This window comes from Hypanus sabinus, unplaced genomic scaffold, assembly GCF_030144855.1.
Source record: "Hypanus sabinus isolate sHypSab1 unplaced genomic scaffold, sHypSab1.hap1 scaffold_799, whole genome shotgun sequence".
Classification (NCBI taxonomy): domain Eukaryota; kingdom Metazoa; phylum Chordata; class Chondrichthyes; order Myliobatiformes; family Dasyatidae; genus Hypanus; species Hypanus sabinus.
The window spans coordinates 1,950-125,472 of record NW_026781650.1 but is presented as its reverse complement, the minus strand read 5'-3'; the positions used below and the strand labels follow the sequence as shown (position 1 = coordinate 125,472).

Sequence of the window (123,523 nt, the reverse complement as noted above, 5' to 3'; positions counted from 1 at the left end):
ATTATAGGGCAGTTAGCTCGATAGTCAAAGCTCAGTGGTTGGGAAGATGTTGGATTGGATTGTTAAGGAAGCGGTTTCGGGATAATCGAAGACACGTGACAAAATAGTTTTCCTTAAGGGAACCTGGAAAACCCGTTGGAATTATTTGAGCAAATAACAACAGGATGGACAAATGAGAATGGATGGATGTTGTGCACTTCGATTTTCAGAAGGTCTTTGACAAGATTCCGCACATGAATCTGCCCAGTGTATTACATGAAAGGCACAAGCATACATAGAGCATTGCCTGGTTGACAACAGGGAAATCGTGGGAACAAAGCCAAGGGATGGGTTTCGGGTTGTCTACCGGTGACTAGGAGTGTTCCACAAGGGCGTGTCAGGACCGCTTTTTTAACGATGATGAAATTGATGGCGCTGCAGTGAAGACTGCGGACTAAGCGTAGACAGGTGGAGGAGCAGCAAGTGTTGTTTTAAGGAGGGCGGGTGCAGGAGGACAGAGACTGGTAAAGAGAATGGACAAAGTGGTGGCATGAATCGCTTCGCGCTCGGAGGTTACCCGTCGTCCCAACCCCTACGTCAATGGTGTTGTAAAACTCCGATCGGGTGGAAGACCCATCAGATGATGAATGTGAGAAGATACCCGTGTTCGAATCCAAAGACACGAGGTACGGTGATGTTTCTCCTTGTGGTGAAACTCCGATCGGGTGGAAGACCCATCAGATGATGAATGTGAGAAGATACCGTGTTCGAATCCACAGACACGAGGTACGGTGATGTTTCTCCTTGTGATGAAACTCCGATCGGGTGGAAGACCCATCAGATGATGAATGTGACAAGATACCCGTGTTCGAATCCACAGACACGAGGTACGTTGTTTCTCCTTGTGGTGAACAGTGACTAGAGACAATTCAAATATCAATTATTATTTTTAAAAGACCTACATTATCAGCTGAGCGTTTTCTGCAATTTCTGTTTTAATTGTGATTTCCAGCATCAAATTTTCTTCTCTTTTTTAAAAAAATCGATTACATTGCAAGTTAAAGTCCAGTTAGTTGCAGAGAGAGAGAGAGAGAGAGAGGGACGGAAAAAGATCAAATGACGTCTTTTTTGCCGGTGTCTTTGAAAGCTATTTAAAGTGCTACGTACATTTATGATCAGTGTAAGTATATGCTCCGAAATGCTACAATGAGATGTACCTTGCTCAGTAGCGGACCGGACGTGTGGACAGAGAGAAACAGAGAACAGAGGGAGAAGTGAGGAAGCAAATTGTCACGAATCCTCGGGATGTGAAGAGAGATAAAGACGGAGATATGAAAGAACAAAGAGAGAGCAGTCCGGAGATGGACAGAGTGTTGAAAAAGAAAAGAAAACACACGACTCCACTGTGTGAAGGTCCGATAATGATTTCTCATGCGGCAACTCACCAATCTAAATTTGTATACCGGCGAGTGAGAAGACATAAGCGGGGAAGCATTCGGAGGATCGGGATCGAAATCTGAAGAAAAACACCGTGAACATCACTAAATAGGAAAATGAGAAACAGCGAGGAGGATGGAGAAAAGGGAGCTGATCCACTCTGACTGGACCAGCCCGGAGTAAAACACCAGGAACATCACTAAACAGGAAAATGAGAAACAGCGAGGAGGATGGAGAAAAGGGAGCTGGTCCACACTGACTGGAACAGCCCGGAGAAAAACACCGTGAGCATCACTAAATAGGAGAATGAGAAACAGCGAGGAGGATGGAGAAAAGGGAGCTGATCCACTCTGACTGGACCAGCCCGGAGTAAAACACCAGGAACATCACTAAACAGGAAAATGAGAAACAGCGAGGAGGATGGAGAAAAGGGAGCTGGTCCACACTGACTGGAACAGCCCGGAGAAAAACACCGTGAGCATCACTAAATAGGAGAATGAGAAACAGAGAGGAGGATGGAGAAAAGGGAGCTGATCCACTCTGACTGGTCCAGCCCGGTGTAAAACACCGTGAACATCACTAAACAGGAAAATGAGAAACAGCGAGGAGGATGGAGAAAAGGGAGCTGATCCACTCTGACTGGACCAGCCCGGAGTAAAACACCGGGATCATCATTAAATAGGAGAATGAGGAACAGCGATGAGGATGGGGAAAAGGGAGCTGATCCACTCTAACTGGACACTCCCGGAGTAAAACATCGTGAACGTCACCAGACAGAAGAATGAGACCGAACGGAGAGGATGAAAATTTGAAAAAAACGGGCGTGACATGAGTGAACCATCCCCGGCAGTTCCCGTGTTCTACAGAGAGTCCATCGGGGTGAATTACAGCTGAGCTGATCCTGTTATATTACATATCTGATGAAGGGCAAATTTCACCTGTACGGAGTAGACGGCGAGTGAAATATATCATCACTAAATGCATGTGTACTTCAGAGAGCTCAGTTGTTAACCGTGATTCCACATATCGGCAGGTGGATAGCTTATGGAGGAAACATGGCGTTTGACTTAATTCTACTGCAGAAACCGACTGGTCGCTCTATGTTTTAACGAATGTAGATAACCGTTTCAGCGGGTGTTTCTCCGCGTTCATCAGACCGCACGGAGTATTGTGATCGGTCTGGGACACCTCAGTAAGAAAGGTGGTGCTGGTATTGGGAAGCGTCCAGAGGAGGCTCACGGGAATGATCCCGGGAATGCACGGCTGAGCGTAGGAGGAGAATTTGAAGGTTCTGAACCTGTACTCGCCTGAGTTCAGAACAAGGAGGGTGGATTTATGGAAATCTATCGAATACTCGAAGGACTCGATGGAGAAACTGTAGAAACATGACCAGAGGGCACAGCGTCAGTACAGAAGAATAACTATTTAGAACAGAGATAAGAAGGAAATCGCTCAGCCAGATGGTGTTGAACCTGTGTAATTCAGTGCCATCGACGGCTGTAGAGGCCAAAGCACTGCGTGTACTAAAGCGTTGGTTGGTTGGCTCCTGGTGAGTCTGGATGCAATGTCATGGGGAGATGGCGGGAGAATGGGTTTGAGGGTAGATATAAGTAAGCCATGACAGAATGGCGGAGCAAACTCGATCGGCCGAGGGGACTCCTCCTGCTGTATATAATGGTCTGATCACACAGGAAATGATGGGGAATCGAGCTAGAATATGAAGATGGAGGTGATAAAAGACAGAAGGCGATAGATAAAGCAAATTAAGCGGGGGAGGGGCGGGATGAAAGAAAAAAATCGTGTCCCCATTATTCCCCACAGCAGCGCTGAGGTGTCTATAAAAGGACAGAGTTCTGTTTATTGAACTGAAGTGTCTTTCTGAAGGTCTATGAAAGCACAGACTGTTCTGTTTATTGAACTGAAGTGTCTTTCTGAAGGTCTATGAAACACAGACTGTTCTGTTTACTGAACTGAAGTGTCTTTCTGAAGGTCTATGAAAGCACAGACTGTTCTGTTTATTGAACTGAAGTGTCTTTCTGAAGGTCTATGAAACACAGACTGTTCTGTTTACTGAACTGAAGTGTCTTTCTGAAGGTCTATGAAAACACAGAGTGCTCTGTTTATTGAACTGAAGTGTCTTTCTGAAGGTCTATGAAAACACAGACTGTTCTGTTTATTGAACTGAAGTGTCTTTCTGAAGGTCTATGAAAACACAGAGTGCTCTGTTTATTGAACTGAAGTGTCTTTCTGAAGGTCTATGAAAACACAGACTGTTCTGTTTATTGAACTGAAGTGTCTTTCTGAAGGTCTATGAAAGCACAGACTGTTCTGTTTATTGAACTGAAGTGCCTTTCAGAACGTCTATAAGCGCACAGACTGTTCTGTTCATTGAACTGAAGTGCCTTTCAGAACGTCTGTAAGCGCACAGACTGTTCTGTTTATTGAACTGAAGTGCCTTTCAGAACGTCTGTAAGCGCACAGACTGTTCTGTTCATTGAACTGAAGTGCCTTTCAGAACGTCTATAAGCGCACAGACTGTTCTGTTCATTGAACTGAAGTGCCTTTCAGAACGTCTATAAGCGCACAGACTGTTCTGTTCATTGAACTGAAGTGCCTTTCAGAACGTCTGTAAGCGCACAGACTGTTCTGTTCATTGAACTGAAGTGCCTTTCAGAACGTCTATAAGCGCACAGACTGTTCTGTTCATTGAACTGAAGTGCCTTTCAGAACGTCTATAAGCGCACAGACTGTTCTGTTCATTGAACTGAAGTGCCTTTCAGAACGTCTATAAGCGCACAGACTGTTCTGTTCATTGAACTGAAGTGCCTTTCAGAACGTCTGTAAGCGCACAGACTGTTCTGTTCATTGAACTGAAGTGCCTTTCAGAACGTCTATAAGCGCACAGACTGTTCTGTTCATTGAACTGAAGTGCCTTTCAGAACGTCTATAAGCGCACAGACTGTTCTGTTCATTGAACTGAAGTGTCTTTCAGAACGTCTGTAAGCGCACAGACTGTTCTGTTTATTGAACTGAAGTGCCTTTCAGAACGTCTATAAGCGCACAGACTGTTCTGTTTATTGAACTGAAGTGTCTTTCAGAACGTCTGTAAGCGCACAGACTGTTCTGTTTATTGAACTGAAGTGCCTTTCAGAACGTCTGTAAGCGCACAGACTGTTCTGTTTATTGAACTGAAGTCTTTCAGAACGTCTGTAAGCGCACAGACTGTTCTGTTTATTGAACTGAAGTGCCTTTCAGAACGTCTATAAGCGCACAGACTGTTCTGTTGATTGAACTGAAGTGCCTTTCAGAACGTCTGTAAGCGCACAGACTGTTCTGTTCATTGAACTGAAGTGCCTTTCAGAACGTCTATAAGCGCACAGACTGTTCTGTTCATTGAACTGAAGTGCCTTTCAGAACGTCTATAAGCGCACAGACTGTTCTGTTCATTGAACTGAAGTGTCTTTCTGAAGGTCTATAAAAGCACAGGCTTCTGTTTATTCAACTGCTGCGTCTTACTGAAGGGCTATAAAAGCACTGACTGCTCTGTTTATTGAACGGAAGTGTCTTTCAGAAGGCCTATAAAAACACAGACTGTTCTGTTTATTGAACTGAAGTGTCTTTCAGAACGTCTATAAGCGCACAGACTGTTCTGTTCATTGAACTGAAGTGTCTTTCTGAAGGTCTATAAAAACACAGACTGTTCTGTTTATTGAACTGAAGTGTCTTTCTGAACGTCGATAAAAACACAAACTCTTCTGTTTTAAGTGAAGTGTCTTTCTGCAGGTCTATAAAAACGCAGACTGTTCGGTTTATGAACTGAAGTGTCTTTCTGCAGGTCTATAAAACACAGACTCTTCTGTTTATTGAACTGAATTGTCTTTTTGAAAGTCCATATTTCGGCTTTGATGACTTTAAAATGTTGGCATAACATTCAGTTTGTGTTCGTCTCTGCTGGTCCTCTTCAGTCCTGGTCGTGTCCCTCCGGGAAGTCACAGACATGCCGAGTGGAGAGTTTGTGCCGATCCCATCGGAACTGATTCACTTCCTTCTCCGTCTGCAGATTTGCCTCGATTTGATTCCCTGCTGCGTACCGACTCACATTCAGAAATTTTTAAAACGCACCTTCTCAGTTGTTTGGCAGCGGCTATCGGCATATGTGTAGCACTTGGGGGGAAATAGTTTAGTTTTCTTCCACACCCTCCTGTAACAGCCAGAAAAGAAAAAGATCTTGAGACAGGATATGGTAACATATACGGATTTTGATGATAGACTCACTTTGAACCGGTGATTTCTAAAGTATCCTGAGATTGGAATAACATAGGGATTCGTGTTTTAATTGGAGTTCGTTCAATAAATCATCTTAATTTGATTTTGCGCAATCGCACAACTGAGAAGTTCATCCCGTGATTGTACACTTTGGCTCTTGATGGAAAATTCACAATTTAGTATGCAGAATTGGGGTTGGGTATTTAGAATTAAATGTACAGTTGTGCTCGGATATTCAGTCACAGTCCGTGGTCGATGATTAAGGGGTATTATTATTGACGAGTTTAAATATGAACGTCATTGCTGTGTCCGAGTTGGGACAGGAAATGTAACGTCAGTGTTAGTTTAGTGAGGGAAGTTCTGAATGAGCAATGACATGATCTGTGCGAATATTCATGGACCTGATAGAAACATTTCTAACACGATTGCCGATATTGAGGGAGAAGCCTCGTCCGTGTGGTCAGTGACCAGTCTGAATACACAGTGACAATACCAGAGCGTCAGTGATGCGTCACCAGCAGTCGTGATCGCTCTGTTTACTCCATGTTGAAGTGATGGGTCAGATCACTCGTTTTTCTCCTCTGATTCAGGGAATAAAGTGATAACCTATTCAAGCTATCCTTATAGCTCTGTCCTCAGCACCCCGCAACAGTCTCGTAAAATCTCTATGAACTCATTCAATCTTTTTGATATCGTTCCTTCAGAAAGGTGACCAGATCTGCATACAATACTCCTAATCCGCCGTCACCGGCGTCATAAAATGTCAACATAACATTTCATCACCGATACCCAATACCTTAACTTATGAAGGTCGATGTACCAAATACCCTCTTTACGGCCCTGTCGACCTGTGATGCGGCTTTCGAGAGTTTATGGATCTCCATTACCCGATCCCCCTGTTCCACTGCACTCATCGCTGCCCCAACATTCAACGTGTGAATCCTCCTAACTCAACAGCTCGCAGTTCCCTGAATGAAATTACATCGACCACTTCTCAGCCCATTTTACCGGCTGGTCCAATGACTCTGAATGACTTTGATAGATTTGGGGGAGTCAGGTAAGTTTGGAAGACACGCCAATAGCATTAGCACTGCGTTAAGTCTGAAGGAACACGCAGTTCCAGAGTTTTCAGTCTCTCGATCCCTATAGATAAAACACCAAAGTATGTGCGCTGTATTTCCCCCGCGTTTCTTTCACATTGGAATCCGGCGACGTGTCTGTCCCCGCCTTCCCCCTCGACCAAACTGAGGCTTTATAAAAAAACTACAGCAATTGCACCCCTCATTGCGGACTGACGTTCGCATTTCCACCAAGCTAACACCGACTTTTCAAGCTCCCGTTGACACTGAGATTGCAAGATGTTTCCGGAATCCTTGGTCTCGGTCACCGATACCCGGGACACGATCTCCAGTCTCGAACTGCGAACTGGGAGAACTGGACCGCTGAATAGGAGAGGTTTCGGGAACACAGAATCTCACGCTGGAGTGGGGCAGTGCATCCGCACCAGGTGGACGGTGGGACTTGCAAGACAGAACTGTGGGTCACCAGGGCGGCGCTATATACACTGACAAACGTAGGTCGTTCCACTCGGGAAGAGAGGGGAATATACACTGGTGAATGCAGAAAATAAAACGATTCAAACGGTCGTCAGTTGAGCTGGAGTGAGGAATCATGCGCGATAGTAAAGCGAGTGACAAATGAGACGAACACGTATTTACACGGGTCCCCTTTGGTGCAGAGTTTGCCTGCAATGAGTGGTGAATTAGTAGAACCAGGCAGGGAAACATCATTACTTCATGATATCCTACCAGCAATGAGAGCCAGGGGATATTTTATCGTGTCCTTCAGTTGCTCCCTGAACTTGGTCTGGGTGACCGCGTAAAGAGCCGTGTTTGTGCAGCAGCTCAGAAGCTGCAGCATCGAGCCCAGTTCTCGCAGAGAATCCGGAGGAAGATTCGCCGCAGAGGCAACAGACAGTCGGGTCCACAAAGAATACAAAGTGAACGGTGCCCACAGCAGGACGAAATTGCCAGAGATGATCAGCAGTAAAACGAGGGATTTCCTGCGGCTCTCCATCTCCGGGTCCCCGGCACCCTGTCCCTTGTCAGCACACCGGAGTCTCCTTCGCCCTCTGCTGGTGACTAAAACATGCCGGACGGTTAATGCGTTTGTCAGGAGAACCAGCAGGAATGGGATTACAGGGTGAGAAGGTAATAAAATAAGTCTATTGGCATTGATACAGAAAAAGACAAATAATACACGTTGTCCATACAAATAAAAGGAGCAATTATCCATGTATAATGGCTTGAGAGCCGAAAGTACCAGTAAATGTTCTTTAAACAGCTGATCACAGTCACTGTCCCCAGAATCACAGCCGCAGTTTTCCCGGTGCAATATTTTGTTTTCAGCTCCTGGCAACAAATGGCCACAAACCGGTCAAAGGTGAAAGTGACGGTGAACCAGACCGAACAATCGGTGACGGCGTAAAGCAGGACGGCGTGGATTTTACACAGTGGTGCATCTATAGGCCAGAGGATAAGTTCCATTGGCGCGTAAGTATACGGAATCTTGCTCAATATCAGGTCCAGGACAAGGACCATAACATCCGCCGCTGCCATGGCAACCAGGTAGAGAGCGACAACTCTGGAGAGACCGCACGTTCCTCTGGACAGGATTAAACTCGTCACCAGGTTCACTGCGAGGAGGAGAAAAATAATATTCAAGTGACACACATCAGGAAGCGATTTCTGTTAAGAATCTGTCCGATTTGTGGCTAGTGTGTAGATTTGTGGCTGGCGCTTAGTCAACAGGGCAGTTGGCTGCGAGAATATTGCGGATTCGGATGATATTTCCAAATATTTGTGTTTGGAAAATTAATTTGCATTTTAAACACAAGGTCTGGAAGCAACTTGATTCGGCAGCTGATGTTCTTGAGGGAGATGAAGCGACAGAAAAGAAGCAACGTTTCAGAGGCAAAATATCAAAGGTCATGACATTATGTGTGCAACGTTTGGACAGATTTTACCGGTTACATCATCGTCCTGCGCAGTGCCGGGAGTCACAGGGAACAGCATCGCTACAGAATTTGAATCTATCAAAATGTCTTATCCTCAGTGTGCGACAGCAGCAATGATTTCAAATGGGCGATAAACATTAGAAAACAGTTTAATAGTGTTGCATAGTTGAGCTTCAGAGAGAGACTTATCGGGAAGAGTAATGATAGCGAGGACAGGGAAGTAAATCATTTGAATTATTATTAATGCATACGTAATTCGATGGTCTAGGGTCATCCATTCATAATTAGCAATGATAAACTGAGCAGCCCAGAAGACATTCTTCGGAATTTCTATCACTCTCCACTCTGCTGTTCCCGGACTCTGATCCATTCCGGAACCAGCAAACCTTCCTTCTGCAGCGTGCTCTCTCTGTCCCGCTGTGTGGATCGGCGAATCACTGTGAGTGCCGGAGCGGCTGTTCAGAGAGAGCTCAGTGATTCAGATGCTTATTAATAGGAGAGGGAAACTCCCTTGTGACGCTGAAACCCTCCGTGGAAATGACGATATCGGCATTTAATGAAATGACACAAGCAGTTAACCCTTTTTGCATAGTACCTGAGTAGCAGGTGTGGGGAGGTGTTGTCAAATAATATCGATGTATGAAGTTTTAAATGTTCACAATTTATTTATAAAATATTCAGTAGATTTCTTAAAAAAACTGAGAGTAAAATTCGAAGATAAGGTTAGAACAAAACGTGCAGATTCTATCATTAAGCTCATTTAAAGAAAAGCGCTATATGTTTCAAAAGCTGACTTTTGAATATTGTGATCGAAAAGCAGGCTGGCATGAGTACATAGAACATAGAACGTACACAGTATTTGGCTTAAAGAGAGAGAAAGTGAGAGCGAGAGAGGGACAGAAGCGGAAGAGCCGGGGGAGGAGAGAGAGAGAGAGAGACTGAGAGAGACAGTCAGAGAGAGACAGTAAGAGACTGACAGAGGGAGGGAGAGAAGGAGAGAGGTGAAAGTGAGAGAGAGACAGAGAGCGAGAGATAAAGAGAGAGAGAGAGAGAGAGAGAGAGAGAGAGAGAGAGAGAGAGAGAGAGAGAGAGAGAGAGAGAGAGAGAGAGAGAGAGAGAGAGAGAGAGAGAGAGAGCGAGCGAGCGAGCGAAGAGCATTATTATTCCTTGCCGTCCGTCTTTCTGCTCCTTTTCAAGTGTTTCATGGCCAATTTTCATATCATCATAATACAGTAGAATGTCCATGAAACATATGGGGGAGAGTTTCTGAATTGCAAAACCTTTTGCATTGGGACAGTTCCACTCTTTTGACCTCAGGAGTCCGTGTCCCGTGGCACAAACTGACCACTTTCTTGGTTCCAGTGAAGAACCATGAATTAATCTGTGTCTTGACATGTCCTTCGCTCTCCGCGGAGCGTTGCAGTACCGGACGCAAATAGATATTCTCATGATCAAAATCACGTTTATTAACACCGGCATGTGCCGTGAAATTTGTTAACTTAGCAGCAGCAGGTCAAAGCAAACCATAACATAGCAAAAGTAGATAAATAAGTAAACTAATTACATTGGGTGTAGAGTGAATTTAAAAAACTTGCAAAACAGAAATAATACATGATAAAAATGTGAGATAGTAAGCACCTGCTCAATGTCCATTTAGGAATCGGATGACAGAAGGGAAGAAGCTGTTCCTGAATCGTTGAGTGTGTGCTTCAGGCTCCGGTACCTCCTCCCTGATGGTAGCAATGGGAAGAAGGTATGCCCTGGGTTATAGGGGTCCTAAATAATGGACGGTGACACTTTCCAAGATGATGTCCGGGGAAGTTTAGAGGCTATTACCCAAGATGGAGCTGCCTAAACTTCCGACACTCTGCAGCTTCTTTCGGTCCTGTGCAGTAGCACCGCATTCCACCCCACCCCCCAACAACCCTCCATACCAAATCTCTTCAAACTAAAAATGATGTATAGTCTCTGTCTTGTCGTCTTAATTGCTGCATCGATATGTTGGCACCAGGTTAGGTCCTCAGATAAACAGACACCCAGGAACTTGAAACTAGTCCTCTCTCCACTTCTGATCCCTCTGTGAGGATCGGTATCTGATCCTATGTGTCGCCGTTCCTGAAGTCCACAATCAGCTCTTTCGTCTTACTGACGTTGAGTGCCAGGTTGTTGCTGAGGCGTCACTCCACTAGTTGGTATATCCGTTCCCGTGCGCCCTCTCGTCTCCATCTCGTATTCTACCAACAATGGTTGCATCGTCAGTAAAGTTATAGATAGTATATGAACCACGTCTAACCACACAGTCATGGGTGTACAGAGAGTAGAGCAGTGGGCTAAGCACACAGCCCAGAGGTGCACCAAAGTTGATCTTCAGCGTGGAGGAGACATTTTCACCATTCCGCGCAGGTTTTCGTCTTCCAGTTAGGAAGTCGAGGATCCAATTGCAGACGGAGGCACAGAGGCCCAGGTTCTGTAACTTCTTAATCAGGATTGCGAAATGATGGTGTGAATGCTGAGCTATTGTCACCAAACAGCATCCTGCACAGGTGTTTGCATTGTCCAGGTGGTCTAAAGCCGTATGAAGAGCCATTAGGATTGCATCTGACGTTGACTTGTTGTGGCGATAGGCAAATTGCACTGGGTCCAGGTCCTTGCTGAGGCAGGAGATAACCCTGGTCATGAACAACCTCTCAAAGCTTTTCATCACTCTCGATGTGAGTGCTACCGGGCGTTAGTCATTAAGGCAGCTCATATTATTCTTCTTAGGCACTGGTATATTTGTTGTTGTTGGTTTATTGAAGCAGTGGGAATTTCCGCCCGTAGCAGTGAGAGGTTGAAAATGTCCTTGACTACGCCCACCAGTTGGTTGACACAGACTTTCACAACCTTACCAGGAATTCCATCGAACCTTTCCCCTTGCGAGGATTCACTCTCTTTGAAGACAGCCTAACGTCGGCCTCTGAGACGAAGATCACAGCGTCACCGGGTGCAACAAGGATCTTCACAGCTGTAGTTATATTCTCCCTTTCAATGCGCTCAGAGAAGGCGTTGGGTATATTTGGCAGTGAAATGTCGCAGCCATTCGTACTTCCGGGTTTCGCTTTGTAGGAAGTCATGTCTTGTAAACCCTGACGGAGTTGTCGTACATCCGATGTCGCCTCCAACCTCCTTCGAAATTGTCGCTTCGCCCTCCGCAAATCATACCTGGTTTTCTGGTACAGGCCCCGGTCGCCAGAATTAAATGCCACAGATCTAGACTTCAGCAGACGACGTACTCTCTGGTTCATCCACGGCCTTTGGTTTGGGATTGTACAGTAATTCTGTAGGAACATACTCATCCACACAGGTTTTAATGGAGTCCGTAAGAACTACACCATACTCATCCAGGTTGGAAGATGAATCGTGGATACAGTCCAGCCCTCCGATTCAAAGCCGTCCTCTGGGCGTTCCTGCGCTTCCCTGGACCAAACGTCCTTGGTCCTCACTACTGGCGCTGCGGTCTTCAGTCTCGGCCTATACTCAGGGAGCGGAAGTACAGCCAGGTGATCAGACTTCCCGAAGTGAGGGAGTGGGACCACACGGTAGTTGGTGGTGTAAGAGTGGTCCAGTGTGTGGTTTCCTCTGGTACCACAAGCGATCTGTTGATAATAATTGCTTGGTGATATTTTTCAGACTGACCTGGTTAACATCCCCCAAAACGCCGGTGAAGGCATTAGGGGGCGCTGTTTCGTGCATGTTGATCCCATTGCTCCTTCCTTATGCCACCGAAAGTCGGGTTCACACCTATGAAGTTTGTGACTGAAATGTCTGTTCTCTCTCTTCTCTCTAACAACCTGGAAACTAGTGGAGTGATGGTCATTCGTCACGAACGAATTCCCCACTGACACTGGAGCGACGTAAAACGTCTCGTCCCCTCACAAGTGATCGAATGTAACGCTCTGACTCTCAGTATCGTCTTCATTTCACTTCTCAAAGCGGTCCCGGAGGCACATAACACATTTGACCCGATCTACATTGGTGGCACTTCGGCAGTCTCGGGCAATATTTGGAAGGAATTCTTCAAGTATTACTACTACTTCTATTATTATTGCTATTATAGCGATTATTATTCGTACACCTATCTCCGAATTCCACACGTATTTTGACCTCTACTTCCTGCTGACGACCGGGTGTCCCGGTGTGCTGTCCCAGGTATTATGGATTGCCCGACCCGCAATAATGGATCGCTCGTCATGTTATTGTCGGCCTCTGGCTCTAAAACAGGACGCGGATTGTATTTATAGTAATGTATGGCACCTTTTATAGGTTTGCCATTTAAAGCAACATTTTGGTGAATGATGTTTACCTCGTTATTGTGCCCGTGTAAGTAACCAGATGAGAAGCTCCCGCACGGGAGGCTGGTCACGAAGTTTCAGTCGCTCGGCATTCACGATGAGGTAGCAAATGGGATCAGACATCGGCTTTGTCGTGAAAGCCAGAGAGTGGAGGGAGATTGTCGCATCTCTGACTGGAGGCCTGTGACTCTGACAGTGCCGTACAGAGCAGTGCTGGGTACGTTTTTGTTTCTCGTCTCTATCATTCATCTCTATCATGTGGTTTACTGGAAATCTGCGGGTGACAACCTGATTGGAGGTGTAGTGGACAGCGAGGAAGGCTGTAATGACTTACAGCGGGATCCGCACCAGCTGGAGCAATGAGCTGAAATGGCTGAAGGGATTTAACGCAGACAAATGCGAGGTGTTGCTCTTCGGTAGAACTAACCAGGGGAGGTTGAACGGTCGGGCACTGAGGAGTGCGGTAGAACAAAGGGAGCGGGGAATACAGGTCCAGAATCTGTTGAAAGTGGCGTCACAGGTAGATAGGGTCGTAACGAAAACTTTGGGCACAACTGGTCTTCATGTATCAATGAGTTAAGTACAGGGGATGGGATGTCACGCTGAAGTAGTGTGATACATTTTTGAGGAAATTTACAAGGATGTTGCCGGGTCTGGAGTTCATGCTAATCCACTGGTTAACAGTGTCTACTGTCGTGATACTTCCTTCATTTTTCATCCTTGTGTTTTCATTTAATTTCCGTTTCGTGTACTTCTTATCAGAATAGTCTATGTTCGTTGGAGTGGTTAATCATGTTTCCATTAATGAAAATATATCCTTGGAAGTTTTATCTGACTGTTGTGTAAAATATTTATGTTTTATTCTGTTTATCCTTCTTTCTTAGGTGAAGTTGATACGGATAGATTCGAGTGGACATGGTGTTTTCTAAAATTCCTAATTTCAGTCCTTATTTTCCTTTGTAAGATTTCCAGATCGGTTTCAGAGCGGGATATTATGTGATATGTGTGTTATACACGTCAATATATATTATTTTGTTTCTCTCGGTTCAAGCTGATAAAACAAGAGGTCCAGGCACATTCATTTCTCAATTGCTTAGAACTTTCCGACTATTCTAATTGTGTTTAGTATTGAGCTTTTCTGGAGATTTACTGACATACTGCGGTGTGAGGATGGTGACGGGTGAGGAGGATGGAGGGATGGAGGAGGTGAGGATCGTGGACGGGGAGAGAAGATAGTGAGGGAGCTACACACACTTAGACAGGGGATTGGGAAGTTCCATTTTGTCTGACACAAACACAGTAACCAAGGTAGCACCATGGGAGGGGCCTGAGGTTTCCCATTCTCGCTCCGTTTGCCAGTTCCTCCTGTTCCCGAGCTGCGGTGCGAGTTTCAGCTGCTCTGAATGGAGCCTTTCACGCGTCGCAGTTCCGTGTCCGAATCTCGTCTCCGATTGACACTGATCCTGACACTCACTGTCTCTCTCTGTATCTCTCCCTCACTCTCTCTTTAACTATCACTCTCTTACTCTTCCTCTCGGCCTCGGTCTCTCTCTCTCTCTCTCTCCCTCCCCCATTCACTTGATTTCTCTGCCTGTCTCTGTCTGTCTGTGTTTGTCAGTCTGTCTCTCTCTTTTTCCGTGTCCCTGTCTCTCTCCCTCTCTCTCCCTCTCTCGGTTTTACTCATTGCTCTCTCGGACATACTGTCTCACTCTCTCCCTTGGGTTTGCTTTCTGTTTATTTTTCTCTGTCCCTCTCCAGTTTTTGTCTGCCTATCTGAGTGTCCCTCTCTCTTTTTGTTCTCACTGCTTCTAAATCTTTCTCTATGAAAAGCCTTCTCTCTCTCCTCGCACTTCCTCCCATGGGGGAGTCTGGGCTTTGGTTTTGAGAGAAAGGGACTGCGACATCAGGGAGGAATGGGGCGGCGGAGAAAGAGAGAGACAGAGAGATTTGCCCTCACCACACAACTCACACTCCACGTCACCTTTGAGGTGATGGGGGGAAAGAGAGGGAGATGGCAGAGAGAGAGAGATAGGGGAGAGATAAAACTCTGGGGTAGGGAGTCTGGAAAGGGACTGAGAGTCTGAGGCAGACAGACTGGGGTGAGGAGTGAGTGGAGAAGGACCCTGGAGGAAGAAAACACTGCCTAATTTCCATCAGAAGATATGTTTCATTGATACTATGATGGTTATTATGTGATGTTCTTTTTGTGTATGCCTGCAAGAAAATGTCATGTGCGGCACAGCCTTGTGGGTCGACGGGCTTGTTTTGTGCTGTGGGTTTCCTATATGTTTCTACGTTCTAAGTTCCTATACTGATTATCAGAGCTGTATTTAGTGACATTCATGTACTTTCATAATAAATTTGTTTTTAAGTTTGTAAGAGAGTGTTGGAAAGCGGGAATCTGGGAGGGCAGAGAGAGAACGACTAGGGAGGGTGGAGAGTGAGACGAGGTGAAAGGCCAGTGAGGGAGAGGGAGCGACCAAGCCGGGAGATAGACCAGGAGGAAATGGAGAGAAATCGTAGATGAGCGAGCAGCCGGGGTGAGACCGGGGATATCGAGATGGGCCGAGGTAGCGTGCAGAGGGTAGAGTGACCAGAGTCCTAGAGAGTAAAAGAGGGCAGGTAGAGACGGGTGGGAGCAAGAGCGCGGGAGGGGGGTAGAGAGATTTGGGCACAGGGGAGAACGGAAATAAGGGTAGTGAGAGGGGCTAGAGGACTGGGTGGATGGTGGCAGAGATGTGGGGGGAGCAATGGAGAGGGGAAAAGGGACGGGGAAGAGAGGGGAGTGAGGGAAAAGGAGGCTGAGGGAGTGGATAATGGACGACGCAAAGGCGATGATGGTTTTACTCATCTCGTCTCCTCTCCGCACATTTTCTTTCACCCCTCTCCTCCTCAATCTGATCCCTCCCTCTCACGCCGCCCCCGCTAACCAGTCCGCACCGACAGACCCGGCCTCCATCTTCTCCAGCAAGCCCGCGCCCACTCCTGCCTCTGGCGGGCCTCAGTGACGATACGGTCCACACTCCACGGGACAGCCTGAAAGTCTGAGCGACCCGAGGAGTGGAAGGAGACATCAAGGCAGTATTTTAGAGATGGGTGTGGTTGGTAACGGTGCCCAGCTCTTCCCGTTGCTACATTCTTCCCCAAAGGCACCCTTTAGTGTTCCAGCTCCCTTGTTACGAATTCCCCCTCTCCCATCCTCGGCATCCCGTCACTACTGAGAGACTCCACTCTCTGTTCCGTCGCTCTCCCCTCTATCACCGCCCGTCTCATCCAGGCTGGCGGCCATTTTGTGATGTTTACCATTGACCACTGCTCTCCCAGCAACATAAAATGGGGCACACCCTTTTCCTCACCTTCCACTGACTTTTCTCCCTGTTTATTCAATCTCCACTCCCCATCCCTCCTCTCCTCTCCCTTGGTGCCCTCTCTCCAGACTCTCCATTTAATCTTCTGCCAACAGCCATTTTGTGACAGTGTGTGACCCTCCCTTTCACTTCCTCCACCATTAAGTGTGTCACTCCCTCACACTCACCATCTGGTCAACCCCTTTCCTATCTCATCACTCGCAAAACCCTTCCCTCACCCCTCCCCCCCGCTTTCCTCTCCCCACCACCTCGATGTTCTGCATCGTATGCTGATTGGCTGCCATTTTAACGATGCCAATTTTCGCCTCTCTTCATTGCCCTCTTTCTTTCTCTGTTTCCCAGTGAGTCACTTCCCTACTCACGCCATCACTCCCGACACCCTCCCCTCTCTGTCCCCTTGCCCTTTTACCCGGCATTTTCTGAGCAGAAATTTCGGTTCCCCATCCAATCCCTTCTCTCCGTCGTTCAGTGAGTCGATCCCCTCTCCGTTGCGACAACCGACTCTCCGTCCATCAGCCGTGACCGCGACACAGACCCCCCGCTCCTCGTTTACCCCTCGAGCACACCCCTCCCCTTTCTTGCAGCTTGTCTTATTTGCGAAGGAAATGTCACCAGCCACCTTTCCTCCACTATTAAGTCACTCCCCCACACTTCCCACCCCGTTCCTCCCCACCCTGTCCCAGCAGACCACTCTCTCCCAGTCCCATTACTTCCCTCCCTCTCCGTCTCATCACTCCCTCTCCCTTCCTGTCGTTTCACTCCTCCTCACCCCGTCTTTATCTTCTCCTTGTCGGCCACCAGTTTGTGACAGGAACTTTCGCCCCTCCCCTTTCCGTCCCCTATTGAGTCAGTGACTTCGCCACGCTCACCGTCTCCTCAGTCCACTCCTCGTCCCGTCACTCCTCTTCCTCCCAAACCCCTCACCCCTCCTCCCCAAAACCCACATGTATATGTGTATGTGTGAATATCTGATATATACATTAGTTTATTTAATGACAAAATTATTGGACTTAAAACATATATACAATGCCGAAAACGATATAAAGCACAAATTAAAATACTGTTATTTTGCAATCGATAACACACTCTATCCCGGGATTGTATCCATGGGCACCGCATGTTCCTTCGCCATGAATTATTTGTGCGACAGCGGCCATTATAAATTAGCGTCTCACTCCATCCCTGGCGGCCACATTAACCAAGGATTCGCCCATTTTAAATCAGCGCGTCCCTCCCTCTCTTGTGCTCACTTCTACCGAAGCCGTCATTCCCTCCCCAGCGGCCATTTCAAATGAAGCGTCGGCCATTTGAAGTCAACGTGTCCTTCACTCCATCTCTGCTGCTCACATTAACCAAGGCGTCGCTCCCTCCTTGGTCCCCTTTCGACCCGGCCGAGCGGGGTCTCCTTCAGTCACCACATCTCTCCCTTTTCCTCAACAAAATTAAGGATGGTGACGGCCGTTTTAAATCGGAGTCTCACCCACTGCCTTCCCGGCGCTCACGTTAAACAAGGTATCACAAACCCTAAACTGCCCGGTCAGACATTATAAGTGAAGCAGCGACTATTTTATGTTAGAGCGTCACTCTCTCCCATTAAATCATTTTACATCGAGCCATTACCGCCTCTCTCTTCTCAATGTACCTCAGTCTCCATTTCGGCCATTTTACCCGGTGCGTCTTTCCCTCCCTGTTGGCCATTTAAAGTCTGTCCATCACTCTCTCCCTGTCGGCCATTTTAACGAAGGAATCAGGGACTATTTCAAGTCGGGCCGCCACTTCCTTTGACTTATCAGTATGTTGCTCCCTTCCTGGCGTCGATTTTCCCTCGGTGCATCCCTCTCTCCCTGGGACTATTTTCAGTGAGTGCGTCACTCTCTCCCGGTGATAATTTTATATTCTGGATATCCTATAAAAATACTATTTTTAATCAGCACATCCCTCCCTCGCTCCCCGATGAAAATTTTCAGTCAGTGCACAATCCCCACCCTGTCGGTCATTATAACTCTGCCTGTCACTCTCATTCTCTTGTCGGTTTATCACTCCCTCCTTGCCGGTCATGAGAAACAAGGTGATCACGGCATCTTAATTCCGCCCATCGCCTCCTCCCTGGCACCCATTGTCACTCAGGCCATCACTTTCTCCCCGGAGAACATTTTCAGTCAACCTTTCACTCCCTCTCTAGTGACCATTCTAAATCCTTCTGTCGTTCCCTCCCTATTCACCATTTTCATTCAGGAGCCCCTCGCAGGACAGACACACTCGACCACCCTCCACTCGATTGCGCAGACTGTTTATCACAAACAATAAATATACCGCAAACAATAGAGACCGATACGACATCCTCATCTCCGGATCCTGTGCGTCATCACTCCGAGTGTCGTAGAGAGAGGAGGATACAGACACCAGGAAACGTGTGCGGTAATATTCCCGGTGTCGATACAGAGACCCGACACCGTGGGCGGTAAAACTCCCGGTGTGTAGACAGAGATCGGGAACCGTGCCTGGCAAAATTCGCAGTTTGGGATATGGAGACTTGGAACCGTGCCCTGTATAACTTCCTGTGTGTTATGAGGACACCGGGAACCGGGCGCAATGAATCTCCCGGCTTGGGGACTCGGAAACCATAAACCTCTCTCACACCCGCACTCTACGCCCCCTCCCCATCCTTCCGTCCGATCGTATCCACCGTTAGTGTTACAAAGTCGTCAACATCTACACGACCCTCGACTTTCCGTGTAACTAATAAACTCACTGGCGTTCCCGACAAATTCATAAACCCCGCTCCGAGTTCTGTCAAATACAGAATTCAGGCGTCCCCGCCAATTTCCAGGATTACATTTCCGTTGGAAACAACTGAAAATTGTCCCATTGGGAGTCAGATGGTGGGAAGGGCCAAATCCCACTGGGTGACCGTACAATAGGAGTGAATGGGAAGCGCAGACGGTGGGGGTAAATGGGAAAGGGTGGGGTCCACTGGGAGGCAAACAGTGGGAGTGAATGGGAATAGGTGGGGTCATTGGGAGTGCGGATGCTGTGAATGAATGGGAAAGAATGGCATTTGATCGGGATTGCGTTCCTTGTGAGTGGACGGAAAGGGACGGCGCCCTGTGAGGAGTGCGGACCGTGGGAGAGGGACGGGAAGGGGTGGATACCCGCTTTGCAAAATTATCCTCAACTTCGATTTCATCCTGGGCTACTTCTCGACCCTCGAAGTCAAATATGATTGTTAACCGCTATGTTTATGATTCCCGTCTACTGCCCTGCTGTCTGTTCCCCCTCCCACCCTCTCCTTGTCTGTGCATATTGAATCGCTCTCCGTCTCCACGTATATTCATCTCGTGTGTCTGTGGTTCCCTGCGCTGCAGTTCCATGGTGAACACAATGAGAGTCTCCTCTGTAATCTGTTTCAACTCGAGAACGCGGTTGATATATCTCACACTACAGACCTTTTTTTTCACTCTGTGTCTGACACCAGGAGTCTGTGATGGGACGATGCAGTTGGATCTTCACTCTGTGCTGAATGCCGGTATTCCATCCTTCTTACCTTTCGTACTTGGGGGGTCAATTAAATCACCTCTGACATTACAGTCGATTTTAACTGTCGGCGGGGGCAGTTAGCCACGATGGGAGTAGGGTGGAGATTAGATCCTGGGTACTCAGACTCTGAGACGCTGCTGTACCAGTGTGAGGAGCTCAGAACCATTATTGCAGTTATCCGGGTGCGGGGGTCAGCAGTAATCCCAGATCACTCTTCCTCCTCTAATGAGACTCGAGTCCGACACCAAGACAGGAAGTTACATCGGTTTATTGATTTCGTCACGACAAATGTAAATCGACTCACTCACAGTCAAACACAATTAACTGACTGGCGACAACGAGTGACAGTTTGAATAATCAGTCCCGTTTCTCACCGTCACTCTGCATCGGGGAACCGATGATTATAAAATCACACTTCAGGGTCGTGTCCGATATCGCTGCAGATCCAGTGTCACTGCCGAGGTAATTGTCCATTTAACCTCATTATATCGGCCAGACTGCCGAATGCACCGTCCTCAGCAAAGGGAGCAAAAGGATTCTCTCCCGGGGTAATCCCACCCCGGGACACCGCTATTCCAGACTGAGTCCCGGATCCCGGGCTCTTCCTGTCTGTGTGATTCCCCAGAGTCTCAAGTGGCGAAGTCTCGAGCCCGCACATCCGGCCGAAGCTGTTCCGCCGGACAACAGGCAGATATACGTCACGATGGACCGCTTCCGATGTCACCGAGCTCAAGACTGGAGCAGGTTCCGTTAAAACTGTTGGGAATTACCCCCGGTGTGCCTCAATTAAGTTAAGGGCGGGAGTTAAAGGGGAGGGCGGCGAATCGGACAAAATGTTGCCATCCCATGGGTGGGGGTGTTCACTCATTCAGATGTTCACACGGCCACTGTCAGTCCGGGTCTGACTCCCCGCAGAGGTCTCAGTTCCTTCTCCCCGGTCTCACTGAACTTATTCTTCAGCAACCTGAAACAGATGGAAGAATAGAGATGAATGCATTCAACAGTGGCTGGATGGGAGATGCCAGAGAGTAGTATGAATAACTGTTTGTCAGGTTGGACGCCGGTGACTAGTGGTGTGCCTCAAGGATCTGTACTGGGTCCAGTGTTGTTTGTCAAATAAATTAATGATCTGGATGATGGGGTGGTAAATTGGATTAGTAAGTAAGCAGATGATACTTTATGCAGATGGTGTTGTGGATAATGAAGTATGTTTTTAAAGCTTGCAGAGAAATGTCGGACAGTTAGAAGAGTGGGCTGAAAGATGGCGAACGGTGTTTAAAGCTGATAAATGTGAGGTGCCATATTTTGGTAGGAATAATCCAAATAGGGCATAAATGGTAAATGGGAGGGCATTGTGAAATGCAATAGAACAGAGTAATCTAGGAATAATGGTGCATAGTTCCCTGAAGGTAGAATCTCATGTGGATAGGTTGGTGAAGAAAGCTTTTGGGATGCTGGCCTTTATAAATCAGAGCATTGAGTATAGGAGTTGGTATGTAATGCTAAAATTGTACAAGGTATTGGTACAGCCGAATTTGGAGTATTGTGTATATTTCTCGTCACCAAATTATAGGAAATATGTCAGCAAAATAGAGGGAATACAGAAAAGATTTACTAGAATGTTATCTGGGTTTCAGCACCTAAGTTACAGGGAAAGATTGAGCAAGTTAGGTCTTTATTCTTTGGAGCGTAGAAGGTTGAGGGGGGACGATAGAGGTATTTAAAATTATGAGGGGGATAGATAGAGTTCACGTGGATAGGCTTTTTCCATTGAGATTAGGGGATATTAAAACAAGAGGACATGAGTTGAGAGTTAGGGGGGAAAAGTTTAAGGGTAACACAAGTTTAAGGGTAACAGCTACTACTCAGAGAGTGGTAGCTGTGTGGAACGAGCTTCCAGTAGAAGTGGTATAGGCAGGTTCGGTATTGTCATTTAAAGTAAAATTAGATAGATACATGGACAGGAAAGGAATGGAATGGAGTGCGGGCCAGTGGAACTAGGTGAGTGTAAGCTTTTGGCACGAACTAGAAGGACCATGATGGCCTGTTTCTGTGCTGTAATTGTTATATGGTTAAATGGTTATATGAAGTAAACAGATTACACAACAGTGTCAGTAACAGTGGATAGGGGTTAATATTTCAACAACACCAACAGACAAATATCACCAGAAAACCCGCGGAACTGCTGGAATTTTATCACATTGAACATTAACACTCTCACTCGATCCACTTCAGCCTCTGGTGGTTCAGTATGAGGCGGCGGAGAGCGGGGACTGATCCGTCTGTCAGCGAGTTTAGTCCCAGTTTCAGCCCCGTCAGTGATGGGTATGTACTGAGAGCGGAGACGAGATCCTCGGCACCAGAATCTGTGAGACCGACACGCTCCAGCCTGGAGATGAGAGAGAGTGAGGGTGAAGGACACAGAGAGACAGGAGACGGTACAAATCCCCAGTGTTTATCAGTAACACAATTACTGATCACATTAATGTTCATTGTCAGACACCCAGTGACTGTAAACACAATCTCCCACAGTCTGGAGATGAGAGAGAGTGAGGGTGAAGGACACAGAGAGACAGGAGACGGTACAAATCCCCAGTGTTTATCAGTAACACAATTACTGATCACATTAATGTTCAGTGTCAGACAACCCAGTGACTGTAAACACAATCTCCCACAGTCTGGTACTTACCCCAGTTTCTGTATTTTACACTCTGCGTTCCTCAGAGCCGCAGACGCCAGTTTCACTCCTGAATCTCCCAGTTTATTACCATTCAGGTCCAGCTCCGTCAGTGATGGGTTTATACTGAGGACGGAGAAGAGATCCTCGACACCAGAATCTGTGAGATCGGCACTGTCCAGCCTGGAGATGAGACAGAGTGAGGGTGAAGGACACAGAGAGACAGGAGACGGTACAAATCCCCAGTGTTTATCAGCAACACAATTACTGATTTTTTTTTTCTTCAGCACGACTGGGTAGGTCGGCCAGTGAGAACAGCGAGAAGAGTTTAAAAGGAAGACAGATTTACAGAGCGAGCATCAGAGGAGCAGGAGACAGAGTAGGAAGGCTTTGGCTCAACGGGGCTTCGGTGATAAAGGGTCGAGGCGAGGTAGGTTATCTGTTTACAATACGAACAGAGAGCATGTGTGTGAGGCTGGTTTTCTGTGCTCGGTGTCAGGTGTGGGAGATCCTGGATACTCCCAGCCTCCCGGAAGGCAACATCTGCACCCGGTGTGTCGAGCTGCAGCTCCTTAGGGACCGAGTTAGGGAACTGGAGATGCAGCTCGATGACCTTTTTCTGGTCAGGGAGAGTGAGGAGGTGATAGAGAGGAGTTACAGGCAGGTGGTCACACTGGGGCCACGGGAGACTGACGAAGTGGGTCACAGTCAGGAGAGGGAAGGACAAGAAGCAGATACCAGAGAGCACTGCTGGAGGGGGTGACGGCTCACGGTGGAGGGGGTGATGGCCCACGGTGGGGGGGGGGAAGCAACAGTGCCTCTGGCACAGAGCCTGCCCCTGTGGCTCAAGAGGGTGGGGAAATGATGAGAATGGCAGTAGTCATTGGTGACTCGACAGTTAGGGGGTCAAACAGGCGATTCTTTGGACACAGGAAAGAAACTCGGATGGTAGTTTGCCTCCCAGGGTCCGGGATGTTTCTAATCACGTCCATGATAACCTGCAGTGGGAGGGAGAACAGACAGAATTCGTGGTACATATTGGTACCAGTGACATTGGTAGGAAAAGGAAGAGTTCCTGAAAAAAGACAACAGAGAGTTAGGAAGGAAGTTGAGAAGCAGGACCTCAAAGGTAGGAATCTCAGGACTACTGCCTGTGCCACACAACAGTGAGAATAGGAATAGAATGAGATGGAGGATAAATGTATGGCTGAGGGATTGGAGCAGGAGGCAGGGATTCAGATTTTTAGGAACATAGAAAATAGGTGCCGGAGTAGGGCATTCGGCACTTGGAGCCTGCAGCACCATTCAGTACGATCATGGCTGATCATCCAACTCAGAACCCTGAACCTGCTTTCTCTCCATAGCCCTTGATCCCTTTAGCCACAAGGGTCATATCTAACTTCCTCATAATGAACCGGCCTCAACTGTTTCCTGTGGCAGAGAATTCCACAGTTTCACCACCCTCTGTGTGAGGTAATTTTGGAGCAGGTGTGACCTGCTCAAAAAGGACAGGTTGCACTTGAATCCCAGGGGACAATATCCTGGTGGGAAGATTTGCTAAAGCTATTGGGGAGAGTTTAAACTAGAATTGTTAGGGGGTGGAAGCCAAAATGAAGTGATGGAGGAAAGGGAACTTGACTCACAAATAGAGAAAACATGGAGACAGTGCGAGAGGGAGGATAGGCAGGTGATAGAGAAGGGAGACACTCAGTCTGATGGTTTGAGATGTGTCTATTTTAATGCAAGGAGTATTATGAAAAAAGCGGATGACCTTAGAGCATGGATCAGCACTTGGATATATGACGTGGAGCCCATTACAGAGACTTAGATTGTGCAGGCGCAGGAATGTCTATTTTGAGTGACAGGCTTTAGATGTTTCAGAAAAGACAGGGAAGGAGGCAAAAGAGGTTGGGACCTGGCACTGTTGATCAGATATAGTGTCATGTCTGCAGAAAAGGAGAAAGTCATGGAGGGTTTGTCTATGGAGTGTCTGTGGGTGAAAGTTAGGTACAGGAAGGGGGTCAATAACTCTACTGGGTGTATTGTATAGACCACCCAACAGTAACAGGGACATCGAGGAGCAGATAGGGAGACCGATTCTGGAAAGGAGTAACAATAACAGGGTTGTTGAAGTGGGAGATTTTAATTTTGCAACTAATGATTAGCATCTCCCTAGAGTGAGTGGTCCAGTTGAGGTGGAGTTTGTTAGGTGTTTTAAGGAAGGTTTCTTGACGCAATATGTAGATAAGCCTACAAGAGGAGAGACTGTACTTGATCTGGCATTGGGAATGAACCTGGCCTGGTGTCAGGTCTCTCAGTGAGGGAGCATTTTGGAGATAAATGATCACAACTCTATCTCTTTTACCATGGCATTGGAGAGGGATAGGAACACAGAAGTTAGGGAAACCTTTACTTGGTGTAAGGGGAACTATCAGTTTATCAGGCTGGGAAATGAAAGCATAAATTGGAAACGTATGTCCTCAAGGAAACGTACCAAAGAAATGTAGAAAATGTTCAGGGGATATTTGCGTGGGATTTCTGAGTAGGTACGTAGCAATGAGACATGGAAAGGATGGTAGGGTACAAGATCTGTGGTGCACAAAGGCTGTTGTAAATTTGGTCAAGCAAAAAAGAACAGCTTACGAAAGGTTCAAAAAACGAGGTAATGATATGAATCTGGAAGATTATAAGGCTAGCAGGAAGGAGCTTAAGAATGAAATCAGGAGAGCTGGAAGGGGCCATGAGAAGGCCTTGGCGGACAGGATTAAGGAAAACCCCAAGGCATTCTGCAAGTATGTGAAGAGCAAGAGGATAAGATGAGAGAGAATAGGACCAATCAAGTGTGACAATGCAAAACTGCGTATGGGACAGAGGATATAGCGGAGGTATTTAATGAATCATTTGCTTCAGAACTCATGACGGAAAAGGCGATCGGTGGGATGACTTGCAGCAGACTGAAAAGCTTGAGAATGTAGATATTAAGAAAGAGGATGTGCTGGTGCTTTTGGGAAGTATCTATTCGGATAAGTCACCGGGACATGACGGGATGTACCCCAGGCTACTGTGGGAAGTGAGGGAGGAGATTGCTGAGACTCTGGCAATGATCTTTGCATCATCAATGAGGACAGGAGAGGATGTGGAGGATTGGATGTTTGCAGATGTTGTTCCCTTATTCAAGAAAGGTAGTAGAGATAGCCCTGGAAACTATAGACCAGTGAGTCTCTCTTCAGTGGTTGGTAAATTGATGGAGAAGATCCTTAGAGGTAGGATTTATGAACATCCGGAGAGGCAAAATAGGAATAGTCAGCATGGCTTTGTCAAAGGCAAGTCGTGCCTTAGCAGCCTGACTGAATTTTTTGAGGATGCGACTAAACACTTTGATGAAGGTAGAGCAGTAGATGTAGTGTATATGGATTTCAGCAAGGCATTTGATAAGGTACCCCATACAAGGCTTATTGAGAAAGTAAGGAGGCATGGGATCCAAGGGGACATTGCTTTGTGAATACAGAACTGGCTTGCCCACAGAAGGCATAGAGTGGCTGTAAACGGGTCATATTCTGCATGGAGGTCGGTAACCAGTGCTGTACCCCAAGGATCTGTCCTGGGACCTGCAGTCTTTGTGATTTTAATAAATGACCTGTTGAAAGTGGAGCGATGGGTTATTAAGTTTGCTGATGACACACAGGATGGGGCTGTTGTGGATAGTGTGGAGGGCTGTCAGAGGTTACAACGGGACATGCATAGAATGCAAAACTGGTCTGAGAAGTGGCAGATGGAGTTCAACCCAGATAACTGTGAGGTGGTTAATTTTGGTTGGTCAAATATGATAGCAGAAATTAGTATTAATGGTAAGACTCTTGGCAATGTGGATGATCAGACGGATCTTGGGGTCAGAGTCCATAGGACACTCAAAGCTGCTACACACGTTGACTCTGTGTTTAAGAAGACATAACAGTGCATTGGGCTTCATCGATCGTGGGATTGAGTTTAAGAGCCAAGAGGTAATGTTGCAGCTATATAGGACCCTGGTCAGACCCCAATTCAAGAACTGTGCTCAATTCTGGTCACCTCACATGGAAACCATAGAAAGGATGCAGAGGAGATTTACAAGGATGTTGCCTGGATCGGGGAGCTTGCCTTATGAGAATAGGTTGAGTGAACTCAACTTTTCTCTTGAAGTGGCAGAGGATGAGAAGTGACCTGATAGAGGTGTACAAGATAATGAGAGGCATTAATCATGTGGTTAGTCAGAGGCTTTTCCCCAGGACTGAAATGGTTAGCATGAGAGGACATATTTTAATGTGCTTGGAAGTTGGTACAGAGGAGTTGGCAGGAGTAAGGTTTTTGAACACAGAGAGTGCGTGGAATGGTCTGCTGGCAGCAGCGGTGGTAGAGGCGGAAACAACAGGCTTTAATAGACTCCTGGATGGCTACATGGAGCTCAGAAAAATAGAGGGCTAAGGGAATAGCCTAGGTAGGGACATGTTCGGCACAGTTTTGTGGGCCGAAGGGCCTGTATTGTGCTGCAGGTTTTCGATGTTTTTTTTGTTTCTACTGATCACATTAATGTTCACTGTCAGACATTCACTGACTGCAAACACATTTTCCCACAGTCTGGTACTCACCACAGTTTCTGTATTTTACACTCCAGGCTCCTCAAAGCCGCAGACACCTGTTTCACTCCTGAATCTCCCAGTTTATTACAGCCGAGGCCCAGCTCCGTCATTGATGGGTTTGTACTGAGAGCAGAGGCGAGGTCGCCTGCACCAGAATCTGTGAGACCGACATTCCTCAGCCTGGAGATGAGAGAGAGTGAGGGTGAAGGACACAGAGAGACAGGAGACGGTACAAATCCCCAGTGTTTATCAGTAACACAATTACTGATTTTTTTCTTCAGCACGACTGTGCAAGTCGGCCAGTGAGAACAGCGAGAAGAGTTTAAAAGGAAGACAGATTCACAGAGCGAGCGTCAGAGGAGCGGGAGACAGAGTAGGAAGGCTTTGGGTCAACTGGGCTTCGGCGATAAAGGGTCGAGGCGAAGTAGGTTATCTGTTTACAATACAGACAGAGAGTATGTGTGTGAGGCTGTGTTTCTGTGCTCGGTGTCAGATGTGGGAGATCCTGGAGACTCCCAGCCTCCCGGACGGCAACATCTGCACCCGGAGTGTCGAGCTGCAGCTCCTTAGGGACCGAGTTAGGGAACTGGAGATGCAGCTCGATGACCTTCGTCTGGTCAGGGAGAGCAAGGAGGTGACAGAGAGGAGTTACAGGCAGGTGGTCACACCGGGGCCACGGGAGACCGAGGAACTGGGTCACTGTCAGGAGAGGGAAGGGCAAGAAGCAGGTACTAGGGAGTACTCCTGTGTCTGTACCCCTTGACAATCAGTACTCCTGATCGAGTACTGCTGGGGGGGTGCAGTCTATGTGGGGATGGGGGAGCAACAATGGCTACACCTTTGGCACAATGTCCAGACCTGTGGCTCAGAAGGGCAGGGAAAGCAACAGCAAGGCAGTAGTGATAGGGGACCCTAGATTAGGGGGTCAGATAGGCCATTCTGTGGACGCAGCAAAGAAGCGCAGATCGTTGTTTGCCTCCCAGGTGCCAGGGTCTGGGATATTTCAGATCGCGTCCAAGATATCCTGCAGTGGAAGGGAGAACAGCCAGAGTTTGTGGTACATATTTGTACCAATGACATAGGTAGGAAAAGGGAAGAGGTCCTGAAAAAAGACTGCAGGGAGTTCGGAAGGAAGTTGAGAAGCAGGACCTCAAAGGTAGTAATCTCGGAATTACTGCATGTGCCACAAAACAGTGAGAATAGGAATAGGATGAGGTGGAGGATAAATGCATGGCTGAGGGATTGGAGCAAGAGGCAGGGATTCAGATTTCTGGATCACTGGGACTGCTTTTGTGGCGGGTGTGACCTGTACAAAAAGGACGGGTTGCACTTGAATCCCAGGGCGACCAATATCCTGGCGGGGAGGTTTGCTAAAGCTATTGGGGAGAGTATAAACTAGAATTGCTGTGGGGTGGGAACCAAAATGAAATGATGGAGGAAAGGTAGGTTGGCTCACAAATAGAGAAAATTTGGAGACAGTGTGAAAATGAGGATACGCAGGTGATAGAGAAGGGAGGTGCTCAGTTCGATGGTTTGAGATGTGTCTATTTTAATGCAAGGAGTATGATGAATAAAACGGATGAGAGAGAATGGATCAGCACTTGGAGATAGGATGTGGTGGCCATACAGAGACTAGGATGGCTCAGGGGTAGGAATGTCTATTTTGAGTGCCAGACTTTAGATGTTTCAGAAAGGACAGGGAGGGAGGCAAAAGAGGTGGGGGCGTGGCACTGTTGATCAGAGATAGCGTCACGGCTGCAGAAAAAGAGGTAGACATGGAGGGATTGTCTACAGAGTCTCTGTGGGTGGAAGTTTGGAACAGGAAGGGGTCAATAACTCCACTGGGTATTTTGTACAGACCACCCAACAGTAAAAGGGGCATTGAGGAGCAGATACAGAGGCAGATTCTGGAAAGGAGTAATAATAGCAGGGTTGTTGAAGTGTGAGATTTTAATTTCCCAACTATTGATTGGCATTTCACTAGAGTGAGGGGTTTAGATGTGGTAGAGTATGTTAGCTCTGTTCAGGAAGGTTTCTTGACTCAATGTAGATAAGCCTACAGGAGGAGAGGTTGTACTTGATCTGGTATTGGGAAATTAGCCTGGTCAGGTGTCAGGTCTGTCAGTGGAACAGCATTTTGGAGATAGTGATCACAATTCTACCTCATTTACCATAGCATTAGACAGAGGTAGGAGCAGTCAAGTTAGGGAAGCCTTTAATTGGAGTAAGGGGAACTATGAAGCTGTCAGGTTGGAACTTGTAAGCATAAATTGGAAACAGATGTTCTCAGGGAAATGTACCGAAGAAATGTAGAAAATATTCAGGGGATATTTGTGTGGAGATCTGAGTAGGTACGTTGCAATGAGACATGGAAAGGATGGTAGGGTACAAGATCCGTGGTGCACAAAGGCTGTTGTAAATCTAGTCAAGAAGTAAAGGTTCAAAAAACTAGGTAATGATTTAAATCTGGAAGATTATAAGACTGGCAGGAAGGAGCTTAAGAATGAAATCAGGAGAGCTAGAAGGGGCCATGAGAAGGCCTTGGCGGATAGGATTAAGGAAAACCCCAAGGCATTCTGCAAGTATGTGAAGAGCAAGAGGATAAGACGAGAGAGAATAGGACCAATCAAGTGTGACAATGGAAAAGTGCGTATGGAACAGGAAGATATAGCGGAGGTACTTAATGAAGCATTTGCTTCAGTCTTCATGACGGAAAAGGATCTTGCCGATTGTAGGGTTGACTTGCAGCAGACTGAAAAGTTTGAGAATGTAGATATTTAGGAACTTTTGGAAAGCATCAAGTTGGATAAGTCACCGGGAAATGACGGGATGTACCCCAGACTACTGCGTGAAACGAGGGAGGAGATTGCTGAGCCTCTGGCAAAGATCTTTGCATCATCAATGAGGACAGGAGAGTCTATGGAGAATTGTAGGGCAGTGAATGTTGTTCCCTTGTTCAAGAAAGGAGTCGGGATAGCCCTGGAAATTATAGGCCAGTGAGTCTTACTTCAGTGGTCGGTAAGTTGATGGAGAAGATCCTGAGAGGTAGGATTTATGAATATCTGGAAAGGCAAAATATGATTAGGAATAGACAGCATGACTTTGTCACAGACAGGTCGTGCCTTACGAGCCTGATTGAATTTTTTGAGGATGTGACTAAACACATTGAAGAAGGTAGAGCAGTAGAGGTGCTGAATATGGATTTCAGTAAGGCATTTGATAAGGTGCCCTATGCAAGGCTTATTGAGAAGTAAGGAGGCATGTGATCCAAGGGGACATTGCTTTGTGGATCCAGAACCGGCTTGCCCACGGAAGGCAAAGTGTAGTTTTAGATGGGTCATATTCTTCATTGAGGCCAGTGACCAGTGGAGTGCCTCAGTGATCTGTTCTGGGACACCCATTCTTTGTGATTTTTATAAATGACCTGGATAATGAAGTGGAGGGATGGGTTGGTATGCTTGCTGATGACACAAAGGATGGGGGTGTTGTGGATAGTGTGGAGGTCTGTCAGAGGTTACAACGGGACATTGATAGAATGCCAAACTGTGCTGAGAAGTGGCAGATGAAGTTCAACCCAGGTAAGTGTGAAGTGGTTCATTTTGGTAGGTCAAATATGATGGCAGAATATAATATTAATGGTAAGACTCTTGACAGAGTGGAGGATCAGAGGAACTTGGGGCCTGAGTCCAGAGGTCACCCAAAGCTGCAACGCAGGTTGACCCTGTAGTTAAGAAGGCAAATGGTGTATTGGTCTTCATCAACCGTGGGATTGAGTTTAAGAGCTGAGATGTAATGCTGCAGCTATATAGGACCCTGGTCTGACCCCACTTGGAATACTGTGCTCAGTTCTGGTTGCCTCACTGTAGGAAGGATGTGGAAATCATAGAAAGTGTGCAGAGGAGATTTACAAGGATGTTGCCTGGATCGGGGAGCATGCCTGATGAAAATAGGTTGAGTGGACTCGGCCTTTTCTCTTGGAGTGGTAGAGGATGAGAGGTGACCTGATAGAGGTGTACAAGATAATGAGAGGCATTGATCATGTGGTTAGTCAGATGCTTTTCCCCAGGACTGAAATGGCTAGCACGAGAGGGCATATTTTTAAGGTGCTTGGAATTAGGTGCAGTGGAGATGTCTGAGTAAGTTTTTTACGCAGAGCGTACTTAGTGCAGCGGTGGTGGAGGTGGAAACAACAGGGTTTTTAAGAGACTCCTAGATGGCTACATGCAGCTCAGAAAAATAGAGGGCTAAGGAAATAGCCTAGGTAGGGACATGTTCGGCACAGTTTTGTGGGCCAAAGGGCCTGTATTGTGCTGCAGGTTTTCGATTTTTTTTTGTTTCTACTGATCACATTAATGTTCACTGTCGGACACCCAGTGACTGTAAACACATTTTTCCCACAGTCTGGTACTTACCACAGTTTCTGTATTTTACACTCCTGGTTCCTCAGAGCTGCAGACACCAGTTTAACTCCTGAATCTCCCAGTTCATTCTCACTCAGGTCCAGCTCCGTCAGTGATGGTTTTGTACTGAGAGCAGAGGCGAGATCCTCGGCACCAGAATCTGTGAGACCGACATTCCTCAGCCTGGAGATGAGAGAGAGTGAGGGTGAAGTACACAGAGAGACAGGAGACGGTACAAATCCCCAATGTTTATCAGTAACACAATTACTGAGCACATTAATGTTCTGTGTCAGACACCCAGTGACTGTAAACACAATCTCCCACAGTCTGGTACTTACCACAGTTTCTGTATTTTACACTCCTGGTTCCTCAGAGCCGCAGACACCAGTTTAACTCCTGAATCTCTCAGTTCATTGTCAGTCAGGTTCAGCTCCGTCAGTGATGGGTTTGTACTGAGAGCGGAGGCGAGATCCTTGGCACCAGAATCTGTGAGCTTGACATTGTCCAGCCTGGAGATGAGAGAGAGTGAGGGTGAAGGACACAGAGAGACAAGAGATGATACAAATTCCCAGTGTTCATCAGTAACACAATTACTGATCACATTAATGTTCAGTGCCAGACATCCAGTGAGTGTAAACACAATCTCCCACTGTCTGGTACTTACCACATTTTCTGTATTTTACACTCCGGGTTCATCAGAGCCGCAGACACCAGATTCACTCCTAAATCTCCCAGGTCATTAAGCCCAAGTCTAAACACAAAATGACAGATTGATGAACAAAGTGATTCAAACCGTGGGTCTGAGGGGATTTCTCTCACTCGGATATTTCAGGAAACATTAAACACTTCAGTAAATCACTGATTGGAGTTCCCATCACTGCCAATGTCCATCACTGCCCAGCTCCAGTGTATTTACCGAATGTCAGAATTTAGTCCCATAGTGAGGAAAATTTGTAAGTGGGAAAGTGTCAATGGGATATATTGGAAGTGAACCCACCTATCCCACAAAGGGATAGGAAAATCTTGCAGGAGGAAGGTGATTGAGGAAGAATTATCCCACAGAAGGACGGAGGAGGGGTCTCAATAGAGGGAGGACGGGGATGAGAGGTCCCACAGCAGGGAAAAGATAATCCCACAAGACAAGAGGATGCAGAAATAGATTGCCCACAATCGGGAGAGGAGATCCGCCCATGGGGTCTGGGTATCTAGTAATGAGCACAGTCACACAGGTGGACTGATCGTGATAGTCGCACACGGGGAAGGGCAGGGGAGGACAATCTCACAATGGTATTTCTTTCCCTCACTGGGACAGTCTGCTGACGGTCTCTTGTCCCTCACTGGGAAGGGGGTGTGAATCTCTGACCCACCTGCTGCAGTCAGTGTCGGTCTGGGTGTCAGTAACAGTGAGAAAGAACATTGTCAATGGACGTGTCACAGGCAGTGATAAACACGGCCATTCCTGTTATTTACTACCATTAAACCAATGGTCGTTGTTCACTGATCTGATGAACTCTCCAGAATCTGTTCACAAGGAACTACAGAACACTCCCGTTCTTGGGGAATTACTGACCGATCCCCTGGGCATTTGTCACAATTGCTCACTGTCTGATTTACCAGATTTACCCAATTCCCTTCACATTGAAATAACAGAATGGAACAGTTTCACAGTTCAGAGTGAGAGATAAATAACACTACCGCAACTCCAGGCACTTGTGCAGCCCGGGTACCAGCCGCTGGATTCCTTCACACTGAATGTGGCAGTTCTCCAGGTCGAGGTGTTTTATTGTATCACAGTGTCCGATGACATGAGACAGGACCGCGCAGTCAATCGGGGTCAGTGGCATTCCACTGAATGAAAGTGTTTCCACAGATCCCAGTGCGGCCTGAGCCAGTCCACGATTCTGAGACTCAAACAGGTAGTGCAATGTGTTCAGGAGGCTCCTTTTACCAGCTTCACTACATGTGTTTCCACTCTGACGTTTAACCTCCTCCCTCATCCAGTCAATCACTCGGTAGGTTGTTTGATGTAGAGGTGGACACAGAAACTCCTCTAGGCCCCAAGCTGTCATTGGGGAGGAGAGACCAGCAACAAAACGGAGAAATACCTCAAATCGCCCATCTGTCATGTTCTGGGCTTCAGTGAGTAATATCAGGATATCCCCGGGATGGGGATTCAGGAATTGTGCGACTGCAGCTACAAACTCTTGGATGGTGAGGTGCGGGAATGTGTACACCACGCTCCGGGCAGAATCCTCTCTCTCCAAAAGCTCCATCAGGAACCCGGATAGGAACTGGGAAGGCTGCAGATTGTACTTGATCAAATCTCGATCTGTGAACACAATCTTCTTCTCGGACACTCCTCTGAAGGCCAACTGACCAACTCTGAGTAACACATCACGGGGGTTCTCAATCTCACGGCCGTGGTTTTTCAGGATGTTGTAAATATAGTAGGAGTACAGTTGGGTGATGGTCTTGGGAACTCGCTGCGGGTCCCTGACTCTTTGTGTGAAGAAGGGGCCCAGTGCCAGAGCGAGGATCCAGCAGTAGGAGGGGTTGTAGCTCATGGTGTACAGGATCTCGTTCTCCTTCACGTGTTTGAAAACAGCTTCCGCCACAGTCTGATCTTTAAAATGTCTGATGAAATATTCCTTCCGTTCCTCATCAGTAAATCCCAGGATTTCAGCCCAGATACTGATCTCTGCCTTTTCCAATAAATGTAACGCAGTCGGACGGGTGGTCACCAGCACTGAACACCCTGGGAGCAGCTTGCCCTGGATTAAACTGTACACAATGTCAGACACCTTGCACTTGAATTCAGGATCTGTGCCTGTGGGCTGAGGTTCTGTGTCTCTCTGACTGTCAGCAAAATCAATTTTGTCTTTGAATTCATCCAAACCATCGAATATCAAGAGCAATCCCTCGGGGTTCTTCCAGATCTCTCTCAGGAAATTCCCAAAGTAAGGATACTGATCCAGGATCAGTTCCCTCAGGTTTATTCTGCAGTTAATGGAGTTTAAATCTCGGAATTTGAAACTGAAGACAAACTGGAACTGTTGGTATATTTTCCCCGTGGCCCAGTCATGTACAATCTTTTGTACCATTGTTGTTTTCCCGATCCCCGCGACTCCGGCTACTGCTGCCAAAATCGCAGATGTGGATTTATTCCGTGAAAATCTTCTCAGGAACAACTGATCACTCCGGAGTATTTCCAGTTGGTCACACAGATGTTTGTGTCTCCACTCCTCGTGGTCTCTGCCTCTTGCCAGCAGCTCATGTTCCACCAGTCTCCGGTCTCGAACAGTAGTAATCACCGTGAGCTCAGCGTATCGATCAACCAGCTGGAAAACCTTCACCTTCTCCCTCATCAGGATCGTGTTCACTCTCAGTGTTTCAGGTTGTTCCCGCAGACTCTCCTTGTGTTTCTGCTGAAGTTCTTCCATGGAAACAGACAGTGGACAAACGGTTAGATGCCTCAGCTCAGAACTCAGTATTTAAGTACACAAGAGTTAGCTCAAAGGTATTGTACTAATTGATGTTTGTAAAGTCAATTAACAGACCCCAATCTGGACAGAGGCGCCTGGTCCAGATAAACACCAGATCATCACATTTCCACATTAACTGTGCTTTGAAGGTGTGTATTACCCTGGTAGTTTACTGACCCCCGACTGTCCCGTGCTGGACAAACTCCCACTTCTGTCACAGCTGTCATTGTTCCTGAGGAAGAACGTTGAAAGCCCAATCTGGATGTGGCATATGGGGATAGAGAAGAGTCCCACCGTGACTGATTCAAAATACAAAGTATATTTTTTCACTGGCACGTGCACTGTGTGTGGGGGATGCTGGGGGAGAAAATGTCAGTGTGTTGTTCAGGAGATTGAGAAAGTCAGCATTTTGACACAGAACACAGACAATCCCCCCCCCCCAATCCATCATCACAGACGCTGCTCAGCTCACTTTCCTCCAGAAAATGGCTTGAGACGGCAGATCTGCAGTCACGTGTCTCTGAAAGAGTATGTGTTAAAATACTCAACAGATTCAAAATAAATAAGCATAAAAGAGAAGGAAATAATTGTTATTCCAGATCTGATGTAGCACAAAAAAACGCGAAGAAAAACACAATAAACATAAATATATACGGTAAAGGAGTCACTCTGACGTCCGGTGGTTCTGACAGAAAATTTTCAAACCGTGCTGGTGGTCGGGTGGGTTTTTTTTTGTTGTGGAGGGGTGGCTTAGTCATTAGAAGTGTTGATCAGTCTTACTGCTTGGGGAAAGTAACTGATTTTGTGTAGCAAGGACGAGGCTGGGGACGAACCCCAGTGCACGGAGGCAGAGTCATGAGGCGTTAGCACCATCGCGAACAGGGAACCGGTATCCAGGAGAGTCTTTACACGGAGACAAGGTTTACATAGACTATCCAGGAAATGGTGCGGAGCTTGCTACTGACAGCCCTAAGGAATTAAGAAACGAGGTTTACTCACACTAGAGCCGACCAACGAACTGGAAAAGCATGGTTGTGACGCAGGAGTTTTATCCCATGTTCTTTAATGGGAACCAGGTGTGCTGTAATTAGCAGAACTGGGAATGATTGGAAATCAGACGAGGGGATTAAGGCACAATTAAAGAGGTAATAGCAAGATGGGAAATTGCCAGACAGGACAATGCCATTTTGAGTCTGGTGGTCCTGCTGTGGATGGAACGTAGCTTCCTCCCTCATGGGAGAGCGGCAAACAGCCCATAGGCAGGAAAGGAGGGATTCTTCTTGAGGCTCCTGTCCGTTTTCTGGAACCTTTCTGTATATACGACCCTGACGAAAGGTAGGCTATGGGTGCCGGTGATGCGTTGGGCAGTTTTGACTGCCCGTTGCAGAGGCCTCCAGTCCGCCGCTGTTATGCAGCGTGTTGGCCTGCCCTCTGCAGCACAGCTGAACAAGGACGGGAGTGTAGATGTGAGTACAGGTCAGACAACGTCTGTGGAAAGCGGAGAAATGGGAGATGCTACTGGTCTGTAACAGGTTGGTTGGTGAAGAAGAGAGCAGAGATGGAGGAATTTTGATGGTCCAGGATTTCAGCTGTCGCAGGTTCTGCATGGAACAGCACAGAAATAGGACCTCCAGCTCATAACACTGGTGCCAGCCTGATGTCCCCATAAACTCATCCCACCTATCTCCGGAGCTATGGACATGGACATCAAGATCCCTCCAGACATAGAATATAGAACAGTACAGGCCCTTCGGCCCACAATGTTGTGCCGACCCTTAAACCCTGCCTCCCATATAATCCTCACACGTTAATTTCCTCTATATACTTGTTTAGTAGTCTCTTAAATTTCACTAGTATATCTGCCTCCACTACTGACTCAAGCGGTGCATTCCACACACCAGCCACTTTCTGAGTAAAAACTCCTTCCTGTAATATCCCCCTTGAACTTCTCTCCCCTTACCTTAAAGCCATGTCCTCCTGTACTGAGCAGTGGTGCCCTGAGGAAGAGGCGCTGGCTCTCCACTCTATCTATTCCTCTTGTATACCTCTATCATGTCTCCTCTCATCCTCCTTCTCTCCAATCAGTAAAGCCCTAGCTCTCTTAATCTCTGATCATAATCCATACTCTCTATACCAGGCAGTATCCTGGTAAATATCCTCTGTACCCTTTCCAATGCTACCACATCTTTCCTATAGTGAGGCGAGTAGAACTGGACACAGTACTCCAAGAGTGGTCTAACTAGAGTTTTATAGAGCTGCATCATTACATAGCGACTCTTAAACTCTATCCCTCAACTTATGAAAGCTAACACACAATAAGCTTTCTTAACTACCCTATCTACCTGTGAGACAACTTTCACGGATCTGTGGACATGTACCACCAGATCCCTCTGCTCCTCCACCCTACCATGTATCCTGCCATTTACTTTGTTCTCTGCCTTGGAGTTTGTCCTTCCAAACTGTACCTCCTCATACTTCTCCGAGTTGAACTCCATCTACCACTATGACATCTCCCATCAAAATCCACAGATGCTGCCGTCACTGACTTTAATCCCCTTTGGAACATGCCGGACAAATTCTTCTCAGCTAACATTTAATCATGCCAGTTGGAGATTTCTCCAACAAGAGTTTCTCCCAATCTAACCCTTTGCCATTATATCTGCTTTCCCCCAAGTTACTTTTCCCACACCGAATACTGCACACCCCACTCTTGGCAGTCTGGAGGATCAGAGGGAATTTGTGGTCCGAGTCCAGAGGACTCTCAAAGCTGCTACACAAGTTGACTCTGGGTAAGAAGGCATACAGTGTATTGGCCTTCATCAACCTGGGATTGAGTTTAGCAGCTGAGAGGTAATGTTGCAGCTATATAGGACCGTGGTCAGACCCCACTTGGAGTACTGTTCTTAGTTCTGGTCGCCTCACTACAGGTAGAATGTGGAAACCATAGAAAGAGTGCAGGGGAGATTTACAAGGATGTTGCCTGGATTGTGGAGCATGCCTTATGAGAATGGGTTGAATGAACTTGGACTTTTTTTCCTTGGAGCGACGGAGTAAGAGAGGTGAACTTATAGAGGTGTATAAAATGATGCGAGGTATTGGTCGTGTGGATAGTCAGAAGATTTTTGTTTCCAGGGCTGAAAAATGGCTAGCACAAGAGGATACATTTTAAGGTTGTTAGGAGTGCTGAACAGACCTGATGGAAATGGGGTGCAGAGTTAACCATCCCCGCCCCCCTTTGAGAGCTATGGACCATTACTATTGATATGCTGCTAATGAGAGAGAGATGAAGCACAGAGGCAGAGACATCTGCTACAGATAAGAGAGAGGGAGAGAGAGACATAATTGATTTATGTATTATGGCTTCTTCCAGGATTATTTACCTTTCGCTACAAGGAAGTTACTTTGCTCGTTAACGTTCCTAAGGAGACAGCAGGAGTGGCCTGATTTGATGGACATTGTCATTTTGAGCTGATGAATGGCTGATACCCCGTCAGTGGGGATAAAAGACAGGTGTGGGGAGACACCCCTCAGACAGACCAGTGGACACTGGCCGAGTGTTGTGCACCTACAGGAAGGTGAAGGCTTCGAGGACCGAATCAGGACATCAGTCAACAAAGCTCACAGAGTGACGGCAGGGCCGGTGGGGACTTGTGTGTGTGTCCACTCATGCCAGAGTGACGAGTCCACCACAGAAGAACGGTCTGACCGAGAACGGAGGTTCATAACCGAATGACCACAATGGTGCAATGGTATCAGAATACAACAGAAGGTTTGCTGGCTGCAGCTGCAAAATCTCTTGCTTGCTCTTTCTCTCTCTCCAACAATTACAACACAACAACCGCAACTACCTCAGCACACATGAACTGAACTGAACTTTATATTCTTCAATGACAATTCATTTACCCCTAGACATTGAGCTTGTTTACTATTATTGATTATTATTCCTACACTCCTATGTTTATTATTGCTAACCTGTTTTATATATATATATTTGTATTTTTGATATTGTATTGCTTTTTTTTACGAAAACCTTTAGTTTTCGGTAACACCAGACACCAAGGGATTCTTCTATTTCTGCTGGTCTGTAAACCCAGTTAAAGGGTACGTAACAAGGTGCTTGGAAGTATGTACAGAGGTGATGTCAGGGGTAGGTTTTTTACGCAGAGAGTGGTCACTGTGTGGAATGGGCTGCCGGTGACGGTGGTGGAGGTGGATATAACAGGGTCTTTTAAGAAACTCCTGGATAGATACATGGAGCTCAGAAAAATAGAGGGCTATGGGTAACACTAGGTAATTTCTAAAATAATTACATGTACGGCACAGAATTGTGGGCCGAAGAGCCTGTACTGACCTGTATGTCTTCTACGTTTCTAAAAGCTGCAGACCTCTCCTTATTCATAAATTTGTGAACAGGAGTTGTGTTCACTGTTACCAAAGGTGCCACCACTGGAACCTGAGCAACTTGTAGGCTTTCATCCAAATAGCAGCTGCAGTATGTCCTCTCCTCTAGTTCACACGTTACACACATTATTCTCTGACCACATCCCACCACCAGAGATTCCTAAAATATTCTTGCCGTAAGGAACACAAGGCAGAAAATGTAATGCCATCATCAACACTGGGAAAGTTAAAATTACTTACTACAACAAACTTGCTTCTTTTGCTTCTTTCCAGAATTTGCCGATATATTAGTTCCTCTATCTCATGATGACTACTGGGAGATGCTTAGTAAACAACCCATCAGTGATTGTATCTGTCCTATTGTTGTGCTCTCACCATGTTGCCCCAGGCTTGAAATCCCCAGTATGCCCTTTCTGAGTGCAGCTATGAAATTCCCCAGATCAGTTATTAAACCACCCCAACCAGTTTACTTCACCCTTAAAATTGAAATATCGGAATTCTGGAATATCGAACTGCCAATTCTGTCTCTCTCGATCAAGTCTTCATATAGGCCGCAACCTCACACTTCCATGTGCTGATCCTCTCTCGAGGACCAACTACTTGATACACAATACACTCTCCACTGAACTAACATCTTCAGAACCAACCATCCCATCATATTCATTTGCATGACCCAGCCGGCCTTACAACGAGGTTTATTAGCTTAATCTGTATCTTCCGTCAACCCGGCTATGCAGGAGAAAATGTAGCTGGGCAAGAGTTTGGATTGTCAGTGGGAGAATATTCTGGACATAAAGACTGTGGATCTCAGTTATGGAGAGGGATGGCGATGTCCCGAGTATTGAGGTCCTGAATTAGTGGAGGACAGATGTCAATGCACGACAGGGTCTGGATGAGTTGTGGAAACAGTTAATTGCAGTTACACTACAAATGAACACAAACTTTTGAAAGGATGTGTAAAAGTATGTTAGGACTCTGCCAAGTGTGTGAAGGATTACACAGAGTTTGAAAGACCTGTCAGGAGTGTGCAGGATCTCAACATGTCAGGACTCTTCCAAGGATGTGTGTGGGATCTCACAGTGTGTCAGGACCCTGTCACGTTGTGTGGGGTCTCATGGCGTGTCATGACGCTGCTAGGGATGTGTGGGGTCTCACAGTGTGTCAGGACCCCGTTAGGTATGTGTAGGCCCTCACAAGGTGTCAGGACCCTGCTGCGAGAGTGTGGGCAAACTACTCAATATAATTTGAGTGAGATAGGAAAACATTGAATCAGGAAGAGAATCTTTCGTTTACAGAACTGGGTGTGGGAATGTCACTGCCGTGTCTGTTTCCTCGGCAAACAGCATGAAGAGCAGTGAAGAACAAGTTTGCAGGCTAATTGCCGCAATCCCTCAACCCTCGGTTTCCCTGTCAGAATTCCCATCTCTCACCCTTCCACAGTGTCCATCACACAAAGCGGCACACATGAATTTCAGCTTCTGTGGACTCAGCTGAATTCATATGCTGCTTTGGGGTTGAACAGAGCAGTTGGGTGTTACCTGATTTTCTTATTAAATTATCCTTTTTATTCTGTGATGAGAACTTCAATGGACTCATAATTCTAAAAATGATGACCTGTAGGATCTGAGGGAGTTTAGAAAAGAAATTTAGGATGTACCGGGGGTTGGGTGTATGTAGGGAAATGATTTCACCTTTCGGAGTAAGACTCCTCAAATGACCCTCTTCTCCAGTCTAACCCCGGTGGAGGGATCTGTAGTTGCAGGACCCAGAGAGCAGTGATCCCTTTCAGCAAACTCACCAACTCTCTGCGTTGTTCCTCATGCTGTCCTGTGAAAACTCTCCCTCCAGCAAATATTTTTCCCTGTGTCTCACTGTGCGCTGTGTCACGGTGGAACATTTACCTGGTCAAATCCCCGAGGCTCAACAACGACATGGTCCTACACAACATCAACCTTCGGTGGAAACAGCGGTTTCTTCACTTACCTTTCAGCTCCCTGGGAATCTCCGGTAAGGGTTGATGGACCGGTACACAACCTGTTCAGATTTAAACAATTTGACACGTTTCAATTCCTCAAATTATAAGTACGTAATGTTTGATTCCAAAATTAAATTAATCTCTGATACTATCATACCATGTTCCTGTATTTCTTTCAGTATTTTGTCCAACTTTGGGACACCAATCCGCATTTTCACAAAGGTTTCCCACATCACCCTCCGGGCGCGGGAGCCTTTCTCCATCACCAGGCTCAGGAGGAGTTTAGAACTGTCCGCCCACTCTCCCTTATCAGCGAGATCAGAGATTTTCTGTGAAGAGTAACGTTGAACATATTGGGGACTGACAGATTCACACAGAGAATGAGTAGTAAATGATGTGCTCTGTAACGGGATCGCACTGAGCAGTCACCCGGACGGGTGCTGATCCTGTCTGGACATGGACTGTACATTCTGAGTGCAGAGCACACGGAGGGACATTCACCGTGAACCTGGTCCACCAGTCTGTGAGATCCTGGCTGGTCTGTACCCGCTTCATTGACGTGGCTCCAAATACATAAATAATTCCTCACTGGATTTCACGTGTAAAACAGAAATCAGAAAATAATGAGCACAGATGAATAAAGACGTCAGGAGGGTTTTTATAACAGACAGAGCAGTCTTGGAGAGTTGCGGAAAAGATGATGTGATTCATCTCCTCAGTCCGCCAGTGTCCAACATGACAGTGGATTACCGGCTGACACCTGATGCCTTTCCTTTGCCTTTTCCAGTGGAGGATTATTCAGTGATCACACATTACAACATGGCAATATTCCCCGATTCACACGTTTGCAGCGACAGATTGTAAAACAATCATCTCCACCCAGAACAGAACACACTCGAGCTCCTGTGGCACCCACTGATAATGTCCCGGTTCTCACTGACATCCTTCTGTCACGCTGCACAGTTTTCCGAAACCCAAACCTCCTGTCATATTTCCATTTAATACTCTAAGCCCACACAACTGTTACCTGCTCAACTCACTCTGAACATTGAGCAGCCACCCACCAGTCCGCTGGGTCTTTTCACCCCTTTCTATCACTGGTTCAGATTCACATGTTTGTGATTGCAGGTACAGTATTTATTTCCCAGTCATTCTTTTATCTAATTTAATATCCGATGAGTGAGAGTTATGACACCCATCAGTCCTGTGATGTGTGAAAATTCAAACCCATTCTCCCTCCCACTCACCCGATGTTCCTCTCCACTGAACTGATTCTCGGCCGTTAACGCCAGGCTCACTCCGGACACCCCTCCTTCCATCGCCTGCTCCAGCCTGTCCCGGTAGAAGTCCGTCAACTGCAGCAGCTGGAAATCGTTCCAGCTTGCCAGGAGCTCGGTGATCTCTGAGCTTGGACCTGTGGGGAAAATGGGGAGCATTAAAGAAGTTATTGACCCCATAATGGGCAGTATCTTTCTCTCTGGAATCTAAAGATCACCAAAAACTGCCCAAAATAAATACTGTATATGTTATTGTCCAGTCGGTGAAGTCCCCGTCCCGGTTCACGGTCCGGTCCGTGGAATCCGGACTCTGGGTCTTCCAGCTGTCCCTTCTTTCAGTGGGGCTTAATCATAGGCACCTGATGCTCGATCTGGTTACTGGGAATTATGTGGCCCAGGTTTCGAGCGTTGGGGCTGGTTCGTCTTATCCGTCTCCACGGTTGCTGCCTGACCGGCTGAGTTCTGCCAATATTTTGTGTGTCTTTTTATTGCCCAAAACTTTCAGCATCTGCAGAATGTCTTGTCTTGTCTTCTGGAGTAACTCGCTATTTTAATGTGCATCACAATCTGTTAGATGAGCAGGAGCAGACAGTAACTCTACTCCTTCCACGTGTGACTGTATTTCCCCCAGAGATGTCAACTCTCTCTCTCTCATCTCTCTGCTCACAAATACTTCGTAAATTGTTGATATTGAATTAAACCCAGGCACAGAATCAGCAGAGTATTTAAAAATTTAAATACTTCGCCAACATACCCCGGTTCTTTCCCGATGTTGACGCCACTGGATCTTCTCCACTGCTCGAAACTTGATCCATTTTGTGGAGAGGTTTTTTCAGTTTTTTCTGCTCTGTGACAAAAAAAAATAACAGGAGGGTCAAACATTATTTGGGTATAAAGGAAAACACTGTTTTGTTTTTAAACGGAGGCAAACAGTTCCAATCATCTTGGGCCAATCCACTGAAGCCTTGACGTGGCCGGATCCACCTGAACCAATCCACCCACAGTCACACAATGTCCATTTCCGCTCTACATGCATTGTACAATGGGCCAGGATTTTCTGGGGTATCTACACGCTATATGGCAGGCAATTCCGTTTTAGGAACCAATCTTGTGTCTTGGAATGGGAGTGATGTGTCAAGATTTCTTTGAGCATATCACCTGGCTATTATCAGATAGTTACATGGCCCCTTGTAAAACACAATCCACACATCCAAAACAGCATCTGGTGAAAAATATTTAAAATAAATAAAACAAAGTGCTGGAATTATTCAACATGTTAATATTTCAGGTGGAAGACCCTGTATCAGAGCTGAACCTATATGTAGGAGCCATGTATCTGCTCTCTATCAGCATTGTATTCTGCATTGCATATGAATGATTTTTTTTTTGTTTCACAGTCTGTTCCAAAACACTCCGTGCTCTCCCATTCACCATCCCAGCCCCACCCTGGACTGACTGTCCAAATGCACCAACTTTCACTTGTTCAAGTTGAAAACCATTCGCCATTACTCAGACCATTTTCATAAACAACCAACGCAGACTGGGAGACCATTTTGCTGAACACCTATGCTCTGTCCGCCAGAGAAAGCAGGATCTCCCAGTGGCCACACATTTTAATTCCACGTCCCATTCCCATTCTGATATGTCTATCCATGGCCTCCTCTACTGTCAAGATGAAGAGACACTCAGGTTGCAGGAACAACACCTTATATACCAGCTGGGTAACCTCCAACCTGATGGCATGAACGTTGACTTCTCTAACTTTCGTTAATGCCCCTCCTCCCCTTCTTACCCCATTCCTGATTTACTTACTTTCACCCCTCCCTTTCTTGTTTTCTCTTTGCAGATCACTCTGCCTGTTGTTTATCTCCCTCTGGTTCTCCCCTCCCATCCCATGATCCCTTCTCCAGCTCAGTATCCCTTTTGCCAATCACCCCTTCAGCTCTTAGCTTCACCCCACCCCCTCCGCTCCTCTCCTATTATTTCGCATTTGCCCTCACCCTCCTACTTTCAAATCTCTTACTATCTTTCTGTTCAGTTAGTCCTGACGAACGGTCTCTACACAAAATGTCCACAATGCTTCTTCCTATAGATGCTGCCTGGCCTGCTGCATTCCACCGGCATTGTGTGTGTGTTGCTTGAATTTCCAGCATCTGCAGATTTCCTCGTGTTTGCTTCATAACTAATCAAGTTGCCTTTCAAATTCATTGTGACCTGTTGCAATATCAACCAGACTCCCAAATTTAGTATCAAACTTGCTAGCCGTGCCATGTATATCCCTATAAAAATCAATGGCATGAATAATGAATTACAGAGGTCTGGACACTGACACACTCATCCCACTTGTCACAGGCCTCCTTTCGCTAAAACCGTCTTCAATCATCTCCCTCTGCTTCTTGTCCTGGAGCCCGGTGTGAATCCCATCGCCAGCTCCCCGTGAATCCCACGTGACCGAACCTTCCCGATCAGCTGCCATTCAGGAACTTGTTACAGACTTCACCAAAGTTCAGACAAACAACATCACTGCGCAACTTCACCCAACTCCCTAGTTAACTCTTAAATAATCTCCAAAATACTTGACTGATATGATGTCCTAGTGGGCAATTTAGACGGTGATCTTCCGATAACCAATGTCCAACATCCCTGGATTTCAGCTTCACCGCAGACTGAGAAAATTCCGATCCCAGCTGTCGAATTACCAACCTGGACAGAAGCCCGTATACTGCCAGTTCCATATCCTCAGAGTCACCAGCCCAATATCATCACCCATACAAAGATGCTTTGGTGCCGGCAATTTGCCGTGACTAAGGCGGAATTGGAACCTAATGACACACTGCCGGGGCCGGTGCTCAGGCTGGTTCCCCGGTCTGTATAGAGGATGCGGATACACTTCAGCCGGACCCCAGCAGCTAAACCGAGCACATTTGATCACAATCTTCCTGCTGTGTGGGATTTTGCCCAGCACAATTTGTTGCCATGTTTCCCACAGAGTAGCAGGAAAAAACGTTCCTAATGTAATATTACAAAATTGAAAATGCTGGAAACTCAGTACATCAAGCTACATCTCTGAAAGGAGAAATGGTGGAAGACCCAATAACTGAAATGGGTCTGTTATAGGTGCTGTCGTTCTGCTGGGCATTTCCATTATTTTCCTCTTCTTACATTAAATTTCCTACAACTATAGCTTTACTCCACCTCTTCATTTTAATATACAGATCGTAACTGATTGCCACCCTGAACTGTAAAAGCCACCCCACCCAGTTTGTTCGTTCTGAGTTTATTCAGACCCTGATGTAACACATCCCATACAGTCAATACTCACAGCATCCTTTCCTTCCACTATCACTCTGTTGTATTTGCCCCTGAGGCCACTGTCTCTACCCTGCCAGGTGATGATTACAGAGCGATAAACATGTGCATCTCTTCTTACAGCTCTGCCGGGTTCCTACCCTGGAAACGGAGGAAATGGCTCTCTGAATTTAACCAAAAAGGAAATAGCAAACTCAACATCAAATGCTATGGATTCCATTATGACAAAGATTAACACTGCAGCCATTTTGTAACAGGGAAGGAAAATTGTAATGGCTGCTTTTCTCCCCGCCACAAACTCTATTCGATTAAAACTCTGGTATTCCTAGAGATCTAAAAAACCTATCCTGGAAAAGGTGCAAAACAAAACAAAACTTCACAATGAAGACAAAGTTTGGAAGAAAGATTACTGAAATATCTCACTGGGATGCAGTCCAAAAATTGTTTAAAAAAGATAGTTGATATATATCATTGAGGTAGTGGCATGCAGACTGGACAGTGTTTGAACAAGATGGTTGATATATATCATTGAGGTGGTTGGATACATTCTGGACAGAGTTTGAACAAGATGGTTGATATATATAATTGAGGTGATGGCATACAGACTGGACAGAGTTTGAACAAGATGGTTGATATATATTATTGAGGTAGTGGCATACAGACTGGACAGAGGTTGAACAAGCTGGTTGATATATATCATTGAGGTGGTGGGATACGGACTGGACAGAGGTTGAACAAGATGGTTGATATATATCATTGAGGTGATGGCATACAGACTGGACAGAGGTTGAAAAAGCTGGTTGATATATATCATGAGGTGGTGGGATACGGACTGGACAGGTTGAACAAGATGGGCAGGGAATGAACAGATGGAACCAGGTGGGAGAATAAATCAAGTGCACTCTCTGATGGTCGTCCAGTAATACAGATACTGAAATAATAGTACACGCTAATAGATGTAAAGGGGATTTCTTCTTTTTTCTTTGTTTCTGTGTATGTAATCAAAAGTGCTTCTTTTGTTTTGTTAACTAGCAGGAATGCTTCTTTGTTGCGAGAGAGTGCTGGGAGAATTGTATTCCTTTGTGATCCAAAAGGGGATTAATGTTCTTTCTTCTGAGTCTGTAAGCTTTTGTTGACGGGCTTTTGGGGAGATCGGCGCGAGGGGGTTGAAAGAGAGGACGCGATGCTGTAAGCTGGGCGAGGAACGGACCCCAAGCGGGGGGGGTCCGAGGCCAGGAGGTACTCCGAGGAGGGGGGATGAAGCTAGATGTGCTTTGTTGACCACTCGGAGGGTCCTGAGCTGCGAGTCGAGGAGTTCGGAGGGTCCTGAGCTGCGAGTCGAGGAGTTCGGAGGGGATCGAATGGTGGACAGAAGACTTCAGTAATTGAGCTCCAACGGCTGTGCACGAAGTGGTTTGGACTTTGACAAGTTTGGCGCCTTTTCTTTATTTTTTCTCTTCATGTATACTGTATCGTTATTAATCACTTAGTTATAGTAACCTTTATAAATTGTACTCATTTAATCGCATATGGTGTACTGTCTATTTTTGGGTGAGGCGGGGACATCACACAGCATCCACACCAGCTGATTACCCAGTTTGGCTGGGCCGAAGGCTGCTCCCCCTAGACGAGAACGAGCTGAGCGAGCCTGAGGCGACCTGGGGGTTACATTGATAACAAAGCCAAAACAAGCAATGAGATCTTCGGTATATGTCCTTTTCCACTCTACAAGCTTTATCAATGCTCCGCAGAAAGTATCCGGCTTGTGGACATGTAAGACACAGTTTCTTTTATCAGTCTCTCCCTTTTCCGACTTAAACTCAGAAATTTCAACTTTATTCAGTCGGATCCTGTAGAGCGATAGTTATAGTTATGTCTAACCTAAGAAGCTCTAAAAAGAATCCCGACGTCGGTAACGGTAAGCTTAAGAAGGCCAAGGAGACTTCAGAGGAGCCAACCAGGGTAAATAGATTAGAGTCTCAGATCAGCTATACCGCTGCTGATATAACTCAACTAAAAGAAAGATTTCTCCCTTTGGAGGAAAAAAATGACTCTGAGCATTGATCTTCAAGAGGTTAGTCGAAATGCGGCTGATATTTCTTCTCGTTTGGAAAATGCTCAACAACGGATCCTGGATTTGGAGGCTCGCTCTCCTCGGAACAATATTCAAATTGTTGGATTAAAAGAGAAATCAGTATCTGCCGACACACTGGATTACTTTGCTAACATGTTTCAATCTTTATTTCCGGAGGCTTTCCCGCAACCCCAGGAGATCGAAATGGCTCAGAGAATCGGCTCCTTAAAATCCTTGGGTCAAAGTAAAGACCGGCATGTGGTTGTGCATTTTCTTCATTTCAGAGACAAAGACCGCATTATTAAGCTGGCTCGAAAACAAAGGTTGTTTCAATTGCAAAGCTCTGAAATTCACTTCTTCCAAGATTTTTCACATGAAGTTGTTCAGTAACGTTCTGGATTCACTGCTGTAAGGCGTACGGCTTATCAAAGACAGTTGTATCCATCTGTTCAATCCCCAGCTAAATTAAGGCTTTTCGTCAAAAATTCTGGGGTTTGTCTTTTTGATGATGCAGCTGAAGCATTGCGTTTTATTAATTCTCTCCCTGATGAGTCCGAAACCTAAAGCTGAATGATTTACAACAGTTTGGTTGCCTTACGATGTAAGGAGTGATGAAATCGGAAGATTTGATGGCTATAGAAAGTCTTTACCTGAAAATGTACTTTTATCTCTGAAATAGATTGGTTTTGTGGTTTTAACCTTAGTAGTCATCGTGAGGAAACTGTTGAAAGACAGTAGATAACTTTGAACCATCTAGATTTTTTTTCTTTTTTTTTTTGCTTCATATGCTTTTGTTAAGAACTTTTAAGTAATTATCTGGGTTTCTTTATGCTTTCAAGATGGATTTGATATTTTAAAGATGATGATTGTTTTTCTTCTGAGCAAATACTTCAAGATTTTTTTGGACTTGCTTTTTCTCCTTATCTAATATTATGTAGGCTATTTTCAAAACTGAAGGTCATATCTAATGACTGTTTTCTTTTGCTCGGTTAAAATGAACTGTATATCGAATGTAATGAGTTCTATATCCGGGAGAGGGCGCCAGAGGTTACGTTTTTCATTTTTATCTTTTATTCAGGCAGATGGAGTTTATAATTGCATTTTATGCATTCTTTGCGGCTTACGTCAATTGATATCGACTTATTTCTAGGCTTTGTATTTTGGGTGTTCTTTATTTTTCCTTTTTCCTTTTCTTATTTTTATCCCCATTATGGAATTCCGGAGCGTACACAAATGATTATTATTGTTGTTTATCTCCGCCATTCTCGACTACCTTATCCTGACATGCGTCTAACTACATCTTCAGATATAAAGTTTCATGATGATATTTAAATAGTTAAACATTTTAAATTGGAATCATCCTATTAAGTGCAAGAAAACATTTAAAGCTATTAATCGATTCCAACCTGATATAATCTTTGCACAAGAGACACATATCAGGTTATGTGTTATAAACCGCTCTTTTAAATTTTGGGAGGGTCCTCAGTTTCAGGCAAGTTCTCAAAGTAAAATTAGAGGTGTTTCTATTTTTATTGATTCCAATATTCATTTCAACCAGGAAGATATTACAGCTGATATTAATGGTAGATTTTTGATTCTTAAAGGAAAAAGTTACAACAGGAAAATGGTTTTGGTTAATATATATGGACCAAATGTTGATGATCCCTCATTTTTAAAGCTGTTTTAGCTGTATTACCTGATCTAAATATACTATTAATGGGTGGTGATTTTAATACTTGTTTAAATCCTCTAATGGATAAGTCATCACCCAAACATCAACTACCTAATCATTTTGCATCACTTATTAATTCCTTATTTTTATTCCTTATTTAATTCCTTTTTAATAGATTATGGCATAATTGAAACTTGGAAACATATGCATTCTAGTGATAGAGAATGTTCCTTCTTTTCACATGTTCATAATAAATATTCGAGGATCTGTTAACTCTGATCACGCCCCTTTAGACCTAATATTTGAACTGAAAGATGTTGCTTCTACAAGACCACTATGGCATTTTCCAGAACATTTGTTACACAGTTCAGAATTTGTTGAGTTTATTGAAACTCAGATAAAAGGTTGTTTTTCTCTTTACTAATACAGGAAATATTTCAAAGTTAGTGATTTGGGATACACTAAAAGCTTATTTATATAGTCAGATTATTTCGTATACAGCTAAACTGAATAAACAGACAAAATGGAAGAATTTGTTGGAAGAATTTACAATTTACTATTACAACGGGACAAGCATCCTTTACTTAAGATTAAACAGGATTGGGAGAAGGAACTCAATTTGACTTTCATATGGGAGGATTGCACACAGATTCTGAAGCTGGTTAACTCTTCTTCGATCTCTGCTAGTCATTCACTGATTCCATTTAAAATTGTAAATCGTTACCATTTGACGAAGGAGAGACTTTCCAAAATATTTCCCAACGTTGACAAGTATTGTGATAGATGTAAAACTGAGATAGCTACATCGACACACATGTTCTGTTCACGTTCTACATTTAAACAGTTTTGGAAGTCAGTTTTTTTGACAATTTCTAAAGCACTCAGAATCAATTTACAACCTAATAAATTGACTGTGCTTTTTGGAATAATTCCTCAAAATATCCATGGTATTTCTGTATCTGACCAACATGTTATTGCGTTTGTTACATTGATAGCTAGGAGAGCCATTTTGCTGAAATGGAAGGATATATCAGCTCCTACCTTGTCACAATGGTTCTCTCAAATGATGCTGTGTCTTAGCTTGGAGAAAATTAGAAGTCGAACCTTTGAACCTTTATATGATTTTGAGAAGAGAAGGATCTCATTTGCTCGTTATTGTCATTTTAGTTAACTGATAGATTTCCTCCATGGTCTAAATGTATTTTTTGATACCTCTTATATTCTTGTTGGTGGTTTGATGTTTATTTTTAGAAGCTTTTTGTATGACGCATGGCTCCAGGTTTGCACCCCCAATGTGTTTCTTTTTTACCCTCACTTTTCTTACTTAGTAGGGTTTTTTTTATTCACAAAAATTTTCAACCCTAAGATAATTTCTTCTTTTATGAGGCATTGTAAGTGTTACTTCGAAGTACTTGTGCTATTCTTGAAAAAAATTATGAAAATATTTGAAAAGAAAAAAATGGAATTAGATAAAACTTCTAAACAAATTAAAGATTTAGATAACATCAATGCAACCTCTCCAAATATTGATTTGTTTAAAAGAAGAGTGGAATTACAATCGCAATATAATTTATTATTAACTTATCCTATTGAAGGATATTTGCTTAAATTGAAAGTCAGTTTATATTTTTGGAGATAAAAATAAGGACAGCTAAAAGACAAATTTTAAAGATTCATAAAGATAATAGGGATATAAGTAAGTAACCATGAAAACATTAATAATACTTTTCTGGATTTTTATTCTGATCTTTATAAATCTCAATTTCCTGCAGATTCCTCAAAAATGAATGTTTTTTTTTTACATACGATTAAATTTCCTCAAATTACTGTTGAAGATCAACAGATGCCTGATGCTCCAAGTACTGAGCATGAAATTCAGAAAGCTATGCTGTCCAAACAATCATTTAAAGCTCCTGGACTTGATGGTTATTTGGTAGTTCTAATAGGGTGTCCCTCTAATCTGAAGTAGGATCACCTGCTTGTAGACAATCCCACCAGAGGAACCATCATCTCTGCATCCACTCTATCAAGTCTTTTCACTATTCGATAGGGTTTAGTAAGGTCACTCCTCATTGTCCTGAATTCCAGTGAATACAGGCGCAGAGCCATGAAGCACTGTTCATATGACAAGCCATTCAATCGTCGAATAATTTCCATGAACAGCCTTTGAACCCTGTACAGTTACAGCACATTGCCTTCGAAGATAAGAGGTCGATCCTGAACCGTGTCTACGCCCACCTGGACAAGCCGGCGAGCACTGTGAGGGTCATGTTTTTTGACTTCTCCAGTGCGTTCAACGCCGTCCGCCCTGCTCTACTGGGTGAGAAGCTGACAGTGATGCAGGCGGATGCTTCCCTGGTGTCATGGATTATTGATTACCTGACTAGCAGACCACAGTACATGCGCTTGCAACACTGTATATCAGAAAGAGTGGTCAGCAGCACTGGGGCTCCACAGGGGACTGTCCTGTCTCCCTTTCTCTTCAATGTATGCACTTTGGACTTCAACTGCAACACAGAGTCTTGCCATCTTCAGAGGTTTTCTGATGACTCTGCCATAGTTGGATGCATCAGCAAGGGAGATGAAGCTGAGTACAGGTCTACGGTGGGAAACTTTGTCACATGGTGCGAGTGGAATCATCTGCAGCTTAATGTGAAAAAGACAAAGGAGCTGGTGGTGGACCTGAGGAGGGCAAAGGCACCGGTGACCCCTGTTTCCATCCAAAGGGTCAGTGTGGACATGGTGGTGGATTACAAGTATCTGGGGATATGAATTGACAATAAACTGGACTGGTCAAAGAACACTGAGGCCGTCTACAAGAAGGGTTACAGCCGTCTCTACTTCCTGAGGAAACTGAGATCCTTTAACATCTGCCGGACGAATCTGAGGATGTTCTTTGAGGCTGTGGTGACCAGTGCTATCATGTTTGCTGTTGTGCGCTGGGGCAGCAGGCTGAGGGTTGCAGACACCAACAGAATCAGCAAACTCATTCGTAACGCCAGTGCTGTTGTGCGGGTGGAACTGGACTGTTTGATGGTGAAATCTGAAAAGAGGATGCTGTCCAAGTTGCAAGCCATCTTGGACAATGACTACCATCCACTCCGTAATGTACTGGTTAGGCACAGGAGTACATTCAGCCAGAGAATCATTCCACCGAGATGTAACACTGAGCGTCACAGGAAGTCATTCCTACCTGTGGCCATCAAACTTTACAACTCCTCCCTCAGAGTGTCAGACACCCTGAGCCAATAGGCTGGTCCTGGACCTATTTCCACTTGGCATGATTAACTTATTATTATTTAATTATTTATGGATTTATATTGCTATATTTCTACATTATTCTTGGTTGGTGCGGCTGTAACGAAACCCAATTTCCCTCGGGATTAATAAAGTATGTCTGTCTGTCTCTCTGTCTGTCTGTCAACGTGCTCAGAATACTCCAGTGCTTTATAAAGTTTCAATATTACATCCTTGCATATTACATTCTAGGCGTCATCAGATGAATGCTAACATTGCATTTGCCTTCGTCATCACTTACTCAACCTTCAAAGCAATTTTTAGGGAATCCTGCACAAGGACCACCATGTCACTTTGCACGTCCGTTTTCTTTTGTATTTCAAAAATTGCTAAACCTTTCATTTTATCTACTAAAGTGCGTGACCATACAATTCTCAAAATTGTATTAAAAACAATATATTAAAAGCAATATATTAATTTACAGTTATATTAAAAGCCAGAGGATAGTGAGGGATAAAATTGGCCCCTTAGAGAATCAGAGTGGTCAGCTGTGTGTGGAGCCGAGGGAGATGGGAGAGATTTTGAACAATTTCTTCTCTTCGGTATTCACTAAGGAGAAGGACATTGAATTGTGTAAGGTGTGGGAAACAAGTAAGGACGTTATGGAACCTATGACAATTGGTGGAAGTACTGGTGCTTTTAAGACATTTAAAAGTGGATAAAGCTCCGGATCCTGACAGGATATTCCCCAGGAACTTGAGGGAAGTTTGTGCTGAAATAGCAAGAGCTCTGACGGAGATCTTTAAGATGTCATTAGAAACGGGGATTGTGCCGGAGGATTGACGTATTGCTCACGTGGTTCCATTGTTTAAAAAGGGTTCTAGAAGTAAGCCTAGTAATTATAGACCTGTCAGTTTGACATCAGTGTTGGGTAAATTAATGCAAATTATTCTTAGAGATAGTATTAATAATTATCTGGATAGACAGGATCTGATTAGGAGTAGCCAGCATGGATTTGTGCGTGGAAGGTCATGTTTGACAAACCTTATTGAGTTTTTTGAAGAAGTTACGAGGAATGTTGACGAGGGTAAGGCAGTGGATGTAGTCTATATGGACTTCAGCAAAGCCTTTGACAAAGTTCCACATGGAAGGTTAGTTAAGAAGGTTCAGTCGTTAGGTATTAATGCTGGAGTAATAAAATGGATTCAACAGTGGCTAGATGGGAGATGCCAGAGAGTAGTGGTGGATAGTTGTTTATCGGGATGGAGTCCGGTGACTAGCGGGGTGCCTCAGGGATCTGTTTTGGGCCCAATGTTGTTTGTAATATACATAAATGATCTGGATGATGGGGTGGTAAATTGGATTAGTAAGTATGTCGATGATACTAAGGTAGGAGGTGTTGTGGATAATGAGGTTGGTTTTCAAAGCTTGCAGGGAGATTTATGCCGGTTAGAAGATTGGGCTGAACGTTGGCAGATGGAGTTTAATGCTGAGAAGTGTAAGGTTCTACATTTTGGCAGGAATAATCCAAATAGAACATACGGGATAAATGGTAGGGCATTGAGGAATGCAGAAGAACAGAGAGATCTAGGAATAACAGTGCATAGATCCCTGAAGGTGGAGTCTCATGTAGATAGGGTGGTGAAGAAGGCTTTTGGAATGCTGGCCTTTATAAATCAAACCATTGTGTACAGAAGTTGGGATGTAATGTTAAAATTGTACAAGGCATTGGTAAGGCCAAATTTGGAATATTGTGTACAGTTCTGGTCTCCGAATTACAGGAAAGATATCAATAAATTAGAGAGAGTGCAGAGACGATTTACTAGGATGTTACCTGGGTTTCAGCACTTAAGTTACAGAGAAAGGCTGAACAAGTTAGGTCTCTATTCATTGGAGCGTAGAAGGTTGAGGGGGGATTTGATCGAGGTATTTAAAATTTTGAGAGGGATGGAGAGAGTTGACGTGAATAGGTTGTTTCCATTGAGAGTACGGGAGATTCAAACGAGACATGATTTGAGATTTAGGGTGCAGAAGTTTAAGGGAAACACGAGGGGGTATTTCTTTACTTAGAGAGTGATAGCTGTGTGGAATGAGCTTCCTGTAGAAGTAGTAGAGGCCAGTTCAGTTGTGTCATTTAAGATATAATTGGATAGGTATATGGACAGGAAAGGAGTGGAGGGTTATGGGCTGAGTGCGGGTAGGTGGGACTAGGTGAGATTAAGAGTTCGGCACGGACTAGGAGGGCCGAGATGGCCTGTTTCCGTGCTGTGATTGTTATATGGTTATATGGCATTCCGTTTCTTTGCCCAGTTTCCTAATCTATGTCCTTCTGTATCCTTTCTAATACCTCAAGACCACATGCCCCTCCACCTATCTTCACTCCGTCTGCAAACCTTGCAACAAATCCATCAACTCCATCTCCCAAATCTTGAACATAGAGCGTAAAATGGAATCGGTCCCAACACAGATCCCTGTGTAATATCACTTGTAACTGGGAGCAATACAGAAAAGGTTTCTTGTATCCCCACGCTTTACCCCTTTATAAATCAACTACCACATTATCCTTGACATATTCTTTCTTGTAATACCATGATTTCGTAGCTTGTTTAGCAACCTTATGTGTTGCAGCGTAACAAAGACCTTCTGAAAATCCAAATACACAATATCAACAGTTTCTCCTTTGTCTATTATGCTTGTAATTTCTTCATCCAGAAACTCCATCAGATTTGTCAGGCAAGACTCTTCAAGTGCCCTGGGATGACATCCTTAATTATCAACTCCTGTATCTTCCCAAACACTGAGGTCAGACAAACTGGCATATGGGTTTTCTTCTGCCCCATTCCTTTCTTGAAGAATGAAGTGACATTCGAAATTTTCCAGTCTCCCGGAACCATTACAGAAGCTAAGAATTCTTGAAAGAACATTATTAATGTCTCACAAGCTCTTTAGCGACCACTTTTAGAATTCTGGGGTACACGCCATCCAGTCCAGGTGACATAGCGAACTTCAGACCTTTCAGATACTAAAGAAATCTCTCTCTAGTTATCGTAACTTCACACACTTCATGCACGCTGACACCTGGAACTTCCAGTATACTGCTAGTGCCTTCCTCAATAAAGACTGGTGTAAAATATTGATTCAGTTCGGCCGCCATTACATGTCCCACTTTACTACCTCTCCAGTGTCTTTTTCCAATGTTCTGATATCCAGTCGTGCCGCTCTTTTGGACTTTATATATATGAAGAAATGTTTAGTAACATCTGTAATATTATTGATTCATTCCCCTTGGTATTTCACCTTTACATTTTTAATGACTTTTTGTTGCCTTCTGTTCGTTTTTACAACCTTACCAATCCTCCATCTTACCACAAATTGTTGCTCCACTGTGATCTCTTTTCCAGTCACTTCTGGCTAATTCCTCTCTCATGCTTCTATAGTTCACCTTACACCACTGTAATATCGATACGTCTGTCTTTAGCTTCTCCTTCTGCAATTACTATTTGACTCCCACTATCTGACAGACAGGGGGCAGTGAGAGAGGCTTTCCAAACACGGATTGAACACTAAACCCCAGTCCATATTTACTGCTGCAAACTCGGAACAGCCCACTAACTCACAGCCTCTCACGCTGAGGGAAGGAAAGGCAACTCACTTTCTTCTTTGCTTCCAAAGGAACTGCAGAACCAAACATCTGACCACAGAACATAAATACTAACTCATCACTTCATACGCCCGGACAGCTTGATCAATAGTCCATTATATCTGGGTCAAAACCCATGTGATAGCCCGGGACCCGAATTCACGGGGTACCAATCTACCCCGAGAGATTCGCACATCTTCGCACGTCTCACATAGAATTCCACGCGACCCATTCCTATATGTCAAAAACGTTTACTTTATTGGGGAAGGAGGGACGTCCAGTGCCATCTGTAGTTGTAATAAGCTCAGACGAACGCCAAACACCACACATACTATATTCCTGGATCCCCACCACAGGATTATAACCCATGGCCCAGGACTCATCGCTGCCACGGATGAACTTCAGAGTCTCAGCTATTCCCAGTTTAAAAATTAACACTTTTGAACCAACCCGTGACAGATCAGTAACCAGAGGAAGCTTTGTCTGGACGGGGATCGGAGATGAATTCCCGGCCTGGGGTCACAACATGGGGGGAGGAGAGAAATGTGCTTGGGCTGGGGGGTGGGGGAGGTGTGTGGGAGGGGTTATAGTTCCATCTGCTGAAGGGGGCTCTTTTTTACCCTGAAGAATATACCTCTGTGTTTGGAAAGGACCTGAGAATATAGTAACCCATCACTCTCCTGGTACTGCCCATCACCTCCGCTTTGCTCTGGGATACGGTCTGCCTGCCTGGTCAACCCCTTCCTCGGCAAATCTCTGGGATATCTCACAAAATGCTGGAGGTACTCAGCAGGTCAGGCAGCATCTATGGAGGAGAATAAACAATCAACGACTGGGGCCAAGGCCCTTCATCGGACTGAAAATGAGGGGACAGAAATTCTAGATATTGTTACATTACTTTCTATTCTGTGTGGTCCTGATCCAAAACGTCAAATGTTTATTCCTCTCCTTGGATGCTGCCTGACCTGCTGAGTTCTGCCAATATTTTCTGTGTCTTTTTGTTGCCCAAAACTTTCAGCATCTGCAGAAGGTCTTGTCTTCTGGAGTAACTCTCTATTTTAATGTGCATCACAATCTGCTCGAGGAGCAGGAGCAGACAGTAAATATTCTCCTTCCACATGTGACTGTGTTTCCCCCAGAGGTGTTAACTCTCTCTCTGATCTCTCTGCTCATTTTTCACAAATATTTTGTGAATTGCCGATATTGAGTTAAACCCAGACACAGAGTCAGCAGAGTATTTATAAATTAAAATACATCGCCAACATACCCGGGTCCTTTCTTGATGTTGACGCCACTGGAACTTTTCCACTGCTGAAACATTGACCCATTTTGAGGACAGGTGAAATTAGTTTTTGTAGTTCTGTAACAAAAAAAAAAATAACAGGAGGGTCAAACATTCATTGGGTATAAAGTAAAACACTGTTTTGTTTTTAATCTGAGGCAAACACTTCCAAACATCTTGGGCCTGTCCACTGAAGCCTTGACATGGCCGGATCCACCTGCACCCATCCACCCACAGTCACACAATGTCCATTTCCGATCTCTCCATGGATTGTACACTGGACCAGGAATTTCCAGGGTATCTACTCGCTATATGGCAGGAAGTTCACTTTTAGGAATCAATTTTGTGTCTTGGTCTGGGAGTGATGTGTCAAGATGTTTTTGAGCATATCACCTGGCTATTATCGGATAGTTACATGGTCCCTTGTTAAACACAATGTAGGCGCCACACATCCAAAGCAGCATCTGGTAAAAAATCTTTAAAATAATAAAAGTGCTGGAATTATTCAACAAGACAGAGAGTATGTTAATATTTCAGGTGGACGAACCTGTATCAGAGCTGTGCCTGTGTGCATGTATCTGTTCTCTATCAGCATTGTCTTCTGCATTGTGTATTTATGATGCTTTTTTATGATAACATGTCGCATCAGTCGGTGTTTGGTAAACTATGTGAGTTACATATTTGTGCTTTGTTCTGTGCGGTACACAGCTGGGGATTGACGGATGTCGTATCTTTTATTATTATCCATTCAAATACGTTGAACTAAATGTTGGCTACACTTCAGTTTAATTGTTTCGCGTTTGTATGCTTGCTAATTGCTAATAAAGAATCGAATACACATCACCGTTGTTGCCAGTACTGAAAGAAGAAGCGGATCATGCTATGAACAAAATGCGAAAGGGTCAATCATCCGGACCAGATCACATTCTGGTTGAACTGTATGAAGCGCTGAAGGATTTTGGTGCAGAGTAATTAAAAACCTTATTGAATAGAATATACAACAGTGGCAAAGTACCAGATCTTTTAAAGACAATGTTCATTACACTGCCAAAAAAAACAGGTGCAATGGAGTGTGGGCAATACAGAAAAATTAGTTTAATGAGCCAACTCACAAAAATTCTACTTAGAATCATCATGCAAAGAATAAGAAACAAAATTATACCAGAGATCAAAAAAGAACTGAGCAGCTTTGTCGAAGACAAAGGAAAATCAAACGCCACTTATATTCTCAGGAATATTATCGAAATACCAATAGAAGTACAACAAGATTTATACTTCTGCTTCTTTGATGACACAAAAGCCTTTGACACAGTGAAACACCAGGTAATCTTGGAAATGCTTAGAGAAATTAATATCGACGGAAAAGATCCAAGAATAATCAGGGATCTCTGCTGGCAACAAAGTTCAGCCATACGGGTAGACGAGATTGGTAAATATCAGGCAATAAAGCGAAGAGTCAGAAAGGGTTGTGTTCTATCACCAGACCTGTTCTCCCTGTACGGTGAAAACATGATGAGAACCATACAAGACCTACGTGGAATAAGTATAGGAGGATACAATTTCACCAACCTCTGCAATGCAGATGATACAGTACTGATAACAAAAAGGGAAGTAAATTTGCAGATATTGTGGTTCCAGTAATGTCATCATCGAGAATGGCAGCTTAAGTCACTATCTGCTCCGGAAAATGCGTATGAAGCCCCGTTAACACAAAAAATAGTGTTTCTCGGATGTATTTGAACTGATAAGGGGGAAAGAATGGGGAAAAATAATAGAAATTTAAAAAAACGACCCTGTGGAGCCTGCGCCCGAGAGGAGTGCAGCGAGCAGCTCTCCAACTCGACCGCGTGCTAGCGAGGCAGACGCTGGGCCTCGTTCAAGCGAAGTGGCGAATATGATCGAAATTCTGAAAGAGATACGGGAGTTCCAGAAAGATATAAAACAGCAACTACATGATATTAAGTCAAAGCTCGCCAACGTCAATCAAAAATTAGCAGTGTCAGAGATTCGAATTGAGAAGGTGGAAGATCGCGTTCAAAACGTGGCACGGATACTAAGTAGTATGATAAAAATATTAAATCAACGAGAAGGTAAAATGCTTGACCTGGAGGGAAGATCACGGCGGAAAAATATCTGAATCTACAACGTTCCCGAAGGAGAACGTTCGGGAATGTTCTCGAACTGGAGATTGAAATGGAGCTGGAATTTGAGAGAGCGCATCGTGCGCTTGTCCCGAAACCTACCCGCGATAGAGCAGATAAGCCACGCTCAATAATAATTAAATTCCTTCGATACAGTACCAAGGCGGAGATTCTATAAAGGGCCTGAGGTAAGAAGAGGGTGTTTTCAGATGATAAATTAATATATTTCCACTAAGGTTACCCCCGCCCCCCGGGGTCCTGCAGAAACATAAAGAATGCTCTGAAGCAGACCGAATACTACAGCAAGAAACGATTAGATTTCAAACTCCGTAAACTGCTAAACTTCCGAGTGTTTTATCAAGATGGGATCCGACTATATCAGACAGTGGAAGAGGCGACTACAGAGATGAAGACCAGAGGGCTGTCCGTCAGAGTGATCAAACCGAGGGAAAGCCTGGCAGAGGAATTATTCTGCTCCGCTTGGGAAATAGTGCGAGAATCGAGAAGGCAGGAGACGGGAGGAGGCCAAGAGAAGAGGATCAGGAAGAGACTGGGAGTTTTGCAAAGACAGCCCTCACCCCCTCCAGAAGAGCCATAACGTTTGGCTAACTTTTAAAATGCTGAGAAGCTAAACGGAAGCAAAATTAGACGGTGATATCCCTATCTCGAGAAATACATATTATAATGTGGATTTCATATTACTCAGTTATTCTTTTTTATTCGCTCGTTAGCTCAACGCAGGGTCAATTACCAGAGACCTCAGCCTTGGAGTGACACATTCGTTGCCATTTTTGTTAATATTTGCATTTCTTGGTTCTTATTTGTTCAGGGAGTAGATCGATCAAGTTTTATTCTGCTAATTTCAATGATACATTGACAGAGAAATACAGATGTCTAAGGACAAAGTAAAATACATTTCTTTTCATGTCAGTGGGCTATTATATCCAATCAAACATAAGGGAATTTTATCTGAAATAAAAAAAAATGAACAAGCCCATCTAGTATATTTACAGGAAACTCATTTAAGTGATAATGAGCATAAAGAAAAACTAAAGAGAATGGGTTTCACTAGTTTATTTTTCTCCTCATATAAATCAGGACATAGGAGAGGAGTTGCTATTCTTATCTCGAGTAAGCTAAATTTTGAAAAAAAAATTCGAAGTTGGAGATTGTTACGTACCCTGTAACTAGGTCATTTACCAGCAAAGATAGAGAGGTCCGTTGAAGTCTGATGGTAATATTTTTAAAAGTCTATTTATAAAGGGGCACAAAACTAAGATTAATATAAACATTCAGATAACATACGTCGTCACTACTCAATCTAAATACGCGGGTCTAATAATAACCATCAATAAGAAACAGCTCGATCGTTTGTCTAGGGGATAATATATTGTCCAATGGAAATATAAAAGTCACTCAGTTCCTGCAGGCTTCACCCTTTGGGGACTGCTGGGTTTTCACTTGTTGGAGAGAGAGAAAGTGCTGAGGAAAGAAACTTGCCTGGGTCTTTTATGAAGCAAATCCGTTGAATCAGTGGAGCGGGCTTCCCTGTTGTTAGCTAAAAGCTGTTTTCCGTGGTTCCAGCCACCGATTGCAGCCACGGAATCGAACGCACGTGACTTCCTTCAAATGGCTTCCCGTTACTACGGGATTGTTAGCGTTTCTTCTGGTGCGTTTAAAGGGGTTGTTCCCCCAGACCCTCTTTTATACTTCCTCACGGGGTCTCAGATGTCAATCAGGCTGGGACGATGCAATCTCTCTCTCAACCAGCCCACTTTGCCCGAGGGCTTGCACGTAGCATAGTCCCCAATCCACAAACGTGGTCTCCAGGAGACAATGGTCAATGTCGCATTATTTTGTATCGCTGGGGAACGAGGCGTCCGGCACGTCTCTCTCCCATTTCCTGGGTCTACTGACCCTCCTCCCCAACTAGTGCTCTTGCGATTCTCACAAAGGAGGGGGCTGCGGGCATAACACCTCCCCTCTTAACAGCATTTTTTACCAGCGGTTAAAAACGGAGTCGTACAGAGTCTTACAGGATTTTAGAATCTAACACAATACACAAGCTTTTCTTTTCACTACAGAGCAATACAGGTATGCATTTAATTCAACATCCAAACGGTTAACGATTGCAGTGGCATTTCCTTTAATATTGTAACAACTTGTACCTCACTAAAGTCTCGTAGCATCAGACTTCAACTTAATAACCACCTTTTTTTTTCAGCAACAAAACTAAGGAGTTGTGATCTTCGCTTATGTGCATCTACAAAAGTTTATGTGAATACTAATCGTTTCGGTCGTTTCACTTAACCAGCAGGTTTCCAAGGGGGCTGTCTTTATTATTCACAGGCTTTGGCGCAATACCGTACAACCTGCTTTGCTGTTTAAAACGGCATCGCCATTAACCGTCGCCTCTTTTCCGGTGAGTTCCCCCGACTTGAGTAATTTGGCGTGGTAAACTCCCGCCCACCTCTTTCATAGGAGTTATTTCATCAACACCGGTTCCCAAACTTAGACCATTTCCACCCAATTCTTTAATTTTACCCAGGTGGCTAGCCCTTCTGTCAGGACCCTTCAGGCTATTGATTTTTAATTCGAACTCTTCGTTCAAGTAGCATTTCGAAATCGGTCTCTTCACACTCCATCCTGGCATAAAAATAGAGTGGGGGGTCCCGCTATCTCCAGGCTCACTCTGTAAGCGATCTGCCGGGTTTAAAATTTCTTCATTCGACTTGGGAACTACAGAATTTCAGTTTCCTTCAATAATAATCCTCATCTCCCTATTCTTAAATTCTGCATTAACTTTGAACCCACCTTCGAGTACAAACAGCGGGGACTCATACTTCCCACGGTTACCAAGGTTAACCCTTTTTCCACTGAACCAAGTCTATCTGACCCACAAGGACGGCAGCCCCGTTCCACTGAATCAAATTGCTCAGACTTCTTCTGAGCTCCGTTACTCGGTTCAGTACCACGTGCATCCCCATCTTAGACACACTCAAACGGGACATTGGCCTCTTCCAGGCTTTCAATACCCGTACCCTTTTAAAATTCTAAGTTCCCCCGTTTCTCCCAGGTACTCTCTGGGCAACTCCCTTCCGGAGTAAACTCAACCCTGCGGGCTGAAACAAACTCATCTGCCAACCCAGCAGACTTCTTCGAGGTAAGGGCACACTTTTCATATAGGGCTGCCCTCATTTCATTATCGGGAACACCTTTAGATGTTTTAACTTCCTCAAACAGTTCTGCCACACCAGACAGATCATCCTTGTCCAACTCTGGACCTCTTAACCGCTCCATCGGTTCCTCATCTTTATTTTCTGCCTCTAGGAACTTTCTCCTCACTAACGGCAGATCTACCTCTGCTCCCTTACCCTCTTTCACTTTACTACTCTTCGTTTTACCACGCTCTAAACCCTCGTGGTACAGGGTCGGTAGAAACATCTCGGACAAATCAAAACTGGCCAGATTTAAACTGCTCTTGTTCTCAGCTGCCTTTCTCGACAGGCTGCGAGTGACAGCGCATGCGGGATAGATCTGGGACTCTAGGGGCGGGGCCACCGCACTCGCCGGTCGACGGGTCGGTATCGTGGCTGCCCAAACCTTACCACCGGCTAAATCGTTACCGAGAAGGACGTCCGCGTCAGTTCTCGGGAACTCTGATGGCACCCCTATTTCAAAGGGTCCAGACACCAGCTCACAATCCATAATGACCTCATGTAAAGGCACCATTTCTATCTTTTTACTGATTCCCTTCACCGCTACCATGCCCATTTTTCAACCAAATTCTAGTACCTTACTGCTGATCAACGACAGCTCAGCCCCCGAGTCTCTCCAGATTCCTACGGGAATTGGTGGTTCCCCCTTCCTCAAAGTCACGGTTCCGTGTGTCAGACATGTCTCAGATCCTTCTCGTACTCTGTCTACCCGGTGCTCTCTTGTCGATTTACTGATTACCACGGCACACCCGATAGGGACTGCAGCTTTCCCTTTTCCTATCTCTTTCCTCGGAGCAAAGCATCGAGATGCAATATGCCCTCCCTTTCCACAATTAAAACAGGTCAAGCCCGGAAACCTCAGGCCGTCTTACCTTTTCCCCTCAACCTTACCGCTAGCTCCTGGTGGGACCTCTGCCTTACTCGTCGGTCTTTCTCGATCGTTCCCACTGTCTCTCTGGGAACTTTTATTCGAGGAAAAGTTTGTCTTGTGGGTTAGGGCATATTCATCCGCGAACCTAGCAAATTCTTAAATGGGTCTTAAATTCTTAAATTCTTAAATTCGGCGTCTCATTCAAATACATCCAGATGTCCTCCGAAACACAACCTTTAAATTCCTCAATCAAAAGTAACTCCCTGAGATGCCCATAATCCTCGTCCACTTTTTCCGCGGTGCACCAATGGTCCAAGAGCACACCCTTCTCAGGGGCAAACTCGGTATACGTCTGATTCCACCCTTTTCGTAGATTTCTGAACTTTTGTCTATGTGCTTCAGCTACTAGCTCGTAACCCCGGAGAATGGCCGCCTTTACTTGGTCATATTTCTCTTCCCCTTCCCCCTCCGTGGACAACGCCGCATATGCCCGCTGGGCCTTCACTCTTAACACACTTTGTAACAACGCCACCCACTGCTGTCTGGGCCACTTCTGATTCACTGCCACCTTTTCAAAAAGCAAGAAATAACTATCAACATCCGTCTCCTCGAACGGGGGTACTAACCTCAACACCCGACTGACATCAAACCGCTCCTCTCGGTCCGAACACTGACTTCGTTGCTCTTGCTTTAATTTCTCCATCTCCAAGTCATGTTTCCTGTGTCTCTCTGCCTCCTTCTCCTTCTCGACCCTTTCCTTCTCCTTCTCGGCCCTTTCCTTCTCCTTCTCAGCTGCTTCCAGCTCTTTTAGCTGAAATTCATGCTCTCTTTCTTTCTCGGCCCTCTCTCTCTCTCTCACGCGGCCCTTTCCTTCTCTATTTCCAGCTGTTTTAAATTAATTTCATGTTCCCACCTTAATTTCTCCAACTCTAACTGAGCCGCCCCTCTAGCTGGTACCTTTTTAGGGATATTTTCCAATACCTCAGGTGCAAACAGCTCCTTCTCAATGTAATACTGAGTTATTGCCCTTCGCACATCCCGCTTTTTCATTGACGACCTCACCTCTGCGAGGTTTAATCCCTTCGACAAATGTACCGTCTGATTTGGTGGCCGCCTCTAGCGCCCCCAGAGTCGGGTTTCCTATAAATTCATCCACATACATTTTTGCTGGTTTCCCGTCTGGCTACCCGCGGACCAGATCCAAGTTTGGACTTACAATCCCGATTCACTGGCCCTACAATTTGGTATCACGAGACGGGATCCTCAAGTTGTTACGTACCCCGTAACTAGGTCATTTACCAGCAAAGATAGAGAGGTCCGTTGAAGTCTGATGGTACTATTTTTAAAAGTCTTTATTTATAAAGGGGCACAAAAATAAGATTAATATAAACATTTAGATAACATACGTCGTCACTACTCAATCTAAAAGCGCGGGTCTAATAATACCCATCAATAAGAAACAGCTCGATCTTTTGACTAGGGGATAATATATTGTCCGATGGAAATATAAAAGGCACTCAGTTCCTGCACGCTTCACCCTTTGGGGACTGCTGGGGATTCACTTGTTGAAGAGAGAGAGAAATTTGTGAGAAAAGAAACTTGCCCGGGTTTTTTTATGAAGCAAATCCGTTGAGTCAGGGGAGCGGGCTTCCCCGTTGTTAGCTAAACGCTGTTTGCCGTGGTTCCAGCCACCGATTCCAGCCACGGAATCGAACGCACGTGGCTTCCTTCAAATGGCTTCCCGTTACTACGGGATTGTTAGCGTTTCTTCTGGTGCGTTTAAAGGGGTTGTTCCCCCAGACCCTCTTTTATACTTCCTCACGGGGTCTCAGACGTCAATCAGGCTGGGATGATGCAATCTCTCTCTCAACCAGCCCACTTTGCCCGAGGGCTTGCACGTAGCATAGTCCCCAATCCACAAACGTGGTCTCCAGGAGACAATGGTCAATGTCGCATTATTTTGCATCGCTGGGGAACGAGGCATCCGGCACGTCTCTCTCCCATTTCCTGGGTCTACTGACCCCCCCCCCCCAGCTAATGCTCTTGCGATTCTCACAAAGGAGGGGGCTGCGGGCATAACAGAGATAAAGAGGGCAGATATATTCTGGTAAGGGGGAATATAGACGGATATTAAGTTACTCTATTGAACATACATTTACCCCTGGGAAGTGATATCGGTTTCTTTCAGAAAATTACTGATATTATGGTAGCAGAAACAGAAGGTCTCCTGATATGTGGGGGAGACTTAAATTTATAATTACAGACTAATTTAGACTCCTTTAATAGAAAACCCTTCGAAGTAAAATCCTTACATAAGAAAGTTAAAACACCTTCTGAGGATGTTGGTTTAATTGATATATGGAGGGACCTTTTCCCTGACAGAAGGGATTACACTCATTTTTCTGCTCCCCATTCTGTATATACAAGAATAGATAATTTTATAACATTTGTAAAAGACAAAGACAAGGTAAACACATGAGAAATTGGGGCAATAGATGTAAGTGACCATGCACCTATATATTTATCTGTAGATTTTGACCTACAACTAAAGAATACTATTTGGAAACTAAATTCAAGACTACTCAATGATCTGTACTTTAAGAAACAAATTAAAAAAGAAATTGGTGTCTACTTAGAATTTAATGATAATGGAGAGGTTTCGTCTCTCATTTTATGGGATACTGAAGTCTGCCTTAAGAAGGAAATTTGTAGCGATATCTTCATAGGAGAAAAAATAAGGAATAAAACATTAGAGGAATTACAAAATAGGCTGAAGGAACTAGAGAAAAAACACAAATAGAATTTGGCACAGGATACATTAGTGGAAATTTTAAAAAATAGGAATGGAATTAATAGTTTGGCTACGCAAGAAATCAGGAAAAATTTAATGTTTCTGAAACAGAAACATTATGAAAGTGGATCAAAGCCTTTGAAAATACTGGCGTGGAAACTGAAAAAAAAATAGCAGAAAATACAATTCATAGAATTAGGGACCCAACAACGAAAATGATAAAAAAAAAAGCTAAGCGAAATTCAAGAAGCTCTTGAAGTGTTTTACAAATCTCTTATGTTACAAAGTTCCAGGGGGATGCATAACCCAAATTTACACCTTCTTGAATTCTCTAGAGTTACCCACTTAAGCGAAGAACAAAATAGAACGATGACTGCTAAAATAACTGAAGTTGAATTAAAAGCTCCAATTAGTAGGCTTAAATTAAGCAAGTCACCAGGATTAGATGGGTATACGGCAGAGCGGTACAAAGAATTTAAAAATGAGTTAATTCCTGTTTTACTCCCCACACTGAACTGGGCTCTAAGAAAGGCACAAATGCCACCCAGTTGGAAGTAAGCGATAATCTCAACTATACCGAAAGAGGGCAAGGATAAAATAGAATGCAGGTCATTTAGAACAATATCCATTCTTAATGTAGATTATAGGTTATTTTCAATGGACAATAGACAATAGATAATAGGTGCAGAAGAAGACCATTCGGCTCTTCTAGCCTGCACCGCGATGCTGAGACCATGGCTGATCATCTACTATCAATACCCAGTTCCTGCCTTGTCCCCATATCCCTTGATTTCACTATTCATAAGACACTTATCTAGCTCCTTCTTGAAAGCATCCAGAGAGTTGGCCTCCACTGCTTTCTGACGCAGTGCATTCCACACCTCCACAACTCTATGGGAGAAGAAGTTTTTCCTTAACTCTGTCCTAACTGACCTACCCCTTATTCTTAAACCATGCCCTCTGGTACTGGACTCTCCCAGCATCTGGAACATATTTCCTGCCTCTATCTTGTCCAGTCCCTTAATAATCTTATATGTTGCAATCATATCCCCTCTCAATCTCCTTAATTCCAGCGTGTACAAGCCCAGTCTCTCTAACCACTCTGGGTAAGACAGTCCGGACATCCCATGAATTAACCTTGTGAATCTACGCTGCACATCCTCTACAGCCAGGATGTCATTCCGTAAACCTGGAGACCAAAACTGTACACAATATTCCAGGTGTGGTCTCACCAGGGCCCTGTACAAATGCAAAAGGATTTCCTTGCTCTTGTCCTCCATTCTCTTTGTAATAAAGGCCAACTTTCCATCAGTCTTCTTCACTGCCTGCTGCACTTGCTCATTCACCTTCAGTGACTGATGAACAAGGTCTCCTAGATCTCTTTGTATTTCTCCCTTACCTAACTCTACACTGTTCAGATAATAATCTGCCTTGGGATAATAATATCCCAAAGTGGATAACCTCACACTTCTTCACATTAAATGTCACCTGCAAATTATCTGCCCACTCACCCAGCCTATCCAAGTCACCCTGAATTCCCCTAGCATCTTCATCGCATGTCACACTGCCACCCAGCTTAGTACCATCAGCAAAATTGCTGGTTATTCTCCATGCCTTCATCTAAATTGTTGATGTAAATCGTAAACAGCTGTGGTCCCAATACCGAGCCCTAAGGCCCCCCGCTAGTCACCACTTGCCATTCCGAGAAACACCCATTCACCGCAACCTTTTGCTTTCTATGTGCCAACCAGTTTTCTATCCATGTCAATGTCTTCCCCCCAAAGCCATGAGCTCTGATTTTACCCACCAATCTCCTCTGAGTGACTTTATCAAATGCCTTCTGAAAATCGCGGTACACTACATCCACTGGATCTCCCTTGTCTAACTTCCTGGTTACATCCTCGAAAAACTCCAATATATTAGTCAAGCATAATTTACCCTTAGTAAATCCATGCTGGTTCGGCCCAGTCCTATCAATGCTATCTACATATGCCACTATTTCATATGTTAGACTAACATAGTTAGTTAGTTCTCTGTTTTTTCCCTCCCTCCTACCTTAAAAAGTGGGATAACATTAGCCATTCTCCAATCCTTATGAACTGATCCTGAATCTAAGGAACATTGGGAAATGATTATCAATGCATCCGCAATTTCCAGAGCTACCTCCTTTAGTACACTAGAATACAGACCATCTGGACCTCGGGATTTGTTAGCCTTCAGTCCCACCAGTCTAATCATCACCGTTTCCTTTCTAATGTCAATCTGTTTCAGTTCCTCTGTTACCCTATGTCCTTGGCCCATCCATACATCTGGGAGATTGCTTGTGTCTTCCCTTGTGAAGACAGATCTAAAGTACTCATTAATTTTTTCTGCCATTTCTCTGCTTCCCATAACAATTTCACCCAATTCATTCTTCAAGGGCCCAACATTGTTCTTAACTATCTTCTTTCTCCTCACATACCTAAAAATGCTTTTGCTATCTTCCTTTATATTTCTGGCTAGCTTGCGTTCGTATCTCATGTTTTCCCCCCGTATTGCCTTTTTAGTTAAGTTCTGTTGTTTCTTAAAAAATTCCCAATCCTCTGTCTTCCCACTCAACTTAGCTCTATCATACTTCTTTTTTTTAATGCTATGCAGTCTCTGACTTCCTTTGTCAACCACTGTGGCCCCTTTCCCCCCTTCGAATACTTCCATCTCCAGGGGATGAACTGATTTTGCACCATGTGCATTATTCCCAAGAATACCTGCCATTGCTCTTCCACTGTCTTTTCTGCTAGGATATCTGTCCATTTAACTTTGGCCAGCTCCTCCCTCATGGTTCCATAGTCTCCTTTGATCAACTGCAACACTGACACCTCCAATCTGCTCTTATCCCTCTCAAATTGCAGATAAAAACTTATCATGTCATGGTCACTACCTCCTGAGGGCTCATTTATTTTAAGATCGTTTATTAAATCCTATTCATTACATAACACTAAATCCAGAATAGCCTCGTGCCTGGTCTGCTCTCGTACAAGCTGTTCCAAGAATGCATCCCTTAGGCACTCTACAAACTCCCTATCCTGTGGTCCAGCACCAACCTGATTCTCCCAGTTCACCTGCATGTTGAAATCCCCCATAACTACTGCGACATTACCTTTGCCGCATGCCAATGTTAACTCCCTATTCAACTTGCACCCAATATCCATGCTACTGTTTGGGGGCCTGTAGACAACACCCATAAGGGTCTTCTTGCCCTTACTGTTCCTCAGTTCAATCCGCACAGACTCTACTTCTCCTGATCCTATGTCCCCCCTTGCAAAGGATTGAATCTCAGTCCTCACCAACAGGGCCACCCCACCCCCTCTGCCCACATTTCTGTCCCGACGATAGCACGTATACCCTTGTACATTCATTTCCCAGGTTTGATCCCCCTGCAGCCATGTCTCCGTTATCCCAACAACATCATAGTTACCCATTTGCACCTGAGGTTCAAGCTCATCCGCCTGATTTCTGACACCGTGCATTCAGATATAGAATTTTCCGTCCATTTCTCCTCTCTCTGTTTAAATCGCTCCCTATTGTGCTTAACCCAGCTCCCCGAACTCCCATCGGACTATATGCCCCTTGGATTTTTTTGTCCTTCGTAAATTTACCTATTCTTTCTGCACATTTAACTCCATGTCCCGTCAGACCATCCCTCTGTACATGTGTCCTCCTTACCACTTGTTCCGCATCGCCTTTCTCTAATACACACTTAACTATACACTACTACACACTTAATTACCTCCATCATGGCTAAACGATTAGAGGAGTTTCTAACCATACTGATAGGTAACGATCTGACAGGTTTTATACGACAACGCGAAACACAAGACAAAATACGAAGGACACTACACCTTTTTGATCATATACAAAAAAATAAATCGAAGCAATAGTGATAAGCGTGGATGCTGAAACGGCTTTTGATTCGGTTAACTGGAATTTTCTTTCCAGAGTTTTACATAGATTTGGTTTCCAAGACACAATTATTAAAACTATACAGACACTATATGATAATCCTACTGCTAGGGATTAAAATGAATGGATATTTATCAAATAGTCTTATCCTAGAAAGGGGCAGAAGACAGGGTCGTGTATGGTCAGCACTACTCTTTGCATTATATCTGGATCCATTAGCTCAGGGGCGTCAAACTCATTTTAGGTCACGGGCCGCATTGGGCAAAATGCAGCTTCATGCGGGCCGGATCAGTCGGGCGCGGGCGAACGCAGTTTTCATTGCCTCCGTTTTTTCAGCCTGTTCTCATGTGTCTCAGTCTCTGCTATAACTACAAAGTGTTTCACTTCACAAATTCCGTTTCTTATGAGAAAGACTGCTGAGCAGGCATTAGTTTTTATGATTGGTATTAACTTACAATCATAGGCTTCATATCCCCGGGCCATTAATAATTAAAATAATAGATCTATCTAAAATGATCTCGCGGGCCGGATATAATTGTACTCCGGGCCGGATATGGCCCGCGGTCCTTGAGTTTGACACCTGTGCATTAGCTCAATACATCAGACAAAATGAAGATATCAGGGGAATTACTATTAAAGGGACAGAGCATAAATTGTCCTGTTACACGAATGACATTTTGATCTATCTAGGGCAATCAACATATCCTTTATCTATTTTGATGCAATCCTTTGAACAGTATGATCAATTATCAGGATACAAGATCAACATGGATAAAACCCAGTTACTTTCATATTACTATAGCCCACCAAGAGAAATTGAAAGTTGATACCCCTGGGCATGGCGCACAGAGTCTTTCAAATATTTGGGCATCATTATGGCAAAAGATTTGGCAAAATTATCAGAATATAATTATCAGCCTTTATAAAAAAAAAATAAAGAAAACATGGCAAGATGGAACCTGATTCCTTTTTTCAGTCTCAGTTCAAGGATTGAGTCTATTAAGGTGAATATACTGCCCAGACAGTTATATCTATTTCAGACCCTACCAATAGAGATTAATCAAAATCAAATCAATGAGTGGAACAAGATGCTATCAAGGTATATTTGGCAAGGTAAAAGGCCTAGAGTTTGTCTCAAAACTTTGCAATTAGCAAAGGAAAAGTGGGGATGGGGTCTACCTTCTCTTATAAATTATTATTTTACAGCACAGTTAAGAGTTGTGATATGTTGGTGCAACCGATCATATGATGCTCAATGGAAAAACATTAAGGAGCGGGTACTTCACATCCCATACAAGCAATTTTGGCTGATAACAAACTTCAAAGGTACATAAATACTATTGAAAACCCATTGGTGAAATTGATTCTTAAAGTATAAAAACCTATTATAAAAGAATATAATCCACAGGGAAATATTGCAATTCTGAAATGGTGTGCATTTGACTCGGATTTTACACCAAATAAATTGGATGCTAGATTTAAGGACTGGACAGCTAAAGGAATAACAGTTCTTTGCCATATAATGAAAGAAGGAACACTGTTCAGTTTTGAAATGCTTAAAGAGAAACACTCATTAGAAAAACAAGATTTTTCTCGGCATTTACAGATGCGACAATATGTTAATAAGATGCCTAAAAATGTAACCAAGGCAAGTGCATGCTTGATAGAGCTCTTTAGAAAAATATATAATTCAGATAATGGTAGTAGAATCATTTCAAGCATGTATGAAAGGTTGTCAAATCTTAAAACACATTCGACTTCATAGATTAAAACAAACTGGGCGAAGGAAGGAGGGATAAGTATATCTGAGGAAGAATGGAAAACAATATGGAGATATCAAAGGAAATGTACCAGTTCACAGACATGGAGGGAGGTTGAATGGAGAAACTTGATAAGATATTTTATTACACCCTCTCAGAAATCCCATTATGATAGTAACTCTGTTTGCTGGAGAAATTGTGGAAATCAAAATGCAAATCATTATCATATTTTTGGGACTGCCCTGTTATCAAAGACTATTGGAGGGGGATACACAATGCACTACAAGACATCTTTAAATTTGAAATACCCTTAGAGAGTAAAACCATATATTTTGGATATATACCTCAAGAATGATTGAAAAGTTAAATATTTAATGAATATATTGTTGGCGGCTGGTAAAAAGACTGTTACTAGGAAATGGTTATCACAGGAGAGCCAAACTTTAAATGCCTGAATGGAAATTACAATGGACAGTTACAAACAGACACACAGACAAACAGACATACTTTATTGATCCCGAGGGAAATTGGGTTTCGTTACAAAATGGAGGAATTAACAGCATCTGTTAATCATAAACTGGAAAAACTTGATTCATACTGATAAAAATGATTTAACTACATAATGCCTTATAGGTCTGATTTTATTCGCACAATCAATGAATATGTTGTAAATGATCACTCCCTACTTGTACATAGTTATTTCCTTTTGCTTGTTTTTATTTCTTTCCACTCTTTTCTATAAGTGTATACCTCAGATAAATACTACGTGGAGATTTGCGACATATATGATATATATGTACATTGTCTGAAGTTCATCTTATGAAAATGTTTGTTTGATGATGAACTTCAATAAAAATAAATTACAAAAAAAATAAATTTACAGAAATTAGTATTTACGAGCAACAGAAGGAGCAAAGGACTTGGCCGAACTTTAAACAAAAAGAAAACTAAAGTAATGGTAATATCAAACAAAACTGATACTCCAAACTGTAGGATAGTATTGGGAAACGAAATCCTGAAACAAGTTCACAACTTCAAGTACCTTGGATCATGGGTAACATCCCATGGCAAATGCGAAACAGACAGAAAAGCAAGAATAGTAACGGCAAGAACAACATTTACAGAAATGAGAATCATCCTCACGAACAAGAAAATAGCGATTAACATCCGCCTTACAACTCTCAGCTGCAACATTCTCCCCATGTTGAAGTCTGGCTGCGAGTCATGGACCGTCACAAATGCAATGGGAAAAAGAATCAATGCAGCAGAGACGTGCTTTCTCAGAAAAAATCTATGCATATCCTTTATGGACAGGATCACCAACGAATAAATTCTACCGAGAACGAAAACAAAGCGTACATTACTTTAAAAAAAATCAGAAAACAACAATCAAAATTCTTTGAACACATCATTTGAAGGGAGACATTAGAACATTTAGATACAACTGGAAATCTGGAAGGAATAAGAAGCAGAGGCAGGCAGAGAGTGAAAGCGATAGATGGATTAACATCATGATTAGAAACAGGGGAGGCAACAACTACAATTCAGAGGATCAGGGACCGTGATGGCTGGAGAGACACGATCGTCCACGCCGAACGGCAAGGCACCTGAATGAATGACTAACCATCACAAAATGAGCACCTATGCACGTCCATTATCAGTTTAAACCATTCCAGGGTGAAAGTAATTTAAAAATAAACTGGAATTATTCAAAACGGTCAACATGTAAGGAACAGCTGTGGGGAGAGGACCAAAGTAACAATTCAGGTTCACAAACTTTCGTTAGAATGTCTTCACACATTTTCCGCTTTTAGTGCAGATCTCCAGCGTCCTGACTTTATCAAATCCAAACGTAACACATACAAACTACTGAAAGATCGTAGCGGGCCATGCCAAACCCGAAACGTCTACTGTTAACTCTTCTCCATAGATTCTGCCTAGCCTGAGTTCCTCCATCATTTTGTGTGTGTTAACTTGAGTTTCTGTTTGATTTCCTCTGCCTGACAGACAGATAACAGTGAGGGGAAATTTCCAAAGACGGTTTGAAAACTGGACGATGTCTATTTCTACTGGTGTAAACACGGAACAGCCCATTGAATATCAGCATTTGGAACAGGAGCTTATTCTTTCAGTATAGCAGTCTTTGCTTCCAAAGGAAATGCAGAACCAGAAATCTGAGCCCAGCAGAGAAATACTCGTTCAACACCTAAAGAACCGTGATGGTCCTTGGGTCAACTTTTTCTGGGTCGAAAACTGTGATATCAGGAACCATTTCTGCGATAAAATGGGAGCGGGGAACAGGATCATGTAATCGATGGAGGGTCTTCCACTTGAACGGGTGACTTTGCTCCTTACCCCACAAACACTGCATACCCACCACTGAATTTTCCAAATTATTTCATACTTACACCAGCTACATTTTTAAATTATTCCCCGATCCCTTCACTTCACCACCGGGTCAGATTCAAATCCCGGTCCGACACATAATTCAGACCCAAAGGGAAACGTGCAGGTTTCATTTAAATCATTTCTTTGAGTGCAGACACTAATTTCTATTCACATTCCTCTGGCCTCAGTGGACAGGAGCACTGAAACATCAAGTGAGAAACAGCAGGAGGAGGCCATTCAGCCCCTCTAAACATTAACAAATGGCGGCTGCTCCCCCATGTCAGCCACATTTTTCTGCCCAATCCTAATTTCCTAGACTCCTTCAGTCTCCACAGCCCTCTGTGGTGGGGATTTACAGACATTCATCTCCCTCGGAGTGGAGACATTTCCCCTCATCTCAGTCCCGGACAGTCCACCCCCCTTTTCAGAGACTGGGATCCCTGGTTCAACCGGTAATGATGTTGAGCGTTTCAATGTGTTCACCTCTCAGTCCTCGATTCTCTAAATGAAAGGGATATCATATTTGATCTTTCTTTATATATGACCCCACCACACCAGGGATCAGTCTGGTGAATCTTCATTGCACTGCCTATAACAAATACTCTCTAATCACTTTGTTAATCCTCTATGGAATTAATTTCCATCTTCTGCAGCTCCATGTTGCCACAATCACTCACCTCCCACCCCTGTCACTGTTTCCACCTTCCCACTTCCCCCCTCACCTGGATCCACCTCTCACTCCCCAGCTCTTGCCCCATCCCCACCCCTCACCTCTTTCCTCTGACTATTTCCCGTCCACTCTCAGTCCAGAGGGAGGGTCTCGGCCCGAAATGTTGACGGTCCATTTCCCTCCACCGATGCTGCCCGACCCACTGAGTTCCTCCGGCAGTTTGTTCTTTGGTCTGTATTACCCGTGTTAGTATGGGGAGCGGGATTTTACACCATATTGCAGGTGTAATCTCAACGAAACACAAAAAATTGTTAAAGTAATTTTCAGTCTTATACCAATGAGTTTTACAATCAATACAATGTAAATTTGACTTCCTTCCCCACCCACTGCACCTCAGTCCCTCACCATTTAAACACATCCAGTGTTTCTGTTTCTCCTACAGAAGTGGGTGATCTCACATTTCCCACATTGGGCTCCAGCTGACCTGTTGTTCCCACTCCCTCCTTCTGCCTCCATTACTCTGAAATGTCTCGACAGCAGAAACAGAACATAGAACAGTACAGCACAGGAACAGGCCCTTCAACCCACAGTGCTGTGCTCAACCAATTAAATATGTTATCAGAATGTTAACCAATCAAATCCCTTCTGCATAAAATGTCCATATTCTTCTATTTTCCTCACATCGGCATGCCTATCGAAATGTGTCTGGAAAGTACCCAATGTGTCTGATCTGCCACCACCCCAGGCAGCACATTCCAACGACCCACCTCTCTCTCTGTAAGACACACTTGCCCCTCATATCTCCTTTAAAATTTCCCCTCTCACCTTTAGTACATGGCATCTAGTGTTAGACATTTCTACCATTGTAAAACATACATTTTCTGTCTACTCTACCTATGTCTCTCGTAATCTTACAAACGTCTATTCAGTCTCACCCTAGCCTGCAGGGCTGCAGAGAAAACAACCCGAGTTGTCCAATCTCTCGTTATAGCTCATGCCCTCTAATCCAGGCAGTATCCTGGTAAACTTTCTGCGCCCTCTCCAAAGCCCCGACATCTTTCCTGGAATGAGGCAACCAGAACTGTATGAAATACTCCAGATGTGGTCTAACCAGAGTTTTTAAAAGCTGCAACACAACTTCCTGACTTTTCAACTCAATGCCTCGAATAATAAAGTTAAGCATACTGTTTGCCTTCATAACCACCCTATCAATATCCCTGTCCTCATTGACACTGCTAAGGGTCTTGCATTTACATTCCACCTACTGAGCTGCCAAGATGATCATCACTAATCAAATCTCAATGAGATTTCTCAGGACCTGTTGAATTTATTGCCAAGTGAGCAAGTACGGAAAGGTACAGGTACAGAGAAACTTTGACTTGTGGCAGCATCAAACATAAGTACATTCAGATGAGACATGAAACACGAAGTTTACAACCCTCTGTCAGTAGCAATATAAAATGTCAGCTTTATGTCAATAATGATTGTGTTGCCTTTATGGCAGTTATTTAGTTTATAATATTTTCACTTAGTAATTCGTTTGTTAGCATTCTAGTTAAAGTTAGGATTGTTTTAAGTTGTCTGTGAGGTAGCGCGGCGTGCGATGACGTCACATCCTGTTTCGCCGCGTCCTGTGGGAAAATACCGGTTTGGAGAAACGGGAAGGTGGGGGTCGAGACATGTGCGTGCGCAAGCAGCAGCAACGTTTTCTCTCTTCGCACCAGAAACATTGTGAAAGCAACGCTGTGAGTTATGAGATAATCGATATGTTGAATTAAAATATTAACGCCGATCCTGTTAAAAGTAACGACGGTCGATAATATTTATGTTTTCGTTAGTTAAAGAGTTGCGGATAGTTTGCGTTGAAGTGTATTTAAAGCAGTCAGTGGCGTAGGTAGATTCTGACTGTATGCTGCACTTTAATGTAATGTAGTTGTTGTAGTTTTACCTTGCAAGTACTTATGATGTAAATGTAATATTATGAAAGAAACAACTACTGTACAAATCTTGTATTGTTTTATCAACAGTTTTCACCATACGTTAATGTGGAAGAGTGAACAGTAAACGGTTAAACTTACTGGGATCCTGTCGTCATTGATAAAGGATTAACTTGGTGTTTAGCTCAGCGTTATCTTAACACGCCGAGCGAGAACACTACAGTGAAAAGCGGCATCATCAGGTGTTTCAAGTGCTGCAATGACATCTCGATCCAGCGTCAAGTCGTTGTCACCCAGCGAGGGGGGCTGTAGGACATCATCAAGTAAGGCCGCCCATGCAAGAGCTAAGGCAGAAGCCGCCAGGGTGCGACTGCGCTACGCCAAACAAGAAGCAGAATTGAACATGGAAGCGGCTGCCAGAGAAGCCGAAAACCAGAAGGAAAAGGCTGCCAGAGAAATGGAAAAGGCTGCCAGAGAAATGGAAAAGGCTGCCAGAGAAATGGAAAAGGCTACCAGAGAAGCCCAAAACCAGTTGGAAAGGGCAAGGATAGCGGCAGAGTTAGAAATGCTGACGCTGGAATGAGAAGAAGAAGCTGCCAGGGTGGAAGCAGGGTTCATAGAAGATGCTGAAGAAATGCAAGGTCTGGTTGACGTAAAATCTACTTCAGAAAAGACCAGATTGGAACGCACAAGCGACTATGTCCAATCTCAAACAGACCGGAAGGTTCGTTCTTCCACTCCATACTTATTTGATAAAGCCCCACGTCATGAGCAATCTCAGAGAGACCCAATTGCATCACATTCATCCGAGGAAGTCAACTTACCCTTGCAACTCCGTGATGAAGTCAAGAATGAAAGGGCTGATGACAAATACTTCTCGACACCAAACCTACAAGATCTAGCGAGAAGAGAGGCAAAGGCTGAATTCAGAACAGAAAAGTCCATAACAGAGGTACGCCCTCAGTCATATACCCACCGACATATTTCCCCAGGCCGCATGCCACTTGCAATTGAACCCCTGGCACAGTATTTAGCACGACGAGATCTCGTCTCCTCAGGACTGTACCAGTTCGACGATAAACCTGAAAATTACCGTGCATGGACTCCACATTCACCAACGCTATCGACGGTGTCCAGCTCAGAGCAACTCAAGAGTTGGATCTTATGGCGAAATGGCTGGGAAAAGATTCATGCGAACAAGTGAGACGCATATCTTCAGTGTACATCAACAACCCCAAGCAAGCCTTAAGCAAAGCATGGGAGAGACTTCGGGAGAGCTATGCGGCCCCCGAAATTATTGAAGCGGCGCTATACCGACGTCTGGAAAACTTTCCTAAGGTGTCAGCCAAAGATCACATTAATTTAAGGGAGCTCAGAGATTTACTCATGGAGATCCAAGGAGCCAAAGAAGATGGCTACTCAACTGGTCTAGTATACCTAGCTGCTCCATCCGGGATTAGACAAATCATGGACAAACTTCCATTTGGGCTGCAGGACAGGTGGGTGTCTGTTGCCTCAGAGTACAAAGAAGATCACAATGGTCGATTTCCTCCCTTTGAGGATTTCACTAGTTTTGTGTGCAGGGAGGCGAAGAAGCGAAATGACCCTAGCCTCATGGGTCAAGGAAGCAGTACAGCTTACACCAAGCCAGATAAATCCTCTTCGAATAATTTCAACATTAATAAACCCGTCTTGGTGCTTAAGTCTGAAGTCTTTACAACTAACCATGACCCTAGTAAGAATTGCCCATTGCATAACAAACCCCACCCCCTCAGAAAATGCAGAACGTTTAGGGAAAAACCCCTTGAAGAGAGGATGACCCTTCTCAAGGAGAAAAGGATATGTTTTAAATGCTGTTCCTCTACCTTGCTAGAGAGTGTACGATCGCCGTGAAGTGTCCGGAATGTAATAGCACTAATCACGATGGGGCCATGCATCCCGGCCCGTTACCGCAAACCAACAACTCTCCTTCACCCCCACAACAGGACGGCCGGAGGGAGAGGCTCACTCCAGGACAACTGTCGTCAGCTCGAGCTGTACAGAAGTTTGCGGTCAAGCTCAGTCAAAGCGTTCTTGTTCAAAGATCTGCCTCACTGAGGTGTACCCTAAAGGAGCCAAAGACAAGGCCATCAAAACCTATGTAATTTTGGATGATCAGAGCAATCGCTCACTAGTCAGTCCAGAGTTATTTGATTTGTTCAACATTGAGTGTGAGCAGTTCCCATTCTACCTTAGAACTTGCTTAGGCAACGTGGAAACTCATGGAAGGAAGGCAGAAGGCCTCCAGCTCGAGTCCCTGGATGGTAAAGTCGTCATCTGTCTCCCTCCACTCTTAGAGTGCAATGAAATTTTGAATAACCGCAACGAGATCCCAACGCCAAGTGCGGTGTTACACCAGCCACATCTCCGCCACATCGCCAAGCACATCCCAGAACTGGATCCAACAGCAGAAATACTCCTGCTATTAGGAAGAGATGTTATCCGGGTGCACAAGATTAGGCAGCAAGTCAATGGACCACACGACGCCCCCTTTGCGCAACGCCTGGATCTGGGCTGGGTGGTGATAGGAGAGGTGTGCCCTGGCAATGTACACAAACCGACGGTTAGCACACTCAAGACCAATGTGCTAGAGAGTGGCAGCCATTCAATTTTTCAACCCCGCACAAGTGTCACGTGTATTAAGGAAGCACGACAAGGCTTTAACAAATGTAAAGTAACTGACAAGACGCTGGGTCAGTCAGTCTTCGCTCAAACCGAGCATGATAATAAACTTACTCAATCAGCTCAAGATGCCATTTTCTTAAAAAACAAAGGACACCAAGGTCTTCAGAGATGAAGCAAATAATGGGGTTGCCCCACTACCTTTCAGAGAACCACGCCAGTGCTTGCCAAACAACAAAGAGCAGGCAGTCAAGCGGTTCACATCCTTGCAGAAAACCCTGAAAAGGAAACCTGAGATGCAGCAATGCACCCCATTGCCCCACGAGGTACTGTGCACACTAATGGCAGAGGACACAGCCATTATAAATGCACGACCACTTCTATCGTTGTCTTCCGAGCCGGAAAACCCCTTCATACTCTCGCCCTCAATGCTCCTTACGCAGGGGGCAGGAGCTCCCCCTCCACTAGGTGACTTCTCCGATAAGGATTTGTACTTAAAGCAATGGAGACAGGTCCAGGCTCTGGCCAATGGGTTCTGGTCTCGCTTCATTCCCTCGCAGGGACGGACGTGTCAGGAAGGTTGAGTTGAAAACTACCGACCAAGGTGATGTGAAAATTTACCAAAGGCCTGTTCCAGAAGTCATTCTACTTCTGCCGAAGGACTGATTAGAGACTAAAGTTTTGTATTATATTCATTGTGACCTTACGAAGGTCAAGCGCGGAGTGTGTTGCCTTTATGGCAGTTATTTAATTTATAATATTTTCGCTTAGTAATTCGTTTGTTAGCATTCTAGTTAAAGTTAGGATTGTATAAAGTTGTTTGTGAGATATCGCGGCATGCGATGACGTCACATCCGGTTTCGCCGTGTCCTGTGGGAAAATACCGGTTTGGAGAAACGGGAAGGTGGGGGTCGAGACGTGCGAGCGCAAGCAGCAGCAACGTTTTCTCTCTTCGCACCAGAAACATTGTGAAAGCAACGCTGTGAGTTATGAGATAATCGATATGTTGAATTAAAATATTAACGCCGATCCTGTTAAAAGTAACGACGGTCGATACTGTTTATGTTTTCGTTAGTTTAAGAATTGCGGATAGTTTGCGTTGAAGTGTATTTAAAGCAGGCAATGGCGTAGGTAGATTCTGACTGTATGCTGCACTTTAATGTAATGTAGTTGTTGTAGTTTAACCTTGCAAGTATTTATGATGTAAATGTAATATTAAGAAGGAAACAACTGCTGTACAAATCTTGTATTGTTTTATCAACAGTTCCCACCATACGTTAATGTGGAAGAGTGAACAGTAAACGGTTAATCTTACTGGGATCCTGTCATCATTGACAAAGGTTTAACTCGCTGTTTAGCTCAGCGTTATCTTAACACGCCGAGCGAGAACACTACATATTCATTTTGTGTCAATAACAGACTTGGAAATGTTGAATTTAGTCCCTCAGCTAAACTGTTCACAATTTGGGAACAACTGGGCTCCAAGCACAGGTCCCTGCAACACCCAATGGATATCCTGCAGAATCTGGTTATTCCTTCTCTTTAAACTCAGGAACAGGAGAAGGTCACTCGGCCCCTCTAGCTTGCCCTGTCATTCAATAAGTCTCCGTGCCGGTCCATCCTTGACCCCAACAACAATCCTCTCCCCGAATTCTCCAGACTATTGGCCCCACTTGCTGGTCAACAGTCTGCCGGTGTTTGAACCTTAATGTGGTGAATCTCCTGATCGCCACCACCATGGGCTCAGATATTTCCACAGATAAGCCCCTCCTGTCCGCACCGGGACAAACATCCTGTCCGCTCCCTCTCACACCATCTACAGAAAATCTTTTCTATAAAATTCCCCCTCTCCCTCTCTCCTCATCTGGAATCCCTCCCTCCCTAGGGAGCCAGCATCAGGCCGATGGGCCGAGCTGTCCCCTCCTAACTCTCGGTGATACATCAGACTCCGGCTGCAGGAGACGCTTCACAAACGCCCCAACTTCCCTCGGAAGGAAATGGAAATAAACCAAAAAGCGGACATTTACTTTGATGTTTGTTCCCCTTTGACGGGGAATTCGGAGCGGGATGGGAAGCTGCACAGCGAGGATAACGCCCTCTTGGTTGGTCCGCCTACGCTATTGGGTATAGTCAGTGATTGACATCTCTTCGCATCAATGGGAATAACGCGCCTTGTAAATACTCTGTTGAGAGCGCCGGTGTATGTGGGGTGACGTGATTAATACTTTTAACCCATTAACCCATCTCAGCGCGAGCCGGGCAGCGCACGTATGACGTGAAATATCGCACACATGACGTCAGATCTGGTGTGGGCGTGTGGGCACTTGTGCTGTAAAGTACCTGCATGGACGTTTAATTTGATTTCCGAGGGAAAACAAAATCAATCATTGGATTCGCCCTGTTGTGCAGTATTCCTGATGGAGTAGGCAGTGTGCTGTTTGTCCCGAGTTGGGTCACAAAATCGTAATTTTTTTTGCCGGGGACTTTCCAGGGTGATCCTGTTTCCTACAGATTTAAATGGCGCAGTTTGTCATTGTTCAGTAGTTTGAAAAACTGCTGTTTTACTAACGTACACCAGAATTGCCAGACGGGTCTACAAACAGTGACCATTGTTCTGACAATGAGTGACATTATTCTGATCTCTCCTTGTTGCAGACTTTAAATCCTGGTAAACTAAACACCCTGACAATGTGGACCGTAAGGATCCCTTTCTTTGAAAGCCAGGGGATCATTCAGACAGCCGGTCGCTGAGGGAAATTGTGTTTGCTGATTGTTAAAGTTTGCCGGAGTCGGATGGATGGAGTTGATGTGGAGGTCGGGAGTGTCACAGAGAAAGGACCAGACAGCCGAACCCTCTCCGTTGTCCCTCCAGCTTCCAACGACTGGTAGCGATGTGGGGACCTCCGGCTACTGGGGGGGGGGGGGGGTTCTGCTCCGCGGGATCTCTTCTTAATTTCCCAGGAATATTCTGACAGTGTGAATGTAATTTCTATATCCATAAATGTATCACCATCCAGCAAATTGTTCCTTTCAACTCAACCCGCCCACTGCCCCACATGCGAGCTCTCGCTAATGTTTTCTAGCATTGGCAATGCATAAATTGCGACAAGAACTCAGCAGCCCTGGCAGCATCCGTGGAGGGAAATAAACAGTCCGATATATTGGGCCGGAACACTTAATCAGTACTGGAAAGGAAGGGGGAAGGGTCAGATGATTGATTGATTGATTAGGGAGGCGTGGGTTGTGGTTCTGGGAGTTCGGGTCTGTATGACCTCAGCTGCCTGTCCATCCATTCCTCACACAGGAGTGGACTTTTTGCTGAAATTAAATCCAATTTATAGGACAATTCATTCTCATTAGGGAATGAGCAAAGTCGCTTTAACCCTTTCTCCTGCAGGCAAAACGATAAAACCTATAAGCCGCTATAGGAGACATCACTTACATCTGATGTTGTAACTGGATGGCGTTCAGTGCGCTCCCGCTACCCACAGTTTGAATTCCCGGGTGAGGGGAAATGGATCTGGTCCAGTGTGCTTCACCTGCGCGGTCAGTTCGCTCTGAGATGAGGCATACATTGACATATTCCGGCAGCTAAATAACTCGCAGATCACTTGACGACAGTTGTCTGGCAGATGACGGGCGCGTAAGGTTTCCCAAATGGTCTCAGCGTGAGCCCGGGAGCGCGAGGGTAACGAGCTCCGCGAGTGCGCGCGTGTCGGGCAGTGGCTGCAGGAAATCCCCAAAGAGTCTGCAGCGAGATTAACAGGGAACGGGGACCGTGTCTCACGTCCGATACCGTGCTGTCTAGTTCACCGTTAGTCATAAATTCAATGCCCTCTCGCAGCTGGGGTGCATAAATAACGCACAAAGCTGGACGTAAATAATTAATGTTTGATTTCAGTTCAAATACATAAATAAAATCCTGTCTCACTTCGCATGCAGTCATTTATCAATTTACACTAATTAAATTGTCTGTGCTTTTCAAGTCAAAAGATCAACACGCATAAATGGACCACACGGGCCCTCGGAACTGATGCAGATCATGAAATCATAGCTGATCAGATCTAAAATTTCATAATTATTCCCCCATGTCCATCCCTGTAACACTTCAAACCCACTGTTGATCAAGAATCCCGTGCTTAAACAGAATTACAGTCTTTGCTTCCACTGGCCAATGAGAGAAAGAGTTCAAATTGTTCACAATCAACACAGGAACAATCAATGTATTCGTCCGAAATAAGGAATTTTGAAAAGGGAACAGGTGTTTGCTGTACAGCTCCTGCACCCTTGCTTTGAAACAGGGGGCCGTTGTTCTAGAGCTGTTCCCACAAAAGCACCACAGCCAGAAGTGGCTTTAAAAAAAAAACACAAATATCTCCTTGATCTCTGATCCAATGCACAGACAACTGGTTGTCTGAAAATAAAGATCGGAAATAAATATCAGAAGCTGAATTATTCTCACCTTAATTCCGGAAGAATACTGCGTGTCGTTTCTTACAAATAGCCCCGCCCGCCGCCCCACAGGGATCTCTCGAAACCATGGCAACACACAATACTGGAGGAACTCAGCAGGTCAGGCAGCATCTGAGGATGGGTGTAAACAGTCGGCTTTTGGGACGAATCACTTCATCAGGACTGGAGTGGAAAGGGGAAGAGGGCAGATGATTGATTGATTTGGAAGGTGTGGCTTGTTGTTCTGTGAGACTCGGTGCTCAGGGACTGCGAGCAAGCGGCTGCCTGTCCGGTCACATTCCACAGAACAGGGAGCGGCCGTTCCGCTGAAATCAAATCCAAACTTGTTCGACAAAACACTGTCATTCAAGTGTGAAGAAAGTTTAACCCTTTCTGCTACAGGAAAGAGCGATAGAACCAATGACGCGATGTAAAGTACATTAGCCGGTGTCACGAAGGTCGACTCTATTCGTTTCCATAGACGCTGCCTGGCCTGCAGAGTTCCTCCAGTATTTTGTGTGTGTTTCTCGGATTTCCATCATTTACTGAATTTCTCTTGTTTGAGAGAGATCGGCCACGGGTCACTGCCCCATGGGATATTTCGTATGTCACTACCGGGGTGAAAGATGCTTTCTGCTCGCACTCAGTAGGGGCTGGTGTTGTTATTCTGAGACTCACAGCGCGATTTTCGGTGTGCAAGCTGTTGCCTGTCCGCAGGGCGGATTCTCTGCTGAAACCACACAGACCAGTTCGACTCTCCACTTCAACTGCACCAAGCTGGCTTGATATTGTATTTAATCACTTCTGTTACAGAAAATACAGCAATAAACACCCGATAGTAGGGAAAAGAAAGTTCCCCAGTGTCTGAAATCTGAATGACTACTTGTTACAATTGCTACCAGAGTTTGTGAGATTCCAGCAGTTAATTTTACCCTAAACTCCCATCATTTGTAGTTTTAATATCATATTTTGCGCTTTAATTAAATAAATTGCTCTGTGGCATTCTCCACTGCGACGTTCCGAACAGTAAAATAGTAAACTCTCACGGTCGCTCTGTTATTCTGAGTGGTGAGTTTTTATTGTGTGTGTGTGTGTGTGTGTGTGTGTGTGTCTGTGTGTGTGTGTGTCTGTGTGTGTGTGTGTGTGTGTGTGTGTGTGTGTCTGTGTGTGTGTGTCTGTGTGTGTGTGTGTGTGTCTGTGTCTGTGTGTCTGTGTGTGTGTCTGTGTGTGTGTGTGTGTCTGTGTGTGTGTGTGTGTCTGTGTGTGTGTGTGTGGTGTGTGTGTGTGTGTGTGTGTGTCTGTGTGTGTGTGTCTGTGTGTGTGTGTGTGTCTGTGTCTGTGTGTCTGTGTGTGTGTGTGTGTGTGTCTGTGTGTGTGTGTGTGTCTGTGTGTGTGTGTGTGTGGTGTGTGTGTGTGTGTGTGTGTGTGTGTCTGTATGTGTGTGTGTGTGTGTCTGTGTGTCTGTGTGTGTGTGTGTGTCTGTGCGTCTGTGTGTCTGTGAGACAGAGAGAGAGAGAGAGAGAGAGAGAGACAGAGAGAGAGAGAGAGACAGAGACAGAGACAGAGAGAGAGAGAGAGAGAGAGAGAGAGAGAGAGAGAGAGAGAGAAATCGGAGTAGGGACCCGGCCCTGCCCTGTGGGACATTTTGGATGTCATTATCCGTGAGGAATGTTCCTCCGCACCGACTCAGTACAAACCGCCCTAGAAAATGTGTATGACTGAAGGTGACGACGTCGTTTCTTTTAATGTATTTGGTCAACAACTAGTTCATTGAACGTGTCAGAACTCCCTTCTCCCCTTGTTTTCCCTCACACTCCGAACAACCGCTGTAAGCGCTCACTGATCTGCAGAATCGGAGACAACATTTACCTCTGATGATGACACCGGCCGGGGTTTATCGCGGTCCTGGATAGCCTATCATGCACTGAGAACTCAGTCGGTGCTGCTGCTCCCGGGGCGATTCGGTTAGAATGCGTTAGTCGCTCATTACAGACAGGCAGGTCCGGATGATCCGGGGTAAATGAAGCCGTCTGCAGTTCTGATCCCACACCTCCTCACCAGCCCAGTACAGGTCGGTCAGCAGGAGGAGAGGGGACTAGGACAAATGCAGCAAAAACAGACAGAGTTACAGAGCCTGTATGAACCCTCCCTCACGGTCGCAAGAAGCTTCTGTCTGGATTTCCGTGTCGATCTCACTTTTCCAACTCGCTGGGCGGAGATTCTCCGGTTTATTCAGCCAATCCCTGGCTGTGAATTTGATCCAGCCAGGTTCAGGCTCCACCCTGTTTGTCAACGCGGCTGTCCGCTGCAGGGCGAATTTCAGCTCAAACACTCCACTCCCAGCATAGCTATTTCAAGATCAAATTAGTTAAGGCGTTTCAGAGCGGAGAGGATTAATGAAAGAGGGGTGGCGTTACCAGTCAGAGAAAATGTCACGGCAGTGCTCAGTCAGGACAAATTGTCGAACCCGACTAATGAGGCATTCTGTGTGGAAATGAGGGATAAGTAAATTATGGCCACGGTAATGGGGCGAGATTAAAGACAACCCGACAGTCCTAGGGATTTAGAGGAACACATTTGGAAGATCGTATATTGTTGCAAGAAACTTAAGGTTGTTACACTTGGTGATTTTAACTTTCCACATAATGACTGGGAATCTCATACTGTAAATGGACCAGGTGGGATAGAGTTTGTCAAGTGTGTCAAAGAACTTTTCCTTCATCAGTACGCAGAAGCCCAAAAGTAAGCGTGCAATACTGAATCTGCTATTAAGGAATGAGGCAGGACAGGGGACAGAAATTTGTGCAAAGCAACACTTTGCATCCGGTGACCACGATGCCAATATGCACCTAAATATACAGAAGATTCAGCCTGACCCGTGGGTTGGGATTCTGAATTGGAGAAAGTACAATTTTGGTGGTATCAGAGTGGATCTGGCAAGTGTGGATTGAGACAGGCCGCTGCTTTGTGGCGAAAGTGTACTTGGAAGGTGTGATGACTTCAAAAGCGAAATTTTGCGACTACCAGCTTGCAAGTGCCTGGCAGAATGAAAGGTAGGGATAACAAGCGTAGGGACGTTGATATGCAAGAATTACTGAGGCGCCGGTTAAAAGAAGAAAGGAGGTGCATGGCAGAGAATGGCAAGTTGGATAAAATGAGACCCTTATGGAGTATAGTAAGTGCAATAAAAGAAATCCGGGCAGCTAAAAGAAGGCATGAAGTTCCTCTGATAGACAAGAGAGTTATTGAGAATTCCACAAACATGATAAGAGCAAAAGGATTGCAAGGGATAAAACTGTATCACTGGAAGATCATAATGATCAGAATAGATCACTGAACCTACTTCTTCAGGCGGGATCTCTCCCACTCCGGGGAGCCGTCAGCAAGCCGATGGACAAGCGGTCTCCTCCTGCTTCTCAAACATACATCAGACACCGGCTGCAGAAGACGGTTCACAAACGCCCCCAACTTCCCTCAGAGGGAAATGGAGATGAATAAAAAAGGGGGACATTTAGTTTGAAGTTTGTTCCACTTTGACAGGGAGTTCAGAACGGGAGAGGGAGACCCGTCTCCCAGGTGGTACCACCCTCTCAGCTGGTCCGCCTCTGCAGTTGGGTGTAACCAGTGATTGACATCTCTTCGCATCAATGAAAATAACGTAGTTTGTAAATACTCTGTTGATAGTGACGGTGGGGGTGGAATGACGTGATTGTTACCTCAGCCGTTAACACGTCTGAAAGCCCGCCAGGCAGCGCGGTTGAGTGAACTCGGCCTTTTCTCCTTGGAGAGATGGAGGATGAGAGGTGACCTGATAGAGCTATATAAGATGATGAGAGGCATTGATCGTGTGGACAGTCAGAGGCTTTTTTTTCCCCCAGGCCTGAAATGGCTACAACGAGACAGCATTGTTTTAAGGTGCTTGGAAGTCAGTACAGAGAAGATGTCAGGGGTAAGTTTTTTTACACAGAGAGTGGTGAGTGCGTGGAATAGATTTCCGGCGACAGTGGTGGAGGCGGATACGATAGGATTACTTAAGAGATTCCTGGATAGGTACATGGAGCTCAGAAAAATAGAGGGCCAGGGGCAACTCTGTCATGGACAGGAGCTTGCCTGTCGGTCCAACACCGTGTTGTCCAACTCACCAAGTTGGTCATAAATTGAATCCCCTGACGTAGCTGGGGCACATACTTAAAGCACAAAGTTGGAGGTAAATCATTCATCAATTTAATGCTTGTTTTCAGCTCACCATATAAATAAAATTATATCTCTCTTCGAATGCAGCCATTATACCAGCTTACATTATTTAAATTGTCAGAGCTTTTCCAGTCAACATACGAATACCGTACGCAGAACTGGACCACACATCCCTCAAAACTGAAACTGCAGATAATGAAATCACGGCTGATCTGATCTGAAATTTCATTCCGTATCCCCCCATGTCCATCCCTGTAACCCACTGTTTATCAGGAATCTCGGCCTTCAACAGAATCAAAGGCTTTGCTTCCACTGGCCATTGAGGAGAAGAGTTCAGAACACCCTCAGTCAACACAGGAACAATACATGTATCCGTCTGAAATTAGAAATTCTGAAAACTGCCGCAGTCTGGGTCACACTAACTCTCACCGGCTCAGGACGGGTCTGACAGCGGGAGGAGGCGGGAGTGGTCACTCATTACAGATGGACAGGGCCGGGTGAGCCGGGGTAGAGCGGGACTGCCTCAGTCCGGGTCACACTAACTCTCACCGGCTCAGGACGGGTCTGACAGCGGGAGGAGGCGGGAGTGGTCACTCATTACAGATGGACAGGGCCGGGTGAGCCGGGGTAGAGCGGGACTGCCGCAGTCCGGGTCACAGTAACTCTCACCGGCTCAGGACGGGTCTGACAGCGGGAGGGGGCGGGAGTGGTCACTCATTACAGATGGACAGGGCCGGGTGAGCCGGGGTAGAGCGGGACTGCCGCAGTCCGGGTCACACTAACTCTCACCGGCTCAGGACGGGTCTGACAGCGGGAGGAGGCGGGAGTGGTCACTCATTACAGATGGACAGGGCCGGGTGAGCCGGGGTAGAGCGGGACGGCCGCAGTCCGGGTCACACTAACTCTCACCGGCTCAGGACGGGTCTGACAGCGGGAGTGGTCACTCATTACAGATGGACAGGGCCGGGTGAGCCGGGGTAGAGCGGGACTGCCGCAGTCCGGGTCACACTGACTCTCACCGGCTCAGGACGGGTCTGACAGCGGGAGGGGGTGGGAGTGGTCACTCATTACAGATGGACAGGGCCGGGTGAGCCGGGGTAGAGCGGGACTGCCGCAGTCCGGGTCACACTAACTCTCACCGGCTCAGGACGGGTCTGACAGCGGGAGGAGGCGGGAGTGGTCACTCATTACAGATGGACAGGGCCGGGTGAGCCGGGGTAGAGCGGGACTGCCGCAGTCCGGGTCACACTAACTCTCACCGGCTCAGGACGGGTCTGACAGCGGGAGGGGGTGGGAGTGGTCACTCATTACAGATGGACAGGGCCGGGTGAGCCGGGGTAGAGCGGGACTGCCGCAGTCTGGGTCACACAGACTCTCACCGGCTCAGGACGGGTCTGACAGCGGGAGGGGGCGGGAGTGGTCACTCATTACAGATGGACAGGGCCGGGTGAGCCGGGGTAGAGCGGGACTGCCGCAGTCCGGGTCACACTAACTCTCACCGGCTCAGGACGGGTCTGACAGCGGGAGGAGGCGGGAGTGGTCACTCATTACAGATGGACAGGGCCGGGTGAGCTGGGGTAGAGCGGGACTGCCGCAGTCCGGGTCACACTAACTCTCACCGGCTCAGGACGGGTCTGACAGCGGGAGGAGGCGGGAGTGGGGTCAACGTAGCAACCCTAAAGAGGAAAACAAACAGGCTGCGTTAACCTTTCTGTCCGGATTTCCGTGTGGATCTCTCCTTTTTCTTTCATCGTAACCAGTGGGGCGGAGTTTCTCTGTTTAACACAGCGAGTCCCAGGCTGAGAATGTGATCCACTCTGGGTTCAGGGAGGGTCTGAGCTCCGCCCTCTGTGTAAGAAAGACTGCCTGGCGTGGATAGAGTTTCAGCTCAAACGTCCCTCACCTGTTCAGGTCCAGGGAGCCGCATTTCTGCTGAAATTAAACCAAACACGTTCGACTATATATTTCCACTAACTGGGAAAAAAAAACTGGAAGAGATTTTTGCATTTCCATCCGGACAACTATTGTCACAAGAACCCCTCTCGCCCACGGTTAACAGCGGGTTTTGTTTTACAAGCAGGGGTTGTTGATCGACTCCTCGCCAGGAATACTTGTTGAATTTATCTCTCTTAAATGTCATTTATTCAAAATGGACAGAGGTTTTACCAAGGGAGAGAGTGACGCACTCACTGAAAATTGTCACATAAGTTAAAACGGAGGGAATGACGCACTGATTGAAATGAACACGGGGGGAGGAGGGAGTTGTTTGCTGATTGAAAATGGGAGCCTCACTTCCCTCTATACCCGATTCCCTCTATTCCCTCACTATCCTCATCCCTGTACCCCATCGACCCTATCTGTACACCTCATGATTTTGTAGACCTCCATTACATCTTCCCCAAATCTTCTGCATTCCAAGGAACAAAGTTGTAACCTATTTAATCTTCCATTGTAACTCAGGTCCACCAATCGCAGCAACATTCTTGTAAATTTTCGTTGTAATCTGTCAACCTTATGTACATCTTTCCTGTGGGTAGGTGACGTAAACTGCACACAATACTCCAAAAATAGGCCTCATAACCATCTCAAATCACGCAATCTCCTATACTGAATTCTTTAATTTATGAAGGCCAATGTGCCAAAGATTTCTTTACTACCTTATCTAGGTGGGCTGCAATTTTTAATGAATCATGGACCCGTATTCCCAGACGCCTTTGTCCTACCGCATCGTGCCATCTGGTTCACCGTGTAAGACCCATCCTGACGGGTCATACCAAAGTGTAACAGCTGGCAGGCCTACATTAAACTCCGTTTGCCATTATCAGCCATTTTTATACCTGATGCAGATCCCGCTGCAAGCTCTGAATGTCTTCCTCGCTGTCAAATACATCCCAAACCCTGGTGTCATCTGCAAATTTGCTGATCCGGATAATCTAATTATCATCGAGATCATTGAGAAAGTTGACAAACAACAACGGATATCAGCACCGATCCCTGTGGAAATCCACAAGTCACGGGTCTCCAGTCAGAGAGGCAACCATCTGCTACCACTATCTGCCTTCCTCCTCTATGCTAATGTCTACTCCCATTTAATTCCTCACCTTGAATGCCAAGAGAATTAAATTTATTGGTCAACATCCTATGCAGGACCTCGCCAAATGTCCATGTAGGAAATATCTAGTGCCTTGCCTTCAAAACTGTCCTGGTAACATTCCTTGTAACTTCTTCAAAAAACCCACTAAGATTGTCTAGAATACACAAAGTCACATTGGATGTCCCGAATCAGTCCTGTTTATTTAAATACTCCTATATCCGGTCCTTCCAATGTCTTCCCACGTCTGATGTCAGCCGCACCGACCTATCATTTCCTGATTTAATTTTGGATCCTTTGTTTATACAGTGGAACGAAATGAGCTATCCTTCAATCCGCTGGTAGCTTTCCTGTCTTTGAGCATAATTTAAACATAATGGTTAAATCCCTGCAATTTCTGCATCCGCCTGCATCAGGGTCCAAGGACTGAACTTCTCAGTCACTGGGGATTATGCACTCGAAGCTGCCCAATTTGCCCAAAACACTTACTCCTCTGTAATTTGTATAACTTCTCCTTTGCCTCACTTCTATAGATTATTTTCCCGAGTGAACACAGAAGCAAAAATCCACTTAAGAACTCCTCTATCTTTTTTGCCTCCATGTGTACATTGCCATTCTGATAATCCAGATGATCAATTGTGTCTCCTGAAATCCTTTTGTTTTAAAACATCTGTATAATCCCTCACCTTGTCTGTTAGGACAACCTTATGCCACCCTATAGCCTTCCTGGTTTCTTTACTCAATGTTATCTTGCATTTCCTTGACTCCATAAGTACCTCAATTTTCTCCTACCTGCCTACACCTGTTATGCATCAATTTTTTTCTAAACACAAAGTATACTGCAGATGCTGTGGTCAAATCGAGATGTACAAAAAAGTTGAATGAACTCAGCAGGTCGAGCAGCATCTGTTGAAAGGAGCAGTCAACGTTTTGGGTCAAGAAACTTCGTCAGGACTAAAGAAGGAGGGGGGGCAGAGGCCCTTTAAAGAAGGTGGGGGAGGGGAAGCAGGGAGGGAATAGGCAGGAGAGGTGAAGAAGGAATCTAAGGGGAAAGCACTATGAGTAGTAGAAGAAGGTAGAGTCATGAGAGGTGATAGGCGGCCAGAAGAGGAGACAGAGTGAAGGTGGGATGAGGGAACGGAGAGGGAGGGGGGAATTTCTGGAAGTTGGAGAATTCGATGTTCAATTTTTCCTCTGATTGGTTTTACACCCTCCCCCCACCTTCTTTATAGGGCCACTGCCCCCTCCTTCTTCAGTCCTGACGAAGGGTCTCAACCTGAAACGTTGACTGCTCCTTTCAACCGATGCTGCCCGACCTGCTGAGTTCATCCAGCTTTTTGTACGTAATTTTTTTTCTATACCAGGGCCTCAATACCACGGAGCAGAGCTATCGTTCGCCATAATTCCTTTGAATCTGATGGCATTGTGATCACCAGATGCAGACAGTCTCCACACACAGACTTCTGTTACGTTTGTCCGGTCTTAGTCCCTAATGAGAGATCAAGTATCACACTTGATACTTAATGAAACTTTCCTGAAGACATTTGTCAACTACATGAGTGCATCTACAGTATGAGAGTTCCAGTCTGTATGTGGAAGGTTAAAATCAAATTATAACAAATTATGTTTTTTGCAATATTCTCTGACGTCTACTAATTTGTTCCTCTAAATCCCATAGACTCTTGGGTTGTCTATAAGGGCAGACCGATTAACATGTTTAAAGAAATTTTATTTCTCCGATCTACCTATAAAGCCTCACTAGATCAATTATCCCATCTGCCTTTACTGCACACTGCTGTGACAGTTTCCCTGAGTAGTGAAACCACCCCTACCCCTTTAATCCCTCACGCTCTGTCCTGTCCAAAACAACAGAACCCCAGATTATTGATCTGCCAGTTCTCTGCAAGCCAGTCTCATTGATGGTGACAATATCATAATGTCATGTGTTAATCCATGACCTAAGCTCATCTGCCTTTCCTTCAATAAAATACATCGTGGGAATTTTTTGGTGTTTCCGCCAATTTCAGGAGAGTGAGGAAATGGTGGGTGCTGTCGTCACACAGATATACAAGGGATTTCAGCCACCCCAGAGAAACAGGAGTTGTATTCTGTGAATGCTTCAGAGCTGGGGTCATTTTTGCTGCAGTTGGAAGTTTAAACATCCCTTAGAAGGCTAACAATTATACCAGTGCCCAAGAAGAGCAGTGTGAGTTGCATTAATGACTGTCATCCACAGCAATAACAGTTACTGTGATGAAATGATTGAGGGGTTTGCGATGGCTAGAATTAGCTCTTCTCTCAGCAAGGACCTGGGCCCACTGTAATTTACCTGTATCCACAATAGGTCACAATGCAATCTCCTCGGCTCCTCCCGCGGCTTTGGATTACCTTGACAATACGAATACTTACATCAGAATGCTGTTTCTCAACCAGAGCAGTGTGTAATGCAATTATTCCTACAGCTCTGATCGAAAGGCTCGAACTGCTGGCCTTTCTACCTCCCTCTGCAACTGGATCCTCAATTTCCTCAACAGAAAACCACAATCTGTGCGGTTTGGATATAACGCCTGCACATCGTCATCGATACCGGTGCACCTCAAGGATATGTGCTTTGCCCTCTGCCCTATTCTCTCTGCACCCATGGCTTGGCACAGCTCAAATGCCAGTGACAAATTTGCTATTGATGGCAGATTTACAGATGGTGAGGAGAAGGCAAAGAGGAGCCAGGTATATCAGTTGGATGAGTGGTGTATATCACCTGGAGGAGTGGTGTATATCACCTGGAGGAGTGGTGTATATCACCGGGATGAGTGGTGTATATCACCTGGAGGAGTGGTGTATATCACCTGGATGAGTGGTGTATATCACCTGGAGGAGTGGTGTATATCACCTGGAGGAGTGGTGTATATCACCTGGAGGAGTGGTGTATATCACCGGGATGAGTGGTGTATATCACCTGGAGGAGTGGTGTATATCACCTGGAGGAGTGGTGTATATCACCTGGAGGAGTGGTGTATATCACCTGGATGAGTGGTGTATATCACCTGGAGGAGTGGTGTATATCACCGGGATGAGTGGTGTATATCACCTGGAGGAGTGGTGTATATCACCTGGAGGAGTGGTGTATATCACCTGGATGAGTGGTGTATATCACCTGGATGAGTGGTGTATATCACCGGGATGAGTGGTGTATATCACCTGGAGGAGTGGTGTATATCACCTGGAGGAGTGGTGTATATCACCTGGAGGAGTGGTGTATATCACCTGGATGAGTGGTGTATATCACCTGGAGGAGTGGTGTATATCACCTGGAGGAGTGGTGTATATCACCTGGAGGAGTGGTGTATATCACCTGGAGGAGTGGTGTATATCACCTGGAGGAGTGGTGTATATCACCTGGAGGAATGGTGTATATCACCGGGATGAGTGGTGTATATCACCTGAATGAGTGGTGTATATCACCGGGATGAGTGGTGTATATCACCTGAATGAGTGGTGTTGCAGCAACAAACTTGCACTCAACATCAGTAAGACCAATGGTCTAATTGTGGACTTCTGAATGGGTAAGACAAGGGCCCAGACACACACCAATCGTCATTGATCGGTCAGCAGTAGAAAGAGTGAGCAACTTCATGTCCCTGTGTGTCAGCATCTCTGAGGATATCCAGGGCCCAGCATATCGATGCAGTTACAAAGAATGCACGGCAGCCGTTATATTTCATTAGGAGTTTGATGAGATTTGAGATGTGACCAAAGACTCACAGATTTCTACAGTTGTACCGTAAAAACTGTTTTAACTGGCTGCACGTCGCTTGATATGGCAGGATGGGGGAAGTGGTGAAGCTACAGCACAGGATCGAAATACTCTCAGCAATGTTGTCAATTCAGTCAGCTCCATCATGGGCAGTAGCCTCCGTAGCATCCAGGACATCGTCTTGGAGCGATGCCTCAAAACGGCGGCATCAGTCATTAGGGATCTGCTTCACCAAGGAGATGCCCCCTTCTCATTGGTATCACCAGGAAGGTGGTACAGGAGATTGAGGACACACACTCAACTAGTCAGGAACCGCTTCCTTCCCTCTGCCATCTGATTTCTGAATTGACATGGAACCCACGAACCTACTTCACTGAATTCATTGTTGCAATACTTAATGAAATTTCAGTAACAGATACTTATTGTAATACAGTTTTTTCTCTACTATTATATATTGCATTGTACTGCTGCCACAAAGCCAACAACGTTCACGATGTATGCCTGTGATATGACACATCCTCCTGATGACTCTACGGGGATTAATCCCGATTGGGCCTATCAGGCTGAAGATCCGCTTCCCGTGTACTTCTCTGTTTCCCAATAACAAACTGTGCAGACAGATGGACAAAGATCACATCCTCATCCCTGGGACTCAATCACAGCCGTCATGGGGCAGTAATGCCGCTGCTCCACTTGTCAGTGATGGGAAACCATCTTTCTCATTTCACTTTCCAGAGAGCCAGACTCTGAGCATTGCCGGTTTGGGGCTGTGTTCACAGGGATACCCGAGGCTTTTTGAAACAGACTCGTTCCCACTGCCCTGAGAGGACACTTGCAGTGTGGATGGTCCTGCAGCAGCCCCGGGGTCATCAGCTCCTGGACTCAGACACTGGGCATTGGGCAACAGCAGAGCTCTGCAAAGTCTCCCCCATAACTTACATGGTTAGTTTCTCCCCAGAGCAGTCAAAGTATGCTTTTCAAGAATGTTGTTGGTCAGTTATCAAACTGGAACAATGTGACACTTACTGCTCTGGGAGAGAGAGCAGTTAATTCACTGAATTAAAAATATATAGTTCAGTACAATGTAGCAAGACATTTGGCAGAGTCCCACCTGGGAGATTAGTCAAGAAGGTTTGGCATTCAGAATGAGGTGGTAAATTGATTTGGACATTGGTTTTGCGGCAGAAGCCAGTAAGTGGTGGAAGATGGTTTGACTCTCTGACTGGAGACCAGTGACTCGTGGGGTGCAGTGGGGGTCAGTGCTAGGTTCATTGTTGCTTATCATCTCGCTCAACGTTCTGGATGATTTAATTACTGCAATCGTTGCTTTTTGTTCAACAGTAGGTTATTTGCTGTGGTCCGCACTTCTTAACTTAGTTTACAGTAACTCTGTAGTCGGAGCTTTTCTTGTGCACAGACCAGGCAGAAATTGGCCACTCAGCCCATCAAGCCTGCTGCCCCACACAGTGAAATCATGGTGGTCGCTCTGCAATGCCACCTGTCGCTTTCTGTAACTGGTCACCACCCCACCCGCAATGTTTGTTATGTATCGAGACCTTGAACAGAATCAACGTCTTTTCTTTTAAAGGACGTTGAGGAAATCAGCTCGAAACACCAACAATAAACACAGTCATGAGAAAAATGACATGCATTCATCTGAAGTCACAAGTTTTGGAAACAGAAGCCGTGTTGACTAAACATCTTTTTGCACACTTGCTTTGGAATCGTAACCCCTGATGTAGGAACTGTTTTTAACCTGGACATGAATTGTGGAGAATCTCAACCGTGCAGACAGGATAATGCAAGAACACAAATACCACGACCGCCAGAAGAGACAGAATAGAGCGAATAACTTCCTCCAATACACACAAAATGCCGGAGCAGCTCAGCAGGCCAGGCAGCATCTGGGAAAGGGGTCTTGCCGAAGGGTTTCGGCCCAAAACGTCATCTGTTCACTCTCTTCCTAGATGCTGTCTGGCCTGCTGAGTTACTCCAACATTTTGTGTGTGTTGCTCTAGCATCTGCAAATGTTCTCTTGTTTGCAAGCAACTTCTTGATCACTGATCCAAAACACGGGTAACGTGTCAACTGGAAGTGAAGATCAGAAATAAAGAACAGAAGCTGAATTCACCTCAATTCACTAAGAATGTTCAGTCTCCCTGTGGGTATATTTTCAAGTTGTTTCCTTCTAACTTTACACCAGACCATCAGAGGAGGGTCATTTAGTAACTATGGGGGAGGGGCCGGTGTTGCTGCTCTGTGAGACTCACAGTGCAATTTTCTGTGTGCAAGCTGCTGCCTGTCTGCAGGACAAATTCTGACACGCAGGCATTCCTCGGAGCAGGGAGCGGCTTCTCTGCTGAAAACGAACAAACTACTTCAACATTTTGCGCTGACCTTCGACTGTGAACAAAGCTAATTTAACACTGAATTTAAATATTTCTGTAACATGAAAAAAAAACACCGATATAGAAAAGAAAGTTCACCCGTGTCTGCAATCTGAATGTCTACTTATTACAATTGCTATTAGACGTTGAGAGTTTCCAGTAGTTTATTTTACTTCAAACACCCAATATCTGTGGTTTATATGTATATATTTGCGATTGAATTAAATGAATCGATCTGTGGCATAGTCCACGACGATGTTCCGAATGCCAATATCTTACAGTAGTTCTGTATTCTCAATAGTTTTTCCTGCGTATGTGAGTGAGTGTGTGTCAGGGAGGGCGAAGAGGGAGAGAGACTCTTTCGCTGACCTGTGGGGACATTTCGCATATCACTGCAGAAAGGTTTTTCTGCAGAGTCTCAGTAGAAACCAACTAGAGAATGTTTGTAGTTGAAGGTAATTGTTTCTTTTAATCCATTTGGTCAATAATTAATTTGTTAATTTAAAGATTTCAGAGTTCCCTTCTCCCACTGACTTCCCTCCTGAGCCCGACAAAAGCCAAACCCGATTGTAAACGCTCCCTGGTTCTGAAGAATCGGAGACATCACTTACTGTGATGTTGAAACCGGACGGAGTTCAGTGAGGTGCCGGGTGAACGGTGTGCTCACCATATACAGAGATGTCAGTCTGAGCCGCTACACCCGAGGTTATTCGGTTATATAGTGTCTGTCGCTCATTTCAAAACACTCGCTTTCCCACACTTTCCTCCCACTTGCCCCCTCCCCGCTCCGCTCTTCTCCCACCCCCCCGTCCACTTTTCCTCCCACCTTCCTTCCCCAAGCTCTCTCATTCCCCATCCTGCGCTCTGCTCATCCCATGCTCAACTACCATTCCTCTTTCCCCACACCCTTCCCCGCTCTCTCATGCCTTCATCCCTCTCCATCTCTCCTTCTTTTTCCTGCCCAGCTGCCGCCTGTCAATCCCTGTCTAACAATGTAGACTGTCATCTAAACGGGAGAATGTTCAAACATCAGAGTGCAGAGGGAATCAGCTGTACTCGGGTCTGACTCCTGGAAGGTTAATCTATAGGTTGAGTCTGTGATAAAGAAGGCAAGTGCAATGTTGTCATTTATTGCAAGGGAAATAGAATATAAAAGCAAGGAGAAAATTCTGAGTCTTTATGAGACATTAATCAGGACATATTTCAAGTGTCATTAACAGTTTTGGGCCCAATATCTCAGGAAGCATGTGTTGTTGTTGTTGAATGACCGCAGGAGGCTCAAGAGGATGATTCCAGCAATGAAGGGGTTCACATACAAGGAGCATGATGCAGCTTTGGGTCTGTACTCACTGGAATTTAGAAAAATGCTGGGGAATCTCATTGACACCTACTGACTGTTAAAAGGACTGGCTGGGGTGAATGTGGAGAGGATGCTCCTGTGGTGAAGGTATCCAAATCTAGGGGTTGCAGCCTTAAAATTGAGGGGCGACCGTTTAGAAAAGATTGAAGAAGGATTTGTTTTAGCCAGAGAGTAGTGAATCTGTCACAGACTGTAGTGGAGGACAATCCGTGGGTGTTTAAGGCAAAAGTTGATTGTCTCTTGATCATTCAGAACATCAAAGGATATGGTGAGAATGGTATAGGGTTGAGTGGGATCAGGGATCAGCCATGATGGAATGGCGGAGCTGAATCGATAGGCTGAATTCTGCTCCTGTGTCTCATGGTCCGTTGACTGTCACAAACTGATTTTTTTAAGGAATCATGAAAAGAATGTTTTAGAAACAAATATAGACAATGTGAGTCTGAAGGAAGAAATTATAAAATTCCAGAAACTCACAGCAAGCAGAGCATCAACTGTAATTGGTAGCGAGGTTTCGGAATCAACGGTAGTTTTCTTTATATCAGCTTTCACATTCATTGACCCTCCCTGCAGCAGAAATAGTTAAGCAAACTAATAATGTGAATGTTTTCAAACCCGAATGAGAAGGAAACTTCAAAGCAGTTGGACATGGTTTTAGCAGAATGGCCTAAAGTGCTGCTTTAAGAAGAGCTGCCTACAGTTCTGTGGAATGTGCAGGGCCAAACAGCTGCTTACACCAGACCCTGAGCTTTGAATCTCCCAGAAAAACAACCCGCACCTTTTCCCAGTACTCTTTCAACCTTATTTATTTCTCTTATAGATAGATGACCAAAACAGCAGTCAATACTCCAAATTCAAACTCAGCAATGTCTTATTCCTTTTATTTCACCGCACTCTTTAGTGCGCTATCGTTTACTGTGGAAGACCTACATAGTGCAACAATTTGCACTTGCTTACATTAAATTCCACCTGCAATTTTCAGCTCAGTATTTGCAGCTGCGCCAGATCCCACTGTAACCTGCCTCTCTGCCGACTACACCCCTGATATTGCTGTCATATGCAAATGTGCTTATCAAGTTAAACACGTTATCATAGATGACAAACAGCAACGGCCCAACTACCATTTCTGTGGCTGTCCGCCGGTCATAAACCCCCAATCAGGGAGACAATCATCTACTATCATTGTCAGCCTTCGCCCAAAGCTCCACTGTCTATGCCAATTTACCTCCTTACGTTGAACGTGGAGCAAATAAATTTTCTGCACCAAACTCCCTTTCTGTCCCTTTCTCTCTAATCATATTCCCTCCCGCTGTCTCCCCATTGTGTCCCATCATCTACCCACCTTCTACCTACTCCACTGCCTCACTTTCATCTTAGTTGCTCCCTGTCCACCTCATAGACCTGTTATGAGTGATGAATAGACCTGATGGACAATGGGGTAGAGACAACCATTCCCCTCCTGAGAAACACAAACTATTACTGTTGCTATGCTGACCATGAGAAAGAGAGATGGAAAAACAAGCAGGAACATCAGCGACAGACCAGAGAGAGGGGGAAATTACTGATTAACCATATTGTGACTCCTTTTTGAATTATTTACTGTTTCACTGCAAGGACAATAGTTTACTCATAAACATTCCTTAGTGGATTGAAGGAGTGGCCTTATTTGATGGGCACAGACATTCAGGAGTGATGGATAGCTGAGTCCCCGTGAGTAGGGATAAAAGACAGGTCTGGAGAGACACCCTCCAGACACGACAGTGGACACTGACTGAGTGTTGGAACCCACAAGAAAGGTGGGGGCTTCGGAGACCGAACCAGGAGGTCGGTCAGTAAGGCTATCAGTGAAAAAGCAGGGTCGGTGGGGACTTGTGTTTGTGTCCACTCATGCCAGAGTGACGAGTCCACCACAGAAGAATGGAGAGGTCAGAACTGAATGACCACACCGATATAACGGATTAAGAAAGCAAAGAAAGGTTTGCCTGACTGTAGCTGTTACATCTCGCTCGCTCTCTCTCTCTCTCTCCAACCATTACAATACAACTAACTACATCAGCACTCATGAACTGAACTTTATCCTTTTCTATGACAATTTATTTACCCCTAGACATCAATAGAGCTTGTTTATTATTGATTATTATTATTATTATTATTATTCCAACACTTTTAGGTTTATTACTGCTAACTGGTTTTATATGTCTATTTGCATTAGTGATATTATTTTGCTTATTTTTATTAATAAACACATTCAGTATAGTACCATCAGACTCCAATGAATTCTTCTTTCTCTGCTGATTAGACACCCAGTTACGGGGTACATAACAGACCCTCGCCCTGACTTTTTCCCCTCTCCCTGCTCAACCTTTCTCTCTCTCCACCTCATTCTGCCCCTCACCTTTACCCTTACATCAACAATATTTTAAGGGTTATTGGCAAATTTGGGAAAGATGCATTTTTCATACACTGTGTTGTGTCTTTGTATTAAGGAATGTCACAGTTGGGAATGGCATGAATCTTTTTTTTAAGGTATCATAAAAAAAGTTTTAAAACAACTGCAGATAATGAGAGTTTTAAGTAAAAATAATTAAATTCTGCAAACTCACAGCAAACAGGACAGCAACTGTAGCTCGTTCAAGCCCGTTGGCAGTGTCGTTTATGACATGTTACAGGTTCCTTGCAAACTATTAACAGTTTAGCATATTTGCATATGCAAAAATAGTTAAACAGAACACTGAAGTGACTTTGTTTATGTGATAGAGAGTGAAATGTCAAACCAGTTTGAATTGGTTTCAGCAGAAAGGCTGCTCCCTGTTCTGAGGAATATGCAGGCAGCTGTTTAAACACAAACCCTGAGCTCCGAGTCTCACACAAAAGCAACCTGCACCTTCCAAATCAATCAATGGTATTGTCTCTTCCCTCTTCCTTTCCAGTTCCACTGAAGGGTCTCAGCCCAATACGTTCCCGTTGTATTCAGTTCCATACATACTGCCCGGACCTGCTGAGTTACTCCAGCATTTTGTCTTTCCCTGGCTATGAAATATCCATGACAGGGAGCGTGTGGGCAGTTTAAAACCATGTCAAAACACATCCAGGCTGTTGAGTATTCTTGGGGAATTAAGGTGTGAATTATTCAAGTCTGATATTAATTTCGGATCTTTACTCAATCAAACTTCTGTCTGTGATCAAGGAGTCATGGTTAGAGAGTCATATCGAAACAGAACACAGTACAGGTGCATTGTCTGAGCCATTTAAACCACCTGTTCCCACCCACCTGCACAGTAGCCATATTCCCCCATCCATAGTTTCAAAGGTGAAATCGTGCTCGCATGTACCACTCCTGTTGGCAGCTCGTTCCACATTCTCTCGACCCTCTGATTGAAGACTTATCCACTCATGTCCCACTAAAACTTTTCATCAGTCACCCATGATGCATGATCTCTGGTTGTCGTTCCACCCGACTTCAGTGGAAAAGGCCTGCTTGCATTTACCAATCTTTACCCATCTTCATGTTGCACTGCTCTGTCAAATCTCCTCTCAATTTTTAGCATTTCAAGGATTAAAGTCCAAAACTATTCAACCTTTCCTTATCACTCAGGGACTGCGGAAACCTCCTTGAAGTTTTTCCCAGTACACTTTCAAACTTACACCTCTCCTGTAGGTAGGTGACCAAAACTACACACAATACTCTAAATTTGGACTCACCGATGTCATATACAACTTCAAAATAACATCCCTTCTCCTGCAGTCAATAATTTAATTGATGAAGGTCACTATGCCAAAAGCATTTATTAACCACCCTATCTACCTGTGGCGCTGCTTTCAATGAATTATGGACCTTTATTCCCAGATCCTTTTGTTCCACCGCAACGTTAGTGCTCCACTGTTTACTGTGCAAGACCTACCATAGTGCAACACTTTGCACTTGCCTGCATTAAATTCCATCTGCCATTTTCAGGTCAGTATTTCCAGCTGTTCCAGATCCCTGTAACCTATGATAGATAATTTCCCTCACTGTCAACTACACCCCTAATCTTGGTGTCACATGTAAATGTGCTTATCAAGTTAAAAACATTACCATCCCAATCATTGATATAGATGACAAACAGCAACGGACCCAACGATTAATGGAGACAATCATCAACCATCATAGTCCACCTTCTAATGGAGACAATCATCTACCATCACAGTCCACCTTCTCCCAAAATGCCATTGTCTACTCCAATTTACTTCCTTACATTGAACATGATGCAAATGAATTTCCCTGACCAACCTCCCACGCAGGATTGCTAAATGCTTGCAAAAGACCATGTAAACAACATTCGCTTCATTGCCTTTATCTACTTTCCTGGTAATATTCCCAATAACCTCATCAAAAAAAAATGTGTGTGTTGCCAGGAGTAAACAAAGTCATGCTGACTGTTCCAAGTCAGTCTTGTCTTTTCAAATACTTATATATGCAGTGCTTCGAATACTGATGTCAGAAGCACTGGTCTATAGTTTGCTGGGGGGGTTTTTAAGCCTTTCTTCAACAGCAGGTCTGTATAACCCATGGAGAGCGGGATTTTACATCATATCCCAGGTACAATCTCAACAAAACGCGAGTAATTGTTAATGTCATTTCACTCTTACACCCAATAACTCTTACAATAAATACAATGTACCTTTCACCTCCCTCTCTACCCACTGCACTTAAACTCTCCATTTTAACACACTCAGGATTGCAGTTTCTCCTGCAGAAGTGGGTGATCTCACATTTCCCACACTGGACTCCAGTGACCTGTTGTTCCCACTCAGCCTTTTTGCCTTCATTACCCCAAAACCTCTCAACAAGAGACCCAGAACATAGAACAGTACAGCACAGTGCTCAGTCTATTCAATTAAGGAATATATATCGTTTCAACAACGAACGAGGAGATAAACCACCATACATGGGGGGGGGGGGGGGGCGGCTGTGAGTATTCGCAGGGTGATTACTACGTCAGAGCGGAGGGTCTCCCCAGGGAGCAAATTCCAGCGACCTACCCAGCAGACTCGGTGAGGAACAACATACACGCCCCTCATATCTCCATTAACCTATCCCCTTTCACCTCAAATGAATGGCCTCTTATCTTAGACATTTCAACCCCCAGGAAAAATATATCGTCTGTCCACTCTATCTATTCCTCTCGTAATCTGATAAACGTCCATCCAGTCTCACCCCAGCCTGCGCCGCTCTGGAGAAAACAACACAAGTTTGTCCAGCCTCTCGTTACAGCTCATGCCCTCTAATCCAGGCAGTGTCCTGGTAAACCTCTTCTGCTCCCTCTCCAAAGCCCCGACATCCTTCCGAGAATGGGGGCGACCAGAACTGAAGAAACACTCCAGATTTGGTCTAACTAGTTTTATAAAGCTACAGCACAACTTCCCGACTTTTGAACTCAATGCTTCAACTAATAAAGACAACTATGTCTTTTGCCTTCTTAACCACCCGATCAATCTGTGCAGTCTCTCTCAGGGAGCGATGAACTTGGAGTCTAAGATCCCTCTGATCATCGACACTTCAGGGTTTTGCATTTAACAGTGTACTGTCGCATACATTCGACCTACCGAGCTGCCAAGATGATCATCACTAATCAAATCTCACTGAGATTTCTCAGGTCCTGTTGAATTTATTGCCAAGTGCACAAGTGCGGGAAGGTACAGGTACAGAGAAACACTGACTTGTGGCAGCATCACACGCAAGTACATTCAGATAACACACGGAACACAAATTATACAATTCTCTGTCAGTAACAATATAGAAACATGTTTACGTTATCCTGCTAATAGGACCAGAACAACAGGGGCTGAGCGGCGGCTCATCTCAGACGGTTCGGTGTGAAGGTCTCACAACCCGGCCCGACCCCGGCAGATTCTGCGAAGGAAGCGAGGCGAGGCCGGTAGTTCGGGAAAGTTCATCCCCTCCCCCTTCAGGATTCACCGACCACCCTGTGTTTCTCTCTCCCTCCCCACCCCCACCTTTTATTCTCCAGTTCTCTTGTTTGAATTCGGGACCTCCCCGCTCCGGACCTGTTTCAGTACTCACCGAAAGGAAACTGTTGTCGTCGCCCCGCAGAGAATAATCCGTCCTCGGCTCCCTGCCCCAAGGGGCGAGGGTGGGAACCCCCTCCCGATCCCAATCCCACGGCCGACCCACTTCAACAAAGAACGAAAAACAACACTGTCCTTCCCGGACTGAGCATGCGCGATGTCGCCGGCGCGTCACCAGGTAAGTGGGCGGGGCCTCTGAACCTGCCTGTCCAGGTATACCCATTGTCTCAGATTGCTCCTGCCCCACCGAACTCATTTCTGCATACCTTGACGCTGTCTTATCCCCCCCTTGTACAATCCCTTCCCACCTATGTTCGTGACACTAATCACGCTTTGAATTTTTTCAATGAAAACATTTTCGCTCCCACCGATTTATTTTCACCATGGACGTTCAGCCCTCATATACCTCCATCCCCCACCTGGACGGTCTCAAAGTTCTCAGCTTCTTTTTGGATTCCATACCTAACCAATTCCCCTCTACCACCACTCTCCTCTGCCCAGCGGAATTAGTTCTTACTCTCAATCATTTATCCTTTGGCTCCTCGCACTTCTTCCGAACCAAGGGTGTAGCCATGGGCACCCGCACGGGTCCCAGTTATGCCAGCCTTTTTGTTAGCTGGCATGTTCCAAGCCTATACGAGTATCCATCTCCCTCTTTTCCTTTGCTACATCGACGACTGCATTGGTGCTGCCTCCTGTACGCATGCTGAGCTCGTTGACTTCATTAACTTTGCCTCCAACTTTCATCCTGCCCTCAAATTTACCTGGTCCATTTTCGAAACCTCCCTCCCCTTTTTTAATCTTTCATTCTCCATCTGTGGAGACGGCCTATCTACTGATATCTACTATAAGCCTACAGACTCTCACAGCCACCTGGACTATTCCTCTTCCCACCCTGTCTCTTGCAAAAATGCAATCCCTTTATCGCAATTCCTCCGTCTCCGTCGCATCTGCTCTCAGGATGAGGCTTTTCATTCCAGGACGAAGGAGATGTCTTCCTTTTTTAAACAAAGGGGCTTCCCTTCCTCCACTATTAAGTCTGCTTTCAAACACATCTCTCCCATTTCCAACTCCCATGCCCTCACCCCATCCGCTCGCCACCCCACTCGGGATAGGGTTCCCCTTGTCCTCAACTACCACCCCACCAGCCTCCAGGTCCAACGTATAATTCTCAGTATCTTCCGCCACCTCCAACGGGATCCCACTACCAAACACATCTTTCCCCCCCACCCCTTTCTGCTTTCCGCAGAGATCGCTCCCGACGCGTCTTCCTTGTCCATTCATTCCCACCGATCTCCCTCCTGGCACTTATCCTTGCAAGCGGAACAACTTGGAAAGATCCAAGATGGCGGCGCGACGCAGCTTACAGCGGCCACTCCGGAGCTGATTATCAGTTATTTGTGAAGTGGGGTGCCGTGCGCAATCATAATCGATTGAAAACGGACGTGGAAGTACGGAGAAACACCGGGAAATCCCAGGAAGTTCTTCTTCGTTGTTGCTGTTGCTGTGAGGTCCAACACTCTGTTGGGAAGAACAGGCCCCCAGTCCTCGGGGTCGCATTGGCGGGGCCGTCTTGATACACTCGGCAGAGGATGGTGCTCGGAGAAGCTGTACCGGAGGGGATGGTCTTTGGCTCGGAGGTTCGACGGACTCGGCGCATTCGGTGTGTGCTGCGTCTGCGAGGCAGAGTCGGGCGGCGCCGTGGGGGCCAATAGCGGGGGTATTCCCTTCTGCCGCCGGCGTGGGATGGCGAGTCTGTCGGGACCCTGGAGACTCGTGGAAACTGTGTGGTGATTTCTTTTGAATTTACAGTCCTTTAACATCTTGGACTATTTTTACTGTGCCCATAGTCTGTTTTTTTTTAATCAATTATGCTATTGTTTGCACTGTTGTAACTATATGTTGTAACTATGTGGTTTTGTGCAGGTCTTGTAGCTTTAGTTTTTGGTCTTGTTTTGTCTGGTGGATTTGGAGCTCCTTTCCGGGGAACGCGCTAAGATGCTAGCCTGATATTAATAAGCAGCAGCCTCTCCAGACTCTGGATTGGGGATTGCCAAACGGTATGTGGATTTTCTGGTGTACTCTGTTTTGTCCTGTGCTTTTGTGATATAATTCTGGAGAACATTGCCTCATTTTTTAACTCATTGCATTTGTGGTTTCTAAATGACAATAAACAATCTGAATCTGAAGTGTGTTACGAAGGTGAAGCAACTCTGAGGGGCCGAAGGGTACAAAGTAGCCCCCTCATTTTTTGAGAATCGCAAGATCGCTATTAATTCGAGTCTGGGACGCAGGAAATGAGAGAGGGACACTCAGAATACACAGGGTTTGGAATGTGTGCTGGCCTCAGTGAAACGGAGCCATTGATAGCGACCATTGTCTCTGGGAGACGGAATTGTGTATTGAGTGCTGTACTATTCATTGAAGCCCTCAGGGAATGACTAGAGTGGGCTGGTTGAGGGATTGCAACATCCCAACCTGATTGACATCTGAGACCCCGTGAGTGAGGATAAAAGAGGGTCTGGGGAACAACCCCTTCAGACGCACCAGGAGAAACGCTAGGAATCCCGTGACAGCGTTTAATAGCGACAGCCGTTGGGGCTCGTATGCGTCCTTTCCCTTGCCTGGGATTGGCGGCCTTACCACGGAAGAACGGCTTTAGCTAAAGGAGAGGCCACAAGTGAACGGCCACACCAACGGGACTCCTGACGAATCAAAATCATAAAGGTTGGAAAACCCGGAGCGGTAACTATTCCATTCTATTCGTATTTCTCTCTCTCTCCAACAAAGTGCACCACAGCGACAACCAAAAGACGGCAGCTTGTGGAACTGCAGTGAACTGTATATTTCCATTGGACAATTCGTTATCCCCGAGACAACGATAGAGCTTATTTCTTATTGATTATTAATATACCCGCACTTTTAGATTTAGTATTGACGACGTATATTATCTGTATATTTGCATTGATATTACTTTTGTGTATTTTTACTAATAAATACAGTTAAAAATAGTATCGTCAGACTTCAACAGACATCTCTGTCTTTGCTGGTAAGTGACCCAGTTACGGGGTTCGTAACAAGTGCTACACCTGCCCTTACACTTCCTCCCTCACCACCACTCAGGGCCCCAGACAGTCCTTCCAGGTGAGGCGACACTTCACCTGTGAGTCGGCCGGTGTGGTATACTGCATCCAGTGCTCCCGGTGTGGTCTTTTATATATTGGTGAGACCTGACGCAGACTGGGAGACCGTTTCAATGAACACCGACGCTCGGTCCGCCAGAAAAAGCAGCATCTCCCAGTGGCCACACATTTTTATTCCACGTCCCATTCCCATTCTGATATGTCTATCCATGGTCTCCTCTACTGTCAAGATGAAGCCACACTCAGGTTGGAGGAACAACACCTTATATCAGGCTGGGTAGCCCCCAACCTGACGGCATGAACATTGACTTCTCTAACTTCCGTTAATGCCCCTCCTCCCCTTCTTACCCCATCCCTGACATATTTAGTTTTTTTGCCACCCTCCTCGTTTTTTTCTCTCTCTCTGCCCATCACTCTGCCTGTTCTCCATCTCCCTCTGGTGCTCCCCTCCCCCTTTCTTTCTCCCGAGGCCTCCCATCCCCTGATCCTTTCCCTTCTCCAGCTCTGTATCCCTTTCGCCAATATCCTTTCCAGCTCTTGGCTTCTCCCCACCCCCTCCGGTCTTCTCCTATCATTTCGCATTTTCTCCTCCCCTCGTACTTTCAAATCTCCTACTATTTTTCCTTTCAGTTAGTCCTGACGAAGGGTCTCGGCCCGAAACGTCGACAGAGCTTCTCCCTGTAGATGCTGCCTGGCCTGCTGTGTTCCGCCGGCATTTTGTGTGTGTTGCAGATGCTGCGGATCCGCGGTAAAACGGGATCACGTGACGGGTGGAGGGTCTCCCACGTGACCGGGTGACTCCTCTCCTCGCCCCTCACACTCTGCCCGACCTCCCCACCGCATTTCCCACATTATTCCCTATTTACACCGGGTACAGGTTTCACATTTTCCCTCCGTATATTCCCGTCCCATCCCTCCACCTCCCTGGGTTAGGGGCTACGGGTTCGAAACCCATTCCGATCCGACTAACATTTTAGATCCAAACCAGAATTGTGCAGGTTTCATGTAAATAAGTCGATGTTTATAAACACTAATTTGTATTCACATTCCTCCGGCCTCACTGGACAGGAACACTGAAACATCAAGTGAGAAACAGCAGTAGGTGGCCATTTAGCCCCTCTAACTATCAACAAGATGGCGGCTTCTCTCCCATCTCAGACACATGTTTCTGTCCGATCCTAATTTCCTCAATCCCTTCGGTCTCCACACATGAGTCAGCCTCTGTTTTACGTGGGGACGATCACCGAGTCTTCAACAACCTCTGTGGTGGGGATTTACAGACATTCACCACCCTCGGAGTGGAGGCATTTCCCCTCATCTCAGTCCCGGACAGACCACTCCTTTTTTCAGAGACTGTGATCCCTGGTTCAGCCGGTAATGATGTTGTACATTTCAATGTGTCTCAGTCCTCGGTGCTCTAAATGAAAGGGTTAGCACATTTGATCTTTCTTCCTATGATGAGCCCAGCACCCCAGGGATCAGTCTGGTGAATCTGCATTGCACTCTCTCGAACAAATACTCTCTAACCTCTTTGTTAATCCTCTGTGGAATTAATTACCATCTTCTGCAGCCCCGTGTTGCCCCAACCCCTCACCTCCCACCCCTGTCACTATTTCCACCTTCCCACCTCCCCCTCACCTGGATCCACCTCTCACTCCCCAGCTCTTGCCCCATCCCCACCCCTCACCTCTTTTCTCTGACTATTTCCCGTCCACTCTCAGTCCAGAGGGAGGGTCTCAACCCGAAATGTTGACGGTCCATTTCCCTCCACAGATGCTGCCCGACCCACTGAGTACCTCCAGCAGTTTGTTCTTTGGTCTGTAAACCCGTGTTAGTATGGGGAGCGGGATTTTACACCATATTCCAGGTACAATACCAACAAAGCACAAATAATTGTCACTCTGCCCGGACCATTGGCCTCGCTTGCAGGGCAACAGTCTGCCGGTGTTTGCCCCCAATGTGGTGAATCCCTCTGCTCGGCACCACCGTGGGCTCAGACATTTCCACAGATGAGCCCCTCCTGTCCCCACCGGGACAAACATCCTGTCCGCCCACTCTCTCACCATCTTCATCCTGTCGATAAAATCCCTCCCTCCCCGGGGAAACGGCATCGAACCGACGGGCCGAGCGGATACATCAGACTCCGGCCGCAGGAGGCGCTTCACAAACGCCCCAACTTCCCTCGGAGGGAAATGGAAATAAATCAGAAAGCGGACATTTACTTTGAGGTTTTCTCCGCTCTGAGGAGGCGCTCGGCGCTCGAGCGGGAGACGAACTCAGCGGGGTAACGCCCACTCGGCTTGTCCGGCTCCGCGATTGGTTGTAACCAGTGACTGACGTCGCTTCGCACCAATGGGAATAGCGCAGCTCCTGAATCCTCTGTTCACAGCGGTGGGGGAGGGGCTGGTCACGTGATTATTAGCCCAGCCGTTAAACCCATAAAGCTCGAGCACAGCAGCGCGTGGGTGACGTAAGACACCGCGCACGTGAGGGCAGATCCCGGTGTGAGGAGCCCGTGTGACGTCAGGCGCGTGAGGGGGGGAGCTGTGTGACGTCACCTGTGGGAGAGCGCTGGCATTCAAAAGCACCTTAATGGTCTTTTCAGTGGGACAACAACATTAATGACGGGTTTCATCACTGAATCCAGTGTTGTGGGATGTAAAGTCCCCTGTTATGTGTCCGGCTGTGCCGTGTTGTAGGTGGAGTGGGCAGCGTGGTGTTTGTCTCGATTCGGGTCACAACACCAGAATTGGCAGCGGGGTCCACACACAGTGTATTAGTCAACAGAAAACCTCTCGTCCCTGCAGTCTTTGTCTCCTGGTAAACTCAACACCCTGACAGTGTGGATCATAGATACCCCTTCCTCTCAGAGTCAGGGGATCACTCAGACAGCTGATCGCTGAGAGGAATTATATTTATTGGTCATTAAAGTTCACCCAGATTCGTTTGGCCGGATTTGATGTGGAGTTCGCGGTGTCACAGCGAAAGGGCCGGACGGCTGAACTCTCTCCGTTGTCCAAACATCCTTCCAGGTGAGGCGACACTTCACCTGTGAATCTTCCGGGGTCGCCCGATGTGGCCGCCTCTATACTGGTGATACCGGCTCCTCCGCAGTTGTGCGGGGTAGGGGTGTTTTTTGGGGGTTGTTAATTTCGATACTGTTCTTTTTTATGCGGGGGGGGGGGGTGAGGTGAGAGTTTGATTTTTTTCTCTGAACGACTTTCATGCTTTTTCTTTCTTTCATGGCTCTCTGGAGAAGAAAAAAACTTGCAGTTGTATATGGATACCTGATTTGATAATAAATTAACCGTTGAACTCTCCGCCCCGAGAAGGACTCAAGCATTTTCATTCCGATGCCCATTCCAGTTCCGACATGTCAACCCATCGTGTCCTCTTGTGCCAGGATGAGGCCACCCTCAGGGTCCAGGATCAGCAGCTCATATTCCGTCTGGGTACCCCCTTCCCCAACTTGATAGCATAAGTAGGGCTGTTATCTTAGAATACGTACACAGGGTTGTTTTCTTTATCGGAAGGGTGGGTTTTGGGGTTTGATGATTAGGATGCTGTCCTTTTTTATGCGGGGGGTGGGGTGGGAGTTTCTGAACGACTTTCACGCTCTTTCTTTGTTTCGTGGGTCTCTGGAGAAGAAGAAAATCTCAGCGTAATTTATGGATACCTGCTTTGATAATAAATTAAACTTTGAACTACCCGCTCCGAGCGGGACTTCCCGGTGTCCAAACATTTCAATTCCGATTCCCATTCCGCGTCAGCCCATTTTGTGCCAAGATGAGGCCACCCTCAGGGTCCAGGATCAGCAACCTATACTCCGTCTGGACACCCCCCCCCCCCACAACCTGATAGCAGAAATATAGATTTCTCCTTCCGGTGAACAAATTTCCCTCCCACTCCCACTCCCTCTCTGACTTCTCACGTCCTCTCACCTGCTTATCACTTCTCTCTGGGTCCACTGCTCCATCCCTTTCTCCTATCCTCCACTCTCCTCTCCTATTAGACTCTAATTTCTTCTCCTCTTGAGCTTTCCCACCTACCTGGCTTCACCTGTCACCTTCCAGCGAGACATTTCCTCGCCCGCCCCGATTTTATTCAGATATTTCTCCCATTCCATCTCAGTCAATAGACAATAGACAATAGGTGCAGAAGTAGACCATTCGGCCCCTCGAGTCTGCACCGCCATTCTGAGATCATGGCTGATCATTCACTATCAATACCCAGTCCCTGCCTTGACCCCATATCCCTTGATTCCCCTATCCATCAGATATCTATCTCGCTCCTTCTTGAAAGCATCCAAAGCACTGGCCTCCACCGTCTTCCGAGGCAGTGCATTGCACACCTCCACAACTCTCTGGGAGAAGAAGCTCTTCCTCAACTCTTTTAAATAACTGACCTCTTATTCTCAATCCATGCCCTCTGGTACTGGACTCTCCCAACATCTGGAACATATTTCCTGCCTCAATCCTATCAAATCCTTTAATTATCTTAAACGTTTCAATCAGATCCCCTCTCAATCTCCTCAATTCCAGCGTGTACAAGCCCAATCTCTCCAAACTCTCTGCGTAAGACAGCCCTGCCATCCCAGGAATCAACCTAGTGAATCTACGCTGCACTTCCTCAATTGCCAGAATGTCCTTCCTTAAACCTGGAGACCAAAACTGTACACAATATTCCAGGTGTGGTCTCACCAGGGCCCTGTACAAATGCAAAAGGACATCCTTGCTCTTGTTCTCAATTCCCCTTGTAACAAAGGCCAACATTCCTTTTGCCCTCTTCACTGCCTGTTGCACTTGCTCATTCACCTTCATTGACTGATGAACTAGGACTCCTAAGTCTCTTTGCATTTCTCCCTTACCGAACTCTACACCGTTCAGACAATACTCTGCCCTCTTGTTCCTGCTTCCAAAGTGGATAACTTCACATTTATTCACATTGAATGACATCTGCCAAGTATCTGCCCACTCACCCAGCCTATCCAAGTCTCCCTGTATTCTCCTAACGTCCTCTTCGCATGTTACACTGCCACCCAGTTTAGTATCGTCAGCAAACTTGCTGATATAGTTTTCAATGCCCTCATCTAAATCATTGACATAAATCGTAAAGAGCTGTGGTCCCAATACAGAGCCCTGTGGTACCCCACTAGTCACCTCCAGCCAGTCCGAGAAACACCCATTCACTGCTACCCTTTGCTTTCTATCTGCTAACCAGTTTTCTATCCATGTTGAAACCCTGCCCCCAATGCCATGAGCTCTGATTTTACTCACCAATCTCCTATGTGGCACCTTATCGAATGCCTTCTGAAAATCTAGGTACACAACATCCACTGGCTTACCCTCGTCTAACATCCTTGTTACAGCCTCAAAAAACTCCAACAGATTAGTCAAGCATGATTTGCCCTTGGTAAATCCATGCTGGCTCGGCCTAATCCTATTTCTGCCATCAAGATGTGCCACTATTTCGTCCTTAATAATGGACTCAAGCATCTTCCCCACGACTGACGTTAGGCTAACAGGGCGAGAGTTCTCCGTTTTCTCCTTCCCTTCCTTCTTGAAAAGTGGGATAACATTAGCCACTCTCCAATCTTCAGGAACTGATCCTGAATCTAAGGAACATTGGAAAATGATTACCAATGCATCCGCAATTTCCTGAGCTACCTGCAGACCATCTGGACCCGAGTATTTATTAGCCTTCAGTCCTACCAGTCTACTCATCACAGTTTCTTTCCTAATGCCAATCTGTCTCAATTCCTCTGATACCTTATGACCCTGGCCCATCCACACATCTGGGAGATTGCTTGTGTCCTCCCTGGTGAAGACAGATCTAAAGTACGCGTTAAATTCTGTTGCCATTTCCCTGTTTCCCATAACAATTTCCCCGAATTCATTCTTCAAGGGGCCAACATTTTTCTTAACTATCTTCGTTCTCTTCACATAGCTAAAAAAGCTTTTGCTATCCCCTTTTATATTCCTGGCTAGACTGAGCTCATACCTGATTTTTTCTCTCCGTAATGCTTTTTTAGTTAAGATCCGCAGTTCCTTAAAACTTTCCCAATCATCTGTATTCCCACTTATCTTAGCCCTGTCATACTTCTTTTTCTTTAATGCTATACAATCTCTGAATTCCTTTGTCAACCACTGTGGCCCCTTCCCCCTCTTTGAATCCTTCCTTCTCATTGGAATGAACTGCTTTTGCATCTTTTGTATTATCCCCAAGAATATCTGCCACTGCTGATCCACTGTCTTTCCTGCCAGGACATCCGCCCATTTAACTTTGGCCAGCTCTTCCCTCATGGCTCCGTCGTCTCCTTTATTTAATTGCAACACTGACACCACTGATCAGCCCTTATCTCTCTCAAATTGTAGATAAAAACTTATCATGTTATGATCACTACTTCCTAATGGCTCCTTAACTTCAAGATCTCTTATCAATTCCTGTTCATTACACATCACCAAGTCCAAAATTCAAGTCCAGAGTTCCTGGTTGGCTCAAGCACAAGCTGTTCCAAAAATACATCCCTTAGACACTCCACAAACACCCTATCCTGGGGTCCAGCACCTACCTGATTCTCCCAGTTCACCTGCATGTTGAAATCTCCCATAACGACTGCATTACCTTTAGCAATGTTAACTCCCTAATCAACGTACCCAATAACCACGCTACTGTTTGGGAGCCTGTACACAACACCCATTGGGGTCTTTTTACCCTTACTGTTCCTCAGCTCAATCCACACAGACTCTACTTCCCCTGTTCCCAAGTCACCTCTTGCTAAGGACTGAATCTCATTCCTCACCAACAGGGCCACCCCACCCCCTCTTCCCATATTTCTGTCTCTACGATAGCACGTATACCCTGGTACACTCAATTCCCAGGCCTGATAACGTTGGATAACCTCTACCCACACAGATAGAGACAGATACCCTTCACCCTAAACCCCTCCTCGCCTGGGAACCACAACTAACTGATCCCACAGCCCGGCCTCGGGCGCAAAGCTGAAAACTGGGCTGCAGGACCAGAGATTCCGGAGCCTCCAGCCGTCCGGCAGAGCTCCTTCAGTCCGGAAGGAGGGTTCAACTGGAAACGTCGACTGTTGATTCTTTCCGATAGATGCTGCCCGGCCTGCTGAGTTCCTCCAGCATTTTGTTTGTATTGCTCTGAATTTCCAGCATCATTTGTTTGTGAGTTACTTCTCCGTTGTCCCTCCCGCCTCCGTCCACTGGTCCCTCTGTAGGGACCTCCGGCCACGGCCGGTGCAGCCCAGAAACTCGTACTAAACGCAGGCGCAGTGCCGACCGTAGCTGTCGCCGGCCGTTATTCTGTTCAGGCGTCCGTGAAAAACGTACTGATCTTGGGTTTGTGGAAATCAGGGGCCGGCTGCCGTGGAAGCACAACTTTTTGGGCCGAAAGGCCTGTATCGTACTATAGGTTTTCCATGTTTCTATGAAAAGCGCTGGGAACGAGATCTGCCGGACGGCTGGAGGCTCTGGACTCTCCGGTCCTGCAGCCCAGTTTTCAGCTTTGCGCCCGAGCCCGGGCTGTGGTATCAGTTAGTTGTGGTTCCCAGGCGAGGAGGGGTTTAGGGTGAAGTCTATCTGTCTGTGTGTGTGTGGGTAGAGGTTATGAGTGGACTGTGGGTGTGGGGTGAGAGGAGTGACGTTCTGGGGGACCGTATTCGGAGGAGTTGCTGTTGTAAGAAAGTGGGATGATCGGAATTTCCGTGACCGGGTCAAATAAAGTTGTAAACAGGGGAGGAACTGCTCCGTTGTGTCGGACGCTCGCGTGTACTTTCAGGAAGCAGCCATTCTCTCTTCAAATGAATTGTTGTCTAATCTTGCTGCTAACATTGTGTTTGTTACAATGCCCCAGAGTCTGGCAGAGCTGTCACCGTCATGGGCTGTTGGTTCAGATTGGGATGGCGGTGGGGTGTCAGTGACCTCTGTATCAGAGAGCAACACGGGTTTCTACATCCTCTTGTGAGATATAAATGTCCTCACAGTGGATTCGGATCAGCTGGCATATCTGGAGCTTGCAAGGGGAAAGAGAATAGAGAAGGGGTGAGGAGAGAGAGTATTAATCCGCAAATCATCATCCGGGATGGAGGGGTACAGGAGCTGTCTGATAGATCGTTTTACAGTAATTGTATTTTTATATAATCTCACAGACGGTGACTGAGGAAGGAGCTTGGTGAGGGAGGATACCCGGAGGTGAGCAGGTCAGACACGTTATCAAGACAGTGACAGTGATGTGATATCCTGTGTCATGGGTATAGACAGTCGTCTCAAATGAGGGATTTGTTTGGTGATGCCGCTTCCCTGGAGGTGGAGGAAAGAGGACACACAAACAGGTGGAACCAGCTGTGGGAAGACATGGTTTGTCAGGTCTGACGATGAGCTGAATGTACCATAACTTTCAGACTGAATCAGAAAACCATTCTGAGGGTATTTGAAATGTCAGAAGCAGGAGAGATGTGATCCCATGTGTCCATCAGACCCTCACTGAGATGGTTCCAGTTATAACGTGCAGGGATGAAAGCATAGTGTTTGGGGCTGATTTAATCACTGATTCTGACACAGTGAGAGGGTTAGTTTTGCTGTAAGGAAGTAATATTAATGGAAGACACAGGAACTTCATCAATTGCCAGTTGTTTAGCAGATGTGACCAATCTCTGTCACGTTGACATAAACATAGACTCGCAGTGGTGACAAAGGGGTGCAGTCTGGTTTAATTCAGGTTGGAGAGGGGTGTGGAGTTTTGAAATCAATGCCTTGAGGTGCCACCATCGTTAATTTACCATGTCCGGAGTGGCGGGTCACACAGCACGGAAACAGGCCTTTGGCCGGCCATACCTGTTCTGACCATCCACTCACTGTCCACACGGGTCCCATTTATCAGCACTTGGTTCACAGCCGACTGTATCTCGGCAGTTTCAATGCTCATCCTGTTCGTAAATGTTGTGAAGGGACCTGCCTCCACCACCACCTCGGGCAGTGAGTTCCAGATTTCAGCTACCCTCTGAGTGAAAAGTCTCTTCCTCAGATCCCTCTAAACCTCTTCATCCTCTGCTTAAAACTATGCCCTCTGATCGGTGACACCTCTGTCCCAGGATCGTGGCTGATATGGGCATCAGTGAGGCCTTTGATAAGGTTCACATGGTAAGTTCCTGTGGAAAGTCAGATCACACGGGATCCAGGGAGAGCTGGCTCACTGGATGCACAGTTGTCTTGATGGTAGGAAGCAGAGAGTGATAGTGGGAGGCTGTTTATTGGACTCGAACCCCGTGCCTACTGAGGTTCCACAGGGTTACACCCCATTGCTCTGATTATTCATTGATATTTAAATATATTTGCATTTGCACAGTTTGTTGAATTCTTTGAACATCAACCATTGCTACTTGTCATCTAGATCAATAATTTGGTTAAGAATACACAGGATATGGAGAGTAGATTTGCAGCATGTTCAAACAATTAGTTTTTCTTAAAGAGATTAAGTATAAACTCTCCGCTCTGTTACCCTCTGCGCACACGACCACCTCCTCCCCTTACCGTCCTCCCTCTCACCCTGACATTGGACATACATTCAGGGTGAAAGTGAATTATTTCGGGGAATCTGAAGGGGAATTCTTCACAGAGGTTGGTGAGAGTGTGGAATGAGTTGCCAGTGGAAGTGGAGGATGTGGGTCTGATTTAGACACTAAAGAGGAATTTGGGTGAGGACGTGGGTGGGAGGTGTATGGAGGCTCTGGTGCAGGTAGCTGGAACTAGGCAGTAACAACAAAAACAGGTCGGCATTGGCTGGAAGGGCCGAAGGGCCTGTTACATTGCTGCTGCTCTCTTTGACTCTAATAATATTCTAATTTGTAATTTCCACATCAGTTCTTTGCTGTTCATGACTGAACCCAAACATTTACCCAAACAACAATTGTATGTCTCTTGGCTGGCTACAGAAAGCACTTACCAGCTGTGATACTTGCCAAAGTGGGTGTTACTAAGTACCGACCATGCAGGGTGCCCAAACTTTTGCTTTGGGCCCTTTTCCTTTTTTGTTATTTTGAAACTGTAGAAGATGGAAATTAAAATGTAATCTTGTTTAAAATATTAAAGAAATGTGTCATCTTTGACTTTATGCCTTTCGGAAATCAGGTCATCTTTTACTCGCTGAGCTATTCACAGTAACAGAAATTTTGACCAGGGCTGCCCAAACCTTTGCAAGCCACTGCTGGACTAAGTGTGTAAATGTAGGACGGGACCACGTTGAAAAATAAATGTGCCAGTTTTCCAAAATTGCTCCCTTCCACCCGAGGCCACGAATATATCAATCACCCCTCGTATATATTTTCGTCAAATATGAACAGGATTCAGCACTCCATGTGTGTATATGCAATCGTGATCAGACCAGAACACGTACATGAGAGGCCAACTCAGAAAAATAAATCATCACTCTGGAAGAAAACATTAACCAGTGGAATGAGTATGACCCTCCATGGGAGACATCCTAACGATCTGAGCAGACGAGATGGTGACAAATGAGCCCTGAATAAGGAAGTTAACTCCCAAAGTCATTCTTCCACAGCCAGAGATTTGAGAGGCGAAGAAAATCTCAGACAGAACTACAGTCAGCTCGACTTCTTCAGTCTGCAGGAAATTCAAGGGAAACTTCTTCACCCAGAGTGATGACAATTTGGAACCCATCACCACAGAGGTGGACAACAGGGGAGGATTTGAAAGTTCTGTTGTGGAACAGAATCAGGTCCAGCCGGCCTGAGTTGACTCTGTACTGTACACTAGGTGTGTTATAAATTCACTAAGTACCGGAGACAGTGTTTAAAATACAACTGATTTATTTGTCACAGATCTAGTCCCATTAAAGATGAATATGCAGCAGATGAAACTCCTCCCATGCCCAGTGACCAGGGTGCAGACCTGGGTGTGGTGAGCAGCAGCAATAATTGCAGAGTTCAGCACCGACAACTGCTACGAAGGATGAACAGCTGTGATGGGCAGAAGGGTGCAGAGTTGCCCATGTCCCCCCACCTGCCGGGGAAAATCACAAACTGTTATTGTTACCACGCTGCTAATGAGAGAGCTAGAGAGACAAAGGGAAAACATACTGGGACTGGAACATTTGCTTCAGATAAGGGAGAGACAACACCGGGAGTGAGAGACTTGTTGTTCCACCATATTATGACTCCTGCAAGACTTATGGCTCCGGAGAGGGCTGTTTACTTGGTACTATTCTGTTCATTAAAATTCTTCAGTGGACAGCTGGAGTGGGCTGGTTTGATGGACTAAGCCATTCAAAACTGATTGACACCTGAGACCCCGTGAGTAGGGATAAAATTGAGGTCTGGGGAGATACCCCTCAGACACACCAGGAGACACACTAGTGAGCACTGCTTGAGTGTTGGAACCCACAAGAAGGTGTGGGGCATCGGGGACCGAACAAAGAATCGGTCAGTTTAACTCACAGGGCTTGTGTGTGTGTCCACCCTTGCCTGGGTGATGAGTCCACCACAGAAGAATGGTCGGACAGAGGGGTCATACCTGAATGGCCACAACACATTGACGGATCGAGAACGTAAAGGAAGGTTTGACTGACTGTAGCTGTCACTGTTCGCTCGCTCTCTCTTTCTCTCTCCAACGATTAAAACACAAGAACCAACAACTACCTCAGCACGTATGAACTGAACTGAACTTTATATTCACATATGACAATTCATTATCCCCTAGACATCGATAGAGCTTGTTTATTATTGATTATTATTATACCCACACTTTTAGGTTTAGTATTGCTAACGTGTATTATCTATATATTTGCATTATTGATATTGATTTGTATATTTTACTAATAAACAATGTTTGAAAATAGTACCCCCAGACTCCAACGGATTCTTCTATCTTTGCTGGTCAGACACCCAGTTACGGGGTACGTAACACAACCACTCTCAAAATTGCATTCAGCAACGGTGATGGACAAATATGCAGCATGCAACTCATTGAAACTTTCTCCCCAGTGTGAACCCGGTAGTGTGTCACAAGTGCAATGCGCTGTAAGGTTTCACTGCTGATGCAGTGGACTCTCTGCAATGTTTCCCTGGTGAGTTAATGGCTTCCCTGCAGCAGCAATGTTTAGGGTACGACTAGCGATAACAGGGTTTTGGAGTGTGGGACTATCCAATGACAGAAATGTTCTTTCTTGTGAGTCTGGTAGAGAGATTTTCATGGCCTTTTGCTGGGGAGAGATGAGAAGAAGAGAGAGTGGGCTCTTTTTTCTTTCTTTTTCATTACTTCACTAACCATCTCGTCAAAGTAAGAATTGTACATCTCAGTCGTTTAATCACATATTGTGTATCGTTTGTTACTGCGGGGGTACTGATTTGTAACAGGGGATACGTCACACAGCATCCACCCAAACAAGATTTCTTAAGTTTGGCCGGGCTGGGGGAATATCACCCCCTATATTTAGCTGCTAGCCGAAGTAAGAGTTGCACAGGGTTAGATTACTGAGTGAATCGCTTCTGAAATACACAGCAGGTGAACGGTCTCTCCCCAGTGTGAACTCAATGATGCACATTAAGTTGATTTTGCTGAGGGAATATCTTCCCAAAGTCTGAGCATGAGATCGGCCTCTCCCCAGTGTGAACTCACTGGTGTCTCTGCAGTTGAGATGTCGGAGTGAATCACTTCCCACACACTGAAGCCTGAATTATGCTTCACCGTACGCTCCGCGTAGCCGCGTACCCGACACGGCACTCTAGGCCATACCGTACGCTGTAGCCTAAAGCACACCTTACGAAAATGTAACTGTGTGTCACAGACTGCCAGAACTGTGATTGGTCTGCTTGGTAACAGCACATTTCCTCCTAGAGATTTCCTGTTGCTTCAAAGTTGGGAAAATGGACCAAATCGAGGAGAGGTTAAGTCAGGAAGTCAGAAAATATCTACATTTGTACGACTCTTCATTGGTATATTATAAAGACTTGCAAATGGTATGAAATTTGTGCAAAGAAGTTTCCACAAACATCAGTTTGGACGTCACGGACTGCACAAAGAAATGGAAAAACTTCTCTCTTTTCTGCGCTGCAGTAATTTCAATAACTCTTATACAGCATCTATTAGCTCCAAATCCAACAAGATGAACTCAGCAGTCGCCATCATTCCCAACTCCACGAGTCAATTCAACACAGTAGCATAGAACCCCAATGCCGACTAGCGTTTTGCCAGAGCAACACAGACACACAAACTCACAAGTAAAAATGCACACAATGGCATAGGCCACTTGCGTGGGCTACTGTGTATGATACACTGTAGGGTTCTACACAGAGGTATAATTCAGGCTTGAGTCTGTGAACGGCCTCTCCCCAGTGTGAACTGACCAGTGTTTTTGTAGGTGGTGTGACTGAGTGAATCCTTTCCCACACTCTGAGCAGGTGAATGGCCTCTCCCCAGTGTGAATTCGCTGATGAACCATTAGGTGAGATGACCGAGTGAATCCCTTTCCACAGTCTGAGCATCTGAACCGCTGTTCCCCAGTGTGAACTCTCTGATGTACCTTCAGGTCAGTTGAACAAGTGAATCCCTTCCCACAGTCCGAGCAGGTGAACGGCCGCTCCCCAGTGTGAACTCGCTGGTGAGCCATTAGTGTGGATGACTGAATGAATCCCTTCCCACACACTGAGCAGTTGAATGGCCTCTCGCTAGTGTGAACAGACTGGTGTCTCAGTAGCTGCGATGACAAAGTGAATCCCTCCCCACAGTCTGAGCAGGTGTATGGCTTCTCCCCAGTGTGAACGCGCTGATGTACCTTCAGTTTAGATGACAGAGTGAATCCCTTCCCACAGTCTAAGCAGGTGAACGGTCGTTCCTCAGTGTGAACTCTCTGATGTACCTTCACTTGAGATGACTGAGTGAATCTTTTCCCACAGTCTGAGCAGGTGTATGGCCTCTCTCCAGTGTGAACTCGCTGATGCACCTTCAGTTGAGATGACCAAGTGAATCCCTTACCACAGTCTGAACAGGTGAATGGCCGCTCCCCTGTGTGAGCTCGCTGATGAACCATTAGGTGAGATGACCGAGTGAATCCCTTACCACAGTCTGAACAGGTGAATGGCCGCTCCCCTGTGTGAACTCGCTGGTGTGCCAATAGGTGGGATGAATGAGTAAATCTCTTTCCACAGTCTGAGCAGGTGAACGGTCGCTCCCCTGTGTGAGCGCGCTGATGAACGGTTAGGTGAGATGACCGAGTGAATCCCTTCCCACAGTCTGAGCATCTGAATGGCCGTTCCCCAGTGTGAACTCTCTGATGTACCTTCAGGTCAGTTGAACAAGTGAATCCCTTCCCACAGACGGAGCAGGTGAACGGCCGCTCCCCAGTGTGAACTCGCTGGTGAGCCATTAGCGTGGATGACTGAGTGAATCCCTTCCCACACACTGAGCAGGTGAATGGCCACGCCCCAGTGTGAACAGACTGGTGTCTCAGTAGCTGCCATGACAAAGTGAATCCCTCCCCACAGTATGAGCAGGTAAACGGCCTCTCCCCAGTGTGAACTGACTTGTGTGCTTGTAGGTGGGATGACTGAGTGAATCCCTTCCCACAGTCTGAGCAGGTGAATGGCCTCTCTCCAGTGTGAACTCGCTGATGTACCTTCAGTTTAGATGACAGAGTGAATCCCTTCCCACAGTCTGAGCAGGTGAATGGCTTCTCCCCAGTGTGAAC

The 123,523-nt window shown here is 45.5% G+C and overlaps 2 protein-coding genes across 2 annotated transcripts in view; both read right to left on the bottom strand.

The window, feature by feature from the left end:
* Window positions 1–20,204: 20,204 nt before the first annotated feature.
* On the bottom strand, window positions 20,205–105,810 carry LOC132390168 (NACHT, LRR and PYD domains-containing protein 3-like). Its single transcript, XM_059962775.1, has 15 exons — window positions 105,655–105,810; window positions 57,962–58,054; window positions 43,517–43,609; window positions 42,733–42,899; window positions 41,643–41,814; window positions 41,494–41,544; window positions 34,726–35,060; window positions 33,323–34,593; window positions 32,292–32,378; window positions 31,966–32,136; window positions 31,640–31,810; window positions 27,237–27,407; window positions 22,624–22,794; window positions 22,156–22,323; window positions 20,205–20,898 (listed from the first exon to the last, which is right to left on the bottom strand). The coding sequence occupies exons 2-15, from the start codon at window positions 58,020–58,022 to the stop codon at window positions 20,811–20,813; spliced, it is 3,177 nt and encodes a 1,058-aa protein (XP_059818758.1). The 5' UTR covers window positions 58,023–58,054; window positions 105,655–105,810; the 3' UTR covers window positions 20,205–20,810.
* Window positions 105,811–119,280: 13,470 nt separating this feature from the next.
* Window positions 119,281–123,523, bottom strand: part of LOC132390167 (zinc finger protein 585A-like) — a 5,891-nt gene continuing 1,648 nt past the window's right edge. Inside the window, exons 1-2 of the mRNA XM_059962774.1 lie at window positions 120,680–123,523; window positions 119,281–119,841 (exon numbers count right to left, since the gene is read on the bottom strand). The exon at window positions 120,680–123,523 is cut by the window's right edge and continues 1,648 nt beyond it. Of these exons, the coding sequence (XP_059818757.1) occupies window positions 122,123–123,523 (1,401 nt within the window). The 3' untranslated portion in view covers window positions 119,281–119,841; window positions 120,680–122,122. The remainder of the gene's footprint in view (window positions 119,842–120,679) is intronic.

Coding starts and splice junctions, on each gene's coding strand:
- LOC132390168 (XM_059962775.1), bottom strand. CDS start 58,022: ATGGGTCAATGTTTCAGCAGTGGAAAAGTTCCAGTGGCGTCAACATCA. Junction 42,900..43,516: donor AACATCGGGAAAGAACCGGG/GTATGTTGGCGA, acceptor TTTTCCCCACAG/GTCCAAGCTCAGAGATCACC. Junction 34,594..34,725: donor GGATCGGGAAAACAACAATG/GTACAAAAGATT, acceptor ATCCTGGATCAG/TATCCTTACTTTGGGAATTT.